This window comes from Salmo salar, chromosome ssa05 (assembly GCF_905237065.1).
Source record: "Salmo salar chromosome ssa05, Ssal_v3.1, whole genome shotgun sequence".
Taxonomy (NCBI): domain Eukaryota; kingdom Metazoa; phylum Chordata; class Actinopteri; order Salmoniformes; family Salmonidae; genus Salmo; species Salmo salar.
The window spans coordinates 380485-524663 of NC_059446.1; the positions used below are offsets into that span (position 1 = coordinate 380485).

Sequence of the window (144179 nt, forward strand, 5' to 3'; positions counted from 1 at the left end):
GGGAGGCTGGGACAGTGGGAGGCTGGGACAGTGGGAGGCTGGGACAGAGGGAGGCTGGGACAGTGGGAGGCTGGGGCAGTGGGAGGCTGGGACAGTGGGAGGCTGGGGCAGAGGGAGGCTGGGACGGAGGGAGGCTGGGACAGAGGGAGGCTGGGGCAGAGGGAGGCTGGGGCAGAGGGAGGCTGGGACAGAGGGAGGCTGGGACAGAGGGAGGCTGGGACAGTGGGAGGCTGGGACAGAGGGAGGCTGGGACAGTGGGAGGCTGGGACAGAGGGAGGCTGGGACAGAGGGAGGCTGGGACAGAGGGAGGCTGGGACAGAGGGAGGCTGGGACAGTGGGAGGCTGGGACAGTGGGAGGCTGGGACAGTGGGAGGCTGGGACAGAGGGAGGCTGGGACAGAGGGAGGCTGGGACAGTGGGAGGCTGGGACAGAGGGAGGCTGGGGCAGAGGGAGGCTGGGACAGAGGGAGGCTGGGACAGTGGGAGGCTGGGACAGTGGGAGGCTGGGACAGAGGGAGGCTGGGACAGTGGGAGGCTGGGACAGAGGGAGGCTGGGGCAGAGGGAGGCTGGGGCAGAGGGAGGCTGGGGCAGAGGGAGGCTGGGGCAGAGGGAGGCTGGGACAGAGGGAGGCTGGGACAGAGGGAGGCTGGGACAGAGGGAGGCTGGGACAGAGGGAGGCTGGGGCAGAGGGAGTTTGGGACAGTGGGAGGCTGGGACAGTGGGAGGCTGGGACAGTGGGAGGCTGGGACAGTGGGAGGCTGGGACAGTGGGAGGCTGGAACAGAGGTGTGTGTGTTACATGTCAATAGAGGTGAGTTTCTTCATGTTTCGTCTCTGTGCCAGACTAGAAGCAGCTACTGGCTCCAGAACCGGCTGACACGTCTTATGACCCAGAGCGGAGTAGGTAGCTGCCATCGCTCCCTAAACAGGAAACACACAAACACAGGATCAGTTAGCTGATAGCAGATCTCTCTTCTGTCACCACACACACACACACACACACACACACGGTGCATTGGTAAATTGCCTCTAGTGAGCTCTGGGCCCCTCCGCTTAACCTGTTGGGGATAGGGGGCAGTATTTGCACGGCCAGATAAAAAACGTACCCGATTTAATCTGGTTACTACTCCTGCCCAGTAACTAGAATATGCATATAATTAGTAGATTTGGATAGAAAACACTCTAAAGTTTCTAAAACTGTTTGAATGGTGTCTGTGAGTTTAACAGAACTCATATGGCAGTCAAAACCCTGAGACAAATCCTAACAGGAAATTGAAATCTGATTTGTGGAATCACTTCAAACCTTTGCCATTGAAACACACAGGGGCTTATGAATCCTTGAGCACTTCCTAAGGCTTCCACTAGATGTCAACAGTCTTTACAAAGTGGTTTGAGTCTCCTATGGTACAAACTGACCCAAAGAGAGGCTTGGGAAGTTGGTCACAGGGGGAGGGCCATTACTACTATGACACGGGCGCCCATGGCTACCCTCCCATTTCGAAACGTTTAGTAAGACAATGCAATCGTCCGCCTTGAATATTATTGAAGCTCTGGTTGAAAAAGGCCCTAAAGATTTATGTTATACAACGTTTGACATGTTTGAACAAACGTAAATATATATTTTTTGCACATTCGTGACGACAAGTCCCGCGCGCTTCAGTACATTATGAGTAGCCTTCGGAACGCGCTAACAAGAAGGAACTATTGGAACATAAATTATTAACTTTTTCGAACAAAACTACATTTGTTGTGGACCTGGGATTCCTGGAAGTGCCTTCTGATGAAGATAATCAAAGGTAAGGGAATATCTACGATAGTATTTTTGATTTTAGATGGTTCCAAGATGGCGCTAACATGTATCGCCTAGCCTATTTTTCTGAGCATACCACGTCGTTTATTGCAAAGTGTGATTTCCCAGTAAACTTCTTTTTAAATCTGGCAATGCGGTTGCATTCATGAGATGTTAATCTATAATTCTTTGAATGACAATATTACATTTTAACAATGTTTTCAAATAGTAATTTTGTAAATTGTAGCGCTGAGTCACCGGAAGCATTTGAGAGAAAATATTTTCTGAACGTCCGTTTGTATTTCGCGCAACGCGATTCCACTGGCTGTTGACTAGGGTGGGACGCAAACGTCCCACCTTGCCCAGACAGGTTAAAGACTAGGGTTGACAGTCAAGCACCATAGCTAACTGGCCAACGTTGGCTAGCTTGCTAGCTACTTCCAGACACAAATGAGAGAACAGCTCACTGACCATTTTACTCTCCCCAGCTGAGCTGGATCGACTGTTTTCATATCAAGACAGGTTAGTGACAAACTGTATTACTGTGGCAACAATTTAATTCAGTTTTTTAGCCAATGTTTACTGACATCTGTCGCATTCAATGGGTGTTGGGCTTTCATGAATTCCTCAATTATTTTGCTCTCGGGCACTTGAGTGATCTGATTTCAGAGTAGATTGCCAGAGTGAATCGTGCCTTGTGTGTTACCTTAACGAGGTGTGGTGCGTCGTGCCGTGTGTGTTACCTTAACGAGGTGTGGTGCGTCGTGCCGTGTGTGTTACCTTAACGAGGTGTGGTGCGTCGTGCCGTGCGAGCTGGAAGTGTGGTAAGGTGTCTCGTTGCGTGATCCAGGCGTGTTTCAGGACCTGTTCAGCTGAATAACGCTGGTGAGGATCAACATGAAGCATCTTAGAGAGGAGGTCCTGGACACGAACACACACACACACACACACACACACACACACACACACACACACACACACACACACACACACACACACACACACACACACACACACACACACACACACACACACAAGAGAACAACAGACTGGTCAACAAGCATTATGTTAGATAACAGAACAACAGACTGGTCAACAAGCAGCATGTTAGTAAACAGGTCAACAAGCAGCATGTTAGTAAACAGGTCAACAAGCAGCATGTTAGTAAACAGGTCAACAAGCAGCATGTTAGTAAACAGGTCAACAAGCAGCATGTTAGATAACAGAACAACAAGCAGCATGTTAGTAAACAGGTCAACAAGCAGCATGTTAGTAAACAGGTCAACAAGCAGCATGTTAGTAAACAGGTCAACAAGCAGCATGTTAGTAAACAGGTCAACAAGCAGCATGTTAGATAACAGAACAACAAGCAGCATGTTAGATAACAGAACAACAGACTGGTCAACAAGCAGCATGTTAGTAAACAGGTCAACAAGCAGCATGTTAGATAACAGAACAACAGACTGGTCAACAAGCAGCATGTTAGTAAACAGGTCAACAAGCAGCATGTTAGATAACAGTGTGTGTACCTTGGAGCTGTCAGAGACCATGTCCCAGTTCCCACCGCTCAGCGAGAACTTCCCTGACCCCATCCTCAACAGGATTTCTTCAGGTGTATCCTTGGGGCCGTTAGCGAAAGGTGTGTATCCTGCTAACATGGTGTACAACAATACTCCAAGACTCCAGATATCACAGGCAGCATCATAACCCTGACGCATCAACACCTACACACACAGAGACACACACACACACACACACACACACACACACACACACACACACACACACACACACACACACACACACACACACACACACACAAACACACACACAGCGAAAGACAACACACACAAACTCAGTACAAGTAAAGGGCTAGAGAACACTCTTTACAACACTTTACCCTTCCTAACTTTACCCTTCCTAACCCACCCAATGTAGACTTCCTAACAAACCAACTTAACCCTGTCTAACCCAAACCCTCCATCTTGACCCTACCTAACCCTCCATCTTGACCCTACCTAACCCTCCATCTTGACCCTACCTAACCCTCCATCTTGACCCTACCTAACCCTCCATCTTGACCCTTCCTAACCCTCCATCTTGACCCTACCTAACCCTCCATCTTGACCCTTCCTAACCCTCCATCTTGACCCTACCTAACCCTCCATCTTGACCCTACCTAACCCTCCACCTTGACCCTTCCTAACCCTCCATCTTGACCCTACCTAACCCTCCATCTTGACCCTACCTAACCCTCCATCTTGACCCTACCTAACCCTCCATCTTGACCCTTCCTAACCCTCCATCTTGACCCTTCCTAACCCTCCACCTTGACCCTTCCCAACCCTCCACCTTGACCCTTCCCAACCCTCCACCTTGACCCTTCCTAACCCTCCACCTTGACCCTTCCTAACCCTCCACCTTGACCCTTCCCAACCCTCCAGCTTGACCCTTCCTAACCCTCCACCTTGACCCTTCCCAACCCTCCAGCTTGACCCTTCCCAACCCTCCACCTTGACCCTTCCAAACCCTCCAGCTTGACCCTTCCTAACCCTACAGCTTGACCCTTCCTAACCCTACAGCTTGACCCTTCCTAATCCTCTAACCTTCCTAAGCCACTGCTTTCTCTCTCTCACCTCTGGAGCAACAAAGTTAGCTGTGTAACATGGTGTTAGTAGCAGTCCGTTTCCTCCTCTCAGCTGCTTGGAGAAACCAAAATCACAGATCCTGATAGAATCAGGGTTCCCACTGTCGTCCATATAGAGGATGTTACTGGGCTTTAAGTCCCTATGGACAACCTAGAAGAAAGAGGGAGAGGAAAGAGAGGGAGGAAGACAAAGGAGAGAGGGGGGAAGAGGAGAGAGAGAGAGAAGAGGAGCGAGAGAGGGAAGAGGAGCGAGAGAGAGGGAAGAGAGGGAAGAGGGGAAGGAGAAGAGAGGGAGGCGAGAGTTGAAGGAGGAGAGAGAGAGAGAGAGAGGAAGGAGAAGAGAGGGAGGCGAGAGTTGAAGGAGGAGCAGAAAGAGAGGGTGGGAGAGAGAGAGGAGAAACAGGAAGGAGGATGGATAGAGGGAGGAGGAGGGATAGAGGGAGGAGGAAGGGAGTGAGAGGGAGAATGAAAGGAGGTAGAGAGGAAGAGGGAGGGAGAGAGGACGGAAGGGAGGAGTGAGAGAGATGTTAGACAAAAGTTTTTGAAAAAAACACCCACTGGGTCAGTCTCACCCCAGTCTACAGTGTGTTACACGTGTGTAGATGTGTGTTTCTTCATACTGTGTTTCAGTCTTACCCCTTGACAGTGCAGGTAGTGGACAGTCTTGGTAATAGTGTAGAGAACAGAGCTTGCTTCTCTCTCTGAGAAGAACTTCTGTCTGAGGATCTTATCCAGTAACTCTCCTCCCTTCATCAGTTCTGTTACCACATACACATACCTGCCCTCATCATACACCTAACACACACACACACACACACACACAGAGCTGTCAGTACAAACAGAATACATACAGACAGAAACCCAGTTTAGGGGTACGCTAACAGTTTAGGGGTACGCTAACAGTTTAGGGGTACGCTAACAGTTTAGGGGTACGCTAACAGTTTAGGGGTACGCTAACAGTTTAGGGGTACGCTAACAGTTTAGGGGTACGCTAACAGTTTAGGGGTACGCTAACAGTTTAGGGGTACGCTAACAGTTTAGGGGTACGCTAACAGTTTAGGGGTACGCTAACAGTTTGGCAATTAGTATTAGCATTTCAGACACTTCCATTTTCTCAAAACTAAGACCGTCGCCAAAACAAAAACAGTTCTACGGAGTTGTTCTGCGGAGTTGTTCTGCGGAGTTGTTCTGCGGAGTTGTTCTGCGGAGTTGTTCTGCGGAGCTGTTTGAGGAAGGATCTTAACTAGTTGTTTACAGACACTTCCCACCCCTTGGCTGCAACCCTTCTAATTTTGTGTACCCTGCGCGAACAACCCCATGTGGAATTCCTGGTTTCTAGCAGCACTTGGAACTGCTGATCTGCTGTCAAGAACACTGAGTTCCTCTCAGCCTAGTCTGCCCTTCAGTCCCTAGACTTATTGGCGCTGCCGGAGACATGATCACCCCAGAGAACACCGCTAGTCCAGCTGCTCTCTCTTCATCGGACTCTGTAGTCCGAGAGCATCTGGTCTTCACGGTGGAGGCGCAGGGCTGCTCATTTCTCCTAACTGGAGATTTTCTCTTTTCTCACCTGTCTATCTCCTCATTTGAATTTCATGCTGTCACTGTCAATTGTCCACTCAAGCTTAACATTGTTGGCATCTATCGCCTACCAGGTGCCCTTGGAGAGTTCCTCAATGAGCTTGACACCTTGGCGAGTTCCTCAATGAGCTTGACACCTTGATAAACTCATTTCCTGACGATGGCTCACCGCTCTTCGTACTTGGAGACTTCAACCTCCCGACATCTGCCTTTGATTTATTTATTTCCACTCCTTGCCTCTTTTGACATCACCTTTTCCCAATCCCCTCCAACTCACAAGGCAGGCAATACGCTTGACCTCATCTTTACTAGGCTGCTCACCTACTAATCTCACTGTAACCCCCCTCCAGGTCTCTGTTCTCCTACTAATCTCACTGTAACCCCCCTCCAGGTCTCTGTTCTCCTACTAATCTCACTGTAACCCCCCTCCAGGTCTCTGTTCTCCTACTAATCTCACTGCAACCCCCCTCCAGGTCTCTGTTCTCCTAATAATCTCACTGTAACCCCCCTCCAGGTCTTGTTCTCCTACTAATCTCACTGTAACCCCCCTCCAGGTCTCTGTTCTCCTACTAATCTCACTGTAACCCCCCCTCCAGGTCTCTGTTCTCCTACTAATCTCACTGTAACCCCCCCTCCAGGTCTGTTCTCCTACTAATCTCACTGTAACCCCCCTCCAGGTCTCTGTTCTCCTACTAATCTCACTGTAACCCCCCTCCAGGTCTCTGTTCTCCTACTAATCTCACTGTAACCCCCCTCCAGGTCTCTGTTCTCCTACTAATCTCACTGTAACCCCCCCTCCAGATCTCTGTTCTCCTACTAATCTCACTGTAACCCCCCTCCAGGTCTCTGTTCTCCTACTAATCTCACTGTAACCCCCCTCCAGGTCTCTGTTCTCCTACTAATCTCACTGTAACCCCCCTCCAGATCTCCGTTCTCCTACTAATCTCACTGTAACCCCCCTCCAGATCTCTGTTCTCCTACTAATCTCACTGTAACCCCCCTCCAGATCTCGTTCTCCTACTAATCTCACTGTAACCCCCCTCCAAGGTCTCTGATCTCCTACTAATCTCACTGCAACCCCCCTCCAGGTCTTGTTCTCCTACTAATCTCACTGTAACCCCCCCTCCAGGTCTCTGTTCTCCTACTAATCTCACTGTAACCCCCCTCCAGGTCTCTGTTCTCCTACTAATCTCACTGTAACCCCCCTCCAGGTCTCTGTTCTCCTACTAATCTCACTGTAACCCCCCTCCAGGTCTGTTCTCCTACTAATCTCACTGCAACCCCCCTCCAGGTCTCTGTTCTCCTACTAATCTCACTGTAACCCCCCCTCCAGGTCTGTTCTCCTACTAATCTCACTGTAACCCCCCTCCAGGTCTCTGTTCTCCTACTAATCTCACTGTAACCCCCCTCCAGGTCTCTGTTCTCCTACTAATCTCACTGTAACCCCCCTCCAGGTCTGTTCTCCTACTAATCTCACTGTAACCCCCCTCCAGGTCTCTGTTCTCCTACTAATCTCACTGTAACCCCCCTCCAGGTCTCTGTTCTCCTACTAATCTCACTGCAACCCCCCCTCCAGATCTCTGTTCTCCTACTAATCTCACTGTAACCCCCCCTCCAGGTCTGCCTCTCCTACTAATCTCACTGTAACCCCCCTCCAGGTCTCTGTTCTCCTACTAATCTCACTGTAACCCCCTCCAGGTCTCCCTCTCCTACTAATCTCACTGTAACCCCCCTCCAGGTCTGTGTTCTCCTACTAATTTCACTGTAACCCCCCTCCAGATCTCTGTTCTCCTACTAATCTCACTGTAACCCCCCTCCAGGTCTCTGATCTGCTACTAATCTCACTGCAACCCCCCCTCCAGGTCTGTTCTCCTACTAATCTCACTGTAACCCCCCTCCAGGTCTCTGTTCTCCTACTAATCTCACTGTAACCCCCCTCCAGGTCTCTGTTCTCCTACTAATCTCACTGTAACCCCCCCTCCAGGTCTCTGTTCTCCTACTAATCTCACTGTAACCCCCTCCAGGTCTCTCTTCTCCTACTAATCTCACTGCAACCCCCCTCCAGGTCTGTGTTCTCCTACTAATCTCACTGTAACCCCCCTCCAGATCTCTGTTCTCCTACTAATCTCACTGTAACCCCCCCTCCAGGTCTCTGTTCTCCTACTAATCTCACTGCAACCCCCCTCCAGGTCTGTTCTCCTACTAATCTCACTGTAACCCCCTCCAGGTCTCTGTTCTCCTACTAATCTCACTGTAACCCCCTCCAGGTCTCTGTTCTCCTACTAATCTCACTGTAACCCCCTCCAGGTCTGTTCTCCTACTAATCTCACTGCAACCCCCTCCAGGTCTCTGTTCTCCTACTAATCTCACTGTAACCCCCCTCCAGGTCTGTTCTCCTACTAATCTCACTGTAACCCCCCCCTCCAGGTCTGTTCTCCTACTAATCTCACTCCAGAGACCACTCAGCCCCTACCCAGATGGTCTCTCTCTCTAACCACTCAGCCCCTACCCAGATGGTCTCTCTCTCTAACCACTCAGCCCCTACCCAGATGGTCTCTCTATCCACTCAGCCCCTACCCAGATGGTCTCTCTCTCTAACCACTCAGCCCCTACCCAGATGGTCTCTCTCTCTCTCTAACCACTCAGCCCCTACCCAGATGGTCTCTCTCTCTAACCGCTCAGCCCCTACCCAGATGGTCTCTCTCTCTCTCTAACCACTCAGCCCCTACCCAGATGGTCTCTCTCTCTAACCACTCAGCCCCTACCCAGATGGTCTCTCTCTCTAACCACTCAGCCCCTACCCAGATGGTCTCTCTCTCTCTCTAACCACTCAGCCCCTACCCAGATGGTCTCTCTCTCTCTCTAACCACTCAGCCCCTACCCAGATGGTCTCTCTCTCTCTAACCACTCAGCCCCTACCCAGATGGTCTCTCTCTCTAACCACTCAGCCCCTACCCAGATGGTCTCTCTCTCTCTAACCGCTCAGCCCCTACCCAGATTGTCTCTCTCTCTCTCTAACCACTCAGCCCCTACCCAGATGGTCTCTCTTCTCTCTAACCACTCAGCCCCTACCCAGATGGTCTCTCTCCAACCACTCAGCCCCTACCCAGATGGTCTCTCTCTCTAACCACTCAGCCCCTACCCAGATGGTCTCTCTCTAACCACTCAGCCCCTACCCAGATGGTCTCTCTCTCTCTCTAACCACTCAGCCCCTACCCAGATGGTCTCTCTCTCTAACCACTCAGCCCCTACCCAGATGGTCTCTCTCTCTAACCACTCAGCCCCTACCCAGATGGTCTCTCTCTCTCTAACCACTCAGCCCCTACCCAGATGGTCTCTCTCTCTCTAACCACTCAGCCCCTACCCAGATGGTCTCTCTCTCTCTAACCACTCAGCCCCTACCCAGATGGTCTCTCTCTCTAACCACTCAGCCCCTACCCAGATGGTCTCTCTCTCTAACCACTCAGCCCCTACCCAGATGGTCTCTCTCTAACCACTCAGCCCCTACCCAGATGGTCTCTCTCTCTCTAACCACTCAGCCCCTACCCAGATGGTCTCTCTCTCTAACCACTCAGCCCCTACCCAGATGGTCTCTCTCTCTCTAACCACTCAGCCCCTACCCAGATGGTCTCTCTCTCTAACCACTCAGCCCCTACACAGATGGTCTCTCTCTCTCTAACCACTCAGCCCCTACCCAGATGGTCTCTCTAACCACTCAGCCCCTACCCAGATGGTCTCTCTCTCTAACCACTCAGCCCCTACCCAGATGGTCTCTCTCTCTCTCTAACCACTCAGCCCCTACCCAGATGGTCTCTCTCTCTAACCACTCAGCCCCTACCCAGATGGTCTCTCTCTCTAACCACTCAGCCCCTACCCAGATGGTCTCTCTCTCTAACCACTCAGCCCCTACCCAGATGGTCTCTCTCTCTCTATCCACTCAGCCCCTACCCAGATGGTCTCTCTCTCTCTAACCGCTCATCCCCTACCCAGACGGTCTCTCTCTCTCTAACCACTCAGCCCCTACCCAGATGGTCTCTCTCTCTAACCACTCAGCCCCTACCCAGATGGTCTCTCTCTCTAACCGCTCAGCCCCTACCCAGATGGTCTCTCTCTCTAACCACTCAGCCCCTACCCAGATGGTCTCTCTCTCTAACCACTCAGCCCCTACCCAGATGGTCTCTCTCTCTAACCACTCAGCCCCTACCCAGATGGTCTCTCTCTCTAACCACTCAGCCCCCTACCCAGATGGTCTCTCTCTAACCGCTCAGCCCCTACCCAGATGGTCTCTCTAACCGCTCAGCCCCTACCCAGATGGTCTCTCTAACCACTCAGCCCCTACCCAGATGGTCTCTCTCTCTAACCACTCAGCCCCTACCCAGATGGTCTCTCTCTCTAACCACTCAGCCCCTACCCAGATGGTCTCTCTCTCTAACCACTCAGCCCCTACCCAGATGGTCTCTCTCGCTAACCGCTCAGCCCCTACCCAGATGGTCTCTCTCTCTAACCACTCAGCCCCTACCCAGATGGTCTCTCTCTCTCTCTAACCACTCAGCCCCTACCCAGATGGTCTCTCTCTCTCTCTAACCACTCAGCCCCTACCCAGATGGTCTCTCTCTCTCTCTAACCACTCAGCCCCTACCCAGATGGTCTCTCTCTCTAACCACTCAGCCCCTACCCAGATGGTCTCTCTCTCTAACCGCTCAGCCCCTACCCAGATGGTCTCTCTCTCTAACCACTCAGCCCCTACCCAGATGGTCTCTCTCTCTAACCACTCAGCCCCTACCCAGATGGTCTCTCTAACCGCTCAGCCCCTACCCAGATGGTCTCTCTAACCACTCAGCCCCTACCCAGATGGTCTCTCTAACCACTCAGTCCCTACCCAGATGGTCTCTCTCTCTCTAACCACTCAGCCCCTACCCAGATGGTCTCTCTCTCTAACCACTCAGCCCCTACCCAGATGGTCTCTCTCTCTCTAACCGCTCAGCCCCTACCCAGATGGTCTCTCTCTCTCTAACCACTCAGCCCCTACCCAGATGGTCTCTCTCTCTAACCACTCAGCCCCTACCCAGATGGTCTCTCTATCCACTCAGCCCCTACCCAGATGGTCTCTCTCTCTCTAACCACTCAGTCCCTACCCAGATGGTCTCTCTCTCTAACCGCTCAGCCCCTACCCAGATGGTCTCTCTCTCTAACCACTCAGCCCCTACCCAGATGGTCTCTCTCTCTCTCTATCCACTCAGCCCCTACCCAGATGGTCTCTCTAACCGCTCAGCCCCTACCCAGATGGTCTCTCTCTCTAACCACTCAGCCCCTACCCAGATGCTCTCTCTAACCACTCAGTCCCTACCCAGATGGTCTCTCTAACCGCTCAGCCCCTACCCAGATGGTCTCTCTCTCTAACCACTCAGCCCCTACCCAGATGGTCTCTCTCTCTAACCACTCAGCCCCTACCCAGATGGTCTCTCTCTCTAACCACTCAGCCCCTACCCAGCCCTCTCCTCTCTTTCTGCATCCTATGACACGCACTGTCCCCTTTCCTCCCGGCCGGCTCTTCCCTCCGCTCTGTGGCTGAGTGACTCATTGTGAGCTCACAGAACAGGGCTGCTGGCAGCGGAGTAAAAATGGAGGGAAACTAAACTTCAGGAGAACCTATGATCCTTTCACTCCCTCCTCTCTCCTCTCTACCTTCTGTTCCTCTGTATCCACAGCTAAAGCCACTTTCTACCACTACATTTCAAGCTTCTGCCTCTAACCCTAGGAAACTCTTTTCCACCTTCTCCTCCATCCTACACACCCTCCCTCTTTGCTTTAACGACATGCGCTCCTCATTCACTCAACCTATTGAGTCCGCTGGTCTCACTTACACAGAAATACCTGAACCTGCCCGCTCTCTCTCCAGATGACATCCTGGGACTAGTGAGGTCTGTCCGCCTGACAACCTGCCCGCTCTCTGACGGTAACAGTTTGGGGCTAACGGTAACGGCTTGGGGCTAACGGTAACGGCTTGGGGCTAACGGTAACAGCTTGGGGCTAACGGTAACAGCTTGGGGCTAGGCTAACGGTAACGGTTTGGGGCTAACGGTAACGGCTTGGGGCTAACGGTAACGGCTTGGGGCTAACGGTAACGGCTTGGGGCTAACGGTAACGGCTTGGGGCTAACGGTAACGGCTTGGGGCTAACGGTAACGGCTTGGGGCTAACGGTAACGGCTTGGGGCTAACGGTAACGGCTTGGGGCTAACGGTAACGGCTTGGGGCTAACGGTAACGGCTTGGGTACCGCTTGGGGCTAACGGTAACGGCTTGGGGCTAACGGTAACAGCTTGGGGCTAACGGTAACAGCTTGGGGCTAACGGTAACAGCTTGGGGCTAACGGTAACAGCTTGGGGCTAACGGTAACAGCTTGGGGCTAACGGTAACAGCTTGGGGCTAACGGTAACAGCTTGGGGCTAACGGTAACAGCTTGGGGCTAACGGTAACAGCTTGGGGCTAACGAGCTTGGGGCTAGGCTAACGGTAACAGTACTTACATCTTTGAGTGTGATGATGTTGGGGTGTTGTGCGTATCTCATCAGAATCTCAATCTCCTCCGATGGATCCCTCTTACCCTTATCTATTATCTAGAAAGACAGACATTCAGGTGAGTATCTAGTTAGAACAGGTTTAGTTGGATACTTTGACTTGACTTCGGTTACATTATTTTTTTCTACCCCTTTTTCTCCCTCATCACTGCAACTCCCCAGAGGGTTCAGGAGAGGCGAAGGTCGAGTCATGCATCCTCCGAAACATGACCCGCCAAACCGCGCTCCTTAACATCCACCCGCTTAACCCGGAAGCCAGCTGCACCAATGTGTCGGAGGAAACACCGTTCAACTGATGACCGAGGTCAGCCTGCAGGCGCCCGGCCCGCCACAAGGTGTCGCTAGAGCACGATGAGCCAAGTAAAGCCCGTCCGTCCGTCCGAACCCAGACAACGATGGGCCAATTGTGCGCCGCCCGATGTTGACTCCCGGTCACGGCCGGTTGTGACAGCCTGGGATCAAACCAGGGTCTGTAGTGACGCCTTAAGTACTGCGGTGCAGTGCCTTGCGCCACTCGGGAGGCCCTTAAGTTAATCTTTCTATATGAACTGTGTAGAGTTGCTAAATCTTCCCGGAAAGTGATGGGCATTTTGAACTATGGTGCAGCATCACAGTAGTGAGCAACAAGCCAGAATCCGACTGTGATGCTATGAGTTGTTCTCCTGCCCTCTGCTGGTTGATATGAGAACTGCTCCATAGACTCAGTGTAGTAATCACAGGTATCCTATTAATTTCTAATCAAATTTTGTCACAAGAGCCGAATACAACAAGTGTAGACCTTACCGTGAAATGCTTACTTACAAGCCCTTAACTCTTCTTGAACTGCACTGTTGGTTAAGAAAATATTTACCAAATAAACTAAAGTAAAAAATAATACAATAAAATAACAATAACAAGGCTATATACAGGGGGTACCGGTACAGAGTCAATGTGGAGGCTATATACAGGGGGTACCGGTACAGAGTCAATGTGGAGGCTATATACAGGGGGTACCGGTACAGAGTCAATGTGGAGGCTATATACAGGGGGTACCGGTACAGTGTCAATGTGGAGGCTATATACAGGGGGTACCGGTACAGAGTCAATGTGGAGGCTATATACAGGGGGTACCGGTACAGAGTCAATGTGGAGGCTATATACAGGGGGTACCGGTACAGAGTCAATGTGGAGGCTATATACAGGGGGTACCGGTACAGAGTCAATGTGGAGGCTATATACAGGGGGTACCGGTACAGAGTCAATGTGGAGGCTATATACAGGGGGTACCGGTACAGAGTCAATGTGGAGGCTATATACAGGGGGTACCGGTACAGAGTCAATGTGGAGGCTATATACAGGGGGTACCGGTACAGAGTCAATGTGGAGGCTATATACAGGGGGTACCGGTACAGTGTCAATGTGGAGGCTATATACAGGGGGTACCGGTACAGAGTCAATGTGGAGGCTATATACAGGGGGTACCGGTACAGAGTCAATGTGGAGGCTATATACAGGGGGTACCGGTACAGAGTCAATGTGGAGGCTATATACAGGGGGTACCGGTACAGAGTCAATGTGGAGGCTATATACAGGGGGTACCGGTACAGAGTCAATGTGGAGGCTATATACAGGGGGTACCGGTACAGAGTCAATGTGGAGGCTATATACAGGGGGTACCGGTACAGAGTCAATGTGGAGGCTATATACAGGGGGTACCGGTACAGAGTCAATGTGGAGGCTATATACAGGGGGTACCGGTACAGAGTCAATGTGGAGGCTATATACAGGGGGTACCGGTACAGAGTCAATGTGGAGGCTATATACAGGGGGTACCGGTACAGAGTCAATGTGGAGGCTATATACAGGGGGTACCGGTACAGAGTCAATGTGGAGGCTATATACAGGGGGTACCGGTACAGAGTCAATGTGGAGGCTATATACAGGGGGGTACCGGTACAGAGTCAATGTGGAGGCTATATACAGGGGGTACCGGTACAGAGTCAATGTGGAGGCTATATACAGGGGGTACCGGTACAGAGTCAATGTGGAGGCTATATACAGGGGGTACCGGTACAGAGTCAATGTGGAGGCTATATACAGGGGGTACCGGTACAGAGTCAATGTGGAGGCTATATACAGGGGGTACCGGTACAGAGTCAATGTGGAGGCTATATACAGGGGGTACCGGTACAGAGTCAATGTGGAGGCTATATACAGGGGGTACCGGTACAGAGTCAATGTGGAGGCTATATACAGGGGGTACCGGTACAGAGTCAGTGTGGAGGCTATATACAGGGGGTACCGGTACAGAGTCAATGTGGAGGCTATATACAGGGTGTTACGGTACAGAGTCAATGTGGAGGCTATATACAGGGGGTACCGGTACAGAGTCAATGTGGAGGCTATATACAGGGGGTACCGGTACAGAGTCAGTGTGGAGGCTATATACAGGGGGTACCGGTACAGAGTCAATGTGGAGGCTATATACAGGGTGTTACGGTACAGAGTCAATGTGGAGGCTATATACAGGGGGTACCGGTACAGAGTCAATGTGGAGGCTATATACAGGGGGTACCGGTACAGAGTCAATGTGCAGTGGGTACAGGTTAGTTGAGGTACTTTGTACATGTAGGTGGGGTGAAGTGACTATGCATAGATAATAAACAGCAAGTAGCAGCAGTGTACAAAAGGAGGGAGGGGGGGGGGTCAATGTAAATAGTCCAGTGGCCATTTTATTAATTGTTCAGCAGTCTGATGGCTTGGGGTTAGAAGCTTTATTTAGTAAAACACTTGTAAATCAGAGATGTAATACATCATTCTATGATAGTAACATCACTATAATAAAGGATGTACAGATAATATGGATTAGAGAGTAGTGTTACCATAACATCACTGTGAAGGTAACTAATGATGTGACCTTCACAGCGTCGTCCATAACAGACACTCTGTTAGTTACCTATATTAATGTGTATTATGTTACCTTCACAGCGTCGTCCATAACAGACACTCTGTTAGTTACCTATATTAATGTGTATTATGTTACCTTCACAGCGTCGTCCATAACAGACACTCTGTTAGTTACCTATATTAATGTGTATTATGTTACCTTCACAGCGTCGTCCATAACAGACACTCTGTTAGTTACCTATATTAATGTGTATTATGTTACCTTCACAGCGTCGTCCATAACAGACACTCTGTTAGTTACCTATATTAATGTGTATTATGTTACCTTCACAGCCGTCGTCCATAACAGACACTCTGTTAGTTACCTATATTAATGTGTATTATGTGACCTTCACAGCGTCGTCCATAACAGACACTCTGTTAGTTACCTATATTAATGTGTATTATGTTACCTTCACAGCGTCGTCCATAACAGACACTCTGTTAGTTACCTATATTAATGTGTATTATGTTACCTTCACAGCGTAGTCCATAACAGACACTCTGTGTACACAGCGTTTACAGATAGAATACGATCCAACTCCAATATCCTCCTGAAGCTCATACAGGTCTGAGAACTGGGCTGATCCACCATGCATCTAGAGACAGAGACAGAGACAGAGACAGAGACAGAGAGAGAGAGAGAGAGACAGGGGGAGAGAGAGAGAGACAGGGGGAGAGAGAGAGAGAGACAGGGGGAGAGAGAGACAGGGGGAGAGAGAGAGAGAGAGACAGGGGGAGAGAGAGAGAGACAGAGAAAGACAGAGAAAGACAGAGAAAGACAGAGTGACAGGGCGAGAGAGAGACAGGGCGAGAGAGAGACAGGGCGAGAGAGAGACAGGGCGAGAGAGAGACAGCGAGTGAGACATAAAATGGCATCAAAAGGTACATCAAATTCTACATCCCAATTAGGATCTGGCTACAAATACTTGAATCAGTTACAGAACTCATTGCCCTTTACAGTTGTGAGGTCTGGGGTCCGCTCACCAACCAAGAATTCACAAAATGGGACAAACACCAAAACATTCTCTGTGTACAACGTAAAACACCAAATAACGCAGAGCTGAATTAGGCCAATACCCACTAATTATCAGAATCTAGAAAAGAGCCGTTAAATTCTACAACAATCTAAAGGAAGCGATTCCCAAACCTTCCATAACAAAGCCATCACCTACAGAGAGATGAACCTGGAGAAGAGTCCCCTAAGCTAGCTGGTCCTGGGGCTCTGTTCACAAACACAAACAGACCCCACAGAGCCCCTGGACAGCAACACAATTAGACCCAACCAAATCATGAGAAAACAAAATGATAATTACTTGACACATTGGAAAGAATCAACAAAAAACTGAGCAAACTAGAATGCTATTTGGTCCTAAACAGAGAGAGTACACAGTGGCAGAATACCTGACCACTGTGACTGAGCCAAACTTAAGGAAAGCTTTGACTATGTACAGACTCAGTGAGCATAGCCTTGCTATTGAGAAAGGCCGCCGTAGACAGACCTGGCTCTCAAGAGAAGACAGGCTATGTGCACCCTGCCAACAAAATGAGGTGGAAACTGAGCTGCACTTCCTAACCTCCTGCCAAATGTATGACCATATTAGAGACACATATTTCCCTCAGATTACACAGATCCACAAAGAATTATAAAACAAAACCAATTTTGATAAACTCCCAGATCTACTGGGTGAAATACCACAGTGTTCCATCACAGCAGCAAGATGTGACCTGTTGCCACAAGAAAAGGGTAACCAGTGAAGAACAAACACCATATTTAAATACAACCCATATTTATGTTTATTTATTTTCCTTTTTGTAATTTAACCATTTGCACATTATATATATGAGACATTTGAAATGTCTTTATTCTTTTGGAACTTTTATGAGTGTAATGTTTACTGTGAATTTTTATTGTTTATTTCATTTTTGTTTTATCTATTTCACTTGATTTGGCAATGTTAACATACGTTTCCCATGCCAATAAAGCCCTTAAATTGAATAGAAAAATTGAGAGAGACAGAGAGCAAGAGAGAGATAGCAAGATCCCGAGAGAGAGACCGGGAGAAAGACCCCGACAGACCGAGAGGAAGACCCCGACAGACCGAGAGGGAGACCGGGAGACATTATAATTAAGAATTTGTTCTTAATTGACCTGTCTGGTACAATAAATAAAAGCAAGAGTCGAGAGAGAAAGTAGTAATATAACAAATCACAAGTTACATAATATGGAATGTGTACCTACACTGTACCAATATCATGTCAAATGAGGTAGTTATCCTCTACGGGATCGGCACATTTGGGCGATACAATATTTTGAACAGAAATGCAATGGTTCATTAAATCAGTCTAAACTTTGCACGTACACTGCTGCCATCTAGTGGCTAAAATCTAAATTGCGCCTAACCTGGAATTTTTTTATTTATTTATTTATTTCCTTTATTTTATTCATCACCTTTATTTAACCAGGTAGGCAAGTTGAGAACAAGTTGTCATTTACAACTGCGACCTGGCCAAGATAAAGCAAAGCAGCTCGACACATACAACAACACAGAGTTACACATGGAGTAAAACAAACATACAGTCAATAATACAGTAGAAAAATAAGTCTATATACAATGTGAGCAAATGAGGTGAGATAAGGGAGGTAAAGGCAATAAAGGCCATGGTGGCAAAGTAAATACAATATAGCAAGTAAAACACTGGAATGGTAGATTGGCAGTGGAAGAAAGTGCAAAGTAGAAATAGAAATAATGGGGTGCAAAGGAGCAAAATAAATAAATAAATACAGTAGGGGAAGAGGTAGTTGTTTGGGCTAAATTACAGATGGGCTATGTACAGGTGCAGTGATCTGACAGCTGGTGCATAAAGCTAGTGAGGGAGATAAGTGTTTCGAGTTTGAGATTTTTGTAGTTCATTCCAGTCATTGGCAGCAGAGAACTGGAAGGAGAGGCAGCCAAAGGAGTAATTGGCTTTAGGGGTGACCAGAGAGATATACCTGCTGGAGCGCGTGCTACAGGTGGGTGCTGCTATGGTGACCAGTGAGCTGAGATAAGGGGGACTTTACCTAGCAGGGTCTTGTAGATGACCTGGAGCCAGTGGGTTTGGCAACGAGTATGAAGCGAGGGCCAGCCAACGAGAGCATACAGGTCGCAGTGGTGGGTAGTATATGGGGCTTTGGTGACAAAACGGATGGCACTGTGATAGACTGCATCCAGTTTATTGAGTAGGGTATTGGAGGCTATTTTGTAAATGACATCGCCGAAGTCAAGGATCGGTAGGATGGTCAGTTTTACGAGGGTATGTTTGGCAGCATGAGTGAAGGATGCTTTGTTGCGAAATAGGAAGCCAATTCTAGATTTAACTTTGGATTGGAGGAGTTTGATGTGAGTCTGGAAGGAGAGCTTACAGTCTAACCAGACACCTAGGTAATTGAACCCTGTGGCACTCCCATAGAGACTACCAGAGGCCCGGACAACAGGCCATCCGATTTGACACATTGAACTCTATCAGAGAAGTAATTGGTGAACCAGGCGAGGCAATCATTTGAGAAACCAAGGCTATTGAGTCTGCCGATGAGGATGTGGTGATTGACAGAGTCGAAAGCCTTGGCCAGGTCAATGAATACGGCAGCAAAGTATTGTTTCTTATCGATGGTGGTTACGATGTCGTTTAGGACCTTGAGCGTGGCTGAGGTGCACCCATGACCAGCTCTGAAACCAGATTGCATAGCGGAGAAGGTGCGGTGGGATTCGAAATGGTCGGTGATCTGTTTGTTGACTTGGCTTTCGAAGACCTTAGAAAGGCAGGGTAGGATAGATATAGGTCTGTAGCAGTTTGGGTCAAGAGTGTCCCCTCCTTTGAAGAGGGGGATGACAGCAGCTGCTTTCCAATCTTTTGGAATCTCAGACGACACGAAAGAGGTTGAACAGGCTAGTAATAGGGGTTGCAACAATTTCGGCAGATAATTTTAGAAAGAAAGGGTCCAGATTGTCTAGCCCGGCTGATTTGTAGGGGTCCAGATTTTACAGCTCTTTCAGAACATCAGCTGACTGGATTTGGGAGAAGGAGAAATGGGGAAGGCTTGGGCGAGTTGCTGTGGGGGGTGCAGTGCTGTTGTTCACTGGGGTAGAGGTAGCCAGGTGGAAAGCATGGCCAGCCGTAGAAAAATGCTTGTTGAAATTCTCAATTATAGTGGATTTATCGGTGGTGACAGAGTTTCCTATCCTCAGTGCAGTGGGCAGCTGGGAGGAGGTGTTCTTATTCTCCATGGACTTTACGGTGTCCCAGAACTTTTTTTGAATTTGTGTTGCAGGAAGCAAATTTCTGCTTGAAAAAGCTAGACTTGGCTTTTCTAACTGCCTGTGTATATTGGTTTCTAACGTCGCTGAAAAGTTGCATATCACGGGGGCTGTTCGATGCTAATGCAGAACGCCACAGGATGTTTTTGTGTTGGTTAAGGTCAGTCAGGTCTGGAGACAACCAAGGGCTATATCTGTTCCTGGTTCAACATTTTTTGAATGGGGCATGCTTATTTAAGATGGTGAGGAAGGCACTTTTAAAACCTCTTGGGGCTAGGGGGCAGTATTGAGAATTTTGAAAAAAATATGTGCCCATTTTTAACTGCCTCCTACACCAACTCAGAAGCTAGAATATGCATATTATTGTTCAGGTTTGGATAGAAAACACTCTGAATTTTCTAAAACTGTTTGAATGGTGTCTGTAAGTATAACAGAACTCATATGGCAGTCAAAACCCTGAGACAAATTCTGACAGGAAGTGGATACCTGATGTGTTGAATTACCTTTAAGCCTATGCCATTGAAACACACAGGGGCTTATTAATTGTTGAGCACTTCCTATGGCTTCCACTAGATGTCACCAGTCTTTAGAAAGTGTTTTGAGTCTTATACTGTGAGAACTGAACGAACAAGAGCCTTGGAACGGTGATGGCCGATTAGACTCTTGCGCACGAGTTCATGTTGGGTACTCTCGTTCCAAAACGTTTTAAAAGAGAATGCAAACGTCCGCCTTGAATATTATTCATGTTCTGGTTAAAAAAGGCACTAATGATTTATGCTATACAACGTTTGACATGTTTGAACGAACGTAAATATTTTTTCCCCCCTCGTTCATGACGAGAAGTCCGGCTGGCATAGATCATGTGCTAACAACACGGAGCTTTTTGGACATAAATTATGAGCTTTTTCGAACAAAACTACATTTGTTATGGCCCTGGGATTCCTGGAAGTGACATCTGATGAAGAGAATCAAAGGTAATGGATTATTTACATAGTATTTTCGATCTCTCCAACATGGCGGTTAGTCTGTATCGCAAAGCGTATTTTTCTGGGCGCAGTGCTCAGATTATTGCAAAGTGTGATTTCCCAGTAAGGTTATTTTTAAATCTGGCAATCCGGTTGCGTTCAAGAGATGTAAATCTATAATTCTTTGAATGACAATATAATATTTTACCAATGTTTTCGAATAGTAATTATTTAATTTGTTGTGCTGCTTGACTGGCGGTTATTGGAGGGAAACGATTTCCTCAACATCAACGCCATAGTAAAACGCTGTTTTTGGATATAAATATGAACTTGATAGAACAAAAATGCATGCATTGTCTAACATAATGTCCTAGGAGTGTCATCTGATGGAGATTGTCAAAGGTTAGTGCATCATTTTAGCTGGTTTTCTGCTTTTGGTGACGCCGGTCTTTGAATTGACAAAACATTACACACAGCTATTGTCAATGTACTCTCCTAACATAATCTAACTTTATGCTTTTGCCGTAAAGCCTTTTTGAAATCGGACAACGTGGTTAGATTAAGGAGATGTTTATCTTTCAAAGGGTGTAAGATAGTTGTATGTTTGAGAAATTTGAATTATGACATTTAATTGTTTTCAAATTTGGCGGTCTTGATATTTCACCTGTTGTTGATTGGGTGTACCAGGGGTGGGACGCTTGCGTCCCACATAGCCCATAGAGGTTAAAGAATGACCAGGCATCCTCTACTGATGGAATGAGGTCAATATCCTTCCAGGATACCCGGGCCAGGTCGATTAGAAAGGCCTGCTCGCTGAAATGTTTCAGGGAGCGTTTGACAGTGATGAGTGGAGGACGTTTGACCGCTGACCCATTACGGATGCAGGCAATGAGGCAGTGATCGCTGAGATCTTGATTGAAAACAGCAGAGGTGTATTTGGAGGGCAAGTTGGTTAGGATGATATCTATGAGGGTGCCCGTGTTTACGGCTTTGGGGTTGTACCTGGTAGGTTCATTGATAATTTGTGTGAGATTGAGGGCATCAAGCTTAGATTGTAGGATGGCTGGGGTGTTAAGCATGTCCCAGTTTAGGTCACCTAGTAGCACGAGCTCTGAAGATAGATGGGGGGCAATCAGTTCACATATGGTGTCCAGGGCACAGCTGGGGGCAGAGGGTGGTCTATAGCAGGCGGCAACGGTGAGAGACTTGTTTTTAGAGAGATGGATTTTTAAAAGTAGAAGTTCAAATTGTTTGGGTACAGACCTGGATAGTAGGACAGAACTCTGCAGGCTATCTCTGCAGTAGATTGCAACACCGCCCCCTTTGGCAGTTCTATCTTGTCTGAAAATGTTGTAGTTAGGGATGAAGATTTCAGAGTTTTTGGTGGACTTCCTAAGCCAGGATTCAGACACGGCTAGGACATCCGGGTTGGCAGAGTGTGCTAAAGCAGTGGATAAAACAAACTTAGGGAGAAGGCTTCTAATGTTAACATGCATGAAACCAAGGCTTTTACGGTTACAGAAGTCAACAAATTATAGTGCCTGGGGAATAGGAGTGGAGCTAGGCACTGCAGGGCCTGGATTCACCTCTACATCACCAGAGGAACAGAGAAGGAGTAGGATAAGGGTACGGCTAAAAGCTATGAGAATTGGTCGTCTATGACGTCCAGAATAGAGAGTAAAAGGAGCAGGTTTCTGGGGGCGATAAAATAGCTTCAAGGTATAATGTACAGACAAAGGTATGGTAGGATGTGAATACAGTGGAGGTAAGTAAACCTAGGCATTTAGTGATGATGAGAGAGATATTGTCTCTAGAAACATCATTGAAACCAGAAGATGTCATAGCATGTGTGGGTGGAGGAACTGAGAGGTTGGATAAGGTATAATGAGCAGGGCTAGAGGCTCTACAGTGAAATAAGCCAATAAACACTAACCAGAACAGCAATGGAGAAGGCATATTGACATTAAGGAGAGACATGCTTAGCCGAGTGATCATAAGGGTCCCGTGAGATTCAGACAGCTAGCCGGACCATAGGTTGCAAGCTGGCAGAAGATGGAGGGAGGTCTGTTTTTAGCCACCTCGTGCGTTTCCGTCTGTAGATTAGTGGGGTTCCGTGTGGTAGGGGGGACCAGTCCAATTGCCAAAATAGTTATAGCTATAGTGGCCAAAGAAAATTGTCCGATAGACCTATTCAGATAGCAGCCGATAAGACAGCTAACGATTAGCGGGCAGCAGATGGGCGTTCAGGTTACGTCGCGACGGAGGGGCCAGTTGGATAACTCCCTCGGGCAGATAACGTCGGTAGTCCAGTTGTGAAGGCCCGATGGGGCTCCGCATCGGCAGTAAAAACGGGTCCGGATACGTGATTGTAGCCCAGGAGTGGCTGATGGAACTCTTCAGCTGGCTAGCTCCGGAATAATTGATGTTAGCTCCGGGACCGACGTTAGCCAATAGTCACTCGGGTAGCAGCTAGCTAGCTGCAAGATCCAGGTGTAAATGTCCAGAGCCTGCGGTAGAAATCCGGGGATATGGAGAGAAAATAGGTCCGGTATGCTCTGGTCTGAGTCGCGTTGTACAAAACTGGCGATAGCTTTTCAAGCTAAGGGATAGCTGATGACCGCCAACCGTGGCTAGCTGAACTCCAACGTTAGCCAGTGAACTGGCCAGCCTCTGGCTAACCGCTGGCTAGCTTCTGTTGTGGATTTCAGATTTGAGGTAAATAATACTTTTTTTTTTTTAATTGGTGAGGCGGGTTGCAGGAGAATGTTTTGAGGTTGAGTTTTTAGAATAAAAAAATATATAAAGATATGCGAATAAAAGATGCAAATATACACGGGACACAACAAGACGAAGGACAAAGACGTCTGACTGCTACGTCATCTTGGAATAGTACATTATGGCCTTTCTAAATACATTTAAAGAAAACGTTTTTGTATTATCTTTTACCAGATCTAATGTGTTATTTTCTACTACATTCATTTTACATTTCCACAAACTTCAAAGTGTTTTCCTATCCTTGCTTCAGGTCCCGAGCTACAGGCATTTAGATTTGGGTATGTCATTTTAGGCGAAAAATGAAAAAAAAGGGTCCGATCCTTAAATGAAGTAGTAGGTCGTTTAGTGGTAGCATACAGTTCGGATACACTTCTACACTCCATCCCCCAGGTGGCAGCACCAACAGAGTCAAGGGCTGTGAGAGAGAAAATTAATTGAAACATTCAAGCGTGTGAACATGTACTAAAGGCACAATGTTGAGCAGTGGGGAGCCGTGTGTGTGTGTGTGTGTGTGTGTGTGTGTGTGTGTGTACCTGTACTATAGGTAGGATGCTGAGTAGAGGAGAGCCCTTCTTGTCATCCAGAGAGGCTGGAGCCACAAAGCTGAACCCTTTAAACAGCTGATGGGCATTGGCACTGGGAGGAATACCTGGGGAGTCTACACACACCCAGACACACCCACACGAGATGTGTGTTAGCAATAGAAGGAACACCTGGAGAATCTAGACTGTGACCCACACACCAAGTCACTAACAGCCATCTACAGTCACCCAACCCTCATGTACCTTTGGGTGTTTTAGCGGTGAATTCTGGGTCGAAGCAGAACGTGTCGTCAGGCTTCCCTGCTGCTGGTTTGAACGGAGGCTGGAGCTCTGTCCTGTATAGCTTCTAGGGAGGGAGGGAGGGAGGGGGAGAGAGAGAGGGAGGGAGAGAGAGAGTGAGGGGAGAGAGAGAGTGAGGGGAGAGGGGAGAGGGAGGGAGAGGGGAGAGAGAGAGGGAGGGGAGAGAGAGGGAGGGGAGAGAGAGAGGGAGGGAGAGAGAGAGGGAGGGGAGAGAGAGAGGGAGGGAGAGAGAGAGAGAGAGGGAGAGAGAGAGGGAGGGGAGGGAGGGAGGGGAGAGAGAGAGGGAGGTTAAGCTGAGATATTCATATTTCATTTCCGTTCCAAGTCATAATGAACAGTCTAAAGACACAGAGAGAGAGACACAGAAAGAGAGAGAGCGAGACATTCCCAGTGGGTCAGAAGTTTACATACACTCAATTAGTATTTGGTAGCATTGCCTTTAAATAGTTTAACTTGGATCAAACGTTTCAGGTAGCCTTCGACAAGCTTCCCACAATAAGTTGGGTGAATTTTGGCCCATTCCTCCTGACAGAGCTGGTGTAACTGAGTCAGGTTTGCAGGCCTCCTTGCGCGCACACGCTTTTTCAGTTCTGCCCACAAACTTTCTATAGGATTGAGGTCAGGGCTTTGTGATGGCCACTCCCATACCTTGACTTTGCTGTCCTTGAGCCAATTTGCCACAACTTTGGAAGTATACTTGGGGACATTGTCAATTTGGAAGACCCATTTGCGACCAAGCTTCAACTTCCTGACTGATGTCTTGAGATGTTGCTTCAATATATCAACATAATTTTCCTACCTTATGATGCCACCTATTTTGTGAAGTGCACCAGTCCCTCCTGCAGCAAAGCACCCCCACAACATGATGCTGCCACCCCCGTACTTCACGGTTGGGATGGTGTTCTTCGGCTTGCAAGCCTCGCCCTTTTGCCTCCAAACACAACGATGGTCATTATGGTCAAACAGTTCTATTTTTGTTTCATCACACCAGAGGACATTTCTCCAAAAAGTACAATCTTTGTCCCCATGTGCAGTTGCAAACCGTAGTCTGGCTTTTTTATGGCGGTTTTGGAGCAGTGGCTTCTTCCTTGCTGAGCGGCCTTTCAGGTTATGTCGATATAGGACTCGTTTTACTGTGGATATAGATACTTTTGTACCCGTTTCCTCCAGCATCTTCACAAGGTCCTTTGCTGTTGTTCTGGGATTGATGTGCACTTTTCACACCAAAGTACGTTCATCTCTAGGAGACAGAACGCGTCTCCTTTCTGAGCGGTATGACGGCTGCGTGGTCCCATGGTGTTTATAGTTGCGTACTATTGTTTGTACAGATGAACGTGGTACCTTCAGGTGTTTGGGAATTGCTCCCAAGGATGAACCAGACTTGTTGAGGTCTACCATTTTATTTTCCTGAGGTCTTGGCTGATTTCTTTAGATTTTCCCATGATGTCAAGCAAAGAGGCACTGAGTTTGAAGGTAGGCCTTGAAATACATCCAAGGTACACCTCCAATTGACTCAAATGATGCCAATTAGCCTATCAGAAGCTTCTAAAGCCATGACATAACTTTCTGGAATTTTCCAAGCTGTTTAAAAGGCACAGTCAACTTAGTGTATGTAAACTTCTGACCCACTGGAATTGTGATACAGTGAATTATAAGTGAAATAATCTGTCTGTAAACAATTGTTGGAAATATTACTTGTCATGCACAAAGTAGATGTCCTAACCGACTTGCCAAAACTATAGTTTGTTAACAAGAAATTTGTGGTTGAAAAACAAGTTTTAATGACTCCAACCTAAGTGTATGTAAACTTCCGACTTCAACTGTACATGAACAAATACAAATCTTAGAATCAACTATTAAGTACGACCAGAACACACTGGATTCTCCAATTACATTGAATGAACTATAGGACAAAATTTAAACCCTCCAACCCTAAAAGGCCTGTGGTGTTGATGGAATCCTAAATGAAATTCTAAAATATACAGACCACAAATTCCAATTGGCTATATTTAAACTCTTCTCAGCACCGGCATCTTCCCCAATATTTGGAGACAAGGACTTATCACCCCAATCCACAAAAGTGGAGACAAATTTGACCCCACTACCGTGGGATATGCGTCAACAGCAACCTTGGGAAAATCCTGTGGATTATCATTAACAGCAGACTCGTATATTTCCTCAGTGAAAACAGTGTATTGAGCAAATGTCAAATTGGCTTTTTACTAAATTACTGTACGACAGACCACGTTTTCACCCTGCACACCCAAATTGACTAACAAACAAAGTCTTATCATGCTTTGTTGACTTCATAAAAGCTTTAGACTCAATTTGGAATGAGGGTCTGCTATACAAATTGTTAAAAAGTGATGTTAGGGGAAAAACAAGACATTATAAAATCCATGTACACAAACAACAAATGGGTTAAAATTGCCAACAACAAAAAAAATTCTTCCCACAGCACCGTGGGGTGAGACAGGGATGCAGCTTAAGCCCCACCCTCTTCAACATATATATCAACGAATTGGCGAGGGCATTAGAACAGTCTGCAGCACCCGGCCTCACCCTTACTAGAATCTGAAGTCAAATGTCTACTGTTTGCTGATGATCTGGTGCTTCTGTCCCCAACCAAGGAGGGCCTACAGCAGCACCTAGATCTTCTGCACAGATTCTGTCAGACCTGGACCCTGACAGACCTGGGCCCTGACAGACCTGGGCCCTGACAGAAAATCTCAGTAAGACAAAAATAATGGTGTTCCAATAAAAGTCCAGTTGCCAGGCCCACGTTTGTTTTCTCCCGTGTTTTGGTACCCTTCCCCAGATCTATGCCTCGACAAAATCCGGTCTCAGAGCTCTTCGAACAATTCCTCATGGCTTGGTTTTTAGCGTGTTATGGCTAGGGGGCAGTATTTTCACGGCTGGATAAAAAACATACCCGATTTAATCTGGTTACCACTCCTACCCAGTAACTAGAATATGCATATACTTATTACATATGGATAGAAAACACCCTAAAGTTTCTAAAACTGTTTGAATGGTGCCTGTGAGTATAACAGAACTCATTTGGCAGGCAAAAACCTGACAAGGTTTCATGCAGGAAGTGGCCTGTCTGACAAGGTGTCGTTCTTCTTGTCTCTGTTTATTGAAGAGTGAGGATCTTAGCTGTCCCGTGACACTTCCTACGGCTGCCATAGGGTCTCAGAAGGCGGTAAAAAGCTGAATCGTGGCTTTGCAGGCTCTGGCTGAAACAAAGTAGCGCGTTTGGGTAGTGGCTGGTTACAGTACTGTGAGACTCAGGCTCGTGCCCGCGTCGACCGAAAGCTTTGTTTACTTTCCTCTGTTTAGCTAAAAGGAGATTCCCGGTCGGAATATTATCGCTTTTTTACGAGAAAAATGGCATAAAAATGGATTTTAAACAGCGGTTGACATGCTTCGAAGTACGGTAATGTAATATTTAGATTTTTTTTGTCACGAATTGCGCCATGCGCACGACCCTGATTTACCATTTCAGATAGTGTCTGGGACGCACGAACAAAACGCCGCTATTCGGATATAACGATGGATTATTTGGGACCAAACCAACATTTGTTATTGAAGTAGCAGTCCTGGGAGTGCATTCTGACGAAGACAACAAAAGGTAGTCAATCTTTTATAATAGTAAATCTGATATTGGTGAGTGCTAAACTTGCCGGGTGTCTAAATAGCTAGCCCGTGATGCCTGGGCCATGTACTTAGAATATTGCAAAATGTGCTTTCACCAAAAAGCTATTTTAAAATCGGACGTATCGAGTGCATAGAGGAGTTCTGTATCTATAATTCTTAAAATAATTGTTATGCTTTTTGTGAACGTTTATCGTGAGTAATTTAGTAAATTCACCGGCAGTGTTCGGTGGGAATGCTAGTCACATGCTAGTCACATGCTAATGTAAAAAGCTGGTTTTTGATATAAATATGAACTTGATTGAACAAAACATGCATGTATTGTATAACATAATGTCCTAGGGTTGTCATCTGATGAAGATCATCAAAGGTTAGTGCTGCATTTAGCTGTCTTCTGGGGTTTTGTGACATTATATGCTAGCTTGAAAAATGGGTGTCTGATTATTTCTGGCTTGGTACTCTGCTGACATAATCTAATGTTTTGCTTTCGTTGTAAAGCCTTTTTGAAATCGGACAGTGTGGTTAGATAAAGGAGAGTCTTATCTTTAAAATGCTGTGAAATAGTCATATGTTTGAAAAATTGAAGTTTTTGTATTTTTGAGGAATTTGTAATTCGCGCCACGCCTATCATTGGATATTGGAGCAGGTGTTCCGCTAGCGGAACGTCTAGATGTAAGAGGTTAACTGTTCAGTCTGTTCAGTGTTATCTGTTACTTCCTAATAGTTTTTTATATTGTTTTGTGTCTTCTCACTTTAGTTTGTTTATTTCACTTGCTTTGGCAATGTAAACATGTTTCCCATGCCAATTAAAGCCCAGTTGAATTGAATTGAGAGAGCGAACGAGCAACATAAAGGCCCAGCCACCAGCCCATATTAAACCCTCCCCTTCCTCCTGGTCTCAGCCAATTGTCTCCTGCTGGCTCATAAACACTCCCCACTGAAATATTAACACACACACTGTCAGACCTCTGCCCAGACACATACCTAGCACTCCACACCTAGCACTCCACACCTAGCACTCCACACCTAGCACTCCACACCTAGCACTCCACACCTAGCACTCCACACCTAGCACTCCACAGACCAATCCTAAGTAAGCCGTCTGTTAGGTGGGAATGGGATGCATTTTGTGTGTGTGTGTGTGTGTGTGTGTGTGTGTGTGACTCACATTCCAGTCGATTGATGAGAAGAAGGCGTGACGTTTGATCTCCTCCACCCCGTCGGCCCCAGCCCCTACACAGATACAGAACACCGTCAGTAACAACACACACACACACACCTACAACGAGACAACCGCCAGTAACACACACACACACACACACACACACACACACACACACACACACACACACACACACACACACACACACACACACACACACACACACACGAGACAACCGTCAGGAACACACACACTCTCACCCATGTGGTTAATTTGTGTGACCGTTCTATCAGTGTTTTGTTACTTGTCATGTTTTGTGTTGTTTGTGGACCCCAGGAAGAGTAGCTGCTGCCTCTGCAAAAGCTAATGGGGATCCATAATAAACAGGAACTAATGGGGATCCATAATAAACAGGAACTAATGGGGATCCATAATAAACAGGAACTAATGGGGATCCATAATAAACAGGAACTAATGGGGATCCATAATAAACAGGAACTAATGGGGATCCTAATAAACAAAGAAACTTACCCAGGCGGTTAGCAGGGTTGCGTTTAAACAGCATTCTCAGCAGACTCTGGGCTTCTAGACTCAGGAACTGAGGCATCCCTAACTTAGCTCTGAGGGAGAGAGGGAGAGAGGGAGGGAGGGAGGGAGGAGAGAAGACAGGAGGGGAGAGAGAAGACAGGAGAGAAGAGAGCGAGTGAAAACAATGACCTGAACAAATGTCAAATTGGCTTCTTACCAAAATATCGTACGACAGACCACGTATTCACCCTGCACATCCTAATTGAAAAAGAAATGCTAATAAAAAGTGAAGTCTTCTCATGCTTTATTGATTAAAAAAAAAAGCTTGAGACTCATTTTGGCATGAGGGCCTGCTGTATAAACTGGTGGAAAGCGGCATAAAGGGAAAACCGACAATATTATAAAATCAATGTACACAAATAATGTGCGCGGACAAAATAAACAAAAAACTGATTTCTTCCTTTAGGGCCGGAGGGGTGAGACAGGGATGCAGCTTGAGTCCCACCCTCTTCACCAACCAAGGAGGGCCTACAGCAGCACCTAGATCTGTCCCCAACCAAGGAGGGCCTACAGCAGCACCTAGATCTGTCCCCAACCAAGGAGGGCCTACAGCAGCACCTAGATCTGTCCCCAACCAAGGAGGGCCTACAGCAGCACCTAGATCTGTCCCCAACCAAGGAGGGCCTACAGCAGCACCTAGATCTGTCCCCAACCAAGGAGGGCCTGCAGCAGCACCCAGATCTGTCCCCAACCAAGGAGGGCCTACAGCAGCACCTAGATCTGTCCCCAACCAAGGAGGGCCTACAGCAGCACCCAGATCTGTCCCCAACCAAGGAGGGCCTACAGCAGCACCTAGATCTGTCCCCAACCAAGGAGGACCTACAGCAGCACCTAGATCTTCTGCACAGATTATGTCAGAATTGGGCCCTGACAGTAAATCTCAGTAAAACAAAAAGAATGGCATTTCAAAAAAGGTCCAGATGCCAGGACCACGACCATAAATTCTACCTAGACACCGTTGCCTTAGAGCACACAAAGAATTATACATACCTCGGTCTAAACATCAACACCACAGGTAACTTCCACAAAGCTATTAATGATCTGAGAGACAAGGCAGAAGGGCCTTCTACGGCATCAAAAGGAACATAACATTTGACATCCCAATTAGGATCTGGCTACAAATACTTGAATCAGTTACAGAACCCATTGCCCTCTATGTTTGTGGTCCACTCACCAAACAAGAACATACAAAACAGGAACAAACACCCAATTGAGAATTCTGCAAAAAATATCCAGAATTTGGACTATACCTACAAATGATCAAAATCCATAAAATAACTTAAATTCTACAACCACCTAAAAAGAAGCGATTCTCAAACCTTCCATAACAAAGCCATCACCTACAGAGAGATGAATGTCTGCCAGCTGGTGCAGGGACTCTGCTACAGACCCCACAGAGCCCCTGGACAGCAACACAATTAGACCAAACCAAAGCACGAGGGGAAAAAATATATATAATTGATACATTGGAAAGAATCAACAACAAAACAGAGCAAACTGGAATGTTATTATGGCCCTATACCACTCCATCCCTGATACAACATGTTATTATGGCCCTATACCACTCCATCACTGATATAACATGTTATTATGGTCCTATACCACTCCATCCCTGATACATGTTATTATGGCCCTATACCACTCCATCCCTGATACAACATGTTATTATGGCCCTATACCACTCCATCCCTGATATAACATGTTATTATGGCCCTATACCACTCCATCCCTGATACATGTTATTATGGCCCTATACCACTCCATCCCTGATACATGTTATTATGGCCCTATACCACTCCATCCCTGATACATGTTATTATGGCCCTATACCACTCCATCCCTGATACAACATGTTATTATGGCCCTATACCACTCCATCCCTGATACAACATGTTATTATGGCCCTATACAACTCCATCCCTGATACAACATGTTATTATGGCCCTATACCACTCCATCCCTGATACATGTTATTATGGCCCTATACCACTCCATCCCTGATACATGTTATTATGGTCCTATACCACTCCATCCCTGATATAACATGTTATTATGGCCCTATACCACTCCATCCCTGATATAACATGTTATTATGGCCCTATACCACTCCATCCCTGATACATGTTATTATGGCCCTATACCACTCCATCCCTGATACATGTTATTATGGCCCTATACCACTCCATCCCTGATACAACATGTTATTATGGCCCTATACCACTCCATCCCTGATACATGTTATTATGGCCCTATACCACTCCATCCCTGATATAACATGTTATTATGGCCCTATACCACTCCATCCCTGATACATGTTATTATGGCCCTATACCACTCCATCCCTGATATAACATGTTATTATGGTCCTATACCACTCCATCCCTGATACATGTTATTATGGCCCTATACCACTCCATCCCTGATACAACATGTTATTATGGTCCTATACCACTCCATCCCTGATACAACATGTTATTATGGCCCTATACCACTCCATCCCTGATACATGTTATTATGGCCCTATACCACTCCATCCCTGATATAACATGTTATTATGGTCCTATACCACTCCATCCCTGATACATGTTATTATGGCCCTATACCACTCCATCCCTGATACATGTTATTATGGCCCTATACCACTCCATCCCTGATACATGTTATTATGGTCCTATACCACTCCATCCCTGATATAACATGTTATTATGGCCCTATACCACTCCATCCCTGATACATGTTATTATGGCCCTATACCACTCCATCCCTGATACATGTTATTATGGTCCTATACCACTCCATCCCTGATATAACATGTTATTATGGCCCTATACCACTCCATCCCTGATACATGTTATTATGGTCCTATACCACTCCATCCCTGATACAACATGTTATTATGGTCCTATACCACTCCATCCCTGATACATGTTATTATGGTCCTATACCACTCCATCCCTGATATAACATGTTATTATGGCCCTATACCACTCCATCCCTGATACATGTTATTATGGCCCTATACCACTCCATCCCTGATACATGTTATTATGGCCCTATACCACTCCATCCCTGATACAATGTTATTATGGCCCTATACCACTCCATCCCTGATACAACATGTTATTATGGCCCTATACCACTCCATCCCTGATACATGTTATTATGGCCCTATACCACTCCATCCCTGATATACATGTTATTATGGCCCTATACCACTCCATCCCTGATATATGTTATTATGGCCCTATACCACTCCATCCCTGATATAACATGTTATTATGGTCCTATACCACTCCATCCCTGATACATGTTATTATGGCCCTATACCACTCCATCCCTGATACAACATGTTATTATGGTCCTATACCACTCCATCCCTGATACAACATGTTATTATGGCCCTATACCACTCCATCCCTGATACATGTTATTATGGCCCTATACCACTCCATCCCTGATATAACATGTTATTATGGCCCTATACCACTCCATCCCTGATACATGTTATTATGGTCCTATACCACTCCATCCCTGATACAACATGTTATTATGGTCCTATACCACTCCATCCCTGATATAACATGTTATTATGGCCCTATACCACTCCATCCCTGATACAACATGTTATTATGGCCCTATACCACTCCATCCCTGATACAACATGTTATTATGGTCCTATACCACTCGATCCCTGATATAACATGTTATTATGGTCCTATACCACTCCATCCCTGATATAACATGTTATTATGGTCCTATACCACTCCATCCCTGATATAACATGTTATTATGGCCCTATACCACTCCATCCCTGATATAACATGTTATTATGGCCCTATACCACTCCATCCCTGATACAACATGTTATTATGGCCCTATACCACTCCATCCCTGATACAACATGTTATTATGGCCCTATACCACTCCATCCCTGATACAACATGTTATTATGGCCCTATACCACTCCATCCCTGATACAACATGTTATTATGGCCCTACACCACTCCATCCCTGATACAACATGTTATTATGGCCCTATACCACTCCATCCCTGATACAACATGTTATTATGGCCCTATACCACTCCATCCCTGATATAACATGTTATTATGGCCCTATACCACTCCATCCCTGATACAACATGTTATTATGGCCCTATACCACTCCATCCCTGATACAACATGTTATTATGGCCCTATACCACTCCATCCCTGATACAATGTTATTATGGTCCTATACCACTCCATCCCTGATATAACATGTTATTATGGCCCTATACCACTCCATCCCTGATATAACATGTTATTATGGCCCTATACCACTCCATCCCTGATATAACATGTTATTATGGCCCTATACCACTCCATCCCTGATACAACATGTTATTATGGCCCTATACCACTCCATCCCTGATACAACATGTTATTATGGCCCTATACCACTCCATCCCTGATACAACATGTTATTATGGCCCTATACCACTCCATCCCTGATACAATGTTATTATGGCCCTATACCACTCCATCCCTGATACATGTTATTATGGCCCTATACCACTCCATCCCTGATACATGTTATTATGGCCCTATACCACTCCATCCCTGATATACATGTTATTATGGCCCTATACCACTCCATCCCTGATACACATGTTATTATGGCCCTATACCACTCCATCCCTGATACAACATGTTATTATGGCCCTATACCACTCCATCCCTGATACAACATGTTATTATGGCCCTATACCACTCCATCCCTGATACAACATGTTATTATGGCCCTATACCACTCCATCCCTGATACAACATGTTATTATGGTCCTATACCACTCCATCCCTGATACATGTTATTATGGCCCTATACCACTCCATCCCTGATACAACATGTTATTATGGCCCTATACCACTCCATCCCTGATACATGTTATTATGGCCCTATACCACTCCATCCCTGATACATGTTATTATGGCCCTATACCACTCCATCCCTGATATAACATGGTATTATGGTCCTATACCACTCCATCCCTGATACATGTTATTATGGCCCTAAACAGAGAGCACACAGTGGTAAAATACCTGACCTATACCACTCCATCCCTGATACATGTTATTATGGCCCTATACCACTCCATCCCTGATACAACATGTTATTATGGCCCTATACCACTCCATCCCTGATACATGTTATTATGGCCCTATACCACTCCATCCCTGATACATGTTATTATGGCCCTATACCACTCCATCCCTGATATAACATGTTATTATGGCCCTATACCACTCCATCCCTGATACAACATGTTATTATGGTCCTATACCACTCCATCCCTGATACAACATGTTATTATGGCCCTATACCACTCCATCCCTGATACAACATGTTATTATGGCCCTATACCACTCCATCCCTGATACATGTTATTATGGCCCTATACCACTCCATCCCTGATATAACATGTTATTATGGCCCTATACCACTCCATCCCTGATATAACATGTTATTATGGCCCTATACCACTCCATCCCTGATATAACATGTTATTATGGCCCTATACCACTCCATCCCTGATACAACATGTTATTATGGCCCTATACCACTCCATCCCTGATACAACATGTTATTATGGCCCTATACCACTCCATCCCTGATACAACATGTTATTATGGCCCTATACCACTCCATCCCTGATACAACATGTTATTATGGTCCTATACCACTCCATCCCTGATACATGTTATTATGGCCCTATACCACTCCATCCCTGATACAACATGTTATTATGGCCCTATACCACTCCATCCCTGATACATGTTATTATGGCCCTATACCACTCCATCCCTGATACATGTTATTATGGCCCTATACCACTCCATCCCTGATATAACATGGTATTATGGTCCTATACCACTCCATCCCTGATACATGTTATTATGGCCCTATACCACTCCATCCCTGATATAACATGGTATTATGGTCCTATACCACTCCATCCCTGATACATGTTATTATGGCCCTAAACAGAGAGCACACAGTGGTAAAATACCTGACCTATACCACTCCATCCCTGATACATGTTATTATGGCCCTATACCACTCCATCCCTGATACAACATGTTATTATGGCCCTATACCACTCCATCCCTGATACAACATGTTATTATGGCCCTATACCACTCCATCCCTGATACAACATGTTATTATGGCCCTATACCACTCCATCCCTGATACAACATGTTATTATGGCCCTATACCACTCCATCCCTGATACAACATGTTATTATGGCCCTACACCACTCCATCCCTGATACAACATGTTATTATGGCCCTATACCACTCCATCCCTGATACAACATGTTATTATGGCCCTATACCACTCCATCCCTGATATAACATGTTATTATGGCCCTATACCACTCCATCCCTGATACAACATGTTATTATGGCCCTATACCACTCCATCCCTGATACAACATGTTATTATGGCCCTATACCACTCCATCCCTGATACATGTTATTATGGTCCTATACCACTCCATCCCTGATATAACATGTTATTATGGCCCTATACCACTCCATCCCTGATATAACATGTTATTATGGCCCTATACCACTCCATCCCTGATATAACATGTTATTATGGCCCTATACCACTCCATCCCTGATACAACATGTTATTATGGCCCTATACCACTCCATCCCTGATATAACATGTTATTATGGTCCTATACCACTCCATCCCTGATACAACATGTTATTATGGCCCTATACCACTCCATCCCTGATACAACATGTTATTATGGCCCTATACCACTCCATCCCTGATACATGTTATTATGGCCCTATACCACTCCATCCCTGATACATGTTATTATGGCCCTATACCACTCCATCCCTGATACATGTTATTATGGCCCTATACCACTCCATCCCTGATACATGTTATTATGGCCCTATACCACTCCATCCCTGATATAACATGTTATTATGGCCCTATACCACTCCATCCCTGATACAACATGTTATTATGGCCCTATACCACTCCATCCCTGATACAACATGTTATTATGGCCCTATACCACTCCATCCCTGATACAACATGTTATTATGGTCCTATACCACTCCATCCCTGATACATGTTATTATGGCCCTATACCACTCCATCCCTGATACAACATGTTATTATGGCCCTATACCACTCCATCCCTGATACATGTTATTATGGCCCTATACCACTCCATCCCTGATACATGTTATTATGGCCCTATACCACTCCATCCCTGATATAACATGGTATTATGGTCCTATACCACTCCATCCCTGATACATGTTATTATGGCCCTAAACAGAGAGCACACAGTGGTAAAATACCTGACCTATACCACTCCATCCCTGATACATGTTATTATGGCCCTATACCACTCCATCCCTGATATAACATGTTATTATGGCCCTATACCACTCCATCCCTGATACATGTTATTATGGCCCTATACCACTCCATCCCTGATACAACATGTTATTATGGCCCTATACCACTCCATCCCTGATACATGTTATTATGGCCCTATACCACTCCATCCCTGATACATGTTATTATGGCCCTATACCACTCCATCCCTGATATAACATGTTATTATGGCCCTATACCACTCCATCCCTGATACAACATGTTATTATGGTCCTATACCACTCCATCCCTGATACAACATGTTATTATGGCCCTATACCACTCCATCCCTGATACAACATGTTATTATGGCCCTATACCACTCCATCCCTGATACATGTTATTATGGCCCTATACCACTCCATCCCTGATATAACATGTTATTATGGCCCTATACCACTCCATCCCTGATATAACATGTTATTATGGCCCTATACCACTCCATCCCTGATATAACATGTTATTATGGCCCTATACCACTCCATCCCTGATACAACATGTTATTATGGCCCTATACCACTCCATCCCTGATACAACATGTTATTATGGCCCTATACCACTCCATCCCTGATACAACATGTTATTATGGTCCTATACCACTCCATCCCTGATACATGTTATTATGGCCCTATACCACTCCATCCCTGATACAACATGTTATTATGGCCCTATACCACTCCATCCCTGATACATGTTATTATGGCCCTATACCACTCCATCCCTGATACATGTTATTATGGCCCTATACCACTCCATCCCTGATATAACATGGTATTATGGTCCTATACCACTCCATCCCTGATACATGTTATTATGGCCCTAAACAGAGAGCACACAGTGGTAAAATACCTGACCTATACCACTCCATCCCTGATACATGTTATTATGGCCCTATACCACTCCATCCCTGATATACATTTTATTATGGCCCTATACCACTCCATCCCTGATATAACATGTTATTATGGCCCTAAACAGAGAGACACAGTGGTAAAATACCTGACCGAGATTGGCCCAAAATTAAGGAAAGTGTTGACTATGTACAGACTCAGTGAGCATAGCCTTGCTATTGAGAGAGGCCACCATAAGCAGACCCATTCCTCAAGAGAAGACAGGGTGTGGCTACTGCCCACTTCCTAACCTACCAAATCTATGACCATATAAGAGAGACATATTTCCCTCAAATTTGTGACCTGCTGCCACAAGGTCAACAAGAGGGTCAGAAACACAAATGTAAATATAACCTATATTTATCCCCCGTCATTTGTATATTATCCTATTTGCACATTGTCACAACACTGTACATAGCTTACGTAACATTTTAAATGTTATACTATGAAAACTACTAACAATATAATATGTTATTCTATTACATTTTTGGGTAATGTTTACTGTTAATGTCTGATTGTTGTTGTCTTTGTTTTGTTTAAATCACTTTGTAAAAAGAGGAGGAGGAGGTGATAATGTAACAGAACAAATCACAAGTTAACTACTATGTGTACCTACACTGTAATTACATTGTACCAACATGTCAAATTAGATCTCGAGGGACAATCAAGGTGGAACAACATGGTTGTGGATGGAATTGCAGAATCTCCGAGACCTGGATGGAGTTTGAGGACAAATTGAGGGAACTGATCTCTGAGAAACTGAAGATATACCACAGAAATATTGAGGTAAAGAGCGCCCACACAACTGGAAAACCCACCACCGGCCCAGCTGACAGGCCTAGGCCGATAGTGGTCAAAATCCTGAGGTTAAAGAACAAGGTAGCTGTTCTGGAAAAATCTTTGTTGTGGACCTGAATATTGACTGGTTTTCATCAAGCTGTTCGCTCAAGAGGAAGCTTCTCACTGTAACCAGTGCCTGTAATCTGATTCAGGTTATAAATCAACCTACCAGGGTGTTTACAAACACTACAGGAACAAGATCATCCACATGTATTGATCACATTTTTATAACACTGTAGAACGGGGTTCTAAAGCTATATCCATACCCATTGGATGAAGTGATCACAATATAGTGGCTATATCCAGGAAAGCCAAAGTTCCAAAAGCTGGGCCTAAAATAGTGTATATAAAAGATTTTGCTGTGACTTAAGTGGATGATGTTAAATCAAATAAAATTGTATTGGTCACATACACATGGTTAGCAGATGTTAACCTGTTAGGGCTAGGGGGCAGTATTTACACGGCCGGATAAAAAACGTACCCGATTTAATCTGGTTATTACTACTGCCCAGAAACTAGAATATGCATATAATTATTGGCTTTGGATAGAAAACACCCTAAAGTTTCTAAAACTGTTTGAATGGTGTCTGGGAGTATAACAGAACTCATATGGCAGGCAAAAACCTGAGAAGATTCTGTACAGGACCTCTCTGACCATTCCTTGGGTTCTTGGCTCTGTTTATTGAAAACTGAGGATCTTTGCTGTAACGTGACACTTCCTATGGCTCCCATAGGCTCTCAGAACCCGGGAAAAAGCTGAATGATGTAATTCCAGCCCCTGGCTGAAAAACATTAGCGCCTTTGGTAAGTGGTCTATCAGAGGACAATGAGACTGAGGCGCGTGCACAAGGCGACCCCATGTTTTTATTTTCTCTCTCTTTGAACTAAAACACAGATTCCCGGTCGGAATATTATCGCTTTTTTACGAGAAAAATGGCATAAAAATTGATTTTAAACAGCGGTTGACATGCTTCGAAGTACAGTAATGGAATATTTAGAATTTTTTTGTCACGAAACGCGTCGGGCGTGTCACCCTTCTTTACACTTCGGATAGTGTCTTGAACGCACGAACAAAACAGAGGATATTTGAACATAACTATGGATTATTTTGAACCAAACCAACATTTGTTATTGAAGTAGAAGTGCATTCTGACGAAGAACAGCAAAGGTATTAACATATTTCTTATAGTAAATCTGACTTTGGTGAGGGCTAAACTTGGTGGGTTTCTAAATAGCTAGCCCTGTGATGCCGGGCTATCTACTTAGAATATTGCAAAATGTGCTTTCACCGAAAAGCTATTTTAAAATCGGACATAGCGAGTGCATAGAGGAGTTCTGTATCTATAATTCTTAAAATAATTGTTATGTTTTTTGTGAACGTTTATCGTGAGTAATTTAGTAAATTCACCGGAGGTTTGCGGGGGTAGTTCTGAACGTCACATGCTAATGTAAAAAGCTGGTTTTTGATATAAATATGAACTTGATTGAACAAAACATGCATGTATTGTATAACATAATGAACAGAACTCCTTTGTGCAATCGAGGTGTCCGATTTTAAAATAGCTTTTCGGTGAAAGCACATTTTGCAATATTCTGAGTAGTTAGCCCAGCCATCATGGCTAGCTATTTAGACACCCACCAAGTTTAGCCCTGACCAAACTCCGATTTACTATTAGAAAAGTTTGATTACCTTTGGAGTTCTTCGTCAGAATGCACTCCCAGGACTGCTACTTCAATAACAAATGTTGGTTTGGTTCAAAATAATCTATAGTTATATCCAAACAGCGGCGTTTTGTTCGTGCGTTCAAGACACTATCCGAAGTGTAAATAAGGGTCACGAGCACGACGCATTTCGTGACAAAAGATTTCTAAATATTCCATTACCGTACTTCGAAGCATGTCAACCGCTGATTAAAATCAATTTTTATGCCATTTTTCTCGTAAAAAAGCGATAATACTCCGACCGGGAATCTGCGTTTAGGTAAACAGACGAAAGAAAATAAAGCATGGGGTCGACTCGGGCACGCGCCTGAGTCTCACAGTACTGTGACCAGCCACTACCCAAACGCGCTACTTTTTTTCAGCCAGAGCCTGCAAAGCCACGATTCAGCTTTTTGCCGCCTTCTGAGAGCCCATGGGAGCCGTAGGAAGTGTCACGTAACAGCAGAGATCCTCTATAATGGATAGAGATAATCAAGCAGGGCAAGAAATTGTCAGACAGGGCACTTCCTGCATGGAATCTTCTCAGGTTTTGGCCTGCCATATGAGTTCTGTTATACTCACAGACACCATTCAAACAGTTTTAGAAACTTTGGAGTGTTTTCTATCCAAAGCTAATAATTACATGCATATTCTAGTTACTGGGCAGGAGTAATAATCAGATTAAATCGGGTACGTTTTTTATCCGGCCGTGAAAATACTGCCCCCTAGCCATAACAGGTTAAAATGGTGTATAATACTTGTATGTGTGAGAAATTTGAATTATGAAATTTCTGTTGTTTTGAATTTGGCGCTCTGCTATTTCGTTGGCGAGGTGGGACGCTACCGTCCCACATACCCCAGAGAGGTTTTAAGCTGCAGCTGGCCCAGAACAGAGCGGCACGTCTTGCTCTTCATTGTAATCAGAGGGCTGATATTAATACTATGTATGCCATACTCTCTTGGCTAAGAGTTGAGGAAAGACCGACTGCATCACTTCTTATTTTTATAGGAAACAATGTGTTGAAATTTCCTAAATGTTTGCAGTCAACATAGACACAGCACTGACACAAACACTTACACAACCAGACATGCCAATTTGGGTATTTTCACAGTCCCAAGGTCAAGAACAAATTCAAGGAAATTAACAGTGTTATTATAGAGAGCCATGAATGCATGGAACTCCCATCTCATATCGCGCAAGCGAACAGCATTTGTGTTTTCAAAAAGATGAATAAAGTATCGGCACAACGCCTCTCCCTATGTGACCTACTGGTTGTGTGTTTCTGATAGATGCTCACACACTACATGTTAACGTTTAAAATGCTTGTCAATTGTTAAGTCTTTTGTCTGTAATGTAAAATCCTTTATATGTCGGACCCTGTAAAGACTAGCTGTCGGCTAATGGGGATCCTAATGAATTAAATCCAATAACAGTACTAATGCTGTAGAACAAGTGTTCTTACTTGAGGATCATGTTCATGGTCTCGTTGCGGTCTTTGCCCTGGAATGGTAACGTCCCAGTCAGCATTTCAAACTATACAGAGAGGAGAGACAGACATTAGGCTGGGGTTACAGGTACAGGTTAGATACAGGTAGATTCATTAGGCTGGGGTTACAGGTAGATTCATTAGGCTGGGGTTACAGGTACAGGTAGATTCATTAGGCTGGGGCTACAGGTACAGGTTAGATACAGGTAGATTCATTAGGCTGGGGTTACAGGTTAGATACAGGTAGATTCATTAGGCTGGGGTTACAGGTTAGATACAGGTAGATTCATTAGGCTGGGGTTACAGGTACAGGTTAGATACAGGTAGATTCATTAGGCTGGGGTTACAGGTACAGGTAGATTCATTAGGCTGGGGCTACAGGTACAGGTTAGATACAGGTAGATTCATTAGGCTGGGGTTACAGGTTAGATACAGGTAGATTCATTAGGCTGGGGTTACAGGTTAGATACAGGTAGATTCATTAGGCTGGGGTTACAGGTACAGGTTAGATACAGGTAGAGACATTAGGCTGGGGCTACAGGTTAGATACAGGTAGACACATTAGGCTGGGGTTATAGATACAGGTAGAGACATTAGGCTGGGGTTACAGGTACAGGTAAAGACATTAGGCTGGGGCTACAGGTGATACAGGTAGACACATTAGGCTGGGGTTACTTAGATACAGGTAGAGACATTAGGCTGGGATTACAGGTACAGGTAAAGACATTAGGCTGGGGCTACAGGTTAGATACAGGTAGACACATTAGGCTGGGATTACAGGTACAGGTAAAGACATTAGGCTGGGGCTCCGGGCAGCCGAGCGGAAATGGAGGAAAACTCGCCTCCCTGCGGACCTGGCATCCTTTCACTCCCTCCTCTCTACATTTTCCTCTTCTGTCTCTGCTGCTAAAGCCACCTTCTACCACTCTAACCACTCCAAGCATCTGCCTCTAACCCTAGGAAGCTCTTTGCCACCTTCTCCTCCCTCCTGAATCCTCCCCCCCTCCTCCCTCTCTGCGGATGACTTCGTCAACCATTTTTGAAAAGAAGGTTAACGACATCCGATCCTCGTTTGCTAAGTCAAACGACACCGCTGGTCCTGCTCACACTTCCCTACCCTGTGCTTTGACCTCTTTCTCCCCTCTCTCTCCAGATGAAATCTCGCGTCTTGTGACGGCCGGCCGCCCAACAACCTGCCCACTTGACCCTATCCCCTCCTCTCTTCTCCAGACCATTTCCGGAGACCTTCTCCCTTACCTCACCTCGCTCATCAACTCATCCTTGACCGCTGGCTACGTTCCTTCCGTCTTCAAGAGAGCGAGAGTTGCACCCCTTCTGAAAAAACCTACACTCGATCCCTCCGATGTCAACAACTACAGACCAGTATCCCTTCTTTCTTTTCTCTCCGAAACTCTTGAACGTGCCGTCCTTGGCCAGCTCTCTTGCTATCTCTCTCAGAATGACCTTCTCGATCCTAATCAGTCAGGTTTCAAGACTGGGCATTCAACTGAGACTGCTCTTCTCTGTGTCACGGAGGCTCTCCGCACTGCTAAAGCTAACTCTCTCTCCTCTGCTCTCATCCTTCTAGACCTATCTGCTGCCTTTGATACTGTGAACCATCAGATCCTCCTCTCCACCCTCTCCGAGCTGGGCATCTCCGGCGCGGCCCACGCTTGGATTGCGTCCTACCTGACAGGTCGCTCCTACCAGGTGGCGTGGCGAGAATCTGTCTCCGCACCACGTGCTCTCACCACTGCTGTCCCCCAGGGCTCTGTTCTAGGCCCTCTCCTATTCTCGCTATACACCAAGTCTCTTGGCTCTGTCATATCCTCACATGGTCTCTCCTATCATTGCTATGCAGACGACACACAATTAATCTTCTCCTTTACCCCTTCTGACAACCAGGTGGCGAATCGCATCTCTGCATGTCTGGCAGACATATCAGTGTGGATGACGGATCACCACCTCAAACTGAACCTCGGCAAGACGGAGCTGCTCTTCCTCCCGGGGAAGGACTGCCCGTTCCATGATCTCGCCATCACGGTTGACAACTCCCTTGTGTCCTCCTCCCAGAGTGCTAAGAGCCTCGGCGTGACCCTGGACAACACCCTGTCGTTCTCCACCAACATCAAGGCGGTGACCCGATCCTGTAGGTTCATGCTCTACAACATTCGCAGAGTACGACCCTGCCTCACACAGGAAGCGGCGCAGGTCCTAATCCAGGCACTTGTCATCTCCCGCCTGGATTACTGCAACTCGCTGTTGGCTGGGCTCCCCTGCCTGTGCCATTAAACCCCTACAACTCATCCAGAACGCCGCAGCCCGTCTGGTGTTCAACCTTCCCAAGTTCTCTCACGTCACCCCGCTCCTCCGCTCTCTCCACTGGCTTCCAGTTGAAGCTCGCATCCGCTACAAGACCATGGTGCTTGCCTACGGAGCTGTGAGGGGAACGGCACCTCCGTACCTTCAGGCTCTGATCAGGCCCTACACCCAAACAAGGGCACTGCGTTCATCCACCTCTGGCCTGCTCGCCTCCCTACCTCTGAGGAAGCACAGTTCCCGCTCAGCCCAGTCAAAACTGTTCGCTGCTCTGGCACCCCAATGGTGGAACAAGCTCCCTCACGACGCCAGGACAGCGGAGTCAATCACCACCTTCCGGAGACACCTGAAACCCCACCTCTTTAAGGAATACCTGGGATAGGATATAGTAATCCTTCTAACCCCCCCCCTCCCCCCCCCTTAAAAGATTTAGATGCACTATTGTAAGTGGTTGTTCCACTGGATATCATAAGGTGAATGCACCAATTTGTAAGTCGCTCTGGATAAGAGCGTCTGCTAAATGACTTAAATGTAATGTATGTAAAATGGCTACAGGTACAGGTTAGATACAGGTAAACACATTAGGCTGGGATTACAGATACAGGTTAGATACAGGTAAACACATTAGGCTGGGGTTACAGGTACAGGTAAAGACATTAGGCTGGGGTTACAGGTACAGGTTAGATACAGGTAGACACATTAGGCTGGGGCTACAGGTACAGGTAAAGACATTAGGCTGGGGTTACAGGTACAGGTGATGTAGAGGTGTGCTTACCATGAGCACTCCTAGACTCCACCAGTCAGCACTCTGTGTGTGGCCTCTTCTGTTGACGACCTCAGGAGCCATGTACTCCACCGTCCCACAGAATGAGTAGGCCTTCTTATCAACATCCACTGACTCCTTACTCAAACCAAAGTCTGAAATACACAACCACTTCTTCCTTTTAGCTCCAACATAAACACACAACATCTCCTGAAGCACCACAGCACACAGCCCAGACAGAGAGCAGGTCGTACCTGTTAACTTGATGTGTCCAGCTTCATCTAACAAAATGCTGAAAACAGAGAACCACATTAGTAGGTATAGTAGAGAAACACACAGGTCTCATCACCATCAACAACAGGACAATGTGTCTTCTAAAGGAGATAGCAGCACCCGAAATACACCCCTAACCCATCACTAGTAACACCCCTAACCCATCACTAGTAACACCCCTAACCCATCACTAGTAACACCCCTAACCCATCACTAGTAACACCCCTAACCCATCACTAGTAACACCCCTAACCCATCACTAGTAACACCCCTAACCCATCACCAGTAACACCCCTAACCCATCACTAGTAACACCCCTAACCCATCACTAGTAACACCCCTAACCCATCACTAGTAATACCCCTAACCCATCACTAGTAATACCCCTAACCCATCACTAGTAATACCCCAACCACCCTATCCCATCACTAGTAACACCCCTAACCCATCACTAGTAACACCCCTAACCCATCACTAGTAACACCCCTAACCCATCACTAGTAATACCCCTAACCCATCACTAGTAACACCCCTAACCCATCACTAGTAACACCCCTAACCCATCACTAGTAACACCCCAACCACCCTATCCCATCACTAGTAATACCCCTAACCCATCGCCAGTAACACCCCTAACCCATCACTAGTAACACCCCTAACCCATCACCAGTAACACCCCTAACCCATCACTAGTAATACCCCTAACCCATCACTAGTAACACCCCTAACCCATCACTAGTAATACCCCTAACCCATCACTAGTAATACCCCTAACCCATCACTAGTAACACCCCTAACCCATCACTAGTAATACCCCTAACCCATCACTAGTAATACCCCTAACCCATCACCAGTAACACCCCTAACCCATCACTAGTAATACCCCAACCACCCTATCCCATCACTAGTAATACCCCTAACCCATCGCCAGTAACACCCCTAACCCATCACCAGTAACACCCCTAACCCATCACTAGTAACACCCCTAACCCATCACTAGTAACACCCCTAACCCATCACTAGTAATACCCCAACCACCCTATCCCATCACTAGTAATACCCCTAACCCATCACTAGTAACACCCCTAACCCATCACTAGTAATACCCCTAACCCCTAACCCATCACTAGTAATACCCCTAACCCATCACCAGTAACACCCCTAACCCATCACTAGTAACACCCCTAACCCATCACTAGTAACACCCCTAACCCATCGCCAGTAACACCCCTAACCCATCGCCAGTAACACCCCTAACCCATCACTAGTAACACCCCTAACCCATCACTAGTAACACCCCTAACCCATCACTAGTAATACCCCAACCACCCTATCCCATCACTAGTAATACCCCTAACCCATCGCCAGTAACACCCCTAACCCATCACTAGTAACACCCCTAACCCATCACCAGTAACACCCCTAACCCATCACTAGTAATACCCCTAACCCATCACCCCTAACCCATCACCAGTAACACCCCTAACCCATCACTAGTAACACCCCTAACCCATCACTAGTAACACCCCTAACCCATCACTAGTAACACCCCTAACCCATCACTAGTAATACCCCAACCACCCTATCCCATCACTAGTAATACCCCTAACCCATCGCCAGTAACACCCCTAACCCATCACCAGTAACACCCCTAACCCATCACTAGTAATACCCCTAACCCATCACTAGTAACACCCCTAACCCATCACCAGTAACACCCCTAACCCATCACCAGTAACACCCCTAACCCATCACTAGTAACACCCCTAACCCATCACTAGTAACACCCCTAACCCATCACTAGTAATACCCCTAACCCATCACTAGTAATACCCCAACCACCCTAACCCATCACTAGTAACACCCCTAACCCATCACTAGTAATACCCCTAACCCATCACTAGTAATACCCCAACCACCCTATCCCATCACTAGTAACACCCCTAACCCATCACTAGTAATACCCCTAACCCATCACCAGTAACACCCCTAACCCATCACCAGTAACACCCCTAACCCATCACCAGTAACACCCCTAACCCATCACTAGTAACACCCCTAACCCATCACTAGTAACACCCCTAACCCATCACTAGTAATACCCCTAACCCCTAACCCATCACTAGTAACACCCCTAACCCATCACCAGTAACACCCCTAACCCATCACTAGTAACACCCCTAACCCATCACTAGTAACACCCCTAACCCATCACTAGTAACACCCCTAACCCATCACTAGTAACACCCCTAACCCATCGCCAGTAACACCCCTAACCCATCGCTAGTAACACCCCTAACCCATCACTAGTAACACCCCTAACCCATCACTAGTAACACCCCTAACCCATCACTAGTAACACCCCTAACCCATCACTAGTAACACCCCTAACCCATCACTAGTAACACCCCTAACCCATCACTAGTAACACCCCCTAACCCATCACTAGTAACACCCCTAACTAGTAATACCCCTAACCCCTAACCCATCACTAGTAATACCCCTAACCCATCACTAGTAACACCCCTAACCCATCACCAGTAATACCCCTAACCCATCACTAGTAACACCCCTAACCCATCACTAGTAACACCCCTAACCCATCACTAGTAACACCCCTAACCCATCACTAGTAACACCCCTAACCCATCACTAGTAACACCCCTAACCCATCGCCAGTAACACCCCTAACCCATCACCCCTAACCCCTCACCAGTAATACCCCTAACCCATCACCCCTAACCCCTCACCAGTAACACCCCTAACCCATCACTAGTAACACCCCTAACCCATCACTAGTAACACCCCTAACCCATCACTAGTAACACCCCTAACCCATCGCCAGTAACACCCCTAACCCATCACTAGTAACACCCCTAACCCCATCACTAGCAACACCCTAACCCATCACTAGTAACACCAGTAACACCCCAACCACCCCTAACCCATCACTAGCAACACCCCAACCACCCTATCCCATCACTAACAACACCCCAACCACCCTAACCGAACACTAGCAACACCCCAACCCAATCACTAGCAACACCCTAACCCATCACTAGCAACACCCTAACCCATCACTAGCAACACCCTAACCCATCACTAGCAACACCCTAACCCATCACTAGCAACACCCTAACCCATCACTAGCAACACCCTAACCCATTACTAGCAACACCCTAACCCATTACTAGCAACACCCTAACCCACCACTAGCAACACCCTAACCACCCTATCCCACCACTAGCAACACCCCAACCACCCCAACCCATCACTAGCAACACCCCAACCACCCCTATCCCATCACTAGCAACACCCTAACCCACTACTAGCAACACATTATCGCATCACTAGCAACACCCCAACCACTACTAGCAACACCCCAACCACCCTAACCCTCCACTAGCAACACCCCAACCCATTACTAGCAACACCCCAACCACCCCTAACCCATCACTAGCAACACCCTAACCACACCAACCCATAACTAGCAACACCCCAAACACCCTAACCCAATCGTTAGCAACACCCCAACCACCCTAACCCATCACTAGCAACACCCCAACCACCCCTAACCCATCACTAGCAACACCCCAACCACCCAAACCCATTACTAGCAACACCCCAACCCAATCACTAGCAACACCCCAACCACCCCAACCCATACTAGCAACACCCCAACCACCCTAACCCAATCACTAGCAACACCCCAACCACCCTAACCCATTACTAGCAACACCCCAACCACCCTAACCCATCGCTAGCAACACCCCAACCACCCCTAACCCATAACTAGCAACACCCCAACCACCCTAACCCATCACTAGCAACACCCCAACCACCCCTAGCCCATCACTAGCAACACCCCAACCCATCACTAGCAACACCCCAACCACCCCAACCCATCACTAGCAACACCCCAACCCATCACTAGCAACACCCCAACCACCCCAACCGATAACTAGCAACACCCCAACCACCCCTAACAACACCCCAACCACCCCTAACCCATCACTAGCAACACCCCAACCACCCTATCCCATGACTAGCAACACCCCAACCACCCCTAACCCATCACTAGCAACACCCCAACCACCCTATCCCATCACTAGCAACACCCCAACCACCCTAACCCAATCACTAGCAACACCCCAACCACCCCTAACCCATCACTAGCAACACCCTAACCACCCCTAACCCATCACTAGCAACACCCCAACCACCCTATCCCATCACTAGCAACACCCCAACCACCCTAACCCAATCACTAGCAACACCCTAACCACCCCTAACCCATCACTAGCAACACCCTAACCACCCCTAACCCATCACTAGCAACACCCCAACCACCCTATCCCATTACTAGCAACACCCCAACCACCCCTAACCCATCACTAGGAACACCCCAACCACCCTAACCCAAGCACTAGCAACACCCTAACCCAAGCACTAGCAACACCCTAACCCAATCACTAGCAACACCCTAACCCAATCACTAGCAACACCCTAACCCAATCACTAGCAACACCCTAACCCAAACACTAGCAACACCCTAACCCAAATACTAGCAACACCCTAACCCATTACTAGCAACACCCTATCCCACCACTAGCAACACCCTATCCCACCACTAGCAACACCCCAACCACCCTAACCCATCACTAGCAACACCCTAACCCACTACTAGCAACACATTATCCCAACACAAGCAACACCCCAACCACCACTAGCAACACCCCAACCACCCTAACCCAAGCACTAGCAACACCCCAACCCAATAACTAGCAACACCCTAACCCAAATACTAGCAACACCCTAACCCAAATACTAGCAACACCCTAACCCATTACTAGCAACACCCTAACCCATTACTAGCAACACCCTAACCACCCTATCCCACCACTAGCAACACCCCAACCACCCCTAACCCATCACTAGCAACACCCCAACCACCCTATCCCATTACTAGCAACACCCTAACCACCCCTAACCCATCACTAGCAACACCCCAACCACCCTAACCCAAGCACTAGCAACACCCTAACCCAATCACGAGCAACACCCTAACCCAAATACTAGCAACACCCTAACCCATTACTAGCAACACCCTATCCCACCACTAGCAACACCCCAACCACCCTAACCCAATACTAGCAACACCCTAACCCACTACTAGCAACACATTATCCCATACAAGCAACACCCCAACCACTACTAGCAACACCCCAACCACCCTAACCCAAGCACTAGCAACACCCTAACCCATTACTAGCAACACCCTAACCCATTACTAGCAACACCCTAACCCATTACTAGCAACACCCTAACCACCCTATCCCACCAGTAGCAACACCCCAACCACCCTAACCCATCACTAGCAACACCCCAACCACCCTAACCCATCACTAGCAACACCCCAACCACCCCTAGCCCAACACTAGCAACACCCTAACCCATCACTAGCAACACCCCAACCACCCTAACCCATCACTAGCAACACCCCAACCACCCTAACCCATCACTAGCAACACCCCAACCACCCTAACCCATCACTAGCAACACCCCAACCACCCTAACCCATAACTAGCAACACCCCAACCACCCTAACCCATCACTAGCAACACCCCAACCACCCCTAGCCCATCACTAGCAACACCCCAACCCATCACTAGCAACACCCCAACCACCCTAACCCATCACTAGCAACACCCCAACCACCCCAACCCATCACTAGCAACACCCCAACCACCCTAACCCATCACTAGCAACACCCCAACCACCCCAAGCCCATCACTAGTAACACCCCAACCCATCACTAGTAACACCCCAACCCATCACTAGCAACACCCCAACCCACCACTAGCAACACCCCAACCATGTAGATGAGGGTTTAAATCCCTAGAGTTAGAGGCAGAAAGACTAGGAGGGTCAGGGATTATGGGACATACTTCTCTGGTTTGAGGTCTCTGTAAACTATTCCCAGATGGTGCAGGTGGTCGAGGGCCAGAGCCAGCTCTGCTAGGTAGAATTTCACATCTTCCTCTGTAAACATAACCTAGTGAGAACTGGACACATTTACTGTCTGTTCTGGCCTCGGAGGGAAGAGTCATAGGCAACACAACATTATAACGTCATATTCCTAAATACAGCTAGGCATACACAAAACAATATTATATACATTATATTAATAATACTATTTACACATTTAAATACAGCCATATTCTTTAAATCATTATACACACTCAGTTGGCCGGTTTATTAGGTACACCACCCCCGTTCATGATGATGGTTATCTCCTACAGACAGCGAGTCATGTGGCTTGCTATATAAAGCAGGCAGACAGGCATCAAGCCATTCAGTCACTGTTCGATTGAACATTAGAATGGGACCTAAGCAACTTTGAGCCGGTCTCTTGGCCTTTTTACACACAACAGTGCCTAGGGTTTAGCCGAGAATGGAGCGACAAACCAAAAACACCTAGACAGCAGCAGTCCTGTGGGCGAAAACAGCCCGTTGATGAGGCCAAAGGAGAACGGCTAACAGGCGGGCCACAAACAGGCAAAAAACGGTGGAGTACAACAGTGGTGTGCAGAACAGCATCGCGGGAATGTACAACTCGTCGGTCCTTATCACAGATGGGATATTGCAGCAGACGACCACGCCAGGTTCCAGGCCCCCACACCAGGTTCCAGGACACAACACCACGTTCCAGGTTCCCGGGCCCCCACGCCAGGTTCCCGGGCCCCCACGCCAGGTTCCCGGGCCACCACGCCAGGTTCCCGGGCCCCCACGCCAGGTTCCCGGGCCCCCACGCCAGGTTCCCGGGCCCCCACGCCAGGTTCCCGGGCCCCCACGCCAGGTTCCCGGGCCCCCACGCCAGGTTCCCGGGCCACCACGCCAGGTTCCCGGGCCCCCACGCCAGGTTCCAGGCCCCCACGCCAGGTTCCAGGCCACCACGCCAGGTTCCAGGCCACCACGCCAGGTTCCAGGCCACCACGCCAGGTTCCAGGCCACCACGCCAGGTTCCAGGCCCCCACGCCAGGTTCCAGGCCACCACGCCAGGTTCCAGACCCCCACGCCAGGTTCCAGGCCCCCACGCCAGGTTCCAGACCCCCACGCCAGGTTCCAGACTTATCAGCCAAGCGGGTCCAGTTGGCCGATCACCCCCACGGCGATCAGCCCCCACTGCACGTTCACCCCCACTGGACGCATCACCCCCAGACGTTCAGCCCCCACTGGACCAGGTTCACCCCCACGGACAGATCACCCCCACTGACGTTCACCCACACAGGCCGATCACCCCACGCCAGGTTCCACCCCCACGGCCGGTCACCCACACAGGACGATCACCCACACTGGTCCGATCACCCACACGGACGTTCACCCACACAGGACGATCACCCACACAGGACGATCACCCACACTGACGATCACCCACACTTGACGATCACCCACACTGGACGATCACCCACACTGGACGATCACCCACACTGGACGATCACCCACACTGGACGATCACCCACACAGGACGATCACCCACACTGGACGATCACCCACACAGGACGATCACCCACACAGGACGATCACCCACACAGGACGATCACCCACACAGGACGATCACCCACACAGGACAATCACCCACACAGGACGATCACCCACACAGGACGATCACCCACACTGGACGATCACCCACACTGGACGATCACCCACACAGGACGATCACCCACACAGGACGATCACCCACACTGGACGATCACCCACACAGGACGATCACCCACACTGGACGATTGAGGACTGTAAAAACATTGCCTGGTGCGATAAATCCCGGTTTCGGTCGCATGATGCTGAGCGTCAGGATTCGCCGTAAGCAGTCCATGGCTCCTGCCTGGTATCTACGGTAACAGGCTGGTGGGGGGGGGGGGTGTAATGGTGGGGGGAATGTTTTCCTGGCACACGCTAGCAATGTTTGAACGCCACACCTTGTAGAATCCATGCCCCAAAAAATCCTGACTGCTCTGGAGGCAAAAGGGGATCCTACCCAGTAGTAGATGGGTGTACCTAATAAACTGGCCGATCGAGTGTATATTGAAATGCAGTCAAAAGCAAAGTGGATATTATTTCTATTAATAATAGACGATAGTAGTAGAAAGGTGGCTCACCTCTTTGGATAAACGCGTGAAGACGTCTCCTCCCCTGAGAAAGTCCAGGATTAAATAGAGCTTCCCTTCGGTCTGGAAGGCTGAGAGAGAAGACGCATCAGACACACACACCTCTATAGTCACTACAACGACAGACTAACCATAATGCAACTGGACTATGAAGGGGAGAGAGGGTAGAGGTGAAAGGTCAGGGGTTAAAGATCAGACTAACCATAATGCAACTGGACTATGAAGGGAAGAGAGGGTAGGGGTGAAAGGTCAGGGGTTAAAGATCAGACTAACCGTAGTGCAACTTGACTATGAAGGGGTGGTTGACCTCCACTAAAATGTCTCGCTCCATCTTGGTACGGACTCTGTCCCTGACTGGACAGACAAAGAGAGAGACACAGACACACAGAGACAGACACACACACAGAGACAGACACACACACACACACAGAGACAGACACACACACACACACAGAGACAGACACACACACACACACAGAGACAGACACACACACACACACAGAGACAGACACACACACACACACACACACACACACACACACACACACACACACAGAGACAGACACACACACACACACAGAGACAGACACACACACACACACAGAGAGACAGACACACACACACAGAGAGACAGACACACACACACAGAGAGACAGACACACACACACAGAGAGACAGACACACACACACAGAGAGACAGACACACACACAGACACACACACAGAGAGACAGACACACACACACACACAGGGCGACAGACCGAGGCACAGGGCGACAGACACACACACACACACACACACACACACACACACAGAGAGACACACACACACACAGACACACAGACACACACACACAGAGAGACAGACACACACACAGAGAGACAGACACACACACAGAGAGACAGACACACACACAGAGAGACAGACACACACACACACACAGAGAGACACACACAGAGAGACAGACAGATACACACAGAGAGACACACACAGAGAGACACACACACACACACACACACACAGAGAGACAGACACACACACACAGAGAGACAGACACACACACAGCGAGACAGACACACACACACAGAGAGACAGACACACACACACAGAGAGACAGACACACACACAGCGAGACAGACACACACACAGCGAGACAGACACACACACACACACACACAGAGAGACACACACACAGAGAGACACACACACAGAGAGACAGACAGACACACACACAGAGAGACACACACACAGAGAGACAGACAGACACACACACAGAGAGACAGACACACACACAGAGAGACAGACACACACACAGAGAGAGACAGACAGACACACACACACACACAGAGAGAGACAGACAGACACACACACACACAGAGAGACAGACACACACAGAGAGACAGACACACACACAGAGAGACAGACAGACACACACAGAGAGACAGACAGACACACAGCGAGACAGACACACACACAGAGACAGACAGACACACAGAGAGAGACAGACAGACACACAGAGAGAGACAGACAGACACACAGAGAGAGACAGACAGACACACAGAGAGAGACAGACAGACACACACACACACACAGAGAGACAGACACACAGAGAGAGACAGACACACAGAGAGAGAGACAGACAGACACACACACAGAGAGACAGACACACAGAGAGACACACACACACAGAGACAGACAGACACACACACACACAGAGAGACAGACACACAGAGAGAGACAGACACACAGAGAGAGACAGACAGACACACAGAGACAGACAGACACACAGAGAGAGACAGACAGACACACATGAAATTCCAGACAAACAGGGCCATTAGTTTCTACAATATGATATGCATCTATAAAGCATTGAAGTGAGCTGTCAGAGAGACCGTCTGAGAGAACATGTGAACTGGACTGTTACCTTTCAACGAAGCCTTCTTCAGGACTTTCATTGCATATAACTGCCCCGCGTCCGGACCCATGACCTTCCGGACCAGAAAGACCTTTCCGAATGATCCCTGTCCCAGGACCTTAAGCAACTCAAACTGCCTCGGGTCAGCCTTCTCACAGCCCTCCTTCACATGGTGGGTAATATGGATCTCTGAATAGGACGAAACCTCGTCCTACACACACACACACACACACACACCACTTAGCACTGCTTGTACATACAAAATATATACGCACATACAATCCCTTATTGAAGTAGGTCACCAGTGGTGGGAACATCTGCCCTACAACCGACGGTCAAGCCGTCCGTCTGTCCTCTCCGACTTGGGAGTCAACTTTGACCCTCCTCTGTCCTGTGATGTCCATATAAACCCTATCCTCTCAACGCTCTCCCAGCCAGACACAGAGAAACTAGCCCACACCTAAATCCTTTCCCGGATTGACTACAGCTCTGTTCAGGGTCCTTCTAAAACACTGCATCCCAGTGCAAGAGGAGTCACTACCGTCCCTGGTTCGAATCCAGGCTGTATCACATCCGCCCGTTATTGGGAGTCCCATAGGGCGGCGCACAACTGGCCCAGCGCCTGTCCGGGTTTGGCCTGGGTAGGCCGTCATTGTAAATAAGAATTTGCTCTTAAGTGACTTGACAAGTTAAATAAAGGTTAAATAAAATATAAAATAAATTCTCCAGAATGGTGCAGCCAGAGTCCTGACCAGGACCAAGAAGTCAGCCCACATCACCCCCATCCTTACTGAACTCCAGTGGCCTCCGGTCAGCTAGAGGACAGACTAGAGAATCCTCTAGAATAGAGTGAGGGACCTCTCTGGGCCCTCGCCTTCAGAATCCATCTGAGAGACACCCCATTAAATCCTTTTAAAACGGGACATAAAACCCATTTCTCCAGACTGTTTTTCTTCAAGTCCTAATCTGGAAAGTGCTTTTAGCACCAAGCCTTTCTACTGATTATAAATGTATTCTGTTATTATGGAAGGTTTTATTTTATCCCACAGCGACACATACCCTCCACGTTCCTCACACAGCGACACACACCCTCCACGTTCCTCACACACCCTCCACGTTCCTCACACACCCTCCACGTTCCTCACACACCCATGTTCCTCACACACCCTCCATGTTCCTCACACACCCTCCATGTTCCTCACACACCCTCCATGTTCCTCACACACCCTCCATGTTCCTCACACCCTCCATGTTCCTCACACACCCTCCATGTTCCTCACACACCCTCCATGTTCCTCACACAGCGACACACACCCTCCATGTTCCTCACACACCCTCCATGTTCCTCACACACCCTCCATGTTCCTCACACAGCGACACACACCCTCCACGTTCCTCACACAGCGACACACACCCTCCATGTTCCTCACACACCCTCCATGTTCCTCACACACCCTCCACGTTCCTAACACAGCGACACACACCCTCCACGTTCCTCACACCCCCTCCATGTTCCTCACACACCCTCCATGTTCCTCACACACCCTCCATGTTCCTCACACACCCTCCATGTTCCTCACACACCCTCCACGTTCCTCACACAGTGACACACACCCTCCATGTTCCTCACACACCCTCCATGTTCCTCACACACCCTCCATGTTCCTCACACACCCTCCATGTTCCTCACACACCCTCCATGTTCCTCACACCCTCCATGTTCCTCACACACCCTCCATGTTCCTCACACAGCGACACACACACCCTCCATGTTACTCACACAATGAGTATAAGACTCTCCCTCGTCCATGGGCTCATCCAGGATCTGGTGACCATTGACCTGGAACACACACACAGTAAACAACCAGGTCAACACGATACAAATCACACGTCAACATCTACAGAGCTGACAGACAACACGATGGGAGCGTTCCAGCAGGTCAATTTGGCTAAGTCAGTGACAACTAGAGCTGTTCCCGACAAAATCAAATCTTAAAATCGACCTAAAGTCGCCCGTTCATTCAACCAATCGGACATTTTTAAATGCGTATTTTTCCATATATAGACACAGCCTATGTGTTTAATAAAATCAATTATATGCATTGAGCTTGTCTGATGCTTAAAGCTTATGGTTTGATGAAATGAGACAAATGCTCCAAGAGGGCACTAGAGATCTAGATAACCAGAAGAAAAAAAACCTGACCCAACTATTCTCTCCTCCTGCTGGCTTTCTCAGATTCTGCCATTACTCTCCTGAAGTTGCCGGTAAGAGGCAACACCAGGAGACTGCAGCCTTTCTCATGTGGAACGCCAATTTATCTTACTATTTCACCGATCTGCGTGCCTGCAAGTTATGGTTTTTCATATGTACATTTTTGTGAAAGCTTCATTTAATTGATAACATCTTCATACCTCAAAATCATTGTCATGTGGTTAATCAAAATTATATATAAATCTATATGAAAATGATACTAACCGAAAAATGTACTTCTATTGCCATTGCCAACTACAATGCATTCGGAAAGTATTCAGACCACTTGACTTTTTATACATTTTGTTATGTGTCAGCCTTATTCTAAATTGATTAAATACATTTTGTTCCTCATCTACATGCAATACCCCATAATGACAAAGCGGAAACAGGTTTTTCAACATTTCTGGCAAAATATTTTTTTTAAATGCACCTTAGTATTCAGTCCCTTTGCTATGTGACTCGAAATTGAGCTCAGGTGCATCCTGTTTCCATTGATTATCCTTAATGTTTCTACAACTTGATTGGAGTCCACCTGTGGAAAATTAAATTGACTGGACATGATTTGGGAAAGGCACACACCTGTCTATATAAGGTCCCACAGTTGACAGCGCATGTCAGAGCAAAAACCAATCCATGAGGTCGAAGGAAATGTCCGTAGAGCTCAGAGACAGGATTGTGTCAAGGCACAGATCTGGGGAAGTGTACCAAAAAATGTCTGCAGCATTGAAGAACACAGTGGCCTCAAGAACACAGTGGCCTCCATCATTCTTAAATGGAAGAAGTTTGTAACCACCAAGAATCTTCCTAGAACTGGTCGCCCGGCCAAACTGCGCAATCGGGGGAGAAGGGCCTTGGTCAGGGAGGTGACCAAGAAACCGATGGTCACTATGACAGCACTCCAGAGTTCCTCTGTGGAGATGGGAGAACCTTCCAGAAGGACAACCATTTCCGCAGCACTCCACCAATCAGGCCTTTATGGTAGACTGGCCAGACGGAAGCCACTCCTCAGTAAAAGGCACGACAGCCAGCTTGGAGTTTGACAAAAGGCACCTAAAGGACTCTCAATTAGAAACAAGATTCTGATCTGATGAAACTAAGATTGAACTCTTTGGCCTGAATGCCAAGCGTTACGGCTGGAGGAAAGCTGGCACCATCCCTACAGTGAAGCATGGTGGTGGCAGCATTATGCTGTGGGGATGTTTTTCAGCGGCAGGGACTGGGAGACTAGTCAGGATCGAGGGAAAGATGAACGGAGCAAAGCACAGGGAGACCATTGATGAAAACCTGTTCCAGAGCGCGCAGGACCTCAGACTGGGGTGAAGGTTCACCTTCATACAGGACAATGACCTTAAGCACAAAGCCAAGACAACGCAGGAGTGGCTACGGGACAAGTCTCTGAATGTCCTTGATTGGCCCAGCCAGAGCCCGGACTTGAACCTGATCTAACATCTCTGGAGAGACCTGAAAATAGCTGTGCAGCAACGCTCCCCATCCAACCTGACAGAGCTTGAGAGGATCTTCAGAGAAGAGAAACTCCCCAAATACAGGTGTGACAAGCTTGTAGCGTCATACCCAAGAAGACTTGAGGCTGTAAACGCTGCCAAAGGTGCTTCATCAGAGTACCGAGTGATGGGTCTGAATACTTATATTAATGTGATTTATTTTTATATATACACATTTTGCCCAAATTTCTGAACCTGTTTTTGCTTTGTCATTATAGGGTATTGTGATGTCATTATGGGGTATTGTGATGTCATCATGGGGTATTGTGATGTCATCATGGGGTATTGTGATGTCATCATGGGGTATTGTGATGTCATCATGGGGTATTGTGATGTCATCATGGGGTATTGTGTGTAGATTGATGAAGAAAAACAACTATTTAATCCGTTTTGGAATAAGGCTGTAACGTAACAAAATGTGGAAAAAGTTAAAGGGTCTGAATACTTTCCAAGGGCACTGTAATATTCACTACCGGTCAACAGTTTTAGAACACCTACTCATTCGAGGGTGTTTATTTTTTACTATAGTAGAATAATAGTTTAGACATCAAAACTATGAAATAACACATATGGAATCATGTAGTAACCAATAAAGTGTTAAACAAATCAAAATATATTTTAGATTTGAGTTTCTTCAAATTGCCACTCTTTGCCTTGATGACAGCTATGCACACTCTTGGCATTCTCTCAACCAGCTTCACCTGGAATGCTTTTCCAACAGTCTTGAAGGAGTACCCACATATGCTGAGCACTTATTGGCTGCTTTCCCTTCACTCTGCGGTCCGACTCATCCCAAACCATCTAAATTTGGTGGAGGTGGGGGGATTGAAGGCCAGGTCATCTGATGCAGCACGACATCACTCTGCTTCTTGGTCAAATAGCCCTTACACAGCCTGGAGGTGTGCTGGGTCATTGCCCTGTTGAAAAACAAATACTAAGCCCAAACCAGATGGGATGGCGTATTGCTGCAAAATGCTGTGGTAGCCATGCTGGTTAAGTGTGCTTGAATAATAAATAAATCACTTGACACTGTCACCAGCAAAGCACGCCCATCACACCTCCTCCTCCATGCTTCACAGTTGGAACCACACATGCAGAGATCATCTGTTTACCCACACCGCATCTCACAAAGACACGGTGGTTGGAACCAAAAATCTCAAATTTGGACTCCAGACCAAAGGACAAATTTCCACCGGTCTAAAATCCATTGCTCGTGTTTCTTGGCCCAAGCAAGTCTCTTCTTCTTATTGGTGTCCTTTAGTTGTGGTTTCTTTGCAGCAATTTGACCATGAAGGCCTGACTCACAGTCTCCTCTGAATAGTTGATGTTGAGATGTGTCTGTTACTTGAACTCTGAAGCATTTATTTGGGCTGCAATTTCTGAGGTTGGTAACTGAACTTATCCTCTGCAGCAGGGGTAACTCTGGGTCTTCTATTCCTGTGGTGGTCCTCATGAGAGCCAGTTTTATCACCAGTCTCAACGTCAACAGTGAAGAGACGAACCCCGGGATGCTGGCCTTCTAGGCAAAGTTGCAAAGAAAAAGCCATATCTCAGACTGGTCAATAAAAAAAAATTATTAAGATGGGCAAAAGAACACAGACACTGGACAGAGGAACTCTGCCTAGAAGGCCAGCATCCCGGAGTCGCCTCTTCACTGTTGACATTGAGACTGGTGTTTTGCGGGAACTATTTAATGAAGCTGCCAGTTGAGGACTTGTGAGGCGTCTGTTTCTCAAACTAGACACTCTAATGTCCTTGTCCTCTTGCTCAGTTGTGCACCAGGGCCTCCCACTCCTCTTTCTATTCTGGTTAGAGCCAGTTTGCGCTGTTCTGTGAAGGGAGTAGTACACAGCGTTGTACAAGTTCTTCAGTTTCTTGAAAATTTCTCGCATGGAATAGCCTTCATTTCTCAGAACAAGAATAAACTGACGAGTTTCAGAAGAAAGTTATTTGTTTCTGGCCATTTTGAGCCTGTAATCAAACCCACAAACGCTGATGCTCCAGATACTCAACTAGTCTAAAGATGGCCAGTTGTATTGCTTCTTTAATCAGCACAACAGTTTTCAGCTGTGCTAACATAATTGCAAAAGGGTTTTCTAATGATCAATTAGCCTTTTAAAATGATAAACTTGGATTAGCTAACACAACGTGCCATAGGAACACAGGAGTGATGGTTGCTGATAATGGGGATCTGTACGCCTATGTAGATATTCCATTAAAAGAAAATCAATCTTTGGGGTTAAATGTGTAAAAAATATTGATACTTCAAAACCGTGTATCTTATTTATTTTCCGACTGTCCTTTTCCCCATTTCTGAATGTGTTATTCAATGCGTTTCTATGGGGTTTAGTAGAATTCTTTTTCCATTTTTTTGATACCTAAAAGGGTCCTAAAATTCTAAATCAAACAACTAAATGATCCATAGTATGACTATCTTAAAACAATTCCATACGTCAGCTTAGCATCCTCCCCTTCTCCAAGGTTTTATACTGTAAAGAATGAACACTGTCTCGGTCTACACAGCTATACATCTGGAAGGACGAGCAGTGTTTTCTGTAAGTACATGCTTTAGCAGAAGGAGCTCTATGTTGGCTTCCTCTGGTACATTGTAATGCCTCGATTCCATCTGAATTACACAGTAAATTATTGAAAACTTAATCAACTTCACCTCCCAAATGAGAAAACTTAGTTGTGGTATTGTGTAAAAAGATATGACTTCACAATTTAAATGGCTGAAAATGTATAAATTGAATTTATTGCTAGTTGTTTAGGGTATTGTTAAGGTCTGTATCATCAGGACTAATTCAGAAGAGAACATTAAACCTCGACATTTATCCTGTCTACTCTGGAGATTAGTCATATTTATAGTCCTACTGCAAGATATGTATTGCCACAATGATGTTTGTACTTCAAATTATGCATTTTATTTTTGTATTTAAAAAGACCACATAACCTCAAAAAATACAACTCTACCGGAAACCCAAGACACTACTATCCTTTAAATACAACAGCCTCCACCGGCCTCTACTATCCTTTAAATACACCAGCCTCTACCAGATACACCAGGCTCTACTAGCCTCTACCAGATACACCAGCCTCCACGGGCCTCTACTATCCTTTAAATACACCGGCCTCTACTATCCTTTAAATACACCAGCCTCTACCAGATACACCAGGCTCTACTAGCCTCTACCAGATACACCAGCCTCCACCGGCCTCTACTATCCTTTAAATACACCGGCCTCTACTATCCTTTAAATACACCGGCCTCTACTGTCCTTTAAATACACCTTTCTCTACTATCCTTTAAATACACCAGCCTCTACCGGCCTCTACCAGATACACCAGGCTCTACCGGCCTCTACCAGATACACCAGCCTCTACCAGATACACCAGCCTCTACTAGCCTCTACCAGGTACACCAGCCTCCACCAGCCTCTACTATCCTCTACCAGATACACCAGCATCTACTAGCCTCTACCAGGTACACCAGCATCTACTAGCCTCTACCAGATACACCAGCCTCTACTATCTTCTACCAGATACACCAGCCTCCACTAGATACACCAGTCTCCACCAGATACACCATACTCTACTAGCCTCTACCAGGTACCCCAGCCTCTACTAAACTCTTCCAGATACACCAGCCTCTTCTAACCTCTTCCAGATACACCAGCCTCTACCAGATACACCAGCCTCTACCAGATACACCAGCCTCTACTAACCTCTTCCAGATACACCAGCCTCTACTGTGATCTACTCACTTCTCTTTCTCTCATCTCCGTCCTTGAACCAAATAATCATGATATAGTCCTAGTTCTGTTAGGTAAGCATATTTAGCATTTTACACCTCGTTGAGAAGGTTTATGGTGAACTGTCTATCCACAAGACAATGGTTATCATTAGCATCGCTACCTGACTACATACAGACTGATAGACTGACAGATTGCTGCAAATTCATTGGCAGATATTGTGTTGCATTTGTCTTTTTAAGCCAATAGTTGCTAACCAGGGTTGGAATAATGTCATGTGGCCGACTCGAACAACCCTAACCCTTTCACTCAGCCTGACAACCCTAACCCTTTCACTCAGCCTGACTCTCTGACAACCCTAACCCTTTCACCCAGCCTGACAACCCTAACCCTTTCACCCAGCCTGACCCTCTGAAACCAATAGAGACTGGTGCTCAACATACACCACACACAAACCAGGCAGGCAATCTGTAGATCAATACAAACAGGCAGGTAGACAGGCAGGTAGACAGGCAGGCAGAGACAGGCTGGCGGAGACTAAAACAATATGTAGATCCATACAGACAGAAAAGATATTCCCAGAAAAACAACTGGATTCCTGCTGCCTGGTCGGCACATCACAACACAGCTTTTCAGACATGACCAGTCCTAATCTTTTGCAGAGTTACTGTGTAGCTAAACCCTTGATCAAGACTTTGTTCTATTACATTACACCTAAGAGTCTTCTGTAGGGGGGAGTTTTGTTAAGATCCCCAACGCTTGATCTGAACATTAACATGCATCACATGTGGAATGGTACTGGAAGCATATCATGTATATTTCATATATATATATATATATATATATATTTTTTTATATATATATTTTTTTTTTGTGTGTATTATTATTATTACTACTTTTCACCTTTATTTAACCAGGTAGGCCAGTTGAGAACAAGTTCTCATTTGCAACTGCGACCTGGCCAAGATAAAGCAAAGCAGTTCAACACATACAACAACACAGAGTTACACATGGAATAAACAAAACATACAGTTAATAATACAGTAGAACAAAAGAAAACAAAAAGTCTATATACAGTGAGTGGAAATGAGGTAAGATAAGACAATAAATAGGCCACGGTGGCAAAGTAATTACAATATAGCAATTAAACACTGGAATGGTAGATGTGCAGAAGATGAATGTGCAAGTAGAGATACTGGGGTGCAAAGGAGTAAGATAAATAAATAAATATATACAGTATGGGGATGAGGTAGGTAGGTACAAGTAAAGTAAAGAAAAAGTAAAACATTTTTGTTGCATTTTAGCTAACTCTACCTCTTACCTAATTCTCATAACAAGTCAAATCTGACGTTAATTTGACATAATCTGGATCCCTTCTAGCCATGATGACCGCCAACCAGCTAGCTAGCTATCCAGCTCTGTCTGACTGTTGCCGTGGGACCAGTGACTGCTAACAGCTACAATGCTAACTAGCAGCTAGCCGCTAACAGATACAATGCTAACTAGCCGCTAACAGCTACAATGCTAACTAGCCGCTAACAGCTACAATGCTAACTAGCCGCTAGCAGTTAGCTGTTGCTACAACGTAAACACTAGCGCATTACAGTTTAATGTCTGGTCAACAGTCCCCAGCACGTCAAAACACTCGGATAGTTTACCTAGCAAAAACAAAAAAAATCGATTTAGTTAGACTGACTTTATAGTTAACGCAGTGACAGAACACCAGCTGTCGGATATTTGTAGCGTTACTAGTTAGCCTGCTAAATAAATGAACAAAAAAATAATCAGCTAGCTAACATCCACTCGAGGACCGAAGGAACTGATGGAAACAAAACGTTTGAACCGTTTCAACAGCTTGGTAAACAAAAGGTGTAAACAACCCAATATGAACCCGATACATTTCATCAAGGAAAACTACAGTTGCTGCCTCAAAATAAACACAGTTCGCATAAATAAAATGGAATAAGCAGATAGCTAGCCAGCTAGTTTAGCAACACCACTAGCATTAGCCTAGTTAGCTGCTCCTTTAGCATGCATGTTGTCTCACCATTATATAGTTTCAGTCGCAATTTCATACATTGCTGGGACATAAACAGCCATACATCCCATGCAGAAGCTATAATAGTGAACTAACCTCACTACTAACGCTGGTCACCTCCATTTTGTCCCAGGGTTCGTGCGGCTGGGAGAACGGCATCGTAGTCGGAGATAGACTGCCTCTCCAAGCCGAATTCCCCCCCCGCTGATAACCCACCGGAGATTCTGCCTTCACGGTCTGGCACGAGACAGATCTGGGTCACCGGCGCCTACTGCCCGGGGATGATCAGACACCGGGGTCGGGACAGTTTGTTTGACAGGACCATATGGCAACCGATCTTACGTTCTTCTCCCATAGATGAATATGGGCGTCTCTATCCTCAGCATCAATGCACTGAGAGGCCATTGACGTAGCTCTGACGCAATTCAGTTAAGGATTTCCCCCATAATAGGCAAACAAACAAAGCAGGGAGAGGAGAGCAGAGGGGAAGAGGAAAGAAGAGAAGTGCAGAGGGGGAGAGGAAAGGAGAATAGCAGAGGGGGAGGGGAAAGGAGAGAAGGGCAGAGCAGAGGGGGGGAGGAAAGGAGAGAAGTGCAGAGGGGGAGAGGAAAGGAGAATAGCAGAGGGGGAGGGGAAAGGAGAGAAGGGCAGAGCAGAGGGGGGGAGGAAAGGAGTGGGAGAGAGGGAGATAGGAAAGGAGAGGGAGAGAGGAAAGGAGAGCAGAGGATGATGAGAGCAGAGGGGGAGAGGAAAGGAGAACAGAAGAGGAGGAGGAGGAGAACAGAGGGGAGATGAGGAGGAGGAGGAGAACAGAGGGGGAGAGGAGGAGGAGGAGAGCAGAGGGGGAGAGGAAAGGAGGGGAGAGAGGAAATGAAGGGAAGGAAAGGAGAGGGGTAGAGGAAAGGAGAGCAGAAGAGGGGAAAGGAGAGGTGAGGGAGAAGAGGAGAGGGGTAGAGGAAAGGAGAGCAGAAGAGGGGAAAGGAGAGGTGAGGGAGAAGAGGAGGATAGGAAATGAGGTGAAGGAGGAGAGGAGGAGGAGAGGAAAAGAAGGAGAGACGAGGGAGAAGCCCGGGGGGCATCATACTATGTAGCTAGACATTAGAGCAGTCAAGATTAGAAATGGCAGTGTGTAACAATGATGGCTACAAGGCATGGTGATGTTATCGTCCAGGCTCTTTGATGGATCGAAGTTACAATGTAATTGCACCAATCACATCCATATATATGTATTACAGTACCTCCTGTATCTCTCTATTCAGCTTCAGAACAGGACAACAAGAACAAACCATGAAATCGTGCTTGATGTACCAACTTCATTGTAAATGCCAAAGGAGAACTTTGTAGTATAGTAAAGGGCTAGGTCTAGGCCTACTAGTGTTAGTATAGTAAAGGGCTACAAGGCAATTTTCTAGATGCTTATCAAATCAAATGAAATGTATTTATATAGCCCTTCTTACATCAGCTGATATCTCAAAGTGCTGTACAGAAACCCAGCCTAAAACCCCAAACAGCAAGCAATGCAGGTGTAGAAGCACGGTGGCTAGGAAAAACTCCCTAGGAAAAACTCCCTACAAAGGCCAAAAACCTAGGAAGAAACCTAGAGAGGAACCAGGCTATGAGGGGTGGCCAGTCCTCTTCTGGCTGTGCCAGATGGAGATTATAACAGCACATGGCCAAGATGTTCAAATGTTCATAAATGACCAGCATTGTCAAATAATAATAATCATAGTAGTTGTCGAGGGTGCAACAAGTAAGCAACTCAGGAGTAAATGTCAGTTGGCTTTTTCATAGCCGATCTTTGAGAGTATCTCTACCGCTCCTGCTGTCTCTAGAGAGTTGAAAACAGCAGGTCTGGGACAGGTAGCACGTCCGGTGAACAGGTCAGGGTTCCATAGCTGCAGGCAGAACAGTTGAAACTGGAGCAGCAGCACGGCCAGGTAGTCCTGAGGCATGGTCCTAGGGCTCAGGTCCTCCGAGAGAGAGAAAGAAAGAGAGAATTAGAGAGAGCATATTTAAATTCACACAGGACACCGGATAAGACAAGAGAAATACTCCAGATATAACAGACTGACCCTAGCCCCCCGACACATAAACTACTGCAGCATAAATACTGGAGGCTGAGACAGGAGGGATCAGGAGACACTGTGGCCCCATCCGATGACACCCCCGGACAGGGCCTAACAGGCAGCATATAACCCCACCCACTTTGCCAAAGCACAGCCCCCACACCACTAGAGGGATGTCTCCAACCACCAACTTACCATCCTGAGACAAGGCCGAGTATAGCCCATGAAAATCTCCCCCATAGCACAACCCAAGGGGGGGGGGGGGGCGCCAACCCAGACAGGAAGACCACGTCAGTGACTCAACCCACTCAAGTGACGCACCCCTCTCAGGGACGACATGGAAGAACACCAGTAAGCCAGTGACTCAGCCCCTGTAATAGGGTTAGAGGCAGAGAATCCCAGTGGAAAGAGGGGAACCGGCCAGGCAGAGACAGCAAGGGCGGTTTGTTGCTCCAGCCTTTCCGTTCACCTTCACACCCCTGGGCCAGACTATACTCAATCATAGGACCTACTGAAGAGATGAGTCTTCAGTAAAGACTTAAAGGTTGAGACTGAGTCTGCGTCTTTCACAAGGGTAGGCAGACCATTCCATAAAATGGAGCTCTATAGGAGAAAGCCCTGCCTCCAGCTGTTTGCATAGAAATTATAGGGACAATTAGGAGGCCCGCGTCTTGTGACCGTAGGACCAAATCGGTGAGATAGGTAGTAGCAAGCCCATGTAATGCTTTGTAGGTTAGCAGTAAAACCTTGAAATCAGCCCTTGCCTTAACAGGAAGCCAGTGTAGGAGGCTTGCACTGGAGTAATATGATCCAATTTTTAGGTTCTAGTCAGGATTCTAGCAGCCGTATTTAGCACTAACTGAAGTTTATTTAGTGCTTTGTCCGGGTAGCCGGAAAGTAGAGCATTGCAGTAGTCCAACCTAGAAGTAACAAAAGCATGGATTAATTTTTCTGCATCATTTTTGGACAGAAAGTGTCTGATTTTTGCAATGTTACGTAGATGGAAAAAAGCTGTCCTTGAAACAGTCTTGATATGTTCTTCAAAAGAGAGATCAGTGTCCAGAATAACGCCGAGGTCCTTCACAGTTTTATTTGAGACGACTGTACAACCATCCAGATTAATTGTCAGATTCAACAGAAGATCTCTTTGTTTCTTGGGACCTTGAACAAGCATCTCTGTTTTGCCCGAGTTTAAAAGTAGAAAGTTTGCAGCCATCCACTTCCTTATGTCTGAAACACAGGCTTCTAGGGAGGGCAATTTTGGGGCTTCACCATGTTTCATTGAAATGTACAGCTGTGTGTCATCCGCATCGCAGTGAAATTTAACATTATGTTTTCGAATGACATCCCCAAGAGGTAAAATATATAGTGAAAACAATAGTGGTCCTAAAACGGAACCTTGAGGAACACCGAAATTTACATTTGATTTGTCAGAGGACAAACCATTCACAGAGACAAACTAATATCTTTCCGACAGATAAGATCTAAACCAGGCCAGAACTTGTCCATGTAGACCAATTTGGGTTTCCAATCTCTCCAAAAGAATGTGGTGATCGATGGTATCAAAAGCAGCACTAAGATCTAGGAGCATGAGGACAGATGCAGAGCCTCGGTCTGACGTCATTAAAAGGTCATTTACCACCTTCACAAGTGCAGTCTCAGTGCTATGATGGGGGCTAAAACCAGACTGAAGCGTTTCGTATACATTGTTTGTCTTCGGGACGGCAGTGAGTTGCTGCGCAACAGCTTTTTCCATTTTTTTTGAGAGGAATGGGAGATTCGATAAAGGCCGATAGTTTTTTATAATTTCTGGGTCAAGATTTGAGTTTTTCAGGAGAGGCTTTATTACTGCCAATTTTAGTGAGCTTGGTACACATCCGGTGGATAGAGAGCCGTTTATTATGTTCAACATAGGAGGGCCAAGCACAGGAAGCAGCTCTTTCAGTAGTTTAGTTGGAATAGGGTCCAGTATGCAGCTTGAAGGTTTGGAGGCCATGATTATTTTCATCATTGTGTCAAGAGATATAGTACTAAAATACTTTAGTGTCTCCCTTGATCCTAGGTCCTGGCAGTGTTGTGCAGACTCAGGACAACGGAGCTTTGGAGGAATACGCAGATTTAAAGAGGAGTCTGTAATTTGCTTTCTAATGATCATGATCTTTTCCTCAAAGAAGTTCATAAATGTATTACTGCTGAAGTGAAAGCCATCCTCTCTTGGGGAATGCTGCTTTTTAGTTAGTATCAAAAATACATTTTTGATTGTTCTTATTTTCCTCAATTAAGTTGGAAAAATAGGATGATCGAGCAGCAGTAAGGGCTCTTCGATACTGCACGGTACTGTCTTTCCAAGCTAGTCGGAAGACTTCCAGTTTGGTGTGGCGCCATTTCCGTTCCAATTTTCTGGAAGCTTGCTTCAGAGCTCATGCATTTTCTGTATACCAGGGAGCTAGTTTCTTATGACAAATGTTTTTAGTTTTTAGGGGTGCAACTGCATCTAGGGTATTGCGCAAGGTTAAATTGAGTTCCTCAGTTAGGTGGTTAACTGATTTTTGTCCTCTGACGTCCTTGGGTAGGCGGACGGAGTCTGGAAGGGCATCAAGGAATCTTTGGTTTGTCTGAGAATTTATAGCACGACTTTTAATGCTCCTTGGTTGGGGTCTGAGCAGATTATTTGTTGCAATTGCAAATGCAATAAAATGGTGGTCCGATAGTCCAGGATTATGAGGAAAAACATTAAGATCCACAACATTTATTCCATGGGACAAAACTAGGTCCAGAGTATGACTGTGGCAGTGAGTAGGTCCAGAGACATGTTGGACAAAACCCACTGAGTCGATGATGGCTCCGAAAGCCTTTTGGAGTGGGTCTGTGGACTTTTCCATGTGAATGTTAAAGTCACCAAAAATTTGAATATTATCTGCCATGACTACAAGATCCGATAGGAATTCAGGGAACTCAGTGAGGAACGCTGCATATGGCCCAGGAGGCCTGTAAACAGTAGCTATAAAAAGTGAGTGAGTAGCTGCATAGATTTCATGACTAGAAGCTCAAAAGACGAAAACATATTTATTTTTTTTTGTAAATTGAAATTTGCTCTCGTAAATGTTAACAACACCTCCGCCTTTGCCGGATGCACGGGGGGTATGGTCACTAGTGTAACCAGGGGGTGAGGCCTCATTTAACACAGTAAATTCATCAGGCTTAAGCCATGTTTCAGTCAGGCCAATCACATCAAGATTATGATCAGTGATTAGTTCATTGACTATAACTGCCTTTGAAGTGAGGGATCTAACATTAAGTATCCCAATTTTGAGATGTGAGGAATCACAATCTCTTTCAATAATGGCAGGAATGGAGGAGGTCTTTATTCTAGTGAGATTGCTAAGGCGAACACCGCCATTTTTAATTTTGCCCAACCTAGATCGAGGCACAGACACGGTCTCAATGGGGAAAGCTGAGCTGACTACGCTGACTGTGCTAGTGGCAGACTCCACTAAGCTGGCAGGCTGGCTAACAGCCTGCTGCCTGGCCTGCACCCTATTTCATTGTGGAGCTAGTGGAGTTAGAGCCCATATGTCTTTCTATAAACTAAGGTGCCAGTGAGGATGTCCTAGGCTGGACAACTTGTCCAAAATTGTGTGACATAAAACATTACTTTTCTGTCTTTCCATGTATGGCCGTGTAGGTTGTCCTTTTATCATATATGAAGCATTAATCAGTTAAATTAGACATTGAACTTAAACCCTGTAAGAATCCTGGATCTAGCTGTGGGACAGTTTTTTTGTATAGAGATCTCAGAAATGCAGTTTAACGACTTAACATTTTGTGTCTCCTTATTTTACGTGGGTGAAATCCGTTCTCATGGACACGCAAATCCCCCAAAATGTATGTGATTGCAAAATTGAGTGCTTCTAACTGAAAGCCACCTTACCTTGATACTTAAAGAATAGGGCTGGATTTAGGGCTATCGGGTTGGGTCTTAAAGAGTAGGGCTGGGTTTAGGGCTATCGGGTTGGGTCTTAAAGAATGGGGCTGGGTTTAGGGCCTTCGGGTTGGGTCTTAAAGAGTGGGGCTGGGTTTAGGGCTATCGGGCTGGGTCTTAAAGAGTGGGGCTGGGTTTAGGGCCTTCGGGCTGAGTCTTAAAGAATGGGACTTTAGTGTTTTAACACATCAGCCTATAATTTGCTCCATCCTCTCCTACACAAGATTAAGAGGTTTGCAACCAATATAATGTTATATATATATGGGGGAATCAACCATCCCAGCTCTGCATATTTTGCTGCAAAAAGCCAGAATCTTTAAATCATTTGTTTTGGTACTGTCCATATGTAGGTTGTTTTTGGTTGCAGATCCAGCAATGATGCAACATTTACCTGGAGCTAACTGCAGATAGACTGCTGGGTGATTTGACAAGACATAGTCAATCGATCAATAATATAATAATACTTTTGGAAAAAAATATTATCTTTAATTTACAATCTGTAGAAACTATGAGAATAGAAAGGTTCAGAACTTTTGTGAAACATCACAGTGGAAAATTATATGACAAATAGAAATCACAACTGGATTGAGTTCAGAGAGAGATGGGAGAGGTAGAGTGGAGTTTAATTAAGGGTGGGATTAAAAAAGATACAGTTGAAGTCGGAAGTTTATATACACTTACATTGGAGTCATTAAAACTCGTTTTTCAACCACTCCACTAATTTCTTGTTAACAAACTATAGTTTTGGCAGGTCAGTTAGGACATCAACTTTGTGCATGACACAAGTCATTTTTTCCAACAATTGTTTACAGACTTTTTCACTTATAATTCACTGTATCACAATTCCAGTGGGTCAGACGTTTACATACTGTCAGTAACTGCTAGGAGTGGTGGTAGGAGTCAGGCGCAGAGAGCAGAGGTAAGGAAATTTGTGTTTATTCCAATAAACACAAAACGGTCGACGCCAACACAACCGGCGTGAAAAATGCAAAGTGCCCAGAACAACAGGTACATAGCATGCATATAAAATAATACTTGTCGATCGCCAGCACATCCAATAACAAAACACACTCTGACGCAAAATAATCCCGCACAAACCTGGGCGGGCTAAACAGGCTTAAATAACCATAAATCAAGAGAACCAAATGGGGAACAGGTGCAAACAATAAGACCAAACCAAACGAAAAGGAAAAAGGGATCAGCGGCGGCTAGTAGGCCGGTGACGACGACCGCCGAGCGCCGCCCGAGCAGGAGCCACCTTCGGTGGAATTCGTGACACATACACTAGGTTGACTGTGCCTTTAAACAGCTTGGAAAAATTCAGAAAATGATGTCATGGCCTTAGAAGCTTCTGATAGGCTAATTGACATCATTTGAATCAATTGGAGGTGTACCTGTGGATGTATTTCAAGGCCTTCCTTCAAACTCAGTGCCTCTTTGCTTGACATCATGGGAAAATGAAAAGAAATCAGCCAAGACCTCAGGAAAAAAAATTGTAGACCTCCACAAGTCTGGTTCATCCTTGGGAGCAATTCCCAAACACCTGAAGGTACCACGTTCATCTGTACAAACAATAGTACGCAAGTATAAACACCATGGGACCACGCAGCCGTCATACCGCTCAGGAAGGAGACGCGTTCTGTCTCCTAGAGATGAACGTACTTTGGTGTGAAAAGTGCAAATCAATCCCAGAACAACAGCAAAGGACCTTGTGAAGATATTGGAGGAAACAGGTACAAAAATATCTATATCCTCAGTAAAACGAGTCCTATATCGACATAACCTGAAAGGCCGCTCAGCAAGGAAGAAGCCACTGCTCCAAAACCACCATAAAAATGCCAGACTACAGTTTGCAACTGCACATGGGGACAAAGACCGTACTTTTTGGAGAAATGTCCTCTGGTTTGATGAAACAAAAACAGAACTGTTTGGCCATAATGACCATCGTTGTGTTTGGAGGAAAATGGGGGAGGCTTGCAAGCCGAAGAACACCATCCCAACCGTAAAGCATGTGGGTGGCAGCATCATGTTGTGGGGGTGCTTTGCTGCAGGAGGGACTGGTGCACTTCACAAAATAGATGGCATCATAAGGTAGGAAAATTATGTGCGAGCAAGGAGGCCTACAAACCTGACTCAGTTATACCAGCTCTGTCAGGAGGAATGGGCCAAAATTCACCCAACTTATTGTGGGAAGCTTGTGGAAGGCTACCCGAAACGTTTGACCCAAGTTAAACAATTTAAAGGCAATGCTACCAAATACTAATTGAGTGTATGTGAACTTCTGACCCACTGGGAATGTGATGAAATTAATAAAAGCTGAAATAGATTATTCTCTCTACTATTATTCGGACATTTCACATTCTTAAAATAAAGTGGTGATCCTAACTGACCTAAGACAGGGAATTTTTACTGGGATTAAATGTCAGCAATTGTGAAAAACTGAGTTTAAATGTATTTGGCTAAGGTGTATGTAAACCTCCGACTTCAACTGTAACAAATATCAAATATACAGTGTCCGTAAAATGTATATAGGTTCAAAACCTTTGTGAAAGCGCATATATGGCAAAATATAAAATCAAACTGGATGCTCTTCAGAGATAGATGGGAGGGGTCGATGGTAGCTGAAGGATGCTCTTCAGAGATAGATGGGAGGGGTCGATGGTAGCTGAAGGATGCTCTTCAGAGATAGATGGGAGGGGTTGATGGTAGCTGAACGATGCTCTTCAGAGATAGATGGGAGGGGTTGATGGTAGCTGAAGGATGCTCTTCAGAGATAGATGGGAGGGGTTGTAAGATGTCGATGATAAATACACAACGCAGAGTCAGAGTACGAGAGGTCAAGAGGTCAAGAGTCAATAGAGTACTAACGATCAATGGAAATAGTGATTTTTCTGGAATAAGTAATTATGTGTATTTCCCCTTAATTTAACCAGGTAGGCCAGTTGAGAACAAGTTCTCATTTACAACTGCGACCTGGCCAAGTTAAAGCAAAGCAGTGCGACAAAAACAACACAGAGTTACACATGGGATAAACAAACAGTCAATAACACAATAGAAAAATATATATACAGTGTGTGCAAATGTAGTAAGATTAGGGAGTTAAGGCAATAAATGGGCCATAGTGGCGAAATAATTACAATTTAGCAATTAAACACTGGAGTGATAGATGTGCAGAAGATGAATGTGCAATTTGAGATACTGGGGTGCAAAGGAGCAAAAAAATAAACAACAATATGGGGATGAGGTAGTTGGGTGGGCTATTTACAGATGGGCTATGCTATGATCAGACTCCAGCTTCAGTGATTTTTGCAATTCTTTCCAGTCATTGGCAGCAGAGAACAGGAAGGAGAGGCGGCCAAAGGAGGTGTTGGCTTTGGGGATGACCAGTGAAATATACCTGCTGGAGCACGTGCTAAGTGTGGGTGCTGCTATGGTGACCAGTGAGCTGAGATAAGGCAGGGCTTTACCTAGCAGAGACTTGTAGATGACCTGGAGCCAGTTTATCATATATGCAAAGTCACTTTAACTATACATTCATGTACATACTACCTCAATTGGCCCGACCAACCAGTGCTCCCACACATTGGCTAACCGGGCTATCTGCATTGTGTCCTGCCACCCACCAACCTTTTTTCTTTTACACTCCGGTAAGACGAGGTGGGGCGGTCAGTGCATATTTGTAAACAACAGCTGGTGCATGAAATCTAAGGAAGTCTCTAGATTTTGCTCGCCTGAGGTAGAGGCAAACAACGTCTAAAGACTGTCAGGAACGTTGTTGTAATGATCGGACCAAGGTGCAGCGTGGAATGGTTTCATCACTGTCTGTGTATCCAGAGACTGTCAGTCTGCGTATTCGCCGCACGTGACTGCTACTCTCTGTTCATCATATATGCATAGTCACTTTAACCATATCTACATGTACATACTACCTCAATCAGCCCGACTAACCGGTTACTGTATGTAGCCTCACTACTGTATGTAGCCTCACTACTGTATGTAGCCTCACTACTGTATGTAGCCTCACTACTGTATATAGCCTCTCTACTGTATATAGCCTCTCTACTGTTATTTTTCACTGTCTTTTTACTGTTGTTTTTAATTCTTTACTTACCTATTGCTTTCGACTGCCAATCACCACATTCTTATTGGCAGACTCGACAGCCTTGGTTTCTCAAGTGATTGCTTCGCCTGGTTCACCAACTACTTCTCTGATAGAGTTCAGTGTGTCAAATCGGAGGGCCTGTTGTCCGGACCTCTGGCAGTCTCTATGGTGGTGCCACAGGGTTTAATTCTCGGGCCGACTCTCTTCTCTGTATACATAAATGATGTCGCTCTTGCTGCTGGTGATTCTCTGATCCACCTCTACGCAGATGACACCATTCTGTATACTTTTGGCCCCTCTTTGGACACTGTATTAACTACCCTCCAGACGAGCTTCAATGCCATACAACTCTCCTTCCGTGGCCTCCAACTGCTCTTAAATGCAAGTAAATCTAAATGCATGCTCTTCAATCGATCACTGCCCGTACCTGCCTGCCCATCCAGCATCACTACTCTGGACGGCTCTGACTTAGAATACGTGGACAACTACAAATACCTAGGTGTCTGGTTAGACTGTAAACTCTCCTTCCAGACTCACATTAAACATCTCCAATCCAAATTTAAATGTAGAGTTAGCTTCCTATATCGCAACAAAGCCTCCTTCACTCAAGCTGCCAAACATACCCTCGTAAAACTGACTATCCTACCGATCCTCGACTTCGGTGATGTCATCTATAAAATAGCCTCCAACACTCTACTCAACAAATTGGATGCAGTCTATCATAGTGCCATCCGTTTTGTCACCAAAGCCCCATATACTACCCACCACTGCGACCTGTACGCTCTCGTTGGTTGGCCCTCGCTTCAACAAATGATAGTGCCTGGGGAATAGGAGTGAAACTCGGGGCTACAGGGCCTGGGTTAACCTCTACATCACCAGAGGAACAGAGGAGGAGTAGGATAAGGGTACGGCTAAAGGCTATAAGGACTGGTCGTCTAGTGCGTTGGGCACAGAGAATAAAAGAAGATTTCTGGGTGTGGTAGAATAGTTTCAGGGCATAATGTACAGACAAAAGTACGGTAGGATGTGAGTACAGTTGAGGTAAACCTAGGCAATGAGTGATGATGAGAGAGGTTTAGTCTCTGAAGGCATCAATTAACCAGTTAAGCCGTCTCCGCATGTGTGTGGGGTGGGACAAAAGAGCTATCTAAGGCATTTTGAGCGGGACTGAGGGCTCTACAGTGAAATAAAACAATAAGAACTAGCCGAGACAGCAATAGACAAGGCATATTGACATTAGAGAGGCATAAAGCAATCACAGGTGTTGATCAGGAGAGCTAAGACAACAACGGGTAAATGGCGATGAATGGGCAGAGCGGGTTAGTTAGGTGCATACAGGACCTGAGTTCGAGTCTGGGGCCGACAGGTAAACAAACAAAATGAGGTACCGTGTTATTGAAACAGTCCAGGGTGCATCAGCTGTGTAGCCGAGTGATCATAGGGTCAAAAGAGCAGCAATAGGTGAGTCAGGGTGCTGTTCGGTGGTCACTACTACGCTAGGCGAGCAGGGGACACGGCGTTCAGAAAAGCAAGCGGGCCGGGGCTAGTAGATGGTTCTTTGGCGACATCGTAACAGAATAGCCTGTTGAGACCACATCGGGTGATCACGTCGGCAGTCCAGTCGTGATGGATCGGCGGGGCTCCGTGTCGACAATAAAGGGTCCAGGCCAGTTGGCAAAGCAGGTGTTGTAGCCCTAGAATTAGCTGGTATATTGGTTCGAGGCTAGCTCAAGGTTAGCTGGTGCTTGCTTCGGTACAAGTGGTGTTAGCTAACAGTAGCCACTCGTTTGCAGCTAGCTAGCTGCAATGATCTGGTGTAATGATCGAGAGCAGCAGGAATCCGGTGATGAGGTAGAGAGAAGCAATTCGATATGCTCTGGGTTGATATCGCGCTGTGCAGACTGGCAGGTGTTGTCCGAGCTGAGGCTGGCTGGTGACCCAGAAAAAGGTGAAGACCGCTAGCCGTGGCTGACAAAGACTAGAAGCTAGTTAGCTGGCTAGCTCCTGATGGAAGTTCCAGTTATAAGGAATACAAAATAGCAGATCCGTACCACATTGGGTGAGGTGGGTTGCAGGAAAGTATATTTAGTTTGTAGATAGAAAGTGAGATTAAGATATATACCAAAATAAATAAAAAAATAAAAAAATCATCAATGGTTCAGAGACATGGGAGGAATATGTCTTCTGAAATCGGATACTTGATATTTGGCCATTGGCTAGTTTTATTGCAAGGAATTCTTATTGGTCAACTACAGGCTAGGGCTGGGCTATACAACTACATGCTGTTCCTTTGATCTGTGGAGAGAACCACTGGAGAGAACCACTGGAGAGAACCACTGGAGAGAACCACTGGAGAGAACCACTGGAGAGAACCACTGGAGAGAACCACTGGAGAGAACCACTGGAGAGAACCACTGGAGAGAACCACTGAGGACAGGGGAGACTATCTACCTCCCCATATGATTTGTCCTCTTCCAATAAATCTATTTTCCTGATTTGCTTTGGGGTCTGTGTTATTAAAGAATAACATAAATTGATGGTAGCTGAAGGATGGTCTTCAGAGATAGATGGGAGATGGGAGGGGTTGATGTTAGCTGAAGGATGGGGCTAAAAAAAACTAAATATAACTACTGTAAAATAGATTGTGTCCATAAATGTATATAGTACATGTATAAGCTGGAAGTAGAAGCCTAATGTTGTCCATTAGTTTACTCCAATTAGGGGAGGGGTGGTAGGGTTAGGGGAAAATAATAAAGGAAAATACATTTAAAATAATAATATATATATATTTACCAAAAAATATAAAGGGGGATTGGAAAGGCTGCAGATAATTACATTGATGGAATCTACAGTCTATCTGCACTATTAATGCCCCTCTCCCCACAGGTGTGATTACTACCTCTGAGGGTTTAGAGCTGGAGGTAGTCAACTCATACAAGTACTTGGGAGTATGGCTAGACGGTTGTCTACAAGTGGGAGTATGGCTAGTGGGAGTATGGCTAGACGGTACACTGTCCTTCTCTCAGTGTAAGGTTATATATTTATTTTCTAAGTCAACCTTGTGTTCTGTTTCGTTGTGTTCCGGAACATAGCCCTGTTTTGTTGTGTTCCGGAACGTAGCCCTGTTTTGTTGTGTTCTGGAACGTAGCCCTGTTTCGTTGTGTTCTGGAACGTAGCCCTGTTTCGTTGTGTTCTGGAACGTAGCCCTGTTTCGTTGTGTTCTGGAATGTAGCCCTGTTTTGTTGTGTTCCGGAACATAGCCCTGTTTTGTTGTGTTCCGGAACATAGCCCTGTTTTGTTGTGTTCCGGAACGTAGCCCTGTTTCTTTGTGTTCTGGAACGTAGCCCTGTTTCGTTGTGTTCCGGAATGTAGCCCTGTTTTGTTGTGTTCCGGAACATAGCCCTGTTTTGTTGTGTTCCGGAACATAGCCCTGTTTCGTTGTGTTCTGGAACGTAGCCCTGTTTCTTTGTGTTCTAGAACGTAGCCCTGTTTCTTTGTGTTCTGGAATGTAGCCCTGTTTCTTTGTGTTCTGGAACGTAGCCCTGTTTCTTTGTGTTCTGGAATGTAGCCCTGTTTCGTTGTGTTCTGGAACATAGCCCTGTTTCTTTGTGTTCTGGAACGTAGCCCTGTTTCTTTGTGTTCTGGAACGTAGCCCTGTTTCTTTGTGTTCTGGAACGTAGCCCTGTTTCTTTGTGTTCTGGAACGTAGCCCTGTTTCTTTGTGTTCTGGAACGTAGCCCTGTTTCTTTGTGTTCTGGAACGTAGCCCTGTTTCTTTGTGTTCTGGAATGTAGCCCTGTTTCTTTGTGTTCTAGAACGTAGCCCTGTTTCGTTGTGTTCTGGAACGTAGCCCTGTTTCGTTGTGTTCTGGAATGTAGCCCTGTTTCTTTGTGTTCTGGAACGTAGCCCTGTTTCGTTGTGTTCTGGAATGTAGCCCTGTTTCTTTGTGTTCTGGAACGCAGCCCTGTTTCTTTGTGTTCTGGAACGTAGCCCTGTTTCTTTGTGTTCTGGAACGCAGCCCTGTTTCTTTGTGTTCTGGAACGTAGCCCTGTTTCTTTGTGTTCTGGAACGTAGCCCTGTTTCGTTGTGTTCTGGAACGTAGCCCTGTTTCTTTGTGTTCTGGAACGTAGCCCTGTTTCTTTGTGTTCTGGAACGTAGCCCTGTTTCGTTGTGTTCTGGAATGTAGCCCTGTTTCTTTGTGTTCTGGAATGTAGCCCTGTTTCGTTGTGTTCTGGAACATAGCCCTGTCTTTCATTTTTGTTCATTGATTTCACCTGTGTTAGTTACTCACCTGGTCTCATCAGCTCCTTATTTAGTTCAGTTCATTCTGGTTGTGCCTTTGTGAGGTATTGTTCGTTTTGACTCTACTAAGCCAGTCCTAGTTTTGATTCACCTGCCTGTTTGCCTACCTGTGTGACCATTGCCTGCCTGTAACCACGATTCCTGCCTTCTGCGACGGCGTAAATAACAAGTGCCGCGCTCTGCGCGTGAATCTACACTTTTTTCTTCTCCCTGAGCATTCATTACAGAATACCTCACCTAAAAACGGAATCAATTCAGCGGAGCTACAGCGGTGCCTAACCCAGCAAGAGAAGCGTATGGATGAAATTTGCCATCTTCTCCGCCAGCCTAGCCCTACTCCTCCGATGCCAGGTATCGTAACCCATAGCCCTCCTTCATTCATACCCATGCCTGGAAAATGTGACAGTTCACCTGGGAAATGTCAGGGATTTCTGATGCAATGCAGCAAATACATTCAGCACAACCCCCCATGGATAAGAACAAAGTCAGCGCCATCAGTAACTGGCCCAAACCCACCACAAGTTAAGGAACTCCAACGTTTCATTGGGTTCTCCTACTTCTATCGCCGGTTCATTCAGAACTTCAGTTCTACTGCCACTGCCCTCACCAGCCAAAAGACCCGGACCCTTCAATGGACCGATACCCATCCCTTTCTCGTCCTAACAGATCATCGTAATCTGGAATATATCAGAGGGGCCAAGAGGTTAAACCCCAGACAAGCACACTGGGATCTTCTTCACACACTTCCATTTTCATGTTACTTTACATCCCTGGGGGGGAAAAAACGTAAAAGCTGATGCTCTCACCCACCAGTTTGACCTTCCGACCAATAACTCAGACCCTTCACCCATTCTTCCTTCCTCTTGCATTATGGGACCGGTACAGTGGGACGTTCACTCTGCCATACAAGAAGCCCTAACCTCAGACCCAGCTCCTCCAGAGACACCAGCTGGGAAGAGTTACGTACCAGCAGCTGTTAGACCACAACTGATGCAATGGTGATACACGTCCTTTGGGTCAGAACATCCGGGCATTACTTCTAGCCCGGAAGTTCTGGTGGTCCTCACTGGCATCCGGCGTAAGGGATTGTCCTGTCTGACTGTCCAGTCTGCGCCCAAACCAAAAGCCCTCGTCATCTCCCTTCCTTACAGGAAGCTTCACCTTTACCCAATCCCTCACAGACCCTGGTCCCACATAGCTGTTGACTTCATCACAGACCTTCCTGAATCCTCTGGTAACACCGCCATCCTTGTCATAGTAGTATTATGACACTAAACACCTGGCGCGCCCTGCGTGTGAATCTACACCTCTTTCCTCCCTGAGTATTCATTACACTCAGCACATATCAAAGCTGCAGGCTAAAATTAAATCTAGACTTGGTTTCCTCTATCGTAATCACTCCTCTTTCACCCCAGCTGCCAAACTAACCCTGATTCAGATGACCATCCTACCCATGCTAGATTACGGAGACAATTTATAGATCGGCAGGTAAGGGTGCTCTCGAGCGGCTAGATGTTCTTTACCATTCACCCATCAGATTTGCCACCAATGCTTCTTATAGGACACATCACTGCAATCTATACTCCTCTGTACACTGGTCATCTCTGTATACCTGTCGCAAGACCCACTGGTTGATGCTTAGTTATAAAACCCTCTTAGGCCTCACTCCCCCCTATCTGAGATATCTACTGCAGCCCTCATCCTCTACATGCAACACCCGTTCACTCCCCCCTATCTGAGATATCTACTGCAGCCCTCATCCTCCACATACAACACACATACAACACCCGTTCTGCCAGTCACATTCTAACTTCGGAACAGTCTTTTGAAAGTTATTAGAGCAATGCATGATGGGCAATGGTGTTCTACACTGCCTCTTTTTTGTCCCACGTTTATTTATATAAAAAAAACGTATTAACAACCCAATATTGTCAATCAACCAGGTTGTCACCGAAATAATTATGTAATAGTAGCCTTCATTTTTTAAATTAATGCCAATACTGTTTTCTATACTTGTTTTCACTTATTAATACTTTGGGATACTGGTGCACTTGTAGTCAGAATGGCCCTTTTTTTGTGTAGGCAAAAACGATTTTCTTCATAACGCATTTTCATACAAGGCTCTGCTTTTTCATGTACATTACAACATTTCATTCAAGAAAAACTCCCTAGAAAGGCCAGAACCTAGGAAGAAACCTAGAGAGGAACCAGGCTATGAGGGGTGGCCAGTCCTCTTCTGGCTGTGCCGGGTGGAGATTATAACAGAACATGGCCAAGATGTTTAAATGTTCATAGATGACCAGCAGGGTCAGATAATAATAATCACAGTGGTTGTAGAGGGTGCAACAGGTCAGCACCTCAGGAGTAAATGTCAGTTGGCTTTTCATAGCTGATCATTCAGAGTATCTCTACCGCTCCTGCTGTCTCTAGAGAGTTGAAAACAACAGCATGTCTGGGACAGGTAGCACCTCCGGTGAACAGGTCAGGATTCCATAGCTGCAGGCAGAACAGTTGGAACTGGAGCAGCAGCACGGCCAGGTGGACTGGGGACAACAAGGAGTCATCAGGCCAGGTGGTCCTGAGGCATGGTCCCAGGGCTCAGGTCCTCTGAGAGAAATAAATAAATAAAGTGAGCGAGAGAGAGAATTAGAGAGAGCATATTTAAATTCACACAGGACACCGGATAAGACAGGAGAAATACTCCGGATATAACAGACTGACACTAGCCCCCAACACAAAATATTGCAGCATAAATAATGGAGGCTGAGACAGGAGGGGTCGGGAGACACTGTGGCCCCATCTGACGATACCCCCGGACAGGACCAAACAGGCAGGATATAACTCCACCCACTTTGCCAAAGCACAGCCCCCACATCACTAGAGGGAAAGCTTCAACCACCAACTTACCATCCTGAGACGAGGCCGAGTATAGCCCACAAAGATCTCCGCCACGGCACAACCCAAGGGGGGGGGCGCCAACCCAGACAGGAAGACCATGTCAGCGAATCAACCCACTCAAGTGACGCACCCCTCCTAGAGATGGCATGGAAGAGCACCAGTAAGCCAGTGACTCAGCCCCTGTAATAGCACGGCGTTTGATGATCCTTGGTTGGGGTCTGAGCAGATTATTTGTTACGATTGCAAATGTAATAAAATGGTGGTCCGATAGTCCAGGATTATGAGGAAAAACATTAAGATCCACAACATTTATTCCACGGGACAAAACTAGATCCAGAGTATGACTGTGGCGGTGAGTAGGTCCAGAGACATGTTGGACAAAACCCACTGAGTCGATGATGGCTCCGAAAGCCTTTTGGAGTGGGTCTGTGGACTATTCCATGTGAATATTAAAGTCACCAAAAATTCGAATATTATGTGCCATGACTACAAGGTCCGATAGGAATTCAGGGAACTCAGTGAGGAACGCTGCATATGGCCCAGGAGCCCTGTAAACAGTAGCTATAAAAAGTGATTGAGTAGCTGCATAGATTTCATGACTAGAAGCTCAAAAGACGAATTTCTTTTGTTGTTTTTGTATATTTAAATTTGCTGTCGTAAATGTTAGCAACACCTCCGCCTTTGCCGGATGCGCGGGGGGTATGGTCACTAGTGTAACCAGGGGGTGAGGCCTCATTTAACACAGTAAATTCATCAGGCTTAAGCCATGTTTCAGTCAGGCCAATCACATCAAGATTATTATCAGTGATTAGTTCATTGACTATAACTGCCTTGGAAGTGAGGGATCTAACATTAAGTAGCTCTATTTTGAGATGTGAGGAATCACAATCTCTTTCAATAATGGCAGGAATGGAGGAGGTCTTTATTCCAGTGAGATTGCTAAAACGAACACCGCCATGTTTAGTTTTGCCCAACCTAGGTCGAGGCACAGACACGTTCTCAATGGGGATCGCTGAGCTGAATACACTGACTGTGCTAGTGGCAGACTCCACTAAGCTGGCAGGCTGGCTAACAGCCTGCTGCCTGACCTGCACCCTATTTCATTGTGGAGCTAGTGGAGTTAGAGCCCCTGTCTATGTTAGTAGATAAGATGAGAGCACCCCTCAAGCTAGGATGGAGTCTGTCACTCCTCAACAGGCCAGGCTTGGTCCTGTTTGTGGGTGAGTCCCAGGAGGGCCAATTATCTACCTTTTGGGAGAGGAAGAAAACAGCTTTCAACCAGCGATTGAGTTGTGAGACTCTGACTCCGACACTCACCCTGAAGTGTGTGTCAGCAGTCCGGTGAAACCTGTGCCGGCTCCACGCACTAGGCCTCCAGTGCACCTCTACAGCCCGGAACCTCCAGCGACAGTTCACAATCCGGGGCTTCCAGAGACGGTCATCGGCCCGGAGCTTCCTGGCACGGCGTCCAACCCAGCTCCATGGCCGGAGCCCTCCTCTGCGCCGGTGCCCAGTCCAGGCATGGCGTTCAGCCCGGGGCCATGGCCGGATCCGGGGTCTGGGCGGGGGCTCGCACCAGAGCCGTCACCGACGCTAGTTGCCCACCCTAACCCTCCCCCATATAGTTTAGGTTTTGTGGTCGGAGTCCGCACCTTTGGAAGGGGGGGGTACTGTCACGCCCTGTGAATTCTCTATGGTGTTTCTAGCTGTTCTATTTCCATGTTGTTCCCAATTAGAGGCAGCAGTTTATCGTTGCTTCTGATTGGGGATCATATTTAGGTAGCCTTTTTCCCATCTGTGTTTTGTGGGATCTTGTTTTTGATTAGTTGCTACTTCACGTTTCGTTGTTTTTTTTTGTTTTGTTTGTTTCACATTTAATAAATATGCAAAATATTATAAATATATAACTCACGCTGCGCATTGGTCCGCTCTGTATGACGATCGTGACATCATTCATCATTTTGAGTCATGCCTTTGGCTTTCAACACCACGTGATTGTCTTTAGTCCTAAAAGCATAGCTTTTGGGACCACAGGAGGACCATTCTTTGATATGGTCGCCATCTTTGAGTTCACTCGTTAAACCACCCAGATAGTTGCTAAGTGGGGGGTTCCAATCACCCGGTTTGCTTACATAGACCACAGAGTCTGTGTCGTGGTAAAGAACCCTCCTCTGAAGCTGCTCCATGAGGGCGTACAGTTCAAGTCGGCCATAGGCCGTGGTAAATGCTGCAAGAAACACATTTACACATTTACATTACCCGAGGTAGAACCCACTTCATGTTACGTCTCCATTGCACCAGGGCAATGTCTTGACTCAAGAAAAATTAGAAATTTCATATTGGTCCGAAAAAACTAATTCCAAAAATTATTCGGGATCTTTTATGATCGACGTTGTTAGCATATTGCTTCTCTGGGAAAGCTTCCCCCAAAGAGAGTTTAAGTACAATTTCGACAGATTTCTTTTGGTTTTGTTGACCTCTATTCTGTCTGGGTCAAGAAGTATGCCTTCTCTGTCATGATAGTCTTGAATGTACTTGTCTTTGCTCTCTTGATCTGTGACCGATGCAGGATAGCCTGAAGCCATTTGCTTGCATCTCAAGAAGGTCTTGATGTACTCTTTAAAAACAGTGTCTGATTTCCTGGAAAAGTTCCACACTTCAAAAGATTTGCGCCACACGATACCCCATCTCTGGAGTCTTAGAGAATTCAACTGTGACCCAGACACCTGTCAGGGTTCTTTCTTGATCTGAATGATCACAAGGCTTTTCCTGGTTGTTGTTTTCACTGCAGGTGCGACAAAGGGGAAAGAAACGTTTTCCTTGAGGTCCCTTGTAAGGCAACACTGGCAGAAACAAACCCCTAGGAGGGTAAACAGTTGCTTTGATCAGACCAAAATAGTTTTGGGGTAAGTCAAAGTCACGGTGAATAATTTCAGGATACCCCTTAGGATAGCATGAGGAACTCATTACATGAGGATAAAGGGATGTAAAATCTAGATATCCTATTGTCTCGTCTGGTTACGCCACATACCGTAATGTCAAAGCATTGGTACGGCCTCCATACAAGGCCTTTTGGGATTCCAAGGGTTCTGGTGTATCAAAGCTGGAAAGTCTTTGAGTTCACACCACTCATGCTCCCACACCACATTCCCTTTCAACCCGTAAGTAGCCTGTAAAGATTCCAATTTGTCTTGGAACTCTTGGTACATTTCACCAAAAGTATTTTGGTTAGGACACATATGGCCTGGGGCACAAAGCAAGATTTACAACCGTGGAAGAAACAACCGTTGTACTCAAACACCGTCTCAACACCGTCAATCTGTGTGTATCCATCTACGTGATAAGCCCCAAACGCCTTCTCACCCCTATTCAAAGCATGTTGAATAAAAATGTTTTTATCCTGGGCCAAGTACTCCAACCATTGAATGGAGCCACTAGAGACTTGAATTGGCGTCGGTAGTTGTCAGGCGATGGAATAGCTATAGATGCTGGAGGTAAAAAGTGTGTACGATAGGTTTTCATGCATTCCGATGCAATAGTTGTACAAGTCCAGGGGTCAATGCCTGCATCTTTGATTACCTCTTCTCTGAATCTGAGGCATCCTTCACAAAGTATAACAATGTCGTTGTCACAGTATGACTAGAACTCTTTGTGGAAATGAAAAGTGCTATGACATACTGTCTCGGACCATGTCATGAATCTCTCTCGCTCTTTGGGAGACATTTGATCACACCCGTACATTTCGGGGCTGGGATAAGATCCAATATAATGTAGATTCTCCTCAGATGGGATAAGATCCAATATAATGTAGATTCTCCTCAGATGGGATAAGATCCAATATAATGTAGATTCTCCTCAGATGTGAAGAAATGAGGAAACCAACCTTTCACAGAGTTTTCAAAACCCAAGGCTTCAGGCATTTGAGCCAATCTCATGGGTAAGAAACTTAAAACTGTCAATGTATCTCTGGCTGAAGGCGGGGTCTACAAAACACAAGATTTTACTAGCTTGAGCTATGACACTGGGTGCAATGCCTTGTTGTATCAGAGGGTTCAAAAGAAGATAGGAGTCATAGGCTCTAGAATTGTGAGCTATAAACGTGAAGTTTCTGTACTGGGGTTTTCTGAAGTGTTTTAGAAAGAGGAGTGCACAATTGGGCCCCTCTGCCGACCACTTTTCACCCTTGAAAGTCATGGTAGATACAAAAATAGGCAAATTAACCCCTGATTGCTGATTAGTCTCAAAATCATAAAACACATATTTCTCTGAATGTTCATCTTCAGCCAAGGGCTGAATATAACACTCGTGTGGCACTTCTTGAACCACTTCAGCGTCTCTGCTTTTCAAAGGCCCTTTACAGATTGGGCAATGTATGATTCCACACACATGAGGTTTAGGGCTGTCTATTTTAAGGTTGTAATTGCAAAGGCATTTTAGACATTTCTTGTTAATGTCACAACTGCTTACAGATTTACAGGCCTTGGGGTGCCATGTTTAAATGTTGTGTTTTTTCGTAGCAGTAGGCCGAACGACACGTGCGTTGACAATCCGCACAGGGTGTTAGGTTTAAGGGTTGCATCGGACATGTTTCATTCAGACATACTGAACAGTTATAACGACAAGAGTGCCCCCCCTTTTTGGGTGTAGCCTGTATGACAGGCTGGACACACATAAGGCGCTCCTAAAAACGCTGTGATGTTGGTCATAAAAGTACCTGAGGATGAGGTTATGGGTTGTTCTGGAATTTCAAGAGAGGTGCATTAGCTCTACTGTGGTACAAAACCACAATCTTGATGTTCAGAAAATTTTCACATTTGACTATGTCAGAGGAAGCCACTGCATCCTGAATACCTAGACCCACGGCATTTTCGAGCTCCCGAGCCTTTTGTAAAGCGGCTAGATCAGTACATCCAGGGTTGAGTAAATGTGCTAGGCCTATTAGCAAAGCATAGCTTATTACCAGGATTGTGAATGTTTATGAGATATGCCCTTATATTGCTTATGATTTCTGATTGCATGAGACTATCAAGTTTCCTTCTCTGACCCCCTCCGCCTAAGGGTTGACGTACTATTTGTACTACGAGCGCGAGGGTCCTATCAGCTGTGATGGATACATTTGATTGAACAAGTCGTTCCAGCAGGGCTATAAACTGTTCAAGATTTGCGGCACCGTTGGGTAAAACCAGAGATACAGTGTTTTGAATGCCATCTCCACAAATTTCAAGCTGTAAGACATCACGAGGTTTGCCAAAATCTGTTGCCCTGTCTAACAGTTCGTTCAGAGTATCCAATACCATCACATAAAAAAACTGCACAATCAAGGTTCTGATTCAGCCATGTGAAATTAAAAAAACTATTCAGTACACAACCCGAACACTTCTATCAAGACCATCGCCCCCCTGATTTATTAGACAATTTTCCAATTCCTCAAAAACATCGTATTGTGGTTCAGACTCCTCGGACATGGAAGTTAATGGTCTGTGTGGTCCGGTGTCGAAGATCTTGTGCTCTCATTCATTTGGTTAATTAAGGCTTGGAGTTCGGGCGGGATCTGTGATAACAGGTTTTCAACTGTCTGAATTATGTCTGATGGCTCATCCATGTTACATATAGGTTTTTAGCGCTTGTATTTGCGTTTTTTAATCAGATTGTTGTTTAACAAACGTGGCATTGTTCTATGCCAGAAGGATAAATCTTGACTGTATTGCCGCTTGAGTAAAGCCACCATTAGTTTGTGTAGCAAGTTTTTTTCTGGATTTTAGAGCCCTGTAAAAGGCTGTGAGAAACCTATCTGGTGTTTCTACCTCAGAATTGGCTGATTCAAGATGGCTGGCCGCCTCGTAAAACATCAAATCGTCTACCTCAGAAATGTCACTTAAAACGTTGAAATCATCCGGTTTCAGTGTTTTATTGTGGATGTCCTGGGCGCCAGGAAGGAGTCTGAAAGAAAAATGTACATACAAAATAGGTTATTAAACATAAAATATATTAGATAAAAATGTCAAATACATTGCAGATATATAACTAATATATATAACTATAACTATATATAACTATATAAATAATAAAAAATGTATAACTAATAACATATATATATATATTGGGTTCATACCGTATCCATAGAGCGCCGTTTCTTGAAGCCGTGCGTTTCCCGCCCAGTAGCCCTTCTCGGGCCGGGGTGATTCTGCGCAATGGGCCTGAGTTGTGCGTTGCGTCTTGGGGTTGATTGGCTTGAGGTTCACGGGGGTGTTGATTGGCTTGAGGTTCACGGGGTGTTGATTGGCTTGAGGTTCACGGGGGTGTTGATTGGCTTGAGGTTCACGGGGGTGTTGATTGGCTTGAGGTTCACGGGGGTGTTGATTGGCTTGAGGTTCACGGGGGTGTTGATTGGCTTGAGGTTCACGGGGGTGTTGATTGGCTTGAGGTTCACGGGGGTGTTGATGTGATGGTTATAGCCTCGGATCTCGGTGTGTTTGAAAAAACGTTCGTACAAAACGGTAGAATATTGTCTGTTTCATCAGCTCCTCCGTAGTCGTTCAGAGTCCATAATGCAGCAGGGATCCTTCTTGGGGGACTGTCAGCTGTAAACACATACAGTGAGGGAAAAAAGTTTTTGATCCCTTGCTGATTTTGTACGTTTGCCCACTGACAAAGAATCAATCAATTTATAACATTTCAAACATGCTTTTTTCTGGATATTTTTGTTGTTATTCTGTCTCTCACTGTTCAAATAAACCTACCATTAAAATTATAGACTGATCCCTTCTTTGTCAGTGGGCAAACGTACAAAATCAGCAGGGGATCAAATACTTTTTTCCCCCACTGTAGGTATTTGTAGTTGTCCACGTATTCTAAGTCAGAACCGTCCAGAGTAGTGGTGCGGGCAGTGATCGATTGAATAGCATGCATTTAGTTTTACTTACGTTTAAGAGCAGTTGGAGGCCACAGAAGGAGAGTTGTATGGCATTGAAGCTCGTCTGGAGGTTAGTTAACACAGTGTCCAAAGAAGGGCCAGAAGTATACAGAATGGTGTCGTCTGCGTAGAGGTGGATCAGAGAATCACCAGCAGCAAGAGCGACATCATTTATGTATACAGAGAAGACAGTCGGCCCGAGAATTGAACCCTGTGGCACCACCATAGAGACTGCCAGAGGTCCGGACAACAGGCCCTCCGATTTGACACACTGAACTCTATCTGACAAGTAGTTGGTGAACCAGGCGAGGCAATCATTTGAGAAACCAAGGCTGTTGAGTCTGCCAATAAGAATGTGGTGATTGACATAGTCGAAAGCCTTGGCCAGGTCGATGAATACGGCTGCATAGTATTTTTTCTTATCGATGGCGGTTATGATGTCGTTTAGGACCTTGAGCGTGGCTGAGGTGCACCCATGACCAGCTCTGAAACCAGATTGCATAGCGGAGAAGGTACGGTGGGATTCGAAATGGTCGGTAATCTGGTAACTTGGCTTTCGAAGACCTTAGAAAGGCAGGGTAGCATAGATATAGGTCTGTAGAAGTTTGGGTCTAGAGTGTCTCCCCCTTTGAAGAGGTGGATGACCACGGCAGCTTTCCAATCGTTGGGAATCTCAGACGATACGAAAGAGAGGTTGAACAGGCTAGTAATAGGGGTTGCAACAATTTCGACAGATAATTTTAGAAAGAGAGGGTCCAGATTGTCTAGCCCGGCTGATTTGTAGGGGTCCAGATTTTACAGCTCTTTCAGAACATCAGCTATCTGGATTTGGGTGAAGGGGAGATCGGGGAGGCTTGGGCAAGTTGCTGTGGGGAGTGCAGGGCAGTTGACCGGGGTAGGGGTAGCCAGGTGGAAAGCATGGCCAGCCATAGAAAAATGCTTGTTGAAATTCTCAGTTATAGTGGATTTATCGGTGGTAACAGAGTTTCCTATCCTCAGAGCAGTGGGCAGCTGGGAGGAGGTGCTCTTATTCTCCATGGACTTTACAGTGTCCCAGAACTTTTTTGAGTTTGTGCTACAGGATGCAAATTTCTGTTTGAAAAAGTTAGCCTTGGCTTTTCTAACTGCCTGTGTATATTGGTTCCTAACGTCCCTGAAAAGTTGCATGTCATGGGGGCTAATCGATGCTAATGCAGAACGCCACAGGATGTTTTTGTGTTGGTTAAGGGCAGACAGGTCTGGAGTGAACCAAGGGCTATATCTGTTCCTGGTTCTACATTTTTTGAATGGGGCTTATTTAAGATGGTGAGGAAGGCACTTTTAAAGAATAACCAGGCATCCTCTACTGACGGGGTGAGGTCAATATCCTTCCAGTGTAAGTGGTGTGCTTGTTGAATGTCCAAAATCAAATCAAAGTTTATTTGTCATGTGCACTGAATACAACAGGTGTAGACCTTACAGTGAAGTCCTTACTTACAGGCTCTAACCAGTAGTGCAAAAAAGGTGTTAGGTAAACAATAGGTAAGTAAAGAAATAAAACAGTAATGAGACAGGCTATATACAGTAGAGAGCTATATACAGTAGAGAGGCTATATACAGTAGAGAGGCTATATACAGTAGAGAGGCTATATACAGTAGAGAGGCTATATACAGTAGAGGGGCTATATACAGTAGAGAGGCTATATACAGTAGAGGGGCTATATACAGTAGAGAGGCTATATACAGTAGAGGGGCTATATACAGTAGAGAGGCTATATACAGTAGAGAGGCTATATACAGTAGAGGGGCTATATACAGTAGAGGGCTATATACAGTAGAGAGGCTATATACAGTAGAGAGGCTATATACAGTAGAGGGCTATATACAGTAGAGGGCTATATACAGTAGAGGGGCTATATACAGTAGAGAGGCTATATACAGTAGAGGGGCTATATACAGTAGAGGGGCTATATACAGTAGAGGGGCTATATACAGTAGAGAGGCTATATACAGTAGAGAGGCTATATACAGTAGAGGCTATATACAGTAGAGGCTATATACAGTAGCGAGGCTATATACAGTAGCGAGGCTATATACAGTAGAGAGGCTATATACAGTAGAGAGGCTATATACAGTAGAGAGGCTGTATACAGTAGAGAGGCTATATACAGTAGAGAGGCTATATACAGTAGAGGGGCTATATACAGTAGAGGCTATATACAGTAGAGGCTATATACAGTAGAGGGGCTATATACAGTAGAGGGGCTATATACAGTAGAGAGGCTATATACAGTAGAGAGGCTATATACAGTAGAGGGGCTATATACAGTAGAGAGGATATATACAGTAGAGGGGCTATATACAGTAGAGGGGCTATATACAGTAGAGGGGCTATATACAGTAGAGGGGCTATATACAGTAGAGGGGCTATATACAGTAGAGGGGCTATATACAGTAGAGGGGCTATATACAGTAGAGGGGCTATATACAGTAGAGGGGCTATATACAGTAGAGAGGCTATATACAGTAGCGAGGCTATATACAGTAGCGAGGCTATATACAGTAGAGAGGCTATATACAGTAGAGAGGCTATATACAGTAGAGAGGCTATATACAGTAGAGAGGCTGTATACAGTAGAGAGGCTATATACAGTAGAGAGGCTATATACAGTAGAGGGGCTATATACAGTAGAGGCTATATACAGTAGAGGCTATATACAGTAGAGGGGCTATATACAGTAGAGGGGCTATATACAGTAGAGAGGCTATATACAGTAGAGAGGCTATATACAGTAGAGGGGCTATATACAGTAGAGAGGCTATATACAGTAGAGAGGCTATATACAGTAGAGAGGCTATATACAGTAGAGGCTATATACAGTAGAGGCTATATACAGTAGAGGGGCTATATACAGTAGAGGGGCTATATACAGTAGAGAGGCTATATACAGTAGAGAGGCTATAAAAGTAGTGAGGCTACTTACAGACACCGGTTAGTCAGGCTGATTGAGGTAGTATGTACATGTAGATATGGTTAAAGTGACTATGCATATATGATAAACAGAGAGTAGTAGCAGTGTAAATAGAGGGGTTGGGGGGGCACACAATGCAGATAGCCCGGGTAGCCATTTGATTACCTGTTTAGGAGTCTTATGGCTTGGGGGTAAAAACTGTTGAGAAGCCTTTTTTTGTCATAGACTTGGCACTCCGGTACCGCTTGCCATGCGGTAGTAGAGAAAACAGTCTATGACTGGGGTGGCTGGGGTCTTTGACAATTTTTAGGGCCTTCCTCTGACACCGCCTGGTATATAGGTCCTGAATGGCAGGAAGCTTGGCCCCAGTGATGTACTGGGCCTTACGCACTACCCTCTGAAGTGCCTTGCGGTCAGAGGCCGAGCAGTTGCCGTACCAGGCAGTGATGCAACCAGTCAGGATGTTCTCAATGTTGCAGCTGTAGAACCTTTTGAGGATCTCAGGACCCATGCCAAATCTTTTTAGTTTCCTGAGGGGGAATAGGCTTTGCCGTGCCCTCTTCACAACTGTCTTGGTGTGTTTGGACCATTCTGGTTTGTTGTTGATGTGGACACCAAGGAACTTGAAGCTCTCAACCTGCTCCACTACAGCCCCGTCGATGAGAATGGGGGCGTGCTCGGTCCTCCTTTTCCTGTAGTCCACAATAATCTCCTTAGTCTTGGTTACGTTGAGGGGATAGGTTGTTGTCCTGGCACCACCCGTCCAGGTCTCTGACTTTCTCCCTATAGGCTGTCTCGTCGTTGATCAGGCCCTCCACTGTTGTGTCATCTGCAAACTTTAATGATGGTGTTGGAGTCGTGCCTGGCCATGCAGTCATGGGTGAACAGGGAGTACAGGAGGGGGACTGAGCACGCACCCCTGGGGAGCTCCAGTGTTGAGGATCAGCGTGGCAGATGTGTTGCTACCTACCCTCACCACCTGGGGGCGGACCGTCAGGAATTCCAGGATCCAGTTGCAGAGGGAGGTGTTTAGTCCCAGGGTCCTTAGCTTAGTGATGAGCTTTGAGGGTACTATGGTGTTGAACACTGAGCTGTAGTCAATGAATAACAGTCTTAAGTAAGTGTTCCTTTTGTCCTGGTGGGAAAGGGCAGTGTGGAGTGCAATAGAGATTGCATCATCTGTGGATCTGTTTGGGCGGTATGCAAATTGGAGTGGGTCTAGGGTTTTTAGGATAATGGTGTTGATGTGAGCCATTACCAACCTTTGAAAGACCTTCATGGCTACGGAAGTGAGTTCTACGGGTCTGTAGTCATTTAGGTAGGTTGCCTTTGTGTTCTTGGGCACAGGCACTACGGTGGTCTGCTTGAAACATGTTGGTATTACAGACTTAATCAGGGACATGTTGAAAATGTCAGTGAAGACACCTGCCAGTTGGTCAGCACATGCCCGGAGCACACGTCCTGGTAATCCGTCTGGCCCCGCAGCCTTGTGTATATCGACCTGTTTAAAAGGTCTTACTCACGTCGGCTACGGAGAGCGTGATCACACAGTCACCTGGAACAGCTGATGCTCTCATGCATGCCTCAGTGTTGCTTGCCTCGAAGCGAGCATAGAAGTGATTTAGCTTGTCTGGTAGGCTTATGTCACTGGGCAGCTCTCGGCTGTGCTTCCCTTTGTAGTCTGTAATAGTTTGCAAGCCCTGCCACATAAGACGAGCGTCGGAGCCGGTGTAGTACGATTCAATCTTAGCCCTGTATTGAAGCTTTGCCTGTTTGATGGTTCGTCGAAGGGCATAGCAGGATTTCTTGTAAGCTTCCGGGTTAGAGTCCCGCACCTTGAAAGCGTCAGCTCTACCCTTTAGCTCAGTGCGGATGTTGCCTGTAATCCATGGCTTCTGGTTGGGGTATGTACGTACAGTCACTGTGGGGACGACGTCCTCGATGCACTTACTGATAAAGCCACTGACTGATGTGGTGTACTCCTCAATGCCATCGGAAGAATCCCAGAACATATTCCAGTCTGTGCTAGCAAAACAGTCCTGTAGTTTAGCATCTGCTTCATCTGACCACTTTCTTATTGACCGAGTCACTGGTGCTTCCTGCTTTAATTTTTGCTTGTAAGCAGGAACCAGGAGGATAGAATTGTGGTCAGGAGAGCTTTGTACGCGACTCTGTGTGTGGAGCACAGGTGATCTAGAATTTTATTCCCCTCTGGTTGCACATTTAACATGTTGATAGAAATTAGGTAGAACTGATTTAAGTTTCCCTGCATTAAAGTCTCCGGCCACTAGGAGCGCCGCCTCTGGGTGAGTAGTTTCCTGTTTGCTTATTTCCTTATACAGCTGACTGAGTGCGGTCTTAGTGCCAGCATCCGTCTGTGGTGGTAAATAAACAGCCACGAAAAGTATAGATGAAAACTCTCTAGGCAAGTAGTGTGGCGTGTAATTTATCACAATATACTCTACTTCAGGCGAGCAAAATCTAGAGACTTCCTTAGATTTCGTGCACCAGCTGTTGTTTACAAATATGCACAGACCGCCCCACCCCCTCGTCTTACCGGAGTGTGCTCTTCTTTCTTGCCAGTGCAGCGTATATCCCACTAGCTGAATATCCATGTCATCATTATACTAATATAACTCTCATACAGAATTATACTAATATTGTCACAAATTAAGTCGTGGTGTTGCAGAGAGGAGGACCAAAACGCAGCGGGTATGTGGAGACTCATTCTTTTAATGAATAAAAAAAACAAAAGCATCCACAGAAGAAAAAAACAAAACAATGACCAGTACTCACGATACGACAGCGTAGCAGGCTAAACCAAAAAGCAGTGCTCACAAACAATTCCCCACAAACACACAGACAAACACACCCAACTAATATAGGACTTCCAATCAAAGGCAACACCACACAGCTGCCTTCAATTGGAAGTCCACCCCAATTAACCAAACATAGACATACAACTAACTAGATAAACATAGAAATACGTAAACAAAGATCATAACCCAAAAACCCGGAAATACTAAATCAAACACCCTTTTCCAAAACACCACCCCGGACCACATAAAACAAATACCCTCTGCCACTTCCTGACCAAACTACAATAACAATTAACCCTTATACTGGCCAGGACGTGACAAATATAACTCTCCTACAGAATTATACTAATACAACTCTCCTACAGATTTTTACTAATACAACTCTCATACAGAATTATACTAATATAACTCATACAGAATTATACTAATATAACTCATACAGAATTATACTAATATAACTCTCATACAGAATTATACTAATATAACTCTCCTACAGAATTATACTAATACAACTCATACAGAATTATACTAAAATAACTCGTACAGAATTATACTAATACAACTCATACAGAATTATACTAAAATAACTCATACAGAATTATACTAATATAACTCTAATACAGAATTATACTAATATAACTCTAATACAGAACTATTCTAATATAACTCTCCTTTCTGAATTTCTACATTTTTGATACATAATGATAGCAGATCTTCAACCCTAACCTAAGGGGTAAGGGGGTAAGGGGAACCTGAGTGAAAAAATAAAAACAATTACTTTATAAACAAAGTTATGCAACACCCAATGCCCCTGTGTGAAAAAGTAGTTGCCCCTTTTACACTCAATAAGTGTTTGTGTCACCTTAAGCTGCAATGACTCCAACCAAACCCTTCCTGTAGTTGCTCAGTCTCTCACATCGCTGTCGAGGAATCTTGGCCTACTCTTCAAATCAAATCAAACTTTGTCACATGCACCGAATACAACATGTGTAGACCTTACCGTAAAATGCTTACTTACAAGCCCTTAACCAACAGTGCAGTTCAAGAAGAGTTAAGAAAATATTTACCAAATAAACAAAAGTAAAAAATAATAAAAAGTAACACAATAAAATAACAATAATGAGGCTATATACAGGGGGTACCGGTACAGAGTCAATGTGGAGGCTATATACAGGGGGTACCGGTACAGAGTCAATGTGGAGGCTATATACAGGGGGTACCGGTACAGAGTCAATGTGGAGGCTATATACAGGGGGTACCGGTACAGAGTCAATGTGGAGGCTATATACAGGGGGTACCGGTACAGAGTCAATGTGGAGGCTATATACAGGGGGTACCGGTACAGAGTCAATGTGGAGGCTATATACAGGGGGGTACCGGTACAGAGTCAATGTGGAGGCTATATACAGGGGGTACCGGTACAGAGTCAATGTGGAGGCTATATATACAGGGGGTACCGGGACAGAGTCAATGTGGAGGCTATATACAGGGGGTACCGGTACAGAGTCAATGTGGAGGCTATATACAGGGGGTACCGGTACAGAGTCAATGTGGAGGCTATATACAGGGGGTACCGGTACAGAGTCAATGTGGAGGCTATATACAGGGGGTACCGGTACAGAGTCAATGTGGAGGCTATATACAAGGGGGTACCGGGACAGAGTCAATGTGGAGGCTATATACAGGGGGTACCGGTACAGAGTCAATGTGGAGGCTATATACAGGGGGTACCGGTACAGAGTCAATGTGGAGGCTATATACAGGGGGTACCGGTACAGAGTCAATGTGGAGGCTATATACAGGGGGTACCGGTACAGAGTCAATGTGGAGGCTATATACAGGGGGTACCGGTACAGAGTCAATGTGGAGGCTATATACAGGGGGTACCGGTACAGAGTCAATGTGGAGGCTATATACAGGGGGGTACCGGTACAGAGTCAATGTGGAGGCTATATACAGGGGGTACCGGTACAGAGTCAATGTGGAGGCTATATACAGGGGGTACCGGTACAGAGTCAACGTGGAGGCTATATACAGGGGGTACCGGTACAGAGTCAATGTGGAGGCTATATACATTGGGTACCGGTACAGAGTCAATGTGGAGGCTATATACAGGGGGTACCGGTACAGATTCAATGTGGAGGCTATATACAGGGGGTAACGGTACAGAGTCAATGTGCAGTGGGTACAGGCTAGTTGATGTAATTTGTACATGTAGGTGGGGGTGAAGTGACTATGCATAGATAATAAACAGAGAATAGAAGCAGTGTACAAAAGGAGGGAGGGGGGGGGGGTCAATGTAAATAGTCCAGTGGCCATTTGATTAATTATTCAGCAGTCTGATGGCTTGGGTGTAGAAGCTGTTCAGCAGTCTGATGGCTTGGGGGTAGAAGCTGTTCAGCAGTCTGATGGCTTGGGGGTAGAAGCTGTTCAGCAGTCTGATGGCTTGGGGGTAGAAGCTGTTCAGCAGTCTGATGGCTTGGGGATAGAAGCTGTTCAGCAGTCTGATGGCTTGGGGATAGAAGCTGTTCAGCAGTCTGATGGCTTGGGGGTAGAAGCTTTTAAGGAGCCTTTTGGTCCCAGACTTGGCGCTCCGGTACCGCTTGTCATGCGGTAGCAGAGAAAACTGTCTATGACTTTGGTGACTGGAGTCTCTGACACTGCCTATTATATAGGTCCTGGATGGCAGGAAGCTTGGCCCCAGTGATGTACAGGGCCGTACGCACTACTGAATGAGCACAAATAGTATGTAAATTCTCATCGTAAACATTGATCAATATAGAAGTGTTATGCACAGAATTATAGATACACTTCTCCTAAATGTAATCGCTTTGTCAGATTTCAAAAAAGGTTCACGGCAAAAGCACAATTTGCAATAATCTGAGTACAGCCCAGAAGACACCAACAACAAGCAAACAGAAACCCGCCATCTTAGAGTCAATAAAACTAAGAAATTACATTATAAATATTCACTTACCTTTGATTATCTTCATCAGAAGGCACTCCCAGGAATCCCAGCTCCACAATAAATGATCGATAAAGTTCATATTTATTTCCAAATAATCCATTTTGTTTCCGCGTTAGGCTCACTATCCAAATCCACTACGCGCGTGCTTACTTAGTCCAGACGAAAAGTCAAAAAAGTTATACTACAGTTTTTAGAAACATGTCAAACGATGTATAGAATCAATCTTTAGGTTGTTTTTATCATATACCTTGAATAAAATTCCAACCGGACCTATCCGTTCTCTTTAGGAGGGAATATGAACTCAGCTCGCTCCCAAGTCTCTGCGCGTGACTTGAGCCCATGCCTTATAATGGGACACCAGTTTACCACAGCTGGTAGTCCCTTCAAATTCACCATAGAATATTCAAACACCGTTCTAAAGACTGCTGACATCTAGTGGAAGCTTTAGGAAGTGCACAATGAACCCTAAGTCTCTGTATACAGTCAAGGCAATCACTTGAAAGGACTACAAGCACCAGACTTCCCACTTCCTGGTTGACTTTTTCTCAGGTTTTTGACTGCCTTATGAGTTCTGTTATACTCACAGACACCATTCAAACAGTTTTAGAAACTTCAGAGTGTTTTCTATCCAAATCGACTAATAATATGCATATTCTAGTTTCTGGGCCAGAGTAGTAACCTATTTAAATTGAGTACGTTTTTCATCCGGCTGTGAAAATACTGCCCCCTAGCCCTAAGAGGTTTTAAGGGGGCAATTCATTTTTCACACGGGGGAATTAGGTGTTGCATAACTTTGTTCATTAAATAAGTACGTACTTGTTGTGTTATTGGTACACTCAGGTTCCCTTTATCTAATATTAGGTTTTGGTTGAAGATCTGATAATTTAGTATAAAAAAACTATGCAAAAGTAAAGAAAATTAGAAACGGGGCAAATACTTTTTCGCGGCCCTGCTATATAACTCTTCCACCACATAGCTTCCCAACAGCACCATCCACAGACGCAGAGGAACAGACATTCTGGAATGTAACAGTCAGAGTAACAGACATTCTGGATGGTAACAGACAGTAACAGACATTCTGGATGGTAACAGACATTCTGGATGGTAACAGACATTCTGGATGGTAACAGACATTCTGGGTGGTAACAGACAGTAACAGACATTCTGGATGGTAACAGACATTCTGGATGGTAACAGACAGTAACAGACATTCTGGATGGTAACAGACAGTAACAGATATTCTGGATGGTAACAGACAGTAACAGACATTCTGGATGGTAACAGACAGTGAACAGACATTCTGGCCGGTAACAGACATTCTGGATGGTAACAGACAGTAACAGACATTCTGGATGGTAACAGACAGTAACAGACATTCTGTATGGTAACAGACAGTAACAGACATTCTGGATGGTAACAGACATTCTGGATGGTAACAGACATTCTGGATGGTAACAGACAGTAACATACATTCTGGATGGTAACAGACATTCTGGATGGTAACAGACAGTAACAGACATTCTGGATGGCAACAGACAGTGAACAGACATTCTGGATGGTAACAGACATTCTGGATGGTAACAGACATTCTGGATGGTAACAGACATTCTGGGTGGTAACAGACAGTAACAGACATTCTGGATGGTAACAGACAGTAACAGACATTCTGGATGGTAACAGACATTCTGGATGGTAACAGACATTCTGGATGGTAACAGACATTAACAGACATTGTGGATGGTAACAGACAGTAACAGACATTCTGGATGGTAACAGACATTCTGGATGGTAACAGACAGTAACAGACATTCTGGATGGTAACAGACAGTAACAGACATTCTGGATGGTAACAGACAGTAACAGACATTCTGGATGGTAACAGACATTCTGGATGGTAACAGACATTCTGGATGGTAACAGACAGTAACAGACATTCTGGATGGTAACAGACATTCTGGATGGTAACAAACAGTAACAGACATTCTGGATGGTAACAGACAGTAACAGACATTCTGGATGGTAACAGACATTCTGGATGGTAACAGACATTCTGGGTGGTAACAGACAGTAACAGACATTCTGGATGGTAACAGACATTCTGGATGGTAACAGACAGTAACAGACATTCTGGATGGTAACAGACAGTAACAGACATTCTGGATGGTAACAGACAGTAACAGACATTCTGGATGGTAACAGACATTCTGGATGGTAACAGACAGTAACAGACATTCTGGATGGTAACAGACAGTAACAGACATTCTGGATGGTAACAGACAGTGAACAGACATTCTGGATGGTAACAGACATTCTGGATGGTAACAGACAGTAACAGACATTCTGGATGGTAACAGACAGTAACAGACATTCTGGATGGTAACACATTCTGGATGGTAACAGACAGTAACAGACATTGTGGATGGTAACAGACAATAACAGACATTCTGGATGGTAACAGACATTCTGGATGGTAACAGACAGTAACAGACATTCTGGATGGTAACAGACAGTAACAGACATTCTGGATGGTAACAGACAGTGAACAGACATTCTGGATGGTAACAGACAGTGAACAGACATTCTGGATGGTAACAGACATTCTGGATGGTAACAGACAGTAACAGACATTGTGGATGGTAACAGACAGTAACAGACATTCTGGATGGTAACAGACAGAAACAGACATTCTGGATGGTAACAGACAGTAACAGGCATTGTGGATGGTAACAGACAGTAACAGGCATTCTGGATGGAGTAATTATGGAGTCTGTTTATTATTGTGTCTGAAACTAGACAAGGCGTAGTGATCAGTAATATAAAAGGCATTGTGAGCCCAGTTAGTTTAGGATCCTTCCACAGGGTGTGGAGTGTCTGTCAGTACAGTCACTCCGGTCTCAGCCTCCAGTTCCTCTGATACAGACGACTCGTTGAGCCCAGCAGGAGGCCAACGGGGACTCGTGATTGGATGCAGAGTGTGTTGTTATGGAGATGGAGTTGGCTCCTCCCTCTGGACTCATGTTCCAGTCCTGATCTGCAGGTGGAGGTAGACTGGAGCTCCTACACACAGACAGATACACACCATGCTGTTTTGGAATGATTGTGTGTGTCTGTGTGTCTGTGTGTGTGTGTGTGTGTGTGTGTGTGTGTGTGTGTGTACCTGTTGTCGGTCCAGGTTGTTGGTCCGTACTGCACCTCCTCAAGCTGAAACACACACACACACACACACACACACACACACACACACACACACACACACACACACACAGCATAAAGGCCTATAGACATCAGGGGGGAGGGGCTGAGGGAGGGGGTGAGGGAGGAAGGGGTGGGGAGGAAGGGGTGGGGAGGAAGGGGTGGGGAGGAAGGGGTGGGGAGGAAGGGGTGGGGTGGAAGGGGAGGGGAGGAAGGGGTGGGGTGGAAGGGGAGGGGAGGAAGGGGAGGGGAGGGGTGGGGAGGAAGGGGAGGAAGGGGAGGGGAGGGGTGGGGAGGAAGCGGAGGGGAGGGGAGGGGTGGGGAGGAAGGGGAGGGGAGGGGAGGAAGGGGAGGGGAGGAAGGGGAGGGAGGGGAGGAATGGGAGGGGTGGGGAGGAGTGGGAGGGTGGGGAGGAGGGGAGGGAGGGTGGGGAGGGAGGGAGGGAGGGGAGGGAGGGGGAGGGAGGGAGGGGAGGGGGGAGGGAGGGAGGGGAGGGGGTGAGGGAGGGGAGGGAGTTTCATCACCTTAATCTCCAGGAGGTTCTGCATGTTTTCCGTCTCATCACCATCATCAACCACCTCTATCTTCTGTCAGGAAACACAGCTCTATACAATCAGTGGCTAAATCTGTCAGAAAACACAGCCCTATACAATCAGTGGCTAAATCTGTCAGGAAACACAGCCCTATACAATCAGTGGCTAAATCTGTCAGGAAACACAGCTCTATACAATCAGTGGCTAAATCTGTCAGGAAACACAGCCCTGTACAATCAGTGGCTAAATCTGTCAGGAAACACAGCCCTATACAATCAGTGGCTAAATCTGTCAGGAAACACAGCCCTATACAATCAGTGGCTAAATCTGTCAGGAAACACAGCCCTATACAATCAGTGGCTAAATCTGTCAGGAAACACAGCCCTGTACAATCAGTGGCTAAATCTGTCAGGAAACACAGCCCTATACAATCAGTGGCTAAATCTGTCAGGAAACACAGCCCTGTACAATCAGTGGCTAAATCTGTCAGGAAACACAGCCCTATACAATCAGTGGCTAAATCTGTCAGGAAACACAGCCCTGTACAATCAGTGGCTAAATCTGTCAGGAAGTGTAATAACAGTGTATTGTACTAGTGTAATAGTGTATTGTACTAGTGTAGTAACAGTGTATTGTACTAGTGTAGTAACAGTATATTGTACTAGTGTAGTAACAGTGTATTGTACTAGCATTATAACAGTGTATTGTACTAGTGTACTAGTGTAACAACAGTACAGCAGCTGCCGCCAACTAGGCATCACCGTCTACATAGCGGCGGAGGGTAACCTAGCGGCTAAGAGCATTGGGCCAGTAACTCAAAAGAGAGGCTGTTTCCTGTTTCCGGTCACAACTTGCAGACTTGTTTACGCTGCTGTGCGTTTTGTTGCCGATCTTACTTTGCTACCTGACGGTTTTTACTTTTTCATTACCGTATATTTTTACTTTTTCCCTCACTCAACTTTTTTCATTCAACTTTTTTCACCCCGGAGGTTTTATCTGGACATGGTTCGTCAGGACTTCAAACAGCCGAAGCTAAGTAACATTAACATGATGCCTTCTAATTGCAGTCGTTGTACTTATAATATACAGGAGAACGATCGCCTTACGGCGAGGATAGCTGTGCTGCAAGCCCAGCTTCAGACGCTATCGTTAGGCAAGGGTAATTTCAGTGTAGGAAAGGATGAAACAGCGTCTGTGCCACCAGTAAGTACAGATAGTAACGTTAGTATAAACCCCCTCGCACGGTCCCCGCGGCCGGACAACTTTCTCATGGCTTCTGGAGGGAAACGCTGTAGGAATGCTCAACCGGTGTCGCTTATTCAGCCGACAGAAACTTTCAACCGGTTCTCCCCATTAAGCGAGTCGGAGTCGGAGGCCGAGACTTCTCTGGTCTCTACTCCTCCCGTTGTGGGGTCTGAGACGCCGACGGCTCCCACCATTAGCTCTGACAAATTGAAAACCCTAGTCATTGGCGACTCCATTACCCGCAGTATTAGACTTAAAACTAATCATCCAGCGATCATACACTGTTTACCAGGGGCAGGGCTACCGACGTTAAGGCTAATCTAAAGACGGTGCTGGCTAAAGCTAAAACTGGCGAGTGTAGAGAGTATAGAGATATTGTTATCCACGTCGGCACCAACAATGTTAGGATGAAACAGTCAGAGGTCACCAAGCGCAACATGGCTTCAGCGTGTAAATCAGCTAGAAAGATGTGTCGGCATCGATTAATTGTCTCTGGCCCCTCCCAGTTAGGGGGAGTGATGAGCTCTACAGCAGAGTCTCACAACTCAATCGCTGGATGAAAACTGTTTTCTGCCCCTCCCAAAAGATAGAATTTGTAGATAATTGGCCCTCTTTCTGGGACTCACCCACAAACAGGACCAAGCCTGGCCTGTTGAGGAGTGACGGACTCCATCCTAGCTGGAGGGGTGCTCTCATCTTATCTACGAACATAGACAGGGCTCTAACTCCTCTAGCTCCACAATGAAATAGGGTGCAGGCCAGGCAGCAGGCTGTTAGCCAGCCTGCCAGCTTAGTGGAGTCTGCCACTAGCACAGTCAGCGTAGTCAGCTCAGCTTTCCCCATTGAGACCGTGTCTGTGCCTCGATCTAGGTTGGGCAAAATTAAAAATGGCGGTGTTCGCTTTAGCAATCTCACTAGTATAAAGACCTCCTCCATTCCTGCCATTATTGAAAGAGATTGTGATACCTCACATCTCAAAATTGGGTTACTTAATGTTAGATCCCTCACTTCCAAGGCAGTTATAGTCAATGAACTAATCACTGATAATAATCTTGATGTGATTGGCCTGACTGAAACATGGCTTAAGCCTGATGAATTTACTGTGTTAAATGAGGCCTCACCCCTGGTTACACTAGTGACCATACCCCCGTGCATCCGGCAAAGGCGGAGGTGTTGCTAACATTTACGATAGCAAATTTCAATTTACAAAAAAAAAACAATGACGTTTTCGTCTTTTGAGCTTCTAGTCATGAAATCTATGCAGCTACTCACTCACTTTTTATAGCTACTGTTTACAGGCCTCCTGGGCCATATGCAGTGTTCCTCACTGAGTTCCCTGAATTCCTATCGGACCTTGTAGTCATAGCAGATAATATTCTAATTTTTGGTGACTTTAATATTCACATGGAATAGTCCACAGACCCACTCCAAAAGGCTTTCGGAGCCATCATCGACTCAGTGGGTTTTGTCCAACATGTCTCTGGACCTACTCACTGCCACAGTCATACTCTGGACCTAGTTTTGTCCCATGGAATAAATGTTGTGGATCTAAATGTTTTCCTCATAATCCTGGACTATCGGACCACCATTTTATTACGTTTGCAATTGCAACAAATAATCTGCTCAGACCCCAACCAAGGAGCATTAAAAGTCGTGCTATAAATTCTCAGACAACCCAAAGATTCCTTGATGCCCTTCCAGACTCCGTCCGCCTACCCAAGGACGTCAGAGGACAAAAATCAGTTAACCACCTAACCGAGGAACTCAATTTAACCTTGCGCAATACCCTAGATGCAGTTGCACCCCTAAAAACTAAAAACATCTGTCATAAGAAACTAGCTCCCTGGTATACAGAAAATACACGAGCTCTGAAGCAAGCTTCCAGAAAATTGGAACAGAAATGGCGCCACACCAAACTGGAAGTCTTCCGACTAGCTTGGAAAGACAGTACCGTGCAGTATCGAAGAGCTCTCACTGCTGCTCGATCATCCTATTTTTCCAACTTAATTGAGGAAAATAAGAACAATCCGAAATGTATTTTTTATACTGTCTCAAAGCTAACTAAAAAGCAGCCTTCGCAAATGGAGGATGGCTTTCACTTCAGCAGTAATAAATTTATGAACTTCTTTGAGGAAAAGATCATGATCATTAGAAAGCAAATTACAGACTCCTCTTTAAATCTGGGTATTCCTCCAAAGCTCCATTGTCCTGAGTCTACACAACTCTGCCAGGACCTAGGATCAAGGGAGATACTAAAGTGTTTTAGTACTATATCTCTTGACACAATGATGAAAATAATCATGGCCTCCAAACCCTCAAGCTGCATACTGGACCCTATTCCAACTAAACTACTGAAAGAGCTGCTTCCTGTGCTTGGCCCTCCTATGTTGAACATAATAAACGGCTCTCTATCCACCGGATGTGTACCAAGCTCACTAAAAGTGGCAGTAATAAAGCCTCTCTTGAAAAAGCCGAATCTTGATACAGAAATTATAAAAAACTATCGGCCTATATCGAATCTTCCATTCCTCTCAAAAATTTTAGAAAAAGCTGTTGCACAGCAACTCACTGCCTTCCTGAAGACAAACAATGTATACGAAACGCTTCAGTCTGGTTTTAGACCCCATCATAGCACTGAGACTGCACTTGTGAAGGTGGTAAATGACCTTTTAATGACGTCAGACCGAGGCTCTGAATCTGTCCTCGTGCTCCTAGATCTTAGTGCCGCTTTTGATACCATCGATCACCACATTCTTTTGGAGAGATTGGAAACCCAAATTGGTCTACATGGACAAGTTCTGGCCTGGTTTAGATCTTATCTGTCGGAAAGATATCAGTTTGTCTCTGTGAATGGTTTGTCCTCTGACAAATCAATTGTAAATTTCGGTGTTCCTCAAGGTTCCGTTTTAGGACCACTATTGTTTTCACTATATATTTTACCTCTTGGGGATGTCATTCGAAAACATAATGTTAAATTTCATTGCTATGCGGACGACACACAGCTGTACATTTCAATGAAACATGGTGAAGCCCCAAAATTGCCCTCGCTAGAAACCTGTGTTTCAGACATAAAGAAGTGGATGGCTGCAAACTTTCTACTTTTAAACTCGGACAAAACAGAGATGCTTGTTCTAGGTCCCAAGAAACAAAGAGATCTTCTGTTGAATCTGACAATTAATCTGGATGGTTGTACAGTCGTCTCAAATAAAACTGTGAAGGACCTCGGCGTTACTCTGGACCCTGATCTCTCTTTTGAAGAACATATCAAGACTGTTTCAAGGACAGCTTTTTTCCATCTACGTAACATTGCAAAAATCAGAAATTTTCTGTCCAAAAATGACGCAGAAAAATTAATCCATGCTTTTGTTACTTCTAGGCTGGACTACTGCAATGCTCTACTTTCCGGCTACCCGGATAAAGCACTAAATAAACTTCAGTTAGTGCTAAATACGGCTGCTAGAATCCTGACTAGAACCAAAAAGTTTGATCATATTACTCCAGTGCTAGCCTCCCTACATTGGCTTCCTGTTAAGGCAAGGGCTGATTTCAAGGTTTTACTGCTAACCTACAAAGCATTACATGGGCTTGCTCCTACCTATCTTTCCGATTTGGTCCTGCCGTACATACCTACACGTACGCTACGGTCACAAGACGCAGGCCTCCTAATTGTCCCTAGAATTTCTAAGCAAACGGCTGGAGGTAGGGCTTTCTCCTATAGAGCTCCATTTTTATGGAAAGGTCTGCCTACCAATGTGAGAGACGCAGACTCAGTCTCAACCTTTAAGTCTTTACTGAAGACTTATCTCTTCAGTAGGTCCTATGATTAAGTATAGTCTGGCCCAGGAGTGTGAAGGTGAACGGAAAGGCTGGAGCAACGAACCGCCCTTGCTGTCTCTGCCTTGCCGGTTCCCCTCTTTCCACTGGGATTCTCTGCCTCTAACCCTTTTACAGGGGCTGAGTCACTGGCCTACTGGTGTTCTTCCATGTCGTCCCTGGGAGGGGTGCGTCACTTGAGTGGGTTTAGTCACTGACGTGGTCTTCCTGTCTGGGTTGGCGCCCCCCCCTTGGGTTGTGCCATGGCGGAGATCGTTGTGGGCTATACTCGGCCTTGTCTTAGGACGGTAAGTTGGTGGTTGGAGACATCCCTCTAGTGGTGTGGGGGCTGTGCTTTGGCAAAGTGGGTGGGGTTATATCCTGCCTGTTTGGCCCTGTCCGGGGTATCATCGGATGGGGCCACAGTGTCTTCTGATCCCTCCTGTCTCAGCCTCCAGTATTTATGCTGCAGTAGTTTATGTGTCGGGGGCTAGGGTCAGTCTGTTACATCTGGAGTATTTCTCTTGTCTTATCCGGTGTCCTGTGTGTATTTAAATATGCTCTCTCTAATTCTCTCTTTCTCTCTTTCTGTCTTTCTCTCGGAGGACCTGAGCCCTAGGACCATGCCTCAGGACTACCTGGTATGATGACTCCTTGCTGTCCCCAGTCCACCTGGCCGTGCTGCTGCTCCAGTTTCAACTGTTCTGCCTGCGGCTATGGAACCCTGACCTGTTCACCGGACGTGCTTGTTGCACCCTCGACAACTACTATGATTATTATTATTTGACCATGCTGGTCATTTATGAACATTTTAACATTTTAACATCTTGACCATGTTCTGTTATAATATCCACCCTGCACAGCCAGAAGAGGACTGGCCACCCCTCATAGCCTGGTTCCTCTCTAGGTTTCTTCCTAGGTTTTTGGCCTTTCTAGGGAGTTTTTCCTAGGGAGTTTTTCCTAGCCACCGTGCTTCTTTCACATGCTTTGCTTGCTGTTTGGGGTTTTAGGCTGGGTTTCTGTACAGCACTTTGAGAATATCAGCTGATGTACGAAGGGCTATATAAAAATAAATTTGATTTGATTTGATTTGTATTGTACTAGTGTAATAACAGTGTATTGTACTAGTGTAATAACAGTGTATTTTACTAGTGTAATAACAGTGTATTGTACTAGCATTATAACAGTGTATTGTACTAGTGTAATAACAGTGTATTGTACTAGTGTAGTAACAGTGTATTGTACTAGTGTAGTAACAGTGTATTGTACTAGCATTATAACAGTGTATTGTACTAGTGTAACAACAGTGTATTGTACTAGTGTAACAACAGTGTATTGTACTAGTGTAGTAACAGTGTATTGTACTAGCATTATAACAGTGTATTGTACTAGTGTAATAACAGTGTATTGTACTAGTGTAATAACAGTGTATTGTACTAGTGTAGTAACAGTGTATTGTACTAGTGTAGTAACAGTATATTGTACTAGTGTAGTAACAGTGTATTGTACTAGCATTATAACAGTGTATTGTACTAGTGTAACAACAGTGTATTGTACTAGTGTAACAACAGTGTATTGTACTAGTGTAGTAACAGTGTATTGTACTAGCATTATAACAGTGTATTGTACTAGTGTAATAACAGTGTATTGTACTAGTGTAATAACAGTGTATTGTACTAGTGTAGTAACAGTGTATTGTACTAGTGTAGTAACAGTGTATTGTACTAGTGTAATAACAGTGTATTGTACTAGTGTAATAGCAGTGTATTGTACAAGTGTAGTAACAGTGTATTAACAGTATTGTACTAGTGTAATAACAGTGTATTGCACTAGAGTAATAACAGTGTATTGTAGTAGTGTAGTAACAGTGTATTGTACTAGTGTAGTAACAGTATTGTACTAGTGTAGTAACAGTGTATTAACAGTATTGTACTAGTGTATCTCTAGCGTAGTCAAGTGTTTTGATTTAGTGTATCACTAGTGTAATAACAGTATATTGTATTAGTGTATCTCTAGCGTTGTAAAAGTATATTGTACTAGTGTATCTCTTGTGCAATAACAGTGTATTGTACTAGTGTATTAACAGTATATTGTACTAGTGTATTAACAGTATATTGTACTAGTGTAACAGTGTATTTTAATAGTGTATCTCTAGTGTAATAACAGTATATTGTACTAGTGTATCTAGTGTATTAACAGTATATTGTACTAGTGTATCTCTAGTGTATTAACAGTATATTGTACTAGTGTATTAACAGTATATTGTACTAGTGTATATCTAGTGTATTAACAGTATATTGTACTAGTGTATTAACAGTATATTGTACTAGTGTAACAGTGTATTTTAATAGTGTATCTCTAGTGTATTAACAGTATATTTTAATAGTGTATCTAGTGTATTAACAGTATATTTTAATAGTGTATCTCTAGTGTAGTAACAGGGTGTATACTGCAGTACCATACTGTGAGCCATGGGGGCGCTGCTGTTCTCCTCCTCTACTCCGTTCTCTTCTTCTCTCTGGTACGACAGACTGGTCCCATCTAAAACAACAACACTGTCACACTGGACACTGCTACTGGGGGAGGTTTTGGTGTGAGTGTGAGTGTGAGTGTGAGTGTGTGTGTGTGTGTGTGTGTGTGTGTGTGTGTGTGTGTGTGTGTGTGTGTGTGTGAGAGTGTGGTACAGCATGGTAGCAACACATGACAACATAGCATGGTAGCAACACATGACAACACAGCATGGTAGCACCACAACATGACAACACAGCATGGTAGCAACACAACATGACAACACAGCATGGCAGCAACACAACATGGCAACACAGCATGGTAGCAACACATGACAACACAGCATGGTAGCAACACAACATGACAACACAGCATGGCAGCAACACAACATGACAACACAGCAAGGCAGCAACACATGACAACACAGCATGGCAGCAACACATGACACCACAGCATGGTAGCAACACATGACAACACAGCATGGTAGCAACACATGACAACACAGCATGGCAGCAACACATGACAACACAGCATGGCAGCAACACATGACAACACAGCATGGTAGCAACACAACATGACAACACAGCATGGCAGCAACACAACATGACAACACAGCATGGTAGCAACACAACATGACATCAACGTGGCAGCAACACAGCATGGCAGCAACACATGACAACACAGCATGGTAGCAACACATGACATCAACACAGCATGGTAGCAATACAACATGGTACAAACATTATTGAGCACAGTCAACAGCACAAAGGGCAAGAAGGTAGAGACAACAATACAACACGCAAAGCAGCCACAACTGTCAGTCAGAGTGTCCATGATCGAATCTTTGAATGAAGAGATGGAGATAAAACTGTCCAGTTTGAGTGTTTGTTGCAGCTCGTTCCAGTCGCTAGCTGCAGCGAACTGAAAAGAGGAGCGACCCAGGGATGTGAGTGCTTTGAGGACCTTTAACAGAATGTGACTGGCAGAACGGGTGCTGTATGTGGAGGATGAGGGCTGCAGTAGATATCTCAGATAGGGGGGAGTGAACGGGTGTTGTATGTGGAGGATGAGGGCTGCAGTAGATATCTCAGATAGGGGGGAGTGAAGGGGTGTTGTATGTGGAGGATGAGGGCTGCAGTAGATATCTCAGATAGGGGGGAGTGAAGGGGTGTTGTATGTGGAGGATGAGGGCTGCAGTAGATATCTCAGTTAGGGGGGAGTGAACGGGTGCTGTATGGGGAGGATGAGGGCTGCAGTAGATATTTCAGATAGGGGGGGAGTGAACGGGTGTTGCATGTAGAGGATGAGGGCTGCTGTAGATATCTCAGATAGGGGGGAGTGAACGGGTGTTGTATGGGGAGGATGAGGGCTGCAGTAGATATCTCAGATAGGGGGGGAGTGAACGGGTGTTGCATGTAGAGGATGAGGGCTGCAGTAGATATTTCAGATAGGGGGGAGTGAACGGGTGCTGTATGGGGAGGATGAGGGCTGCAGTAGATATTTCAGATAGGGGGGGAGTGAACGGGTGCTGTATGTGGAGGATGAGGGCTGCAGTAGATATCTCAGATAGGGGGGAGTGAGGCCTAAGAGGGTTTTATAAATAAGCATCAACCAGTGGGTCTTGCGACGGGTTATCAGAGATGACCAGTTTACAGAGGAGTATAGAGTGCAGTGATGTGTCCTATAAGGAGCATTGGTGGCAAATCTGATGGCCGAACGGTAAAGAACATCTAGCCGCTCGAGAGCACCCTTACCTGCTGATCTATAAATTACGTCTCCGTAATCTAGCATGGGTAGGATGGTCATCTGAATCAGGGTTAGTTTGTCAGCTGGAGTGAAAGAGGAGCGATTACGATGGAGGAAACCGACAAAATGAGCGGTGCGCCGTTAGCGACGATGCTAATGAAAAGTATTCTAGTTGATGATAAGGCTTTCCCAAAAACCTTCTCAATTAAATGTTAACTAAAAAGTAGCCTGGCAGAATGAGATCATGATTATTTTAAAATCATCTCTACCATCACGTTTTGCTACAAAAACACCACTTAAACAGCCTCTTGCTAGGTGCACACTGTAATTAAAGGGTAACTACACACAAAAAAAATACATTTTTCAATTTTCCCAGACCCCAAAAGTTGTTTCCTGATGTGGTTTAAGCACGGTTGTGGACTTATCCAATTGAGTTGTTTTTCAATTAAAGTGTGATTGAGGGCAAAAACAGAAACCTGGAAAAAAAAAAAAACGTAGCAAACTGAATTTCGGAAAAAAACGAAAGCATTTCTGAATTTTATAGAGCCCTACAGACCCGCACCACGCTGAAGTCCAGTTTGGTCTCCTGAGAACACTGAAGGATCAGCTGGAAGCAGCTCTTGCTCTGATTGGTCATCCCGTTGTCATAGTAGCTATCCAGGACTCGCTGCTGCTCCAGTGTGAACACAGACCGCAGGTTCATCTGACAGAGACATCTAATTGGTCAATAAACTAGCCAATGAAAACAACATTGAGTTCACTAATCATATCAAATGTTATTGGTCACATACACATGGTTAGCAGGTGTTATTGGTCCATATTTAACAGATGTTATTGGTCCCATGGTTAGCAGATGTTATTGGTCACATGGTTAGCAGATGTTATTGGTCACATGGTTAGCAGATGTTATTGGTCCATACACATGGTTAGCAGATGTTATTGGTCCATATTTAACAGATGTTATTGGTCACATATTTAACAGATGTTATTGGTCCATACACATGGTTAGCAGATGTTATTGGTCACATGTTTAGCAGAGGTTATTGGTCCATACACATGGTTAGCAGATGTTAATGCGAGTACAGCGAAATGCTTGTGCTTCTAGTTCCAACAATGCAGTAATATCTAACAAAGTAATCTAACAAATTCACAACAACTACCTTATACACACAAGTATAAAGGAATGAATAACAATATGTACATATAAATATATGGATGAGCGATGGCCATGTGCCATAGGCAAGATGCAGTAGATGGTATAGAGTACAGTATATACATATGAGATGAGTAATGTAGGATATGTAAACATTATTAAACAGGTGTAATTTGAAGTGACTAGTCGTTAAAACTTGTTTTTCAACCACTCCACAAATTTCTTGTTAACAAACTATAGTTTTGGCAAGTCGGTTAGGACATCTACTTTGTGCATGACACAAGTCATTTTTCCAACAGTTGTTTACAGACAGATTATTTCACTTATAATTCACTGTTTCACAATTCCAGTGGGTCAGAAGTTTACATACACTAAGTTGACTGTGCCTTTAAACAGTTTGGAAAATTCCAGAAAGTTATGTCATGGCCTTAGAAGCTTCTGATAGGCTAATTGATATCATTTGAATCAATTAGAGGTGTACCTGTGGATGTATTTCAAGGCCTACCTTCAAACTTGGTGCCTTTTTGTTTGACATTATGGGAAAATCAAAAAAAATCAGCCAAGACCTCCGAAAAATTATTGTAGACCTCAACAAGTCTGGTTCATCCTTGAGAGCAATTTCCAAACACCTGAAGGTACCACGTTCATCTGTACAAACAATAGTACGCAAGTATAAACACCATGGGACCACGCAGCCGTCATACCGCTCAGGAAGGAGACACGTTCTGTCTCCTAGAGATGAACGTACTTTGGTGTGAAAAGTGCAAATCAATCCCAGAACAACAGCAAAGGACCTTGTGAAAATATTGGAGGAAACGGGTACAAAGGTATCTAATATCTACAGTAAAACGAGTCCTATATCAACATAACCTGAAAGGCCGCTCAGCAAGGAAGAAGCCATTGCTACAAAACAGCCATAAAAAAAGCAGTTTATGTTTAGAGGAAGAAGGGGGAGGCTTGCAAGCCGAAGAACACCATCCCCAACCGTCCATCCCCACCATGAAGCACGGGGGTGGCAGCATTATGTTGTGGGGATGCTCTGCTGCAGGAGGGACTGGTGCACTTCACAAAATAGATGGCATCATGAGGGAGGAAAATTATGTGGATATATTGAAACAACATCTCAAGACATCAATCGGGAAGTTAAAGATTGGTCGCAAACGGGCCTTCAAAATGGACAATGACCCCAAGCATACTTCCAAAGTTGTGGCAAAATGGTTTAAGGACAACAAAGTCAAGGTATTGGAGTGGTCATCACAAAGCCCTGACCTCAATCCTATAGAAAATGTATTGGCAGAACTGACAAAGCATGTGCGAGCAAGGAGGCCTACAAACCTGACTCAGTTACACCAGGTCTGTCAGGAGGAAAAATTCACCCAACTTATTGTTGGAAGCTTATGGAAGGCTACCCAAAATGTTTGACCCAAGTTAAACAATTTAAAGGCAATGCTACCAAATACTAATTGAGTGTAAACTTCTGACCCACTGGGAATGTGATGAAAGAAATAAAAGCTGAAATAAATAATTCTCTCTACTATTATTCTGACATTTCACATTCTTAAAATAAAGTGGTGATCCTAACTGACCTAAGACGGGATTTTTACGAGGATTAAATGTCAGGAATTGTGAAACTGAGTTTAAATGTATTTGGCTAAGGTGTATGTAAACCTCCAACTTCAACTGTACATATGAGATGAGTAATGTAGGCTATGGAAACATTATAGTGGCCTTATTTAAAGTGACTAATGACAGGCATAGGCAAGATGCAGTAGATGGTATAGAGCAGTATATACATATGAGATGAGTAATGTAGCATATGTAAACTAGCTCTTCCCTTCAACCACAAATGTGCTTCCAGTCTGTACCCAGTCTGTATGTAGACCTATATACACAGTGGATAAAACATGCTTCCAGTCTATACCCAGTCTGTATGTAGACCTATATACACAGTGGATAAAACATGCTTCCAGTCTGTACCCAGTCTGTATGTAGACCTATATACACAGTAGATAAAACATCGACATAGACTGACCAGGTGAAAGCTACAATCCCTTATTGATGTCACTTGTTAAATCCACTTCAATCAGTGTAGATGAAGGGGAGGAGACAGGTTAAAGAAGGATTTTTAAGCCTTGAGACAATTGAGACATGGAATACTTTCTTAACATTGAGTTTCATCCCCTTTTGCCTTCAGAACAGCCTCATTTTGTCAGGGTATGGACTCTACAAGGTGTGGAAAGCGTTCCACAGGGATGCTGGTCCATGTTGACTCCAATGCTTCCCACAGTTGTGTCCAGTTGGCTGGATGTCCTTTGGGTGTTGGACCATTCTGGATACACACTGGAGACTGTTGAGTGTGAAATTCAGCAGCGTTGCAGTTCTTGACCCAAACCTGTGCGCCTGGCACCTACTACCACACCCCGTTCAAAGGGACTTTCATCTTGCCGATTCACCCTCTGAATGGCACACATACACAATCCATGTCTCAATTCTCAAAGGCTTCACAATCCTTCTTTAACCTGTCTCCTCCACTTCATCTACACTGATTGAAGTGGATTTAACAAGTGACATCAATAAGGGATCACCTGGATTCACCTGGTCAGTCTGTTATAGAAAGAGCAGGTGTTCCTAATGTTTTGTACACTCAGTGTGTGTAATAGGTACATTAGAATATAAAGGCTCATAGTCTAGGTGGTGGTTTCTCTACTTACTGTCTGCAGGCCTCGTTTCTCCTGCCATTCCTCCATACTGCTGCTACTGCAGGGCTGCAGATCAGCCATACAGCAGAACCACGAGCAGGGCCAGGCCGGGGTGAGGTCTAGGCAACAGGGCCGGGGTGAGGTCTAGGCAACAGGGCCGGGCCGGGGTGAGGTCTAGGCAGCAGGGCCAGGCCGGGGTGAGGTCTAGGCAGCAGGGCCGGGCCGGGGTGAGGTCTAGGCAGCAGGGCCTGGCCGGGGTGAGGTCTAGGCAGCAGGGCCGGGCCGGGGTGAGGTCTAGGCAGCAGGGCCGGGGTGAGGTCTAGGCAGCAGGGCCGGGGTGAGGTCTAGGCAGCAGGGCCGGGGTGAGGTCTAGGCAGCAGGGCCGGGGTGAGGTCTAGGCAGCAGGGCCGGGCCGGGGTGAGGTCTAGGCAGCAGGGCCGGGGTGAGGTTTAGGCAGCAGGGCAGGGCCGGGGTGAGGTCTAGGCAGCAGGGCCGGGGTGAGGTCTAGGCAGCAGGGCCGGGGTGAGGTCTAGGCAGCAGGGCCGGGGTGAGGTCTAGGCAGCAGGGCCAGGCCGGGGTGAGGTCTAGGCAGCAGGGCCGGGCCGGGGTGAGGTCTAGGCAGCAGGGCAGGGCCGGGGTGAGGTCTAGGCAGCAGGGCCGGGGTGAGGTCTAGGCAGCAGGGCCAGGCCGGGGTGAGGTCTAGGCAGCAGGGCCGGGGTGAGGTCTAGGCAGCAGGGCCGGGGTGAGGTTTAGGCAGCAGGGCCGGGGTGAGGTCTAGGCAGCAGGGCAGGGCCGGGGTGAGGTCTAGGCAGCAGGGCCGGGGTGAGGTTTAGGCAGCAGGGCCGGGGTGAGGTCTAGGCAGCAGGGCCGGGGTGAGGTCTAGGCAGCAGGGCCTGGCCGGGGTGAGGTCTAGGCAGCAGGGCCGGGGTGAGGTCTAGGCAGCAGGGCCGGGCCGGGGTGAGGTCTAGGCAGCAGGGCCAGGCCGGGGTGAGGTCTAGGCAGCAGGGCCAGGCCGGGGTGAGGTCTAGGCAGCAGGGCCGGGCCGGGGTGAGGTCTAGGCAGCAGGGCCGGGCCGGGGTGAGGTCTAGGCAGCAGGGCCGGGCCGGGGTGAGGTCTAGGCAGCAGGGCCGGGCCGGGGTGAGGTCTAGGCAGCAGGGCCGGGCCGGGGTGAGGTTTAGGCAGCAGGGCCGGGCCGGGGTGAGGTCTAGGCAGCAGCTGTCCGGGGGTTATGGTGGTCTGGCTGCAGTACTGGTCATGCTAGCTCAGGGCTGCAGGGGCTGAGACATGGTGCAGCGTCTTTGTCTCCCTGAGGTTCTACAAGACATGAGAATGTCATCAGTTAGAGTGGAATCAATGGAAACTTTATTACCCAGAACATCTCTGTTCAGCTTTTCCATAATAGACTGCTTTATATGTTTATATTTAGAGTTGTCATCTTATTTTTATAACATCACACTTATTCTATGGTGGTGTGTTTTAATCATAGAGAATGACTCCTCTTTGTATCTGTCGCATTACAGCATATGTGTGGGCATGGGCAGCACCATTAAGGCCATCTCCATTTTGAAGTGGTACATTTTCTGCTTCTACTACTTCTCTGAGTTGGTAATCAAACTGAAAGGGTGCATACTGCCCCCTGGAGGGTGTTGTGTGAACAGGTATAAAGACAAGGTTGGTGATTTACTGCCCCCTGGAGGGTGATGTCTGAACAGGTATAAAGACAAGGTTGGTGATTTACTGCCCCCTGGAGGGTGATGTCTGAACAGGTATAAAGACAAGGTTGGTGATTTACTGCCCCCTGGAGGGTGATGTCTGAACAGGTATAAAGACAAGGTTGGTGATTTACTGCCCCCTGGAGGGTGATGTCTGAACAGGTTTAAAGACAAGGTTGGTGATTTACTGCCCCCTGGAGGGTGATGTCTGAACAGGTATAAAGACAAGGTTGGTGATTTACTGTCACCTGCAGTTATGGAATGTTTGCTCACAATTATAATTCATTGGCTGATCCCTCCCAATGACCTGGATGGAATTATGTGATCCTTCCTTAACCAATAGGAAGTCCCACCCAGTTGACTACTTCAAAGTGGTGAAAGTCCTCAATGGCACTGCCCATGTTAAAACTGTCTTTTAGGCACTAGTGATCACTATGGTTATAGACTGGAAGAGAGTTGTCACTTGACCATCACATGAAATGAAGTTGGACAGGTAACACACCTGTGGACATTTCATACACTCAGATTATAAAACTATAGTATTAAAGTGTACCTGGATCAGAGCTAGCTGGATGAGTGGGACCTCTCTATGCTCTCTCTAATTCTCTCTTTCTCTCTTTCTGTCTTTCTCTCGGAGGACCTGAGCCCTAGGACCATGCCTCAGGACTACCTGGTATGATGACTCCTTGCTGTCCCCAGTCCACCTGGCCGTGCTGCTGCTCCAGTTTCAACTGTTCTGCCTGCGGCTATGGAACCCTGACCTGTTCACCGGACGTGCTTGTTGCACCCTCGACAACTACTATGATTATTATTATTTGACCATGCTGGTCATTTATGAACATTTTAACATTTTAACATTTTGACCATGTTCTGTTATAATATCCACCCTGCACAGCCAGAAGAGGACTGGCCACCCCTCATAGCCTGGTTCCTCTCTAGGTTTCTTCCTAGGTTTTTGGCCTTTCTAGGGAGTTTTTCCTAGGGAGTTTTTCCTAGCCACCGTGCATCTTTCACATGCTTTGCATGCTGTTTGGGGTTTTAGGCTGGGTTTCTGTACAGCACTTTGAGAATATCAGCTGATGTACGAAGGGCTATATAAAAATACATTTGATTTGATTTGATTTGACCTGGATCAGAGCTAGCTAGATGAGTGGGACCTGGATAAGAGCTAGCTGGATGAGTGGGACCTGGATCAGAGCTAGCTAGATGAGTGGGACCTGGATCAGAGCTAGCTGGATGAGTGGGACCTGGATCAGAGCTAGCTGGATGAGTGGGACCTGGATCAGAGTTAGCTGGATCAGAACTGGATCAGAGCTAGCTAGATGAGTGGGACCTGGATCAGAGCTGAGCTAGCTAGATGAGTGGGACCTGGATCAGAGCTGAGCTAGCTAGATGAGTGGGACCTGGATCAGAGCTGAGCTAGCTAGATGAGTGGGACCTGGATCAGAGCTGAGCTAGCTAGATGAGTGGGACCTGGATCAGAGCTAGCTAGATGAGTGGTACCTGGATCAGAGCTAGCTAGATGAGTGGTACCTGGATCAGAGCTAGCTAGATGAGTGGGACCTGGATCAGAGCTAGCTAGATGAGTGGGACCTGGATCAGAGCTGAGCTAGCTAGATGAGTGGGACCTGGATCAGAGCTGAGCTAGCTAGATGAGTGGGACCTGGATCAGAGCTTAGCTAGCTAGATGAGTGGGACCTGGATCAGAGGTTAGCTAGCTAGATGAGTGGGACCTGGATCAGAGCTGAGCTAGCTAGTTGAGTGGGACCTGGATCAGAGCTAACTTAGCTAGATGAGTGGGACCTGGATCAGAGGTGAGCTAGCTAGATGAGTGGGAGCTAGATTAGAGCTGAGCTAGCTAGATGAGTGGGACCTGGATCAGAGCTGAGATAGCTAGATGAGTGGGACCTGGATCAGAGCTGAGCTAGCTAGATGAGTGGGACCTGGATCAGAGCTGAGCTAGCTAAGTGAGTGGGACCTGGATCAGAGCTGAGCTAGCTAAGTGAGTGGGACCTGGATCAGAGCTGAGCTATCTAGATGAGTGGGACCTGGATCAGAGCTGAGCTAGCTAGATGAGTGGGACCTGGATCAGAGCGAGCAAGATGAGTGGGACCTGGATCAGAGCTGAGCTAGCTAGATGAGTGAGACCTGGATCCGAGCTGAGCTAGCTAGATGAGTGGGACCTGGATTAGAGCTGAACTAGCTAGATGAGTGGGATCTGGATCAGAGCTAGCTAGATGAGTGGGACCTGGATCAGAGCTGAGCTAGCTAGATGAGTGGGGCCTGGATCAGGGCTGAGCTAGCTAGATGAGTGGGACCTGGATCAGAGCTAACTTAACTAGTTGAGTGGGACCTGGATCAGAGCTAGCTGGATGAGTGGGACCTGAATCAGAGCTAGCTTGATGAGTGGGACCTGGATCAGAGCTAGCTAGATGAGTGGGACCTGGATCAGAGCTAGCTAGATGAGTGGGACCTGGATCAGAGGTAGCTAGATGAGTGGGACCTGGATCAGAGCTGAGCTAGCTAGATGAGTGGGACCTGGATAAGAGCTGAGCTAGCTAGATGAGTGGGACCTGGATCAGACCTGAACTAGCTAGATGAGTGGGACCTGGATCAGAGCTGAGCTAGCTAGATGAGTGCGACCTGGATCAGAGCTGAGCTAGCTAGATGAGTGCGACCTGGATCAGAGCTGAGCTAGCTATATGAGTGGGACCTGGATCAGAGCTGAGCTAGCTAGATGAGTGGGACCTGGATCAGAGCTGAGCTAGCTAGATGAGTGGGACCTGGATCAGAGCTGAGCTAGCTAGATGAGTGGGACCTGGATCAGAGCTGAGCTAGCTAAGTGAGTGGGACCTGGTTCAGAGCTGAGCTAGCTAGATGAGTGCGACCTGGATCAGAGCTTAGCTAGCTAGATGAGTGGGACCTGGATTCGAGCTGAACTAGCTAGATGAGTGAGACCTGGATCAGACCTAGCTAGATGAGTGAGACCTGGATCAGAGCTAGCTAGATGAGTGGGACCTGGATCAGAGCTGAGCTAGCTAGATGAGTGGGACCTGGATCAGAGCTGAACTAGCTAGATGAGTGGGACCTGGATCAGAGCTGAGCTAGCTAGATGAGTGGGATCTGGATCAGAGCTAGCTAGATGAGTGGGATCTGGATCAGAGCTAGCTAGATGAGTGGGACCTGGATCAGAGCTAGCTAGACGAGTGGGACCTGGATCAGATCTGAGCTAGCTAGATGAGTGGGACCTGGATCAGAGCTAACTTAGCTAGTTGAGTGGGACCTGGATCAGAGCTGAGCTAGCTAGATGAGTGGGACCTGGATCAGAGCTGAGCTAGCTAGATGAGTGGGACCTGGATCAGAGCTAACTTAGCTAGTTGAGTGGGACCTGGATCAGAGCTGAGCTAGCTAGATGAGTGGGACCTGGATCAGAGCTAGCTGGATGAGTGGGACCTGGATCAGAGCTAGCTTGGTGAGTGGGACCTGGATCAGAGCTAGCTAGATGAGTGGGACCTCGATCAGAGCTAGCTAGATGAGTGGGACCTGGATCAGAGCTAGCTAGATGAGTGGGACCTGGATCAGAGCAGAGCTAGCTAGATGAGTGGGACTTGGATAAGAGCTGAGCTAGCTAGATGAGTGGGACCTGGATAAGAGCTGAGCTAGCTAGATGAGTGGGACCTGGCCGTGCTGCTGCTCCAGTTTCAGCTGTTCTACCTGCGACTATGGAACCCTGACCTGTTCACCGGACGTGCTTGTTGCACCCCCGACAACTACTATGATTATTATTATTTGACCATGCTGGTCATTTATGAACATTTTAACATTTTAACATCTTGACCATGTTCTGTTATAATATCCACCCTGCACAGCCAGAAGAGGACTGGCCACCCCTCATAGCCTGGTTCCTCTCTAGGTTTCTTCCTAGGTTTTTGGCCTTTCTAGGGAGTTTTTCCTAGGGAGTTTTTCCTAGCCACCGTGCTTCTTTCACATGCTTTGCTTGCTGTTTGGGGTTTTAGGCTGGGTTTCTGTACAGCACTTTGCGATATCAGCTGATGTACGAAGGTCTATATAAAAATAAATTTGATTTGATTTGATTGACCTGGATCAGAGCTGAACTAGCTAGATGAGTGGGACCTGGATCAGAGCTGAGCTAGCTAGATGAGTGCGACCTGGATCAGAGCTGAGCTAGCTAGATGAGTGGGACCTGGATCAGAGCTGAGCTAGCTAGATGAGTGGGACCTGGATCAGAGCTGAGCTAGCTAGATGAGTGGGACCTGGATCAGAGCTGAGCTAGCTAGATGAGTGGGACCTGGATCAGTGCTGAGCTAGCTAGATGAGTGGGACCTGGATCAGATCTAGCTAGATGAGTGGGACCTGGATCAGAGCTAGCTAGATGAGTGGGACCTGGATCAGAGCTGAGCTAGCTAGATGATTGAGACCTGGATCAGAGCTAGCTAGATGAGTGGGACCTGGATCAGTGCTGAGCTAGCTAGATGAGTGGGATCTGGATCAGAGCTAGCTAGATGAGTGGGATCTGGATCAGAGCTAGCTAGATGAGTGGGATCTGGATCAGAGCTAGCTAGATGAGTGGGACCTGGATCAGAGCTAGCTAGACGAGTGGGACCTGGATCAGAGCTGAGCTAGCTAGATGAGTGGGACCTGGACCAGAGCTACTGCTAGACGAGTGAGACCTGGATCAGAGCTAGCTAGATGAGTGGGACCTGGATCAGAGCTGAGCTAGCTAGATGAGTGGGACCTGGATCAGAGCTGAGCTAGCTAGATGAGTGGGACCTGGATCAGAGCTATTAGCTAGTTGAGTGGGACCTGGATCAGAGCTAGCTAGCTAGATGAGTGGGACCTGGATCAGAGCTAGCTAGATGAGTGGGACCTGGATCAGAGCTAGCTAGATGTTTGGGACCTGGATCAGAGCTGAGCTAGCTAGATGAGTGGGACCTGGATCAGAGCTAGCTAGATGAGTGGGACCTGGATCAGAGCTAGCTAGATGAGTGGGACCTGGATCAGAGCCTAGCTAGATGAGTGGGACCTGGATAAGAGCTAGCTAGCTAGATGAGTGGGACCTGGATAAGAGCTGAGCTAGCTAGATGAGTGGGACCTGGATCAGAGCGAGCTGGAACTGAGTGCGGACCTGGTTCAGAGCTAGCTATGATTAGTGGGACCACTGGTCAGAGCTGAACTTAACTAGATGAGTGGACCTGGATCATAGCTGAGCTAGCTAGATGAGTGGGACCTGGATCAGAGCTAGTCCTCTAGATGAGTGGGACCTGGATCAGAGTCCTAGCTAGATGAGTGGGACCTGGGTCACAGCTGTGCTAGCTGGATGAGGTGGGCACCTGGATCAGAGCTGAGCTAGTCTATGATTAGATTTGGTTGACCTGGATCAGAGCTGAACTAGCTAGATGAGTGGGACCTGGATCAGAGCTGAGCTAGCTAGATGAGTGCGACCTGGATCAGAGCTGAGCTAGCTAGATGAGTGGGACCTGGATCAGAGCTGAGCTAGCTAGATGAGTGGGACCTGGATCAGAGCTGAGCTAGCTAGATGAGTGGGACCTGGATCAGAGCTGAGCTAGCTAGATGAGTGGGACCTGGATCAGTGCTGAGCTAGCTAGATGAGTGGGACCTGGATCAGATCTAGCTAGATGAGTGGGACCTGGATCAGAGCTAGCTAGATGAGTGGGACCTGGATCAGAGCTGAGCTAGCTAGATGATTGAGACCTGGATCAGAGCTAGCTAGATGAGTGGGACCTGGATCAGTGCTGAGCTAGCTAGATGAGTGGGACCTGGATCAGAGCTGAACTAGCTAGATGAGTGGGACCTGGATCAGAGCTGGGCTAGCTAGATGAGTGGGATCTGGATCAGAGCTAGCTAGATGAGTGGGATCTGGATCAGAGCTAGCTAGATGAGTGGGACCTGGATCAGAGCTGAGCTAGCTAGATGAGTGAGACCTGGACCAGAGCTAGCTAGACGAGTGAGACCTGGATCAGAGCTAGCTAGACGAGTGGGACCTGGATCAGAGCTGAGCTAGCTAGATGAGTGGGACCTGGATCAGAGCTGAGCTAGCTAGATGAGTGGGACCTGGATCAGAGCTAGCTAGATGAGTGGGACCTGGATCAGAGCTAGCTAGATGAGTGGGACCTGGATCAGAGCTAGCTAGATGAGTGGGACCTGGATCAGAGCTAGCTAGATGTTTGGGACCTGGATCAGAGCTGAGCTAGCTAGATGAGTGGGACATGGATCAGAGCTAGCTAGTGAGTGGGACCTGGATCAGAGCTAGCTAGATGAGTGGGACCTGGATCAGAGCTAGCTGGATGAGTGGGACCTGGATCAGAGCTAGCTAGTAGAGTGGGACCTGGATCAGAGCTGAGCTAGCTAGATGAGTGGGACCTGGATCAGAGCGAGCTGGATGAGTGGGACCTGGATCAGAGCTAGCTAGATGAGTGGGACCTGGATCAGAGCTGAGCTAGCTAGATGAGTGGGACCTGGATCAGAGCTGAGCTAGCTAGATGAGTGGGACCTGGATCAGAGCTAGCTAGATGAGTGGGACCTGGATCAGAGCTAGCTAGATGAGTGGGACCTGGATCAGAGCTGAGCTAGCTAGATGAGTGGGACCTGGATCAGAGCTGAGCTAGCTAGATTAGTGGGACCTGGATCAGAGCTGAACTAGCTAGATGAGTGGGACCTGGATCAGAGCTGAGCTAGCTAGATGAGTGCGACCTGGATCAGAGCTGAGCTAGCTAGATGAGTGGGACCTGGATCAGAGCTGAGCTAGCTAGATGAGTGCGACCTGGATCAGAGCTGAGCTAGCTAGATGAGTGGGACCTGGATCAGAGCTGAGCTAGCTAGATGAGTGGGACCTGGATCAGAGCTGAGCTAGCTAGATGAGTGGGACCTGGATCAGAGCTGAGCTAGCTAAGTGAGTGGGACCTGGATCAGAGCTGAGCTAGCTAGATGAGTGCGACCTGGATCAGAGCTGAGCTAGCTAGATGAGTGGGACCTGGATTCGAGCTGAACTAGCTAGATGAGTGAGACCTGGATCAGAGCTAGCTAGATGAGTGGGACCTGGATCAGAGCTAGCTAGATGAGTGGGACCTGGATCAGAGCTGAGCTAGCTAGATGAGTGGGACCTGGATCAGAGCTGAACTAGCTAGATGAGTGGGACTTGGATCAGAGCTGAGCTAGCTAGATGAGTGGGACCTGGATCAGAGATAGCTAGATGAGTGGGACCTGGATCAGAGCTGAGCTAGCTAGATGAGTGGGACCTGGATCAGAGCTGAGCTAGCTAGATGAGTGTGACCTGGATCAGAGCTGAACTAGCTAGATGAGTGGGACCTGGATCAGAGCTAGCTAGATGAGTGGGACCTGGATCAGAGCTAGCTAGATGAGTGGGACCTGGATCAGAGCTGAGCTAGCTAGATGAGTGGGACCTGGATCAGAGCTGAACTAGCTAGATGAGTGGGACTTGGATCAGAGCTGAGCTAGCTATATGAGTGGGATCTGGATCAGAGCTAGCTAGATGAGTGGGATCTGGATCAGAGCTAGCTAGATGAGTGGGACCTGGATCAGACCTGAGCTAGCTAGATGAGTGAGACCTGGATCAGAGCTAGCTAGACGAGTGAGACTTGGATCAGAGCTAGCTAGACGAGTGGGAGCTGGATCAGAGCTGAGCTAGATGAGTGGGACCTGGATCAGAGCTGAGCTAGCTGGATGAGTGGGACCTGGATCAGAGCTAGCTAGATGAGTGGGACCTGGATCAGAGTTAGCTAGATGAGTGGGACCTGGATCAGAGCTGAGCTAGCTAGATGAGTGGGACCTGGATCAGAGCTGAACTAGCTAGATGAGTGGGACTTGGATCAGAGCTGAGCTAGCTAGATGAGTGGGATCTGGATCAGAGCTAGCTAGATGAGTGGGACCTGGATCAGAGCTCAGCTAGCTAGATGAGTGGGACCTGGATCAGAGCTGAACTAGCTAGATGTCAGGGACCTGGATCAGAGCTAGCTAGATGAGTGGGACCTGGATCAGAGCTAGCTAGATGAGTGGGACCTGGATAAGAGCTGAGCTAGCTAGATGAGTGGGACTTGGATCAGAGCTGAGCTAGCTAGATGAGTGGGATCTGGATCAGAGCTAGCTAGATGAGTGGGATCTGGATCAGAGCTAGCTAGATGAGTGGGACCTGGATCAGAGCTGAGCTAGCTAGATGAGTGGGACCTGGATCAGAGCTGAACTAGCTAGATGAGTGGGACTTGGATCAGAGCTGAGCTAGCTAGATGAGTGGGATCTGGATCAGAGCTAGCTAGATGAGTGGGATCTGGATCAGAGCTAGCTAGATGAGTGGGACCTGGATCAGAGCTGAGCTAGCTAGATGAGTGAGACCTGGATCAGAGCTAGCTAGACGAGTGAGACCTGGATCAGAGCTAGCTAGATGAGTGGGACCTGGATCAGAGCTAGCTAGATGAGTGGGAGCTGGATCAGAGCTGAGCTAGATGAGTGGGACCTGGATCAGAGCTGAGCTAGCTGGATGAGTGGGACCTGGATCAGAGCTAGCTAGATGAGTGGGACCTGGATCAGAGCTGAGCTAGCTAGATGAGTGGGACCTGGATCAGAGCTGAACTAGCTAGATGAGTGGGACTTGGATCAGAGCTGAGCTAGCTAGATGAGTGGGATCTGGATCAGAGCTAGCTAGATGAGTGGGATCTGGATCAGAGCTAGCTAGATGAGTGGGACCTGGATCAGAGCTGAGCTAGCTAGATGAGTGAGACCTGGATCAGAGCTAGCTAGACGAGTGAGACTTGGATCAGAGCTAGCTAGACGAGTGGGAGCTGGATCAGAGCTGAGCTAGATGAGTGGGACCTGGATCAGAGCTGAGCTAGCTGGATGAGTGGGAGCTGGATCAGAGCTAGCTAGATGAGTGGGACCTGGATCAGAGTTAGCTAGATGAGTGGGACCTGGATCAGAGCTGAGCTAGCTAGATGAGTGGGACCTGGATCAGAGCTGAACTAGCTAGATGAGTGGGACTTGGATCAGAGCTGAGCTAGCTAGATGAGTGGGATCTGGATCAGAGCTAGCTAGATGAGTGTGATCTGGATCAGAGCTAGCTAGATGAGTGGGACCTGGATCAGAGCTGAGCTAGCTAGATGAGTGGGACCTGGATCAGAGCTAGCTAGATGAGTGGGACCTGGATAAGAGCTGAGCTAGCTAGATGAGTGGGACTTGGATCAGAGCTGAGCTAGCTAGATGAGTGGGATCTGGATCAGAGCTAGCTAGATGAGTGGGATCTGGATCAGAGCTAGCTAGATGAGTGGGACCTGGATCAGAGCTGAGCTAGCTAGATGAGTGGGACCTGGATCAGAGCTGAACTAGCTAGATGAGTGGGACTTGGATCAGAGCTGAGCTAGCTAGATGAGTGGGATCTGGATCAGAGCTAGCTAGATGAGTGGGATCTGGATCAGAGCTAGCTAGATGAGTGGGACCTGGATCAGAGCTGAGCTAGCTAGATGAGTGAGACCTGGATCAGAGCTAGCTAGACGAGTGAGACCTGGATCAGAGCTAGCTAGATGAGTGGGACCTGGATCAGAGCTGAGCTAGCTAGATGAGTGGGACCTGGATCAGAGCTGAACTAGCTAGATGAGTGGGACCTGGATCAGAGCTAGCTAGATGAGTAGGACCTGGATCAGAGCTAGCTAGATGAGTGGGACCTGGATCAGAGCTAGCTAGATGAGTGGGAGCTGGATCAGAGCTGAGCTAGATGAGTGGGACCTGGATCAGAGCTGAGCTAGCTGGATGAGTGGGACCTGGATCAGAGCTAGCTAGATGAGTGGGACCTGGATCAGAGTTAGCTAGATGAGTGGGACCTGGATCAGAGCTGAGCTAGCTAGATGAGTGGGACCTGGATCAGAGCTGAACTAGCTAGATGAGTGGGACTTGGATCAGAGCTGAGCTAGCTAGATGAGTGGGATCTGGATCAGAGCTAGCTAGATGAGTGGGATCTGGATCAGAGCTAGCTAGATGAGTGGGACCTGTATCAGAGCTGAGCTAGCTAGATGAGTGGGACCTGGATCAGAGCTGAACTAGCTAGATGTCAGGGACCTGGATCAGAGCTAGCTAGATGAGTGGGACCTGGATCAGAGCTAGCTAGATGAGTGGGACCTGGATAAGAGCTGAGCTAGCTAGATGAGTGGGACCTGGATAAGAGCTGAGCTAGCTAGATGAGTGGGACTTGGATCAGAGCTGAGCTAGCTAGATGAGTGGGATCTGGATCAGAGCTAGCTAGATGAGTGGGATCTGGATCAGAGCTAGCTAGATGAGTGGGACTTGGATCAGAGCTGAGCTAGCTAGATGAGTGGGATCTGGATCAGAGCTAGCTAGATGAGTGGGATCTGGATCAGAGCTAGCTAGATGAGTGGGACCTGGATCAGAGCTGAGCTAGCTAGATGAGTGAGACCTGGATCAGAGCTAGCTAGACGAGTGAGACCTGGATCAGAGCTAGCTAGATGAGTGGGACCTGGATCAGAGCTGAGCTAGCTAGATGAGTGGGACCTGGATCAGAGCTGAACTAGCTAGATGAGTGGGACCTGGATCAGAGCTAGCTAGATGAGTAGGACCTGGATCAGAGCTAGCTAGATGAGTGGGACCTGGATCAGAGCTAGCTAGATGAGTGGGACCTGGATCAGAGCTGAGCTAGCTAGATGAGTGGGACCTGGATCAGAGCTAACTTAGCTAGTTGAGTGGGACCTGGATCAGAGCTGAGCTAGCTAGATGAGTGGGACCTGAATCAGAGCTGAGCTAGCTAGATGAGTGGGACCTGGATCAGAGCTAGCTAAATGAGTGGGACCTGGATCAGAGCTAGCTAGATGATTGGGACCTGGATCAGAGCTAGCTAGATGAGTGGGACCTGGATCAGAGCTGAGCTAGCTAGATGAGTGCGACCTGGATCAGAGCTGAGCTAGCTAGATGAGTGGGATCTGGATCAGAGCTAGCTAGATGAGTGGGACCTGGATCAGAGCTGAGCTAGCTAGATGAGTGGGACCTGGATCAGAGCTGAGCTAGCTAGATGAGTGGGACCTGGTTCAGAGCTAACTTAACTAGTTGAGTGGGACCTGGATCAGAGCTAGCTGGATGAGTTGGACTTGGATCAGAGCTAGCTTGATGAGTGGGACCTGGATCAGAGCTAGCTAGATGATTGGGACCTGGATCAGAGCTGAGCTAGCTAGATGAGTGGGACCTGGATCAGAGCTGAGCTAGCTAAGTGAGTGGGACCTGGATCAGAGCTGAGCTATCTAGATGAGTGGGACCTGGATCAGAGCTGAGCTAGCTAGATGAGTGGGACCTGGATCAGAGCGAGCAAGATGAGTGGGACCTGGATCAGAGCTGAGCTAGCTAGATGAGTGAGACCTGGATCCGAGCTGAGCTAGCTAGATGAGTGGGACCTGGATTAGAGCTGAACTAGCTAGATGAGTGGGATCTGGATCAGAGCTAGCTAGATGAGTGGGACCTGGATCAGAGCTGAGCTAGCTAGATGAGTGGGGCCTGGATCAGGGGCTGAGCTAGCTAGATGAGTGGGACCTGGATCAGAGCTAACTTAACTAGTTGAGTGGGACCTGGATCAGAGCTAGCTGGATGAGTGGGACCTGAATCAGAGCTAGCTTGATGAGTGGGACCTGGATCAGAGCTAGCTAGATGAGTGGGACCTGGATCAGAGCTAGCTAGATGAGTGGGACCTGGATCAGAGGTAGCTAGATGAGTGGGACCTGGATCAGAGCTGAGCTAGCTAGATGAGTGGGACCTGGATAAGAGCTGAGCTAGCTAGATGAGTGGGACCTGGATCAGACCTGAACTAGCTAGATGAGTGGGACCTGGATCAGAGCTGAGCTAGCTAGATGAGTGCGACCTGGATCAGAGCTGAGCTAGCTAGATGAGTGCGACCTGGATCAGAGCTGAGCTAGCTATATGAGTGGGACCTGGATCAGAGCTGAGCTAGCTAGATGAGTGGGACCTGGATCAGAGCTGAGCTAGCTAGATGAGTGGGACCTGGATCAGAGCTGAGCTAGCTAGATGAGTGGGACCTGGATCAGAGCTGAGCTAGCTAAGTGAGTGGGACCTGGTTCAGAGCTGAGCTAGCTAGATGAGTGCGACCTGGATCAGAGCTTAGCTAGCTAGATGAGTGGGACCTGGATTCGAGCTGAACTAGCTAGATGAGTGAGACCTGGATCAGACCTAGCTAGATGAGTGAGACCTGGATCAGAGCTAGCTAGATGAGTGGGACCTGGATCAGAGCTGAGCTAGCTAGATGAGTGGGACCTGGATCAGAGCTGAGCTAGCTAGATGAGTGGGACCTGGATCAGAGCTGAGCTAGCTAGATGATTGGGACCTGGATCAGAGCTAGCTAGATGAGTGGGACCTGGATCAGAGCTACCTAGATGATTGGGACCTGGATCAGAGCTAGCTAGATGAGTGGGACCTGGATCAGAGCTGAGCTAGCTAGATGAGTGGGACCTGGATTAGAGCTAACTTAGCTAGTTGAGTGGGACCTGGATCAGAGCTGAGCTAGCTAGATGAGTGGGACCTGGATCAGAGCTGAGCTAGCTAGATGAGTGGGACCTGGATTAGAGCTAACTTAGCTAGTTGAGTGGGACCTGGATCAGAGCTGAGCTAGCTAGATGAGTGGGACCTGGATCAGAGCTAGCTGGATGAGTGGGACCTGGATCAGAGCTAGCTTGGTGAGTGGGACCTGGATCAGAGCTAGCTAGATGAGTGGGACCTCGATCAGAGCTAGCTAGATGAGTGGGACCTGGATCAGAGCTAGCTAGATGAGTGGGACCTGGATCAGAGCAGAGCTAGCTAGATGAGTGGGACTTGGATAAGAGCTGAGCTAGCTAGATGAGTGGGACCTGGATAAGAGCTGAGCTAGCTAGATGAGTGGGACCTGGCCGTGCTGCTGCTCCAGTTTCAGCTGTTCTACCTGCGACTATGGAACCCTGACCTGTTCACCGGACGTGCTTGTTGCACCCCCGACAACTACTATGATTATTATTATTTGACCATGCTGGTCATTTATGAACATTTTAACATTTTAACATCTTGACCATGTTCTGTTATAATATCCACCCTGCACAGCCAGAAGAGGACTGGCCACCCCTCATAGCCTGGTTCCTCTCTAGGTTTCTTCCTAGGTTTTTGGCCTTTCTAGGGAGTTTTTCCTAGGGAGTTTTTCCTAGCCACCGTGCTTCTTTCACATGCTTTGCTTGCTGTTTGGGGTTTTAGGCTGGGTTTCTGTACAGCACTTTGAGATATCAGCTGATGTACGAAGGTCTATATAAAAATAAATTTGATTTGATTTGATTGACCTGGATCAGAGCTGAACTAGCTAGATGAGTGGGACCTGGATCAGAGCTGAGCTAGCTAGATGAGTGCGACCTGGATCAGAGCTGAGCTAGCTAGATGAGTGGGACCTGGATCAGAGCTGAGCTAGCTAGATGAGTGGGACCTGGATCAGAGCTGAGCTAGCTAGATGAGTGGGACCTGGATCAGAGCTGAGCTAGCTAGATGAGTGGGACCTGGATCAGTGCTGAGCTAGCTAGATGAGTGGGACCTGGATCAGATCTAGCTAGATGAGTGGGACCTGGATCAGAGCTAGCTAGATGAGTGGGACCTGGATCAGAGCTGAGCTAGCTAGATGATTGAGACCTGGATCAGAGCTAGCTAGATGAGTGGGACCTGGATCAGTGCTGAGCTAGCTAGATGAGTGGGACCTGGATCAGAGCTGAACTAGCTAGATGAGTGGGACCTGGATCAGAGCTGGGCTAGCTAGATGAGTGGGATCTGGATCAGAGCTAGCTAGATGAGTGGGATCTGGATCAGAGCTAGCTAGATGAGTGGGACCTGGATCAGAGCTGAGCTAGCTAGATGAGTGAGACCTGGACCAGAGCTAGCTAGACGAGTGAGACCTGGATCAGAGCTAGCTAGACGAGTGGGACCTGGATCAGAGCTGAGCTAGCTAGATGAGTGGGACCTGGATCAGAGCTGAGCTAGCTAGATGAGTGGGACCTGGATCAGAGCTGAGCTAGCTAGATGAGTGCGACCTGGATCAGAGCTTAGCTAGCTAGATGAGTGGGACCTGGATTCGAGCTGAACTAGCTAGATGAGTGAGACCTGGATCAGACCTAGCTAGATGAGTGAGACCTGGATCAGAGCTAGCTAGATGAGTGGGACCTGGATCAGAGCTGAGCTAGCTAGATGAGTGGGACCTGGATCAGAGCTGAACTAGCTAGATGAGTGGGACCTGGATCAGAGCTGAGCTAGCTAGATGAGTGGGACCTGGATCAGAGCTAGCTAGATGAGTGGGACCTGGATCAGAGCTAGCTAGATGAGTGGGACCTGGATCAGAGCTCTAGCTAGACGAGTGGGACCTGGATCAGAGCTGAGCTAGCTAGATGAGTGGGACCTGGATCAGAGCTAACTTAGCTAGTTGAGTGGGACCTGGATCAGAGCTGAGCTAGCTAGATGAGTGGGACCTGGATCAGAGCTGAGCTAGCTAGATGAGTGGGACCTGGATTAGAGCTAACTTAGCTAGTTGAGTGGGACCTGGATCAGAGCTGAGCTAGCTAGATGAGTGGGACCTGGATCAGAGCTAGCTGGATGAGTGGGACCTGGATCAGAGCTAGCTTGGTGAGTGGGACCTGGATCAGAGCTAGCTAGATGAGTGGGACCTCGATCAGAGCTAGCTAGATGAGTGGGACCTGGATCAGAGCTAGCTAGATGAGTGGGACCTGGATCAGAGCAGAGCTAGCTAGATGAGTGGGACTTGGATAAGAGCTGAGCTAGCTAGATGAGTGGGACCTGGATAAGAGCTGAGCTAGCTAGATGAGTGGGACCTGGCCGTGCTGCTGCTCCAGTTTCAGCTGTTCTACCTGCGACTATGGAACCCTGACCTGTTCACCGGACGTGCTTGTTGCACCCCCGACAACTACTATGATTATTATTATTTGACCATGCTGGTCATTTATGAACATTTTAACATTTTAACATCTTGACCATGTTCTGTTATAATATCCACCCTGCACAGCCAGAAGAGGACTGGCCACCCCTCATAGCCTGGTTCCTCTCAGGTTTCTTCCTAGGTTTTTGGCCTTTCTAGGAGTTTTTCCTAGGGAGTTTTCCTAGCCACCGTGCTTCTTTCACATGCTTTGCTTGCTGTTTGGGGTTTTAGGCTGGGTTTCTGTACAGCACTTTGAGATATCAGCTGATGTACGAAGGTCTATATAAAAATAAATTTGATTTGATTTGATTGACCTGGATCAGAGCTGAACTAGCTAGATGAGTGGGACCTGGATCAGAGCTGAGCTAGCTAGATGAGTGCGACCTGGATCAGAGCTGAGCTAGCTAGATGAGTGGGACCTGGATCAGAGCTGAGCTAGCTAGATGAGTGGGACCTGGATCAGAGCTGAGCTAGCTAGATGAGTGGGACCTGGATCAGAGCTGAGCTAGCTAGATGAGTGGGACCTGGATCAGTGCTGAGCTAGCTAGATGAGTGGGACCTGGATCAGATCTAGCTAGATGAGCGGGACCTGGATCAGAGCTAGCTAGATGAGTGGGACCTGGATCAGAGCTGAGCTAGCTAGATGATTGAGACCTGGATCAGAGCTAGCTAGATGAGTGGGACCTGGATCAGTGCTGAGCTAGCTAGATGAGTGGGACCTGGATCAGAGCTGAACTAGCTAGATGAGTGGGACCTGGATCAGAGCTGGGCTAGCTAGATGAGTGGGATCTGGATCAGAGCTAGCTAGATGAGTGGGATCTGGATCAGAGCTAGCTAGATGAGTGGGACCTGGATCAGAGCTGAGCTAGCTAGATGAGTGAGACCTGGACCAGAGCTAGCTAGACGAGTGAGACCTGGATCAGAGCTAGCTAGACGAGTGGGACCTGGATCAGAGCTGAGCTAGCTAGATGAGTGGGACCTGGATCAGAGCTGAGCTAGCTAGATGAGTGGGACCTGGATCAGAGCTAGCTAGATGAGTGGGACCTGGATCAGAGCTAGCTAGATGAGTGGGACCTGGATCAGAGCTAGCTAGATGTTTGGGACCTGGATCAGAGCTGAGCTAGCTAGATGAGTGGGACATGGATCAGAGCTAGCTAGTGAGTGGGACCTGGATCAGAGCTAGCTAGATGAGTGGGACCTGGATCAGAGCTAGCTGGATGAGTGGGACCTGGATCAGAGCTAGCTAGTAGAGTGGGACCTGGATCAGAGCTGAGCTAGCTAGATGAGTGGGACCTGGATCAGAGCGAGCTGGATGAGTGGGACCTGGATCAGAGCTAGCTAGATGAGTGGGACCTGGATCAGAGCTGAGCTAGCTAGATGAGTGGGACCTGGATCAGAGCTGAGCTAGCTAGATGAGTGGGACCTGGATCAGAGCTAGCTAGATGAGTGGGACCTGGATCAGAGCTGAGCTAGCTAGATTAGTGGGACCTGGATCAGAGCTGAACTAGCTAGATGAGTGGGACCTGGATCAGAGCTGAGCTAGCTAGATGAGTGCGACCTGGATCAGAGCTGAGCTAGCTAGATGAGTGGGACCTGGATCAGAGCTGAGCTAGCTAGATGAGTGGGACCTGGATCAGAGCTGAGCTAGCTAGATGAGTGGGACCTGGATCAGAGCTGAGCTAGCTAAGTGAGTGGGACCTGGATCAGAGCTGAGCTAGCTAGATGAGTGCGACCTGGATCAGAGCTGAGCTAGCTAGATGAGTGGGACCTGGATTCGAGCTGAACTAGCTAGATGAGTGAGACCTGGATCAGAGCTAGCTAGATGAGTGGGACCTGGATCAGAGCTAGCTAGATGAGTGGGACCTGGATCAGAGCTGAGCTAGCTAGATGAGTGGGACCTGGATCAGAGCTGAACTAGCTAGATGAGTGGGACTTGGATCAGAGCTGAGCTAGCTAGATGAGTGGGATCTGGATCAGAGATAGCTAGATGAGTGGGACCTGGATCAGAGCTGAGCTAGCTAGATGAGTGGGACCTGGATCAGAGCTGAGCTAGCTAGATGAGTGTGACCTGGATCAGAGCTGAACTAGCTAGATGAGTGGGACCTGGATCAGAGCTAGCTAGATGAGTGGGACCTGGATCAGAGCTAGCTAGATGAGTGGGACCTGGATCAGAGCTGAGCTAGCTAGATGAGTGGGACCTGGATCAGAGCTGAACTAGCTAGATGAGTGGGACTTGGATCAGAGCTGAGCTAGCTATATGAGTGGGATCTGGATCAGAGCTAGCTAGATGAGTGGGATCTGGATCAGAGCTAGCTAGATGAGTGGGACCTGGATCAGAGCTGAGCTAGCTAGAGGAGTGAGACCTGGATCAGAGCTAGCTAGACGAGTGAGACTTGGATCAGAGCTAGCTAGACGAGTGGGAGCTGGATCAGAGCTGAGCTAGATGAGTGGGACCTGGATCAGAGCTGAGCTAGCTGGATGAGTGGGACCTGGATCAGAGCTAGCTAGATGAGTGGGACCTGGATCAGAGTTAGCTAGATGAGTGGGACCTGGATCAGAGCTGAGCTAGCTAGATGAGTGGGACCTGGATCAGAGCTGAACTAGCTAGATGAGTGGGACTTGGATCAGAGCTGAGCTAGCTAGATGAGTGGGATCTGGATCAGAGCTAGCTAGATGAGTGGGATCTGGATCAGAGCTAGCTAGATGAGTGGGACCTGGATCAGAGCTGAGCTAGCTAGATGAGTGGGACCTGGATCAGAGCTGAACTAGCTAGATGTCAGGGACCTGGATCAGAGCTAGCTAGATGAGTGGGACCTGGATCAGAGCTAGCTAGATGAGTGGGACCTGGATAAGAGCTGAGCTAGCTAGATGAGTGGGACTTGGATCAGAGCTGAGCTAGCTAGATGAGTGAGACCTGGATCAGAGCTAGCTAGACGAGTGAGACCTGGATCAGAGCTAGCTAGATGAGTGGGACCTGGATCAGAGCTGAGCTAGCTAGATGAGTGGGACCTGGATCAGAGCTAGCTAGATGAGTGGGACCTGGATCAGAGCTGAGCTAGCTAGATGAGTGAGACCTGGATCAGAGCTAGCTAGACGAGTGAGACCTGGATCAGAGCTAGCTAGATGAGTGGGACCTGGATCAGAGCTGAGCTAGCTAGATGAGTGGGACCTGGATCAGAGCTGAACTAGCTAGATGAGTGGGACCTGGATCAGAGCTAGCTAGATGAGTAGGACCTGGATCAGAGCTAGCTAGATGAGTGGGACATGGATCAGAGCTAGCTAGATGAGTGGGAGCTGGATCAGAGCTGAGCTAGATGAGTGGGACCTGGATCAGAGCTGAGCTAGCTGGATGAGTGGGACCTGGATCAGAGCTAGCTAGATGAGTGGGACCTGGATCAGAGTTAGCTAGATGAGTGGGACCTGGATCAGAGCTGAGCTAGCTAGATGAGTGGGAACTGGATCAGAGCTGAACTAGCTAGATGAGTGGGACTTGGATCAGAGCTGAGCTAGCTAGATGAGTGGGATCTGGATCAGAGCTAGCTAGATGAGTGGGATCTGGATCAGAGCTAGCTAGATGAGTGGGACCTGGATCAGAGCTGAGCTAGCTAGATGAGTGAGACCTGGATCAGAGCTAGCTAGACGAGTGAGACTTGGATCAGAGCTAGCTAGACGAGTGGGAGCTGGATCAGAGCTGAGCTAGATGAGTGGGACCTGGATCAGAGCTGAGCTAGCTGGATGAGTGGGACCTGGATCAGAGCTAGCTAGATGAGTGGGACCTGGATCAGAGTTAGCTAGATGAGTGGGACCTGGATCAGAGCTGAGCTAGCTAGATGAGTGGGACCTGGATCAGAGCTGAACTAGCTAGATGAGTGGGACTTGGATCAGAGCTGAGCTAGCTAGATGAGTGGGACCTGGATCAGAGCTAGCTAGATGAGTGGGATCTGGATCAGAGCTAGCTAGATGAGTGGGACCTGGATCAGAGCTGAGCTAGCTAGATGAGTGGGACCTGGATCAGAGCTAGCTAGATGAGTGGGACCTGGATCAGAGCTAGCTAGATGAGTGGGACCTGGATAAGAGCTGAGCTAGCTAGATGAGTGGGACTTGGATCAGAGCTGAGCTAGCTAGATGAGTGGGATCTGGATCAGAGCTAGCTAGATGAGTGGGATCTGGATCAGAGCTAGCTAGATGAGTGGGACCTGGATCAGAGCTGAGCTAGCTAGATGAGTGGGACCTGGATCAGAGCTGAACTAGCTAGATGAGTGGGACTTGGATCAGAGCTGAGCTAGCTAGATGAGTGGGATCTGGATCAGAGCTAGCTAGATGAGTGGGACCTGGATCAGAGCTGAGCTAGCTAGATGAGTGAGACCTGGATCAGAGCTAGCTAGACGAGTGAGACCTGGATCAGAGCTAGCTAGATGAGTGGGACCTGGATCAGAGCTGAGCTAGCTAGATGAGTGGGACCTGGATCAGAGCTAGCTAGATGAGTGGGACCTGGATCAGAGCTAGCTAGATGAGTGGGACCTGGATAAGAGCTGAGCTAGCTAGATGAGTGGGACTTGGATCAGAGCTGAGCTAGCTAGATGAGTGGGATCTGGATCAGAGCTAGCTAGATGAGTGGGATCTGGATCAGAGCTAGCTAGATGAGTGGGACCTGGATCAGAGCTGAGCTAGCTAGATGAGTGGGACCTGGATCAGAGCTGAACTAGCTAGATGAGTGGGACTTGGATCAGAGCTGAGCTAGCTAGATGAGTGGGATCTGGATCAGAGCTAGCTAGATGAGTGGGACCTGGATCAGAGCTGAGCTAGCTAGATGAGTGAGACCTGGATCAGAGCTAGCTAGACGAGTGAGACCTGGATCAGAGCTAGCTAGATGAGTGGGACCTGGATCAGAGCTGAGCTAGCTAGATGAGTGGGACCTGGATCAGAGCTGAACTAGCTAGATGAGTGGGACCTGGATCAGAGCTAGCTAGATGAGTAGGACCTGGATCAGAGCTAGCTAGATGAGTGGGACCTGGATCAGAGCTAGCTAGATGAGTGGGAGCTGGATCAGAGCTGAGCTAGATGAGTGGGACCTGGATCAGAGCTGAGCTAGCTGGATGAGTGGGACCTGGATCAGAGCTAGCTAGATGAGTGGGACCTGGATCAGAGTTAGCTAGATGAGTGGGACCTGGATCAGAGCTGAGCTAGCTAGATGAGTGGGACCTGGATCAGAGCTGAACTAGCTAGATGAGTGGGACTTGGATCAGAGCTGAGCTAGCTAGATGAGTGGGATCTGGATCAGAGCTAGCTAGATGAGTGGGACCTGGATCAGAGCTGAGCTAGCTAGATGAGTGGGACCTGGATCAGAGCTGAACTAGCTAGATGTCAGGGACCTGGATCAGAGCTAGCTAGATGAGTGGGACCTGGATCAGAGCTAGCTAGATGAGTGGGACCTGGATAAGAGCTGAGCTAGCTAGATGAGTGGGACCTGGATCAGAGCTAGCTAGATGAGTGGGACCTGGATCAGAGCTAGCTAGATGAGTGGGACCTGGATAAGAGCTGAGCTAGCTAGATGAGTGGGACTTGGATCAGAGCTGAGCTAGCTAGATGAGTGGGATCTGGATCAGAGCTAGCTAGATGAGTGGGATCTGGATCAGAGCTAGCTAGATGAGTGGGACCTGGATCAGAGCTGAGCTAGCTAGATGAGTGGGACCTGGATCAGAGCTGAACTAGCTAGATGAGTGGGACTTGGATCAGAGCTGAGCTAGCTAGATGAGTGGGATCTGGATCAGAGCTAGCTAGATGAGTGGGACCTGGATCAGAGCTGAGCTAGCTAGATGAGTGAGACCTGGATCAGAGCTAGCTAGACGAGTGAGACCTGGATCAGAGCTAGCTAGATGAGTGGGACCTGGATCAGAGCTGAGCTAGCTAGATGAGTGGGACCTGGATCAGAGCTGAACTAGCTAGATGAGTGGGACCTGGATCAGAGCTAGCTAGATGAGTAGGACCTGGATCAGAGCTAGCTAGATGAGTGGGACCTGGATCAGAGCTAGCTAGATGAGTGGGAGCTGGATCAGAGCTGAGCTAGATGAGTGGAACCTGGATTTTAGCTGAGCTAGCTGGATGAGTGGGACCTGGATCAGAGCTAGCTAGATGAGTGGGACCTGGATCAGAGTTAGCTAGATGAGTGGGACCTGGATCAGAGCTGAGCTAGCTAGATGAGTGGGACCTGGATCAGAGCTGAACTAGCTAGATGAGTGGGACTTGGATCAGAGCTGAGCTAGCTAGATGAGTGGGATCTGGATCAGAGCTAGCTAGATGAGTGGGACCTGGATCAGAGCTGAACTAGCTAGATGAGTGGGACTTGGATCAGAGCTGAGCTAGCTAGATGAGTGGGATCTGGATCAGAGCTAGCTAGATGAGTGGGATCTGGATCAGAGCTAGCTAGATGAGTGGGACCTGGATCAGAGCTGAGCTAGCTAGATGAGTGGGACCTGGATCAGAGCTGAACTAGCTAGATGAGTGGGACCTGGATCAGAGCTGAGCTAGCTAGATGAGTGGGACCTGGATCAGAGCTAGCTAGATGAGTGGGACCTGGATCAGAGCTAGCTAGATGAGTGGGACCTGGATCAGAGCTGAGCTAGCTAGATGAGTGGGACCTGGATCAGAGCTAGCTAGACGAGTGAGACCTGGATCAGAGCTAGCTAGATGAGTGGGACCTGGATCAGAGCTGAGCTAGCTAGATGAGTGGGACCTGGATCAGAGCTGAACTAGCTAGATGAGTGGGACCTGGATCAGAGCTAGCTAGATGAGTAGGACCTGGATCAGAGCTAGCTAGATGAGTGGGACCTGGATCAGAGCTAGCTAGATGAGTGGGACCTGGATCAGAGCTGAGCTAGCTAGATGAGTGGGACCTGGATCAGAGCTAACTTAGCTAGTTGAGTGGGACCTGGATCAGAGCTGAGCTAGCTAGATGAGTGGGACCTGAATCAGAGCTGAGCTAGCTAGATGAGTGGGACCTGGATCAGAGCTAGCTAAATGAGTGGGACCTGGATCAGAGCTAGCTAGATGATTGGGACCTGGATCAGAGCTAGCTAGATGAGTGGGACCTGGATCAGAGCTGAGCTAGCTAGATGAGTGCGACCTGGATCAGAGCTGAGCTAGCTAGATGAGTGGGATCTGGATCAGAGCTAGCTAGATGAGTGGGACCTGGATCAGAGCTGAGCTAGCTAGATGAGTGGGACCTGGATCAGAGCTAGCTGGATGAGTTGGACTTGGATCAGAGCTAGCTTGATGAGTGGGACCTGGATCAGAGCTAGCTGGATGAGTTGGACTTGGATCAGAGCTAGCTTGATGAGTGGGACCTGGATCAGAGCTAGCTAGATGATTGGGACCTGGATCAGAGCTGAGCTAGCTAGATGAGTGGGACCTGGATCAGAGCTGAGCTAGCTAGATGAGTGTGACCTGGATCAGAGCTGAGCTAGCTAGATGAGTGGGATCTGGATCAGAGCTAGCTAGATGAGTGGGACCTGGATCAGAGCTGAGCTAGCTAGATGAGTGGGACCTGGATCAGAGCTAACTTAACTAGTTGAGTGGGACCTGGATCAGAGCTAGCTGGATGAGTTGGACTTGGATCAGAGCTAGCTTGATGATTGGGACCTGGATCAGAGCTAGCTAGATGAGTGTGACCTGGATCAGAGCTGAGCTAGCTAGATGAGTGGGACCTGGATCAGAGCTAGCTAGATGAGTGGGACTTGGATCAGAGCTAGCTAGATGAGTGGGACCTGGATCAGAGCTGAGCTAGCTAGATGAGTGGGACCTGGATCAGAGCTGAGCTAGCTAAGTGAATGGGACCTGGATCTGAGCTGATCTAGCTAGATGAGTGCGACCTGGATCAGAGCTGAGCTAGCTAGATGAGTGGGACCTGGATTCGAGCTGAACTAGCTAGATGATTGGGATCTGGATCAGAGCTAGCTAGATGAGTGGGACCTGGATCAGAGCTAGCTAGATGAGTGGGACCTGGATCAGAGCTGAGCTAGCTAGATGAGTGGGACCTGGATCAGAGCTGAGCTAGCTAAGTGACTGGGACCTGGATCTGAGCTGATCTAGCTAGATGAGTGCGACCTGGATCAGAGCTGAGCTAGCTAGATGAGTGGGACCTGGATTCGAGCTGAACTAGCTAGATGATTGGGATCTGGATCAGAGCTAGCTAGATGAGTGGTACTTGGATCAGAGCTGAGCTAGATGAGTGGGACCTGGATCAGAGCTAGCTAGATGAGTGGGACCTGGATCAGAGCTGAGCTAGCTAGATGAGTGGGACCTGGATCAGAGCTGAGCTAGCTAGATTAGTGGGACCTGGATCAGAGCTAGCTAGATGATTGGGACCTGGATTAGAGCTAGCTAGATGAGTGGGACCTGGATAAGAGCTGAGCTAGCTAGATGAGTGGGACCTGGATCAGAGCTGAGCTAGCTAGATGAGTGGGACCTGGATCAGAGCTGAGCTAGCTAGATGAGTGGGACCTGGATCAGAGCTGAGCTAGCTAGATGAGTGGGACCTGGATCAGAGCCAGCTAGATGATTGGGACCTGGATCAGAGCTAGCTAGATGAGTGGGACCTGGATCAGAGCTGAGCTAGCTAGATGAGTGTGACCTGGATCAGAATTGAGCTAGCTAGATGAGTGGGACCTGGATCAGAGCTGAGCTAGCTAGATGAGTGGGACCTGGATCAGAGCTGAGCTAGCTAGATTAGTGGGACCTGGATCAGAGCTAGCTAGATGAGTGGGACCTGGATCAGAGCTAGCTAGATGAGTGGGACCTGGATCAGAGCTGAGCTAGCTAGATGAGTGGGACCTGGATCAGAGCTGAACTAGCTAGATGAGTGGGACCTGGATCAGAGCTGAGCTAGCTAGATGAGTGGGACCTGGATCAGAGCTAGCTAGATGAGTGGGACCTGGATCAGAGCTGAGCTAGCTAGATGAGTGGGACCTGGATCAGAGCTGAACTAGCTAGATGTCAGGGGACCTGGATCAGAGCTAGCTAGATGAGTGGGACCTGGATCAGAGCTAGCTAGATGAGTGGGACCTGGATCAGAGCTGAGCTAGCTAGATGAGTGGGACCTGGATCAGAGCTAGCTAGATGAGTGGGACCTGGATCAGAGCTAGCTAGATGAGTGGGACCTGGATAAGAGCTGAGCTAGCTAGATGAGTGGGACCTGGATCAGAGCTGAGCTAGCTAGATGAGTGGGACCTGGATCAGAGCTAGCTAGATGAGTGGGACCTGGATCAGAGCTAGCTAGATGAGTGGGACCTGGATCAGAGCTGAGCTAGCTAGATGAGTGGGACCTGGATCAGAGCTGAACTAGCTAGATGAGTGGGACCTGGATCAGAGCTGAGCTAGCTAGATGAGTGGGACCTGGATCAGAGCTAGCTAGATGAGTGGGACCTGGATCAGAGCTGAGCTAGCTAGATGAGTGAGACCTGGATCAGAGCTAGCTAGACGAGTGAGACCTGGATCAGAGCTAGCTAGATGAGTGGGACCTGGATCAGAGCTGAGCTAGCTAGATGAGTGGGACCTGGATCAGAGCTGAACTAGCTAGATGAGTGGGACCTGGATCAGAGCTAGCTAGATGAGTAGGACCTGGATCAGAGCTAGCTAGATGAGTGGGACCTGGATCAGAGCTAGCTAGATGAGTGGGACCTGGATCAGAGCTGAGCTAGATGAGTGGGACCTGGATCAGAGCTGAGCTAGCTGGATGAGTGGGACCTGGATCAGAGCTAGCTAGATGAGTGGGACCTGGATCAGAGCTAGCTAGATGAGTGGGACCTGGATCAGAGCTGAGCTAGCTAGATGAGTGGGACCTGGATCAGAGCTGAACTAGCTAGATGAGTGGGACCTGGATCAGAGCTGAGCTAGCTAGATGAGTGGGACCTGGATCAGAGCTAGCTAGATGAGTGGGACCTGGATCAGAGCTGAGCTAGCTAGATGAGTGGGACCTGGATCAGAGCTGAACTAGCTAGATGAGTGGGACTTGGATCAGAGCTGAGCTAGCTAGATGAGTGGGACCTGGATCAGAGCTAGCTAGATGAGTGGGACCTGGATCAGAGCTAGCTAGATGAGTGGGACCTGGATCAGAGCTGAGCTAGCTAGATGAGTGGGACCTGGATCAGAGCTGAACTAGCTAGATGAGTGGGACCTGGATCAGAGCTGAGCTAGCTAGATGAGTGGGACCTGGATCAGAGCTAGCTAGATGAGTGGGACCTGGATCAGAGCTAGCTAGATGAGTGGGACCTGGATCAGAGCTGAGCTAGCTAGATGAGTGAGACCTGGATCAGAGCTAGCTAGACGAGTGGGACCTGGATCAGAGCTAGCTAGATGAGTGGGACCTGGATCAGAGCTGAGCTAGCTAGATGAGTGGGACCTGGATCAGAGCTGAACTAGCTAGATGAGTGGGACCTGGATCAGAGCTAGCTAGATGAGTAGGACCTGGATCAGAGCTAGCTAGATGAGTGGGACCTGGATCAGAGCTAGCTAGATGAGTGGGACCTGGATCAGAGCTGAGCTAGCTAGATGAGTGGGACCTGGATCAGAGCTAACTTAGCTAGTTGAGTGGGACCTGGATCAGAGCTGAGCTAGCTAGATGAGTGGGACCTGGATCAGAGCTGAGCTAGCTAGATGAGTGGGACCTGGATCAGAGCTAGCTAGATGAGTGGGACCTGGATCAGAGCTAGCTAGATGATTGGGACCTGGATCAGAGCTAGCTAGATGAGTGGGACCTGGATCAGAGCTGAGCTAGCTAGATGAGTGCGACCTGGATCAGAGCTGAGCTAGCTAGATGAGTGGGATCTGGATCAGAGCTAGCTAGATGAGTGGGACCTGGATCAGAGCTGAGCTAGCTAGATGAGTGGGACCTGGATCAGAGCTAGCTGGATGAGTTGGACTTGGATCAGAGCTAGCTAGATGATTGGGACCTGGATCAGAGCTGAGCTAGCTAGATGAGTGGGACCTGGATCAGAGCTGAGCTAGCTAGATGAGTGTGACCTGGATCAGAGCTGAGCTAGCTAGATGAGTGGGATCTGGATCAGAGCTAGCTAGATGAGTGGGACCTGGATCAGAGCTGAGCTAGCTAGATGAGTGGGACCTGGATCAGAGCTAACTTAACTAGTTGAGTGGGACCTGGATCAGAGCTAGCTGGATGAGTTGGACTTGGATCAGAGCTAGCTTGATGATTGGGACCTGGATCAGAGCTAGCTAGATGAGTGGGACCTGGATCAGAGCTGAGCTAGCTAGATGAGTGGGACCTGGATCAGAGCTAGCTAGATGAGTGGGACCTGGATCAGAGCTAGCTAGATGAGTGGGACCTGGATCAGAGCTGAGCTAGCTAGATGAGTGGGACCTGGATCAGAGCTGAGCTAGCTAAGTGAATGGGACCTGGATCTGAGCTGATCTAGCTAGATGAGTGCGACCTGGATCAGAGCTGAGCTAGCTAGATGAGTGGGACCTGGATTCGAGCTGAACTAGCTAGATGATTGGGATCTGGATCAGAGCTAGCTAGATGAGTGGGACCTGGATCAGAGCTAGCTAGATGAGTGGGACCTGGATCAGAGCTGAGCTAGCTAGATGAGTGGGACCTGGATCAGAGCTGAGCTAGCTAAGTGAATGGGACCTGGATCTGAGCTGATCTAGCTAGATGAGTGCGACCTGGATCAGAGCTGAGCTAGCTAGATGAGTGGGACCTGGATTCGAGCTGAACTAGCTAGATGATTGGGATCTGGATCAGAGCTAGCTAGATGAGTGGTACTTGGATCAGAGCTGAGCTAGATGAGTGGGACCTGGATCAGAGCTAGCTAGATGAGTGGGACCTGGATCAGAGCTGAGCTAGCTAGATGAGTGGGACCTGGATCAGAGCTGAGCTAGCTAGATTAGTGGGACCTGGATCAGAGCTAGCTAGATGATTGGGACCTGGATCAGAGCTAGCTAGATGAGTGGGACCTGGATCAGAGCTGAGCTAGCTAGATGAGTGGGACCTGGATAAGAGCTGAGCTAGCTAGATGAGTGGGACCTGGATCAGAGCTGAGCTAGCTAGATGAGTGGGACCTGGATTAGAGCTGAGCTAGCTAGATGAGTGGGACCTGGATCAGAGCCAGCTAGATGATTGGGACCTGGATCAGAGCTAGCTAGATGAGTGGGACCTGGATCAGAGCTGAGCTAGCTAGATGAGTGTGACCTGGATCAGAGCTGAGCTAGCTAGATGAGTGGGACCTGGATCAGAGCTGAGCTAGCTAGATGAGTGGGACCTGGATCAGAGCTGAGCTAGCTAGATTAGTGGGACCTGGATCAGAGCTAGCTAGATGATTGGGACCTGGATCAGAGCTAGCTAGATGAGTGGGACCTGGATAAGAGCAGAGCTAGCTAGATGAGTGGGACCTGGATAAGAGCTGAGCTAGCTAGATGAG

At 47.0% G+C, this 144179-nt stretch overlaps 1 protein-coding gene across 1 annotated transcript; it reads right to left on the reverse strand.

The window, feature by feature from the left end:
• Window positions 1-652: 652 nt before the first annotated feature.
• On the reverse strand, window positions 653-65662 carry rps6kal (ribosomal protein S6 kinase a, like). Its single transcript, XM_045717794.1, has 20 exons — window positions 65256-65662; window positions 57394-57453; window positions 55623-55824; window positions 53973-54053; window positions 53691-53770; window positions 51480-51586; window positions 45513-45550; window positions 45271-45413; window positions 42153-42223; window positions 29749-29837; window positions 29224-29288; window positions 24342-24444; window positions 24090-24214; window positions 15995-16117; window positions 12543-12632; window positions 5072-5230; window positions 4425-4586; window positions 3318-3512; window positions 2569-2709; window positions 653-920 (listed from the first exon to the last, which is right to left on the reverse strand). Exons 1-20 carry the CDS (start codon window positions 65316-65318, stop codon window positions 795-797), a joined length of 2223 nt encoding a protein of 740 aa, XP_045573750.1. The 5' UTR covers window positions 65319-65662; the 3' UTR covers window positions 653-794.
• Between the last annotated feature and the right edge of the window lie 78517 nt (window positions 65663-144179).

Bases quoted from the DNA above. Each gene is read 5' to 3' on its own strand.
- rps6kal (XM_045717794.1), bottom strand. From the start codon at position 65,318: ATGCCGTTCTCCCAGCCGCACGAACCCTGGGACAAAATGGAGGTGACC. The intron at 53,771-53,972 runs GTTAGTCTGATC...CTTCTCTCTCAG, and splicing joins CATAGTCAAGTTGCACTACG to CCTTCCAGACCGAAGGGAAG. The intron at 3,513-4,424 runs GTGAGAGAGAGA...CTGTGTGTGTAG, and splicing joins CTAACTTTGTTGCTCCAGAG to GTGTTGATGCGTCAGGGTTA.